This window comes from Mesoplodon mirus (genome assembly GCF_964341445.2).
Source record: "Mesoplodon mirus genome assembly, chromosome: 1".
Lineage (NCBI taxonomy): Eukaryota > Metazoa > Chordata > Mammalia > Artiodactyla > Ziphiidae > Mesoplodon > Mesoplodon mirus.
Genome location: NC_138976.1, coordinates 56375680 through 56519858, shown reverse-complemented (window position 1 = coordinate 56519858; position 144179 = coordinate 56375680). Strand labels below are relative to the sequence as shown.

Genomic DNA, 144179 nt, shown 5'->3' with positions numbered 1-144179 from the left:
AGTGGAATAATATATTCAAAGTGTTCAAAGAAACTATTAACTAAGAATGCTGTATTCAGCAAATCTATCTTTAAAAAATAAAAGCAAATTAAAGATACTCCCAGATAAATAAAAACAGAGAACCTGTTACTAGCAACAGACCCTCCTTACAAGAAATTTTAAAGGAAATTAATCAGACTGAAAGTAAGTGACCCCAAATGATCATAATTCAATTCTTATGAAAAAGCAAAGAGCACCAGTAAAGGTAATTATGAAATTATAAAAACAGCATAAATGCACATTTTACTCCTTTCTTCTCCTACCCAATTTAAAAAGCAATTGTATAAAACATTATGTATATAATATATTCTTGGGCCTATAACATATAAAATTGTAATATATTTGCTGATAACAGCACAAAGGAAGTACATGGTAGCAAAGCTGTATTGGGCTAAATAAGGAAATAACTCCAGATGGTAACTTGAATCTGCAAGAATAAATGAAAAGAACCAGAAATGATAAATAAAAAGGTTAATATAACAAAAATTATAAATATATACTTGCTCTTTCTCCATCTCTCAGCTAAGCTAGTCTAAAACACACAAAACTATATAAAGTAATCATTATAATGATGTATTATTGGGTTTGTAACATTTATAGATGTAACATGTATAGCAATATTAACAGAAAACATAGGAAAGGGAATAGAGCTATGTAAGAGTAATTTTTCTAAATCTCACTGGAATTAAGTTAATATAAATGTGAAGTGGATTCTGATAAGTTAAGATGTATATTGTAAGCCCTAGAGCAACCATTAAGAAAGTTACTTTAGGGCTTCCCTGGTGGCGCAGTGGTTGAGAGTCCGCCTGCCGATGCAGGGGACACGGGTTCGTGTCCCGGTCCGGGAAGATCCCACATGCTGCGGAGAAGCTGGGCCCGTGAGCCATGGCCACAGAGCCTGCACATCCAGAGCCTGTGCTCCGCAACAGAAGAGGCCACAACAGTGAGAGGCCCGCGTACCACAAAAAAAAAAAGTTACTTTAAAAACATACAGTGTAAAAACAATGGGTTTTGAAATTAAAATGCTAGATTAGATAATATTAATTCAATGTAAAAGAAAGCAGTAAAGGAGGGACAGAGGAACAAAAAAGACACAAGACACATAGAAAACACAAAGTAAAATGGCAAATATAAATCCAAGTACAGGCATACCTAGAAGATATTGCAGGTTTGGTTCTAGACCACCATAATAAAACAAACATCACAACAAAGTAAGTCACAAGGATTTTTTGGTTTCCTATTGTATATAAAAGTTATATTTACACTATAATGTACTCTATTAAGTGTGCAATAGCATTATGTCTGAAAAAACAATGTACAACCTTAATTTTATTGTATTTTATTTTATTTATTTATTTATTTATTTTTGCGGTACGCGGGCCTCTCACTGTTGTGGCCTCTCCCGTTGCGGAGCACAGGCTCTGGACATGCAGGCTCAGCGGCCATGGCTCACGGGCCCAGCCGCTCCGTGGCATGTGGGATCCTCCTGGACCGGGGCATGAACCCGTGTCCCCTGCATTGGCAGGCGGACTCTCAACCACTGCGCCACCAGGGAAGCCCTAATTTTAAAATAATTTATTGCACACAACATTGTAAGTCAACTATACTCCAATACATTTTTAAAAACTATATAGGGACTTCCCTGGTGGCACAGTGGATAAGACTCCACGCTCCCAATGCAAGGGGCCCAGGTTCAATCCCTGATCAGGGAACTAGATCCCACATGCATGCTGCAACTAACAGTTCGCATGCCGCCAACTAAGGAGCTGCAGAGTTGCAACTAAGGAGCCTGCCTGCCACAACTAAGACCCCACACAACCAAATAAGTAAATACATAAATAAATAATAAAGTGAATATGTGTGTTTTCTTAATAAATAAATAAAAATAAAAACACTTTGTTGCTAAAAAATGCTAACCATAATCTGAGCCTTCAGCAAGTTGTAGTAACATCAAAGGTCACTCACCATAGCTCACCATAAGAAATATAATAATGAAAAAGTTTGAAATATTGCAAAAATAACCAAAATGTGACACAGAGACATGAAGTGAGCAAATGCTGTTGGAAAAATGGCGCCAAGAGATTTGCTGAATGCCACAAACCTTCCTTTGTAAAAAAAACACAATATCTGCAAAGTGCACTAAAGTGAAGCACAATAAAACCAATTATGCCTATATCAATAATCACATTAAATGTAACTACATTAAACAATTCAAAGGCAGACATTGTCAGACTGGATTAAAAACAACAAGATCCAACTATATGCTATCTACAGAAGAGACATTTTAGATTCAAAATACAAACAGATTCTAAGTTAAGAGATGGAAAAAGACATATTATGCAAACAGTAACCACAAGAAACCTGGAGTGGCTATACTAATGTCAGAAAAAATACACATTAAAAAAGTGTTGCTGGGGGCTTCCCTGGTGGTGCAGTGGTTGAGAATCTGCCTGCTAATGCAAGGAACACGGGTTTGAGCCCTGGTCTGGGAGGATCCCACACATGCCGCGGAGCAACTAGGCCTGTGAGCCACAACTACTGAGCCTGCTCACATCTGGAGCCTGTGCTCCGCAACAAGAGAGGCTGCGATAGTGAGAGGCCCACGCACCGCGATGAAGAGTGGCCCCCGCTTGCCACAACTAGAGAAAGCCCTCGCACAGAAACAAAGACCCAACACAGCAAAAATAAATTAATTATTTAAAAAAATGTTGCTAGGGCTTCCCTGGTGGCACAGTGGTTGAGAGTCTGCCTGCTGATGCAGGGGACATGGGTTCATGCCCCGGTCTGGGAAAATCCCACATGCTGCGGAGCAGCTGGGCCCGTGAGCCATGGCCACTGAGCCTGCGCATCCGGAGCCTGTGGTCCGCAACGGGAGAGACCACAGCAGTGAGAGGCCCGCGTACCACAAAAAAAAAAAAAAAAAAAAAGTTGCTAGACATAGAGTGACATTTTATAATGATTAAAGAGTCAACCCATGAGGAAGACATAACAATTACAAGCAAATGTGCACCTAATAGAACATAAAAACATATGAAGCAAAACTGAAAATGAAGGGAGAAATAGATAAGTCAATAATAATAGTTTGGGACTTCCCTGGTGGTCCAGGGGTTAAAAATCCACCTCCCAATTCAGGGGACATGGGTTTGATCCCTGGTGGGGGAAATAAGATCCCAAATGCTGTGGGGCAACTAAACCAGTGCGCCGCAACTACTGAGCACACAGGCCACAACTAGAGAGCCCGTGTGCTGCAACTACAGAGCCCACACGCTGCAACAAGGATCCTGCACACTACAGTGGAGGATCCCACATGCCACAACAAAGATCTGTGTACAACTAAGACCTGACACAGCCAAAATTTAAAAATAAATATTTTTTAAAAAGCAATAACAGTTTAAGATTTCAACACTACACTTTCAATAAAAGATAGAACAATGAGCTAGAAGATCAACAAGGAAATAGAAGATTTGGACAACACTGTAAACCCACCATTTATAGAACATTCATACAACACTCCACAAAACAGGAACAGAATATACATTCTTTCCAAGTGTACATGGGACATTCTCTAGGACAGACCATAGACCATAAAACAAACCTCAATGAATTTAAAGTGCAGAAGACAGAAATAATAAAAAGATTGTCTTAATGAAGAATACAGGATAGAAATAATTAAAAGATTAAAAGGATAGACATGATACTAAAATATGCTTTCCAACACTAGAAATCAATAGCAATAAAAACTGGAAAATTCAGAAACGTATGATATGGGAATTAAACAATATACTCCTAAATAATCAATGCATCAAAGAAGAAATCAAAAAGGAACTCTAAAAGTACTCCAAAATGAATAAAAATGAAGACACATACCAAAACTTAAGTGATGCAGCAAAAGCAGTGCTCACAAAGACATTTATAGCTGTAGATACTTATTTTGCAAAAAAAATAACATTTCAAATCAATAACCTAACCTTCTATTTTAAGATACTGGAAAAAGAAGAGCGAAATAAACCTAAAGCAAGAAGAAAAGAAATAGCAGCTTAGAGTGGGAATTAATGAAATAGAGGATAGAAAAATAATAAAGAAAATCACTTAAACAGAAAGCTGATTCTCTAAAAAAAAAAAAAAGAAAAAAAATTGACAAAACTTTAGCTTCATTAATCAAGACAAAAGAGATGAGTCTCAAATTACTAGAATTAGAAATGAAATGAAAGAAGGGACACTCCTAATGATCTTACAGAAATAATAAGGACTGTAAAAAAATACTAAAAACAACTGTATGCTAACAAATTTGATAACCTAGCTAAAACATAAAAAGTACTAGAAACATACAAACTACTAAAATGAACTCAAAAAGAAAAAGACAGTCTGAATAGACCTATAACAAATGAAGATATTAAATTACAAATCAAAACACTACCCAAAATGATCATTTCAACAGATGCAGAAGAAGCTTTGAAAATATTCAATAACATTTTATGATAAAATTCTCAACAAATTAGGAATAGACAGAAAATACCTTAACATAATAAAGACCATACACAAAAAGCCCACAATTAACATCATACTGAACAGTGAAAACCAGACAGCTTTCTCTGAAACTAAAAGATCAAGAACAAGGCAAGATACCCATTCTTCTTACTTCTATACAACATTGTACTATGATTCCTAGCCACAGCAGTTACACAAACAGAGAGAGACAGAGACAGAGACAGAGAGAAAGGGAGGGCATCCGAATTGGACAGCAACAGATAAAATTATTTCTGTTTGCAGATGAGACAGTCTGATATGTAGAAAACCTTAGACTAAAAAATACACACACACACACACACAAACAAAAAGAAAAAAATCTGCTAAAATAAATTAATTCAGAAAAGTTGGAGATTGGTTCAAGATGGTGAAGTAGAAGGATGAGCGCTCACTCCCTCTTGCGCGAGGACCAGAATCACAACTAACTGCTGAACAGCCATCGACAGGAAGACACTGGAACTCACCAAAAAAGACACCCCACATCCAAGGACAAAGGAGAAGCTGCAATGAAATGGTAGGAGGGGCAAAAACACAATAAAATCAAATCCCATAATTGCTGAGTTGGTGACTCACAACCTGGAGAACACTTATACCACAGAAGTCCACCCACTGGAGTGAAGGTTCTGAGCCCCAAGTCAGGCTTCCCAACCTGGGGATCTGGCAACGGGAGGAGGAATTCCCAGAGAATCAGACTTTGAAGGCAAGTGGGATTTGATTGCAGGACTTCAACAGGACTGGGGGAAACAGAGACTCCAATCTTGGAGGGCACACACAAAGTAGTATGCGCATCAGGACCCAAGGGAAGGAGCAGTGACCCCACAGGAGACTGAACCAGACCTACCTGCTAGAGTTGGAAGGTCTCCTGCAGGGATGAGGGATGGCTGTGGCTCAATGTGGCGACAAGGACACTGGCAGAAGAAGTTCTGGGAAGAACTCCTGGGCATGACCCCTCCCAGAGTCTGACATTAGCATCACCAAAGAGCAGGGTAGGCTCCAGTGCTGGGTCACCTCAGGCCAAACAACCAACAGGGAGAGAACCCAGCCCCACTCATCAGCAGACAAGTGGATTAAAGTTTTACTGAGCTCTGCTCACCACAGCAACAGCCAGCTCTACCCACCACCTGTCCCTCCCATCAGGAAGCTTACACAAACCTCTTGGACAGCCTCAACCACCAGAGGGCAGAGAGCAGAAGCAAGAAGAACTATAATCCTGCAGGCTGTGGAACGAAAACCACATTCAGAGAAACACAGAAAAAATGAAAAGGCAGAGGACTAGGTATCAGATGAAGGAACAAGATAAAACCCCAGAAAAACAACTAAATGAAGTGAAGATAGGCAACCTTCCAGGAAAAAAAGTAAGAATAATGATAGTGAAGATGATCCAGGACCTCGGAAAAAGCATGGAGGCAAAGATTGAGAAGATGCAAGAAATGTTTAATAAAGACCTAGAAGAATTAAAGAACAAACAAACAGATATGAACAATACAATAACTGAAATGAAAAATACACTAGAAGGAATCAATAGCAGAATAACTGAGGCAGAAGAACAGATAAGTGACCTGGAAGACAGAATGGTGGAATTCACTGCCACGGAACAAAATAAAGAAAAAAGAATGAAAAGAAATGAAAACAGCCTAAGAGACCTCTGGGACAACATTAAAAGCACCAATATTCGTATTATCGGGGACCCAGAAGGAGAAGATAGAGGAAAAGGACCCAAGAAAATATTTGAAGAGATTATAGTCAAAAACGTTCCTAACATGGGAAAGAAAATAGCCCCCCAAGTCCAGGAAGCGCAGAGAGTCCTGTACAGGATAAACCCAAGGAGAAACATGCCGAGACACATAGTAATCAAATTGACAAAAATTAAACACAAAGAAAAAAATTAAAAGCAACAAAGGAAAAATGACAAATAACATACAAAGGAACTCCCATAGGTTAACAGCTGATTTCTCAGCAGAAACTCTACAAGCCGGAAGGGAGTGGCACGAAATATTTAAAGTGATGAAAGGGAAGAAACTACAACCAAGATTATTCTACCCAGCAAGGATTGCATTCCGATTTGACAGAGAAATCAAAAGCTTTACAGGCAAGCAAAATCTAAGAGAATTCAGCACCACCAAACCAGCTCTACAATGAATGCTAAAGGAAATTCTCTAAGGGGGAAACACAAGAGAAGAAAAGGACCTACAAAAACAAACCCAAAATAATTAAGAAAATGGTAACAGGAACATACATATCTATAGTCATCTTAAATGTGAACGGATTAAAGGCTCCAACTGAAAGACACAGACTGGCTGAATGGATACAAAAACAAGAACCGTATATATGCTGTCTACAAGAGACGCACTTCAGACCTAGGGACACATACAGACTGAAAGTGAGGGGATGGAAAAAGAGATTCCATGCAAATGGAAATCAAAAGAAAGCTGGAGTATCAATACTCATATCAGGCAAAATAGATTTTAAAATAAAGAATGTTACAAGAGACAAGGAAGGACACTACATAATGATCAAGGGATCAATCCAAAAAGATATAACAATTATAAATATATATGCACCCAACATAGGAGCACCTCAATACATAAGGCAACTGCTAACAGCTATAAAAGAGGAAATTGACAGTAACACAATAAGAGTGGGGGACTTTAACACCTCACTTACACCAATGGACAGACCATCCAAACAGAAAATTAATAAGGAAAAACAAGCTTTAAATGACACAGTAGACTAGATAGATTTAATTGATATTTATAGGACATTCCATCTGAAAACAGAAGATTAGACTTTCTTCTCAAGTGCACACAGAATATTCTCTAGGACAGATCACATCCTGGGTCACAAATCACGCCTCACTAAATTTAAGAAAATTGAAATCATATCAAGTATCTTTTCTGACCACAATGCTATGAGATTAGAAATCAATTACAGGGAGGAAAACGTAAAAAATGAAACACATGGAGGCTAAAATATACATTACTAAATAACCAAGACATCACTGAAGAAATCAAAGTGGAAAACAAAAAATACCTGGAGACAAATGACAATGAAAACACAATGATCCTAAACCTATGGGATGCAGCAAAAGCAGTTCTAGAGGGAAGTTTATAGCAATAAAATCCTAGCACAAAAAACAAGAAAAATCTCAAATAAACAATCTAACCGTAAACCTAAAGGAGCTACAGAAATAAGAACAAACAAAACCCAAAGTTAGTAGAAGGAAAGAAATCATAAAGATCAGAGCAGAAGTAACTGAAATAGAAACAAAGAAAACAATAGCAAAGATCAATAAAACTAAAAGCTGGTTCTTTAAGAACATAAGCAAAATAGATAAAACTATAGCCAAACTCATCAAGAAAAACAGGGAGAGGACTCAAATCCATAAAATTAGAAATGAAAAAGGAGAAGTTACAACAGACACCGCAGAAATCTAAAGCATCATAAGAGGCTACTACAGGCAACTCTATGCCAATAAAATGGACAACCTGGAAGAAATGGACAAATTCTTAGAAAGGTATAACCTTCCAAGACTGAACCAGGCAGAAACTGAAAATATGTACAGGCCAATCACAAGTGCTGAAATTGAAACTGTGATGAAAAATCTTCCAACAAACAAAAGTCCAGGACCAGATGGCTTCATAGGTGAATTCTATCATTTAGAGAAGAGCTAACACCCATCCTTCTCAAACTCTCACAAAAAATTGCAGAGGAAGGAACACTCCCAAACTCATTTTATGAGGCCACCATCACCCTGATACCAAAACCAGACAAAGATACTACAAAAAAAGAAAATTACAGACCAATATCACTGAAGAATATAGATGCAAAAATTCTCAACAAAATACTAGCAAACAGACTCCAACAACACATTAAAAGGATCAAACACCATGATCAAGTTGGATTTATCCCAGGGATGCAAGGATTCTTCAACATACACAAATAAATCAATGTGATACAGCATATTAACAAATTGATGAATAAAAACCATATGATCATCTCAACAGATACAGAAAAAGCTTTTGACAGGGGATTTGAGAAGATGGCAGAGAGTAAGACACAGAGATCACCTTCCTCCCCACAGATACATCAGAAATACATCTACATGTGGAACTGCTACTATAGAACACCCACTGAACGCTGGCAGAAGACCTCAGACCTCCCAAAAGGCAAGAAACTCCCCACGTACCTGGGTAGGGCAAAAGAAAAATGAAAAAACAGAGACAAAAGAATAGGGACAGGACCCACACCAATGGGAGGGAGCTGTGAAGGAGGAAAGGTTTCCACACACTAGAAGCCCCTTCGCAGGTGGAGACTGCAGGTGGCGGAGGGGGGAAGCTTTAGAACCATGGAGGAGAGCGCAGCAACAGGGGTGTGGAGGGCAAAGCGGAGAGATTCCCGCACAGAGGATCGGTGCCGACCAACACTCACCAGCCCGAGAGGCTTGTCTGTTCACCCGCCGGGACGGGCGGGGGCTGGGAGCTGAGGATCGGGCTTTGGTTGGATGGAGGGAGAGGACTGGCGTTGGTGGCATGAACACAGCCTGAAGGGGTTAGTGTGCCACAGCTAGCAGGGAGGGAGTCCGGGAAAAGTCTGGAGCTGCCGAAGAGACAAGAGACTTTTTCTTGCCTCCTTGTTTCCTGGTGCGCGAGGAGAGGGGATTAAGAGCGCTGCTTAAAGGAGCTCCAGAGACGGGCACGAGCCACAGCTAACAGCGTGGACCCCAGAGATGGGCATGAGACGCTCAGGCTGCTGCTGCTGCCGCCACCAAGAAGCCTGTGTGCAAGCACAGGTCACTCTCCACACCTCCCCTCCCGGGAGCCTGTGCAGCCCGCCAGTGCCAGCGTCCCGTGATCCAGGACCAACTTCCCTGGGAGAACATGCTGCGCGCCCCAGGCTGGTGCAATATCACACCAGCCTCTCCTGCAGCAGGCTCGCCCCACATCCGTACCCCTCCCTACCGCCCCCCGGGCCTGAGTGAGCCAGAGTCCCCGAATCAGCGGCTCCTTTAACCCCGTCCTGTCTGAGCAAACAACAGTCACCCTCAGGCGACCTACACGCAGAGGCGGGTCCAAATCCAAAGCTGAACACTGGGAGCTGTGCGAACAAAGAAGAGAAAGGGAAATTTCTCCAAGCAGCCTCAGAAGAAGCAGATTAAAGCTTCACAATCAACTTGATGTACCCTGCATCTGTGGAATACCTGAATAGACAACGAATCTTCCAAAATTGAGGAGGTGGACTTTGGGAGCAAGATAGATTATTTTTTCCCCTTTTCCTCTTTTTGTGAGTGTGTATGTGTATGCTTCTGTGTGAGATTTTGTCTGTATAGCTTTGCTTTCACCATTTGTCCTAGGGTTCTGTCCATTCTTTTTTTAAAAAATTTTTTCCTTAACAAATTTTATTTTTATTTTAATAACTTAATTTTATTTCATCTTACTTTATTTTATTTTATCCTCTTTCTTTCTTTCTTTCTATTTTTTCTCCCTTTTATTCTGAGCCATGTGGAGGACAGGCTCTTGGTGCTCCAGCCAGGCATCACGGCTGTGCCACTGAGGTGGGAGAGCCAACGTCAGGACACTGGTCCACAAGAGACCTCCCAGCTCCACGTAATATCAAATGGTGAAAATCTCCCAGAGATCTCCATATCAACACCAAGACCGAGGTTCACTCAACGACCAGCAAGCTACAGTGCTGGACACCCTATGCCAAACAACTAGCAAAGCAGGAACACAACCCCACCGATTAGCAGAGAGGCTGCCTAAAATCATAATAAGTCCACAGACACCCCAAAACACACCACGAGACATGGACCTGCCACCAGAAACACAAGATCCAGCCTCATCCACCAGAATACAGGCACTAGTCCCCTCCACCAGGAAGCCTACACAACCCACTAAACCAACCTTAGCCACTGGGGACAGAAACCAAAAACAACAGGAACCACGAACCTGCAACCTGTGAAAAGGAGACCCCAAACACAGTAAGATAAGCAAAATGAAAAGACAGAAAAACACACAGCAGATGAAGGAGCAAGGTAAAAACCCACCAGAACTAACAAATGAAGAGGAAATAGGCAGTCTACCTGAAAAAGAATTCAGAATAATCATAGTAAAGATGATCCAAAATCTTGGAAAGAGAGAAAATGCAAGAAACATTTAACAAGGACTTAGAACAACTAAAAAGGAAACAAGCAATGATGAACAACACAATAAATGAAATTAAAATTACTCTAGAAGGGATCAATAGCAGAATAACTGAGGCAAAAGAATGGATAAGTGACCTGGAAGATAAAATAGTGGAAATAACTACTGCATATCAGAATTTTAAAAAAGAATGAAAAGAACTGAGGACAGTCTCAGAGACCTCTGGAACAACATTAAACGCACTAACATTCGAATTATAGGGGTCCCAGAAGAAGAAGAGATAAAGAAAGGGACTGAGAAAATATTTGAAGAGATTATAGTTGAAAACCTCCCTAATATGGGAAAGGAAATAGTTAATCAAGTCCAGGAAGCACAGAGAGTCCCATACAGGATAAATCCAAGGAGAAACACTCCAAGACACATATTAATCAAACTATCAAAAATTAAGTACAAAGAAAACATATTAAAAGCAGCAAGGGGAAAACAACAAATAACACACAAGGGAATTCTCATAAGTGTAACAGCTGATCTTTCAGCAGAAACTCTGCAAGCCAGAAGGCAGTGGCAGTACATATTTTAACTGATGAAGCAGAAATACCTACAACCAAGATTACTCTACCCAGCAAGGATCTCATTCAGATTGGATGGAGAAATTAAAATCTTTACATACAAGCAAAAGCTGAGAGAGTGCAGCACCACCAAACCAGCTTTACAACAAATGCTAAAGGAACTTCTCTAGGCAAGAAAAACAAGAGAAGGAAAAGACCTACAATAACAAACCCAAAACAATTAAGAAAATGGGAATAGGAACATACATATCGATAATTACCTTAAATGTAAATGGATTAAATGCTCCCACCAAAAGACACAGACTGGCTGAATGGATTCAAAAACAAGACCCATATATATGCTGTCTATAAGAGGCCCACTTTAGACCTAGGGACACATACAGACTGAAAGTGAGGGGATGGAAAAAGATATTCCATGCAAATGGAAATCAGAAGAAAGCTGGAGTAGCAATTCTCATATCAGACAAAATAGACTTTAAAATAAAGACCATTAGAAGAGACAAAGAAGGACACTACATAATGATCAAGGTATCAATCCAAGAAGAAGATAAAACAATTGTAAATATTTATGCACCCAACATAGGAGCACCTCAATACATAAGTCAAATACTAACAGCCATAAAAGGGGAAATCGACAGTAACACATTCATAGTAGGGGAATTTAACACCCCACTTTCACCAATGGACAGATCATCCAAAATGAAAATAAATAAGGAAACACAAGCTTTAAATGATACATTAAACAAGATGGACTTCACTGATATTTATAGGACATTCCATCCAACAACAACACAATACACATCTTTCTCAAGTGCTCATGGAACATTCTCCAGGATAGATCATATCTTGGGTCACAAATCTAGCCTTGGTAAATTTAAGAAAATTGAAATTGTATCAAGTATCTTTTCCAACCACGCTATAAGACTACAATCAATTACAAGAAAAGATCTGTAAAAAATACAAACACATGGAGGCTAAACAATACACTACTTAATAACGAAGTGATCACTGAAGAAACCAAAAAATACCCAGAAACAAATGACAATAGAGAAACGATGACCCAAAACCTATGGGATGCAACAAAAGCAGTTCTAATAGGGAAGTTTATAGCAAACAATCCTACCTTAAGAAACAGGAAACATTTCAAATAAACAACCTAACCTTGCACCTAAAGCAATTAGAGAAAAAAGAACAAAAAACGCCAAAGTTAGGAGAAGGAAAGAAATCATAAAGATCAGATCAGAAATAAATGAAAAATAAATGAAGGAAATGATAGCAAAGATCAATAAAACTAAAAAGCTGGTGCTTTGAGAAGATAAACAAAATTCATAAGCCATTAGCCAGACTCATCAAGAAAAAAAGGGAGAAGACTCAAATCAATAGAATTAGAAATGAAAAAGGAGAAGTAACAACTGACACTGCAGAAATACAAAACATTGTGAGAGATTACTACAATCAACTCTATGCTAATAAAATGGACAACCTGGAAGAAATGGACAAATTCTTAGAAATGCACAACCTGCTGAGACTGAACCAGGAAGAAATAGATAACATGAACAGACCAATCACAAGCACTGAAATTGAAACTGTGATTAAAAACCTTCCAAAAAAACAAAAGCCCAGGACCAGATGGCTTCACAGGCGAATTCTATCAAACATTTAGAGAAGAGCTAACATCTATCCTTCTCAAACTCTTCCAGAATATAGCAGAGGTAGGAACGCTCCCAAACTCATTCTACGAGGCCACCATCACCCTGATACCAAAACCAAAGATGTCACAAAGAAAGAAAACTACAGGCCAATATCACTGATGAACACAGATGCAAAAATCCTCAACAAAACACTTGCAAACAGAATCCAACAGCACATTTAAAGGATCATACACCATGATCAAGTGGGGTTTATCCCAGGAATGCAAGGATTCTTCAATATATGCAAATCAATCAACGTGATACACCATATTAACAAACTGAAGGAGAAAAACCATATGATCATCTCAATAGATGCAGAGAAAGCTTTTGACAAAATTCAACACCCATTTAGGATAAAAACCCTGCAGAAAGTAGGCACAGAGGGAACTTTCCTCAACATAATAAAGGCCATATATGACAAACCCACAGCCAACATCATCCTCAATGGTGAAAAACTGAAAGCATTTCCACTAAGATCAGGAACAAGACAAGGTTTCTCAATCTCACCACTCTCATTCAACATAGTTTTGGAAGTTTTCGCCACAGCAAACAGAGAATAAAAAGAAATAAAAGCAATCCAAATTGGAAAAGAAGAAGTAAAGCTGTCACTGCAGATGACATGATACTATAAATAGAAAATCCTCAAGATGCTACCAGAAAACTTCTAGAGCTAATCAATGATTTTGGCAAAGTAGCAGGATACAAAATTAATGCTCAGAATTCTCTGGCATTCTTAAACACTAACAATGAAAAATCTGAAAGTGAAATTAAGAAAACACTCCCACTTACCACTGCAACAAAAAGAATAAAATATCTAGGAACAAACATACCTAAGGAAACAAAAGACCTGTATGCAGAAAATTATAAGACACTGATGAAAGAAATAAAAGATGATACAAATAGATGGAGACACATACCATGTTCTTGGACTGGAGGAATCAACATTGTGAAAATGACTACTACCCAAAGCAATCTACAGATTCAATGCAATCCCTATCAAACTACCACTGGTATTTTTCACAGAGGTAGGACAAAAAATTTCACAATTTGTATGGAAACACAAAAGACCCCGAATAGCCAAAGCAATCTTGAGAACAAAAAATGGAGCTGGAGGAATCAGGCTACCTGACTTCAGACCATACTACAAAGCTACAGTAATCAAGAAAGTATGGTACTGGCACAAAAACAGAAATATAGATCAATGGAACAGGAGAGAAAGCCCAGAGATAAACCCATGCACATATGGTCACCTTATTTTCGATAAAGGAGGCAAGAATATACAGTGGAGAAAAGGCAGCCTCTTTAATAAGTGGTGCTGGGAAAACTGGACAGGTACATGTAAAAGTATGAAATTACAACTTCCTAACACCATACACAAAAATAAACTCAAAATGGGTTAAAGACTTAAATATAAGGCCAGAAACTATCAAACTCTTAGAGGAAAACATAGGCAGAACACTCTGTGACATAAATCACAGCAAGATCCTTTTTGACCCACCTCCTAGAGAAATGGAAATAAAAACAAAAATAAACACATGGGACCTAATGAAACTTCAAAGCTTTTGCATAGCAAAGGAAACCATAAACAAGACAAAAAGACAACCCTCAGATGGGAGGAAATATTTGCAAATGAAGCAACTGACAAAGGATTAATCTCCAAAATTTACAAGCAGCTCATGCAGCTCAATAACAAAATAACAAACAACCCAATCCAAAAATGGGCAGAAGACCTAAATAGACATTTCTCCAAAGAAGATATACAGATTGCCAACAAACACATGAAAGAATGCTCAACATCATTAATCATTAGAGAAATGCAAATCAAAACTACAGTGAGATATCATCTCACACCGGTCAGAATGGCCATCATCAAAAAATCTACAAACAATAAATACTGGAGAGGGTGTGGAGAAAAGGGAACACTCTTGCACTGTTGGTGGGAATGTAAACTGATACAGCCACTATGGAGAACAGTATGGAGGTTCCTTAAAAAACTACAAATAGAACTACCATACGACCTAGCAACCCCACTACTGGGCATATACCCTGCGAAAACCATAATTCAAAAAGAGTCATGGGGCTTCCCTCGTGGCACAGTGGTTGAGGGTCCGCCTGCCGATGCAGGGGACACGGGTTCGTGCCCTGGTCTGGGAGGATCCCGCATGCCGCGGAGCAGCTGGGCCCATGAGCCATGGCCGCTGAGCCTGCACGTCCAGAGCCTGTGCTCCGCAACGGGAGCAGCCACGACAGTGAGAGGCCCGCGTACCGCCAAAAAAAAAAAAAAGAGTCATGTACCAAAGTGTTCATTGCAGCCCTATTTACAATAGCCAGGACATGGAGGCAACCTAAGTGTCCATCAACAGATGAATGGATAAAGAAGATGTGGCAGATATATACAATGGAATATTACTCAGCCATAAAAAGAAATGAAATTGAGTTATTTGTAGTGAGGTGGATGGACCTAGAGTCTGTCATACAGAGTGAAGTATGTCAGAAAGAGGAAAACAAATACCGTATGCTAACACATATATATGGAATCTAAGAAAAAAAAAAGTCATGAAGAACCTAGGGGTAAGACAGGAATAAAGACACAGACTTACTAGAGCATGGACTTGAGGATATGCGGAGGGGGTAATGTAAGCTGTGACAAAGTGAGAGAGTGGCATGGATATATATACAATACCTAATGTAAAATAGATAGCTAGTGGGAAGCAGCCACATAGCACCAGGAGATCAGCTCGGTACTTTGTGACCACCAAGCGGGGTGGGATAGGGAGCATGGGAGGGAGGGAGACGCAAGAGGGAAGAGATATGGGAACATATATATATGTATAACTGATTCACTTTGTTATAAAGCAGAAACTAACACACCATTGTAAAGCAATTATACTCCAATAAAGATGTTAAAAAAAAAAAGCTTTTGACAAAATTCAACACCCATTTAGGATAAAAACTCTCCAGAGAGTGGGCATAGAGGGAACCTACCTCAACATAATAAAGGCCATATACGACAAACCCACAGCAAACATCATTCTCAATGGTGAAAAACTGAAAGCATTTCCTCTAAGATCAGGAACAAGACAAAGATGTCCACTCTTGCCACTATTATTCAGCATAGTTTTGGAAGTCCTAGCCATGGCAATCAGAGAAGGAAAAGAAATAAAAGGAATACAAATTGGAGAAGAAGTAAAGCTGTCACTGTTTGCAGATGACATGATACTATATGTAGATAATTCTAAAGATGCCACCAGAAAACTACTAGAGCTAATCAATGAATTTGGTAAAGTTACAAAATACAAAATTAATGCACAGAAATCTCTTGCATTCCTATACACTAACAATAAAAGATCAGAAAGAGAAATTAAGGAAACAATCCCACTCACCACTGCAACAAAAAGAATAAAATACCTAGGAATAAACCAACCTAAGGAGGTAAAAGACCTGTACTCAGAAAACTATAAGACACTGATGAAAGAAATCAAACATGACACAAACAGATGGAGAGATAGACCATGTTCTTGGATTGGAAAAATCAGTATTGTGAAAATGACTATACTACCCAAAGCAATCTACAGATTCAATGCAATCCCTATCAAATTACCAGTGGCATTTTTTACAGAACTAGAACAAAAAATCTTAAAATTTGTATGGAGACACAGAAGACCCCAAATAGGCAGATCATTCTTGAGGGGGAAAAACGGAGCTGGAGGAATCAGACTCCATGACTTCAGACTATACTACAAAGCTACAGTAATCAAGACAGAATGGTACTGATACAAAAACAGAAATATAGATCAACAGAACAGGACAGAAAGCCCAGAGATAAACTCATGCACCTATGGTGAACTAATCTATGACAAAGGAGGCAAGGATATTCACTGGAGAAAAGAGAGTCTCTTCAATAAGTGGTGCTGGGAAAACTGGACAGCTACATGTAAAAAAATGAAATTAGAACATTCCCTAACACCATACACAAAAATAAACTCAAAATGGATTAAAGACCTAAATGTAAGACCAGACACTACAAAACTCTTAGAGGAAAACATAGGAAGAACACTCTTTGACATAAATCACAGCAAGATCTTTTTTGACCCACCTCCTAGAGTAATGGAAATAAAAACAAAAATAGACAAATGGGACCTAATGAAACTTAAAAACTTTTGCACAGCAAAGGAAACTATAAATAAGACAAAAAGTCAACCCTCAGAATGGGAGAAAATATTTTCAAACGAATCAATGGACAAAGGATTAATGTCCAAAATATATAAACAGCTCATGAAGCTCAATATTAAAAAAACAAAGAACCCAATCAAAAAATGGGCTGAAGATCTAAATAGACACCTCTCCAAAGAAGACATACAGATGGCCAAGAGGCACATGAAAAGCTGCTCAACATCACAAATTATTAGAGAAATGCAAATCAAAACTACAATGAGGTATCACCTCACACCGGTTAGGATGAGCATCATCAGAAAATCTACAAACAACAAATGCTGGAGAGGGTGTGGAGAAAAGGGAACCCTCCTGCACTGTTGGTGGGAATGTATATTGAAACAGCCACTATTGAGAACAGTATGGAGGTTCCTTAAAAAACTAAAAATAGAATTACCATATGACCCAGCAATCCCACTATTGGGCATAAACCCAGAGAAAATCATAATTCAAAAAGACACATGCAGGCTTCCCTGGTGGCACAATGGTTAAGAATCCGCCTGCCAATCCAGGGGACATGGCTTCGAGCCCTGGTCTGGGAAGATCCCACATGCCGCAGAGCAACTAATCCCCTGAGCCACAGCTGCTGAGCCTGCACTGTAGAGTTCGTGAGCCACAACTACTGAGCCCGTGTGCCACAACTACTGAAGCCCGCATGCCTAGAGCTCGTGCTCTGCAACAAGAGAAGCCACTGCAATGAGAAGCCCGCACACCACAACGAAGAGTAGCCCCCACTCCCCGCACCTAGAGAAAGCCCACAAGCAGCAACAAAGCCCCAGCACAGCCAAAAATAAATAAATAAATTTATATTAAAAAAAAAGACACATGTACCCCAATGTTCACTGCATCACTATTTACCATAACCAGGTCATGGAAGCAACCTAAGTGCCCATTGACAGACGAATGGATAAAGAAGTGTGGTATATATATACAATGGAATATTACTCAGCCATAGAAAGGAACAAATTTGGGTCATTTGTAGAGATGTGGATGGACCTAGAGACTGTCATACAGAGTGAAGTAAGTCAGAAAGGGAAAAACAAATATCGTATATTAATGCATATATGTAGAATCTAGAAAAATGGTACAGATGAACCAGTTTGCAAGGCAGAAATAGAGACACAGATGTAGAGAACAAACGTATGGACACCAAGGGGGGAAAGTGAGGAGGGGTGGTGATGGTGGGATGAATTGGGAGATTGGGATGGACATATATACACTAATATGTATAAAACAGATAACTAATAAGTACCTGCTGTATAAAAAATAAATAAATAAAGATGTTCAAAAAATGCATATTATATAAAATAATGACAAATGGAATGGTTCTGTTCAATAAACAAGGAATATGAGGAGATTAAAAAAAAGAAAAGTTGTAGGATACAAAATAAATATTAAAAAGTCAGTTGTATTTCTATGCACTAACGGTGAACAACCCTAAAAATAAAATCCTGTTTGCAATAGCATTAAAAAGAATAAAGTGCTTAGGAGTAAACTCAACTAATGAGGTGAAAGACTTGTATACTGGAAACTTCAAAACATTTATGAATGAAATTAAAGAAGACACGAATTAATGGAAGGACATCCATTCATGGATTCATCCATTCATAGTGTTCATAGATTGGAAGAATTAATACGGTTAAGATGTCCCTACTACTCAATGTGATCTACCAATTCTGAACAATCCTTATCAAAATCCCAATGGCATTTTTTCAGACTTAGAAAAAATACCCTAAAATTCATATGGAACTACAAAGGACACAGAATAGCCAAAACAATCTTGAGGAAGAAGAACAAAGCTGGAGCTATCACACTTCCTGAATTTAAATATATTACAAAGCTACAGTAATTAAAACAGTGTGGTGCTGGCATAAACACAAACCAACCGAACAAAACAGAAAGCCCAGAAATAAACCCACACACATACAGTCAACTCATCTTCAATAAAGTTGTCAAGAATATACAATGGGAAAAAGACAGTCTCTTAAATAAGTGGTGATGGGAAAACTGGATATCCACATGCAAAAGAATAAAGTTTGACCCTTATCTTTCACAATATATGAAAATTATCTCTAAATGGATTAAAGACCTAAACATAGACCTAAAACTATAATACTTAAAGAAAATATAGGGGAAAAGCTTCATGACATGGAATTTGGCAATTATTCCTTGAATATGACATCAAAAGCACAGGCAACAAAAGTAAAAATAGACAAATGAGACCACATCAAACTTTTAAACTTATGTAACCTATGAGTGGGAGAAAGTATTTCCAAACCACATTTGTAATAAGGGGTTAATATCCAGCATATATAAAGAACCCCTACAATTCAACAACAAATAGCCCAATTAAAATATGATCAAAGACTTGAACAGACATTTCTTCAAAGACGATATATAAAATGGCCAGCAAACATACTAAAAAGTGCTCAATATCACTAATCATTAGGAATGCAAAACAAAACCACAACTAAGAAATCATTTCACACCCATTAGCTGGCTCCTATTAAAAAAGAAAGAAAGAAAATAACCAATGTTGCCCTATTGTACAGCAAACCACTTCTGGATATATAACCAAAAGAACTGAAAGCCAGATCTTGGAAGAGATATTCACATACCCATGGTCATAGCATCTTTATTCACAACAGCCAAAAGGTGGATACAACCCAAATGTCTATCAAAGGATGTACAGATAAAATATGGAATGATTTTATCTGTTAATCAAGGCATGAACAGGTAAATTTGTATATATATACAATGAAATATTATTCAGACTTAAAAAGGAAGGAAATCTTGTCACAGGCTACAACATGGAAGAAACTTGAGGACATTATGCTAAGTGAAATAAGCTAGTCACAGCAAGACAAATAGTATATGATTCCACTTATATGAACTACCTAAAGTAATCAAATTTATAGAAACAGAAAGTAGAATACTGGTTGCCAGGGGCTGGGGAAAGGGGAATGGAAGAGCTGTTGTTTAATGGGTACAAGCTTTAGCTTTGCAAGATGAAAAAATTATAGAGATCTATGGCATAATAATTTGAACATGCTTAACTCTACTAAAAGTGTACGCTTAACAATGGTTGAGATGGTAAATTTTATGTAATGTGTTTTTACCACAATTAAAAAAAAAAACACTTATACTCTCAAAACTACAAAATACTGTTGAAAAGAACTAAAGATATAAATAAATGGAAAAACATACCATGCTTATAGATCAAAAGACTTAATATTATAAGGTGGCAATACTCCCCAAACTGATCTACAGACTCAACACAGAATTATATGGAGAAATTTACAAATCCACCAGCATAAGAGATTTTTATTTTTCTCTCCCAGTAATTGATGCATCAAGCAGATTTTTTTTAAAAGCTTTAATTTAAATATAGAAGTTTTGAACAACATATTTATCAAACTTGGTTAAGTATATTCTATATGACAGTTAGAAAATATGCATTGTTTTCAAAAGCACATCACATTGATGACATTTTAGTACACAGATCATATCTCAACAGATTTTGAAGTACCTGTATCAGAGGCGTAACCCTCTGATTACAATACAAAAGTAAAGTTTAATAAAAATAAAAAATCTTAAGTAAATATTATCGTTTGTAAGTTTAAGAACACATTTCTAAATAATTAATATGTGAAAGAATAAAGTGTACTTGGAAAACTCAATTACCTGTCAAATTGTGAGTTACCTATCAAACTGTGAGGTGTAGCTAAATCTTATGTTTAGAGGAAATTTATAACCTTTAAATGATTATACTCAGAAAGAAAAAAATTGTAAGTGCAGTCAATCAATCAATGGTGTAAAGATGGAAAATAGAGGGCTTCCCTGGTGGCACAGTGGTTGAGAGTCCGCCTGCCGATGCAGGGGACACGGGTTCGTGCTCCGGTCCGGGAAGATCCCACATGCCGCAGAGCGGCTGGGCCCGTGAGCCATGGCCGCTGGGCCTGCGCGGCTGGAGCCTGTGCTCCGCGACGGGAGAGGCCACAACAGTGAGTGGCCCGCGTAACGCAAAAAAAAAAAAAAAAAAAAAAAAAGATGGAAAAAAGAATCAAAACTATTATTAACAGAAGTAATGACTATGTAAGTAGAAAATCTAAGATTTAAGGACAAATTATTAGAACTATTATGTGAGTTCAGCAACTTTACTGGATATAAGATTAATGTTTAATGAAATAAGTGCATACCTATCAATAATTACTTTAAATGTCAATGGACTAAATGCTCCAATCAAAAGACACAGGCTGGCTGACTGGATAAAAGAACAAGACCCTTCAACATGCTGCCTATAAGAGACTCACTTCAGTGCAAAAGGCACACACATACTGAAAATGAGGGGACAGAAAAAGATGTGTCATGCAAGCAGAAATGACAAGAAATCAGGGGTAGCAATTCTCATATCAGGAAAAGCAGACTTTAAAACAAAACCTTTAACGAAAGACAAAGAAGGGCATTATATAATGATAAAGGGATCAATACAAAAAGAGGGCATTATACTTGTTAACAAATACACCCAAAACAGGAGCACCTAAACAGATAAAGCAAACACTAACAGACATAAAGGGAGAAACTGACAATAATACAATAATAGTAGAGGACTTTAACACTGCACTGACATCAATGAACAGATCATCCAGACAGAAAACCAGTAAGGCAATAGAAGTCTCTAATGACACAATAAACCAGCTGGACTTAATTAATATCTATAGGACATTACATCTTAAAAAAACAGAATACACCTTTTCAAGTGCATATAAAATGTTCTCCAGGATAGATCACATACTAGGTCATAAAACAAGCCTCAACAAAGTTAAGAGGATAGATATTATATCAAGCATTTTTTCTCAACTATAAAGTATAAAACTAGAAGTCAACTACAGAAAGAAAAAGGGGAAAAGAACAAACACATGGAGTCTCAAAAACATGACCAGATGCTATTAAAAAAACAATGGGTCAATGATAAAATCAAGGAGGAAATCAGAAAATACCTCAAGACAAATGAAAATGAAAATGAAAACACAACTTTATAAAATCCATAGGATGCAGCAAAAGCAGCTCTAAGAGGAAAGTTCATAAAGATACAGGCCCTCCTCAAGAAACAAGAAAAATGGCAAATAAACAACCTAACCTACAACTCAAAAGAATTAGGAAAAGAACAAAGTCCAAAGTCAGCAGAAGGAAGGAAATAATAAGGATCAAAGAGGAAGTAAATAAAATAGAGATAAAAAAATAGAAAAGATCAATGAAACCAAGAGGTGGTTTTCTGAAAACATAAAGAAAGTTGACAAATCTTTAGCTAGGCTCACCAAGAAGAAACGAAAGAGGAACCAAATAAATAAAACAAGAAATGAAAGAGGAGAAATAAAAATTGATAGGACAGAGATACAAAAAACCATAAGAGAATACTATGAACAGTTATATGCCAACAAATTGGACAACCTAGAAGAAATGAACAAATTTCCAGAAACATATAGCCTACCAAGACTTAGTCAAGAAGAAACAGAAAACTTGAATAGACCAATTGCTGAATATGATATAGAATCTGTAATTTAAAAAAAATTCCTGCAAACAAAAGTCCAGAACCAGACAAACTCACTGGGGAATGCCAAACATATGAAGAACTTACACCTGTTCTTTTCAAATTATTCCAAAAACCTAAAGAGGAAGGAACACTCCAAATTCATTCTATGAGGCCACCATTACCCTGATACCAAAAGCAGACCAAGATACTAACAAAAAAAGAGAAAACTGCAGGCCAACCTTTTTTTTTTAACATCTTTATTGGAGTATAACTGCTTTACAATGGTGTGTTAGTTTCTGCTTTATAACCAAATGAATCAGTTATACATATACATATATCCCCACATCTCTTCCCTCTTGCATCTCCCTCCCTCCCACCCTCCTTATCCCACCCCTCTAGGTGGTCACAAAGCACCAAGTTGATCTCCCTGTGCTATGTGGCTGCTTCCCACTAGCAATCTATTTTACATTTGGCCAACATTTTTAATGAATATATTTATATGAATATAAATCCTCAACAAAATATTAGCAAGCTGAATCCAACAATACATAAAAAGGATCATACACTATGATTAAGTTGGATTTATCCCATGGTCACAGGATGGTTCAACACACACAAATGAATCAATGTGATACAACACATTAACAGAAGGAAAAACAAAAACCACATGATCATCTCAATAGACACTGAAAAAGCATTTGACAAAATTCAACATCCATTCATGATAAAAAAAAACCTCTCATCAAAGTGGCTATAGAGGGAACATACCTCAACATAATAAAGGCCATTTATGACAAACTCACAGCCAACATAATACTCAATGGTGAAAATCTGAAAGCCTTCTTGGTAAATTTAGGAACAAGACAAGGATACCGACCCTTGCTGCTTTTATTTAATATAGTATTGGAAGTCCTAGCCACAGTAATCAGACAAGAAAGAGAAATAAAAGGTATCCAAATTGGAAGGGAAGAGGTAAAAAAGTCACTATTTGCAGATGATGTGATACTCTATATAGAGAACCTTAAAAGTCTCCACCAAAAAACTATTAGAACTGATAAAAGAATTCAGCAAAGCTGCAGGATATAAGATTAATATACAGAAATCTGTTGTGTTTCTACACACTAATAATGAAATATCAGAAAGTTTAAAAACAATCCCATTTAAAATTGCATCCAAAAAAAATACCTAAGAATAAACTTAACCAAGGAGGTGAAAGACCTATACTCTGAAAACTATAAAGCACTGAAGAAGGAAATTGACAATGATACAAAGAAATGTAAAGATACTCCATGCTCTTGGATTGGAAGAATTAATATTATTAAAATGGAGATACTACCCAAAGCAATCTACAGATTTAATGCAATCCCTATCAAAACACCCATGCCGGTCTTCCCTGGTGGCGCAGTGGTTGAGAATCTGCCTGCCAATGCAGGGGACACGGGTTCGTGCCCCAGTCTGGGAAGATCCCACATGCCGCGGAGCAACTAGGCCCATGAGCCACAATTACTGAGCCTGCGCGTCTGGAAGCTGTGCTCCGCAACAAGAGAGGCTGCAATAGTGAGAGGCCTGCACACCGCGATGAGGAGTGGCCCCCACTTGACTCAACTAGAGAAAGCCCTCGCACAGAAATGAAGAGCCAACACAGCCATAAATAAATAAAGAAAAAATTAAAAAAAAACAAAAACAAAACACCCATGCCATTTTTCACAGAATTAGAATAAATAATCCTAAAATTTATATGATACCACAAAAGACCCAGAATTGCCAAAGCAATCCTGAGAACAAAGAACAAAGCTGGAGGTATAACCCTCCCAGACTTCAGACAATACTACAAAGTTAGAGTAATCAAAACAGTGTGGGGGGGCTTCCCTGGTGGTGCCGTGGTTAAGAGTCCACCTGCCGATGCAGGGGACACGGGTTCGTGCCCCGGTCCGGGAGGAACCCACATGCCGCGGAGCAGCTGGGCCTGTGAGCCGTGGCCACTGGGCCTGTGCATCCGGAGCCTGTGCTCTGCAACGGGAGAGGCCGCAGCAGTGAGAGGCCCGCGTACCGCAAAAAAAAAACAAAACAGTGTGGTACTGGCACAAAAACAGACACATAGTTCAATGGAACAGAAGAGAGAACCCAGAAATAAAACCATACACCTACAGTTAATTAATATTCGACAAAGGAGGCAAGAATATACAATGGAGAAAAGACAGTCTCTTCAACAAGTGATGTTGGGGAAACTGGACAGCCAATTGCAAAATAATGAGATTAGAATGTTCCCTCATAACATACACAAAAATAAATTCAAAGTGATTTAAAGACCTAAATATAAGACATGACACCATAAAACTCCTAGAAAAAAACATATGCAAAACACCCTTTGACATAAATCATAGTAATATTTGGCAGATCAGTCTCCTGAGGCAAAAGAAATAAACACAAAAATAAACAAATGAGACCTAATTAAACTTAAAACCTTTTGCACAAGGAAACCATCAACAAAGAGGAAAGCAACCTACAGAATGGGAGAAAATATTTGCAAATAAAGTGACTGACAAGGGGTTACTATTTGAAATATACAACCACTCATACAATGCAATATCAAAAAAACCCAACCCAATCAAAGAGCTGACAGAAAACCTGAAAAAAATTTTTTCCAAAGAAGACATACAGATGATTAACATGAAAAGATGCTCAACATCACTAATTATTAGAAAAATGCAAATCAAAACCACAATGAGGTATCACCTCACACCTGTCAGAATGGCTATTATCAAAAAATCTATAAATAACAAATGTTGGAAAGGGTGTGGAGAAAAGGGAACCCTCGTACACTGCTGGTGGGAATGTAAATTGGTGCAGCCACTATGGAAAACAATATGGAGGTTCCTTAAAAAACTAAAAATAGAACTACCATATGACCCAGCAATTCCACTCCTGGGTATTTATCTGAAAAAAAAACAAAAACACCAAGTCAAAAAGATACCTGCACCCCAATGTTCATAGCACCACTATTTACAATAGCCAAGACATGGAAGCAACTCAAACGTCCATTACCAGAGACTGGATTAAGAAGATATGCGAAATACATATGTGTGTGTGTGTGTGTGTGTGTGTGTATTCACACACACAATGGAACTACTCAGCCATAAAAAAGAATGAAGTATTGCATTTTGCAGCAAAATGAATGGATCTAGAGAATATTTCGGTTAGTGAAATAAATCAGAAAGAGAAAGACAAATACTGTATGATATCACTTATATGTGGAATCTAAAAAATAATACAAATGAATGTATATGCAAAACAGAAACAGACTCATGGATATCGAAAACAAACTTGTGGCCACCAAAGGGGAGAGGGAAAGCGGGAGCGAACAGTTAGGAGTATGGGATTAACAGATACAAACTACTAGATATTAAAAAAGGAAAAAGGATATACTGTATAGCACAGAGAATTATACCCAGTATCTTGTAATACCGTATAGTGGCATATAATCTGCAAAAATACTGAATACCTGAAACTAACACAATATTATAAACCAACTTTACTTCAATAAAAAAGATTAATATTTAAAAATCTACTGTATCTCTATATACAATCCATAACATTTAGAAATATACTTTTTAAAGATCATATTTATAATAGCAACAAAAATAAGGTCGCTCAGGAAAAATCTAAGAAAGCATGTATAATAGATTTATGGAGAAAATATAAAAGTTTATTGAAATACACTAAAGAAAACCTAAATAAATAGAGACGTCCTCATGGATGGAATGACTCACTGTTAGAAAGACAGTTTTCCTCAAGGTAAACTACCCAATGCAATTCCAATTTTAAAAATAATGGACAGAGTTGAGCTTTAAAAAACTTTTGCACGATTTCATAACAAAACAATTTTAAGTTTAATAGAGTAGGAGGGCGTTTAGTGAAGCTTGAAAATTAAAAGGGAGGCAGAGTCCTAATAGCACTTTTACTAACCATCTCAGAAAGAATCATACATCACACAAAATTGCCAGATTTTAGAATCTTGGATGTTCATATTTTGCTATAATTTTTTCTATCATTATTAACTATGAACTCCTTAAATGAGCTTTTATTAGGAGCCAGGGAGAAGAGAGTGAGGGGCTGGAGAGACTACACCATCCTCCTTTGCCAGCTGTGTGAAGGGGGAAAAGAAGGGTTATTACAGTTACAAGGGGAAGGAAAGAAGACCAGGACATAGAGCCCTGCCACCAGGAAGAAATGAGCATTTGGGGAACCCACGTGGGCCTGAAAAGACCTGTGGAGTTTTCTGGTAGGCTGCTTACAACCAATGACACCACAATACAAACTGAATTAATTTGAAAAACTGCGGAGGGTGGGTTGGAAGCAAAGGAAAATGAGTCAATTGTACTAACTGTAAGAGTTGAGTTACTCTCTGTACTATAGTCAAGTTCCAAATTTGATTCTGAGATTTCTAGCTGCCAGGAATAATAAAAACAAAAGTATGACAAGTGTTACAGTGCTCATTACTAGAAATGAGGCAACATGTTAAGTTCACAATATCCTTAAGTAAAGTGTATAAGAAATCACTGTCAGTCTGGATTCTTACATGCAAGAAACAGATGCCATCTCCAGCTAAGTCACTAAACAGACAGTGGGATAGCTCACAGAATCTACTATAAGGGACTTATATACAGGCTCAAAACCAAACCACAAAACAAAAAATACATGGAAGCATGTTTCAGAATTGATGTGGAGATAAAATCGCTCCCTTCAGTGTCACTGGATACTGCCACTTCCAGCTACTAGTGCAGCTGTGCAGTGCATCTGGCAGCATCTGATTGGTAGAGCCGAGGTCACATATCTGTGCCCCAGCTGCAAAAGAGGAAGGGAAAGTAATTATCTGACACTTTTAGCTCCTATAGTATACCCTACCATATGAACCAAATAATTTTGGGGTTAGGAATTCCACAAACATAAAAAGTGGTTCTGCTGCTGGGCAGCCAAAGCAGATGATAAATTTCCTGACAATAACCATAACTGTCTTCTGAGTTTGCTCTATAGTAAATGAAGTCCATCCTGGGAGGGGCTTAACTAAGATAGCAACTTGTTCCTTGTTCCATATTGACTTACTGACCTAACACTTCTCAATCAAATGATGTATTATAATCCTGCATTTATTTACTGTTTTCAGTAGAGGCTCTTAATACATCCATGTATGTAGTTTTACTGGATCAATTTAACTTGATCCAAGAGTAGAACCCGGAATGCCTGAAGGAGTGGCTAGATTAGCAAATCCTTCTTATTATCTCAAAGGGCTCTTAATAAAACTGAATCTGTCCGTTATAAAAGCAAATGATTAGGTTAAGAGCAGAAATATCAACATGTAATAAACATTTGTTTACTTTAAAATGAAATTAGCCACTATCTGAATAGAAACTGAAATTCCCACCAAAAGATAAATTTCAAAAGTGACAGAGGTGCATATGAAGAATTGAAAACTGAAATAATAAAAAAGCTACTGGGGAGAAGATTAATTCAACTACATGCACAACCATCTCAAAAGACAAAGTGAGCTCTGTTGTCTTCTTCCTGAGTGGTGACTGCAAATGACAAGGAAGATTCCATAATTGCCTGCTTCTCTCTGTGGCACTGAGTGGAGCCTGCTTTGCTAGATGACTTCAATTGCAGGCTATTTCAAAAGGTGGATACAGGGACAGTATATTATTTAGAGTATGGCTGCCAGTGAGGATGGGTGAGGCATGCTTAGGCTTGCTGCAGGATGATGATCCTTGGATTATATGGACAAATTAGCATGAAGCATGTAACCTAAGACTACCCCTCAGAAATCTCCAGGTCCAGTGCTTAACCAGTATCTAAAATGTCCTCTACTGATAACATAATATGTAGAGTTAGAAGGAAATGCTCCTGGAAAGGGAAGAGATGGAAAATATGAATCCGAGTCGCTGGGAGAAGAAAGCCCTTTTCAGCTGCTCACAGAGATGCTGCCTGTCCTAGGGGCAGTCTGGGCTTCTCTCCATACCTTCATCAAAACTGCTTCTCTACTACTCTTGCTTAACAAACCCAAGCGCTGTATGTGAGTCACTTTTACCAGCAATACAGACAGACCTCGGTAACTGTTGAACATCATGAACAAACAATCGTGACTCACTAAAAAGAAAAAAATATACATTAAACATCATAGCAAGATTGAAGCAGAGAAAAAAATTCAGGTCAGAAAGAGAGTTATCTGATAATGCATGAGATTGTTTTGGTTGATATTGCTGATTAATAAGGATTTATTTTTAATACCAGATTTTCAACATATAATTTTCTCAACCCATTTAGAAAAACACTGGGGTTAACTATTCAGAGGTTGTCATTTTACTGTGAAAAATGGAAAACTGCTTAGAGCTAACATTACGAGATTTTGATCTACTTATTATTTCTTAGTTAATAGGAGCCAATAAATTAAAGTCAACATACCTTCAAAAAAGGTATTGGTTTAGGCTGGTGATATTTTTTCCCCTAATTTTCTGTTAGTATTCCTAATCACAACACACACACACACACACTCTCTCTCTCTCTCTCTCTCTCTCTCTCTCTCTCTCTTCCAAGAATATGGAAGACTAAAAGATGTGAAAATCTTTTACCACAGAAAGTTAGAAATGCTGACAAATATAGCACTCTGTTAAGTGTATAGGTGAGATGTCAATAAAGTGAATTTCCAAGGGCCCCAAAACAAGAGGGAACAGAAAACAAAAAGCAGTAATAGGATGGGAAGGGGAGCTTCTGATATCAGGAATCAAGATTTGGGTTGTAATAGCCACTCACTGACAGAGATAAGAACTTTGAGACCAAGAAAGCAAGACAACGGAATCAAAATTCCCACACAGAATTGGATCTCTTAAAGAGCTACAAACCAATGGTCAGGAGGTCCTAGAAAATATTGCAGGGGGACATGAGAATGCATAAGATTGTGCCATTTGCTACCATAAGTGGCTTTGGGTCAGGAGAAACATCTTGTGAGAAAGTCTGCCTTCAGGTTGGTTTGGTATTTATTTTAGTTGCATGGTCTGGGCACTCCAAGTCAAGAAATTAACAGACTGGTAATATTTTTGTGAGGCCTGATAGAAACAGACAGAAGTTGGGAATTCCCTGGCAGCCCAGTGGTTGGGGCTCCCACACTTCCACTGCAGGGGGCATGGGTTTGATTCCTGGTTGGGGAACTAGGATCCCACAAGCCACGCAGCATGGCCAAAAAAATTTTTTTTAATAAAATAAATAAATAAAAAGAAACAGAAGCAAAATGCTTTGGAAGGACTCACCTAAAGCCCAGGCTACATAGGATTTTTATGGATAAAGCCCCACTTAAAATGAACTCATTTTCCAAAATACAAAACTCAAAAGGGAACAATCTTCCATAAAGAAATGTCAGCAAAGATAGAGAGCCAGATTATATTCCTAAGAACGTGAGATAATGGAGAACTTAATTACATAAATCCTATTACACAAGTAATTTTGAGCTTAATGGAAAATATGCTAACATATATATAGAGAGAAATTTTTTCTGGAGCTATATTGTAAAGAAATTAATTATGTAGGTCTAATAGCATAAGGGACTTTGAATACCAAAAAGAGTTATATAACCAACAGTGATTGGGCAGAAAATAAAAAGACTGTGGTGATGGAAAACAGATCAGTGGGTTGCCATGGGTTAGAGGTAAGGCGAGGGTGTAACTATAAAGGGAGTTTTTGGAGTGATGGAACTGTTCTGTATCCTGATTGTGGTTGTGGATATATGAATCTGTATAGGTGTTTGAATTCATGGCACTGTGCACCCACAAAAAAATCAATTTTGCTGTATGATAATTTAAAAATAAAAATAAAGAAGTGTTTTTAAATATACTTTCGAAAACAAAGTAGAATTATAGAAATGAAAGATATAAAAATATAGTCATTAAAAATAAAATTCATTGGAAGGGTTAAACAGCAGGTGAACACAACTGAAGAGAGAGAGTTGGTCAACTGTATAACAGACATGAAGAAATTACCCAAAATGAGAGAGAGAGACAGAGAGCGAAAGAGTAAGAGAGAGCAAGAGAATGCATATGCAAGAGATGTTAAGAGACATAGAGTAAGAGAAGACTAACATAAAATCTAACAGAAGTGCCAGGTGGAAAGAACAGAGAAAATGAGAGACTAGAGGACTGACAAGCAATGTTTGAGAAAAATACAAAGACTGAAATGTTTACCAAAATTACAGAGAAATATAAATATTTAGATTCAGGAAACAAAATAAGTTCCAAGATGGAGAAATTAAATTCATACCTAGACAAATACTGTTGAAAATGCAGAAAATTCTTAAAAACAACTAAAGATAAAAGATTACCTACAAAAGAACACTCATCAGTATACTAGCAGATTTGTAATCATCAGCAATAGAAGTCATAAATCAGTGGAAAGAATTACCAGAATATACACTGAACTATGCCCTATGATTTAAAAAGTGAATTCTTTTTGAGAAGAAAAAAAGAAGTTGAGTCATCTCTTTTCCTGTCAAAGATTGCTTGGCAGTAATTCTGTAAATCAGAAGAATAGCCTGGCAACTGAAAACTGAACCCAGCAATTGAAACAAATGTTAAATCACAGGTATTTTCCACTAATTAAGGCTATGTGATTCTATGAAGGAATGTGCCTGGGTTAATGGTCAAGTGGAAAAAGCTTATTGAAGAAACAGCATGTGATATCTAAGTACAATGCCAGATGTTGGGGTCAACTAACCTAGATTTTGGCTATTTAGACAAGAGAGACATAATGGTGGTCAGCAGTGTTTAATTTACATAAAGTTCTAATGCACTGACCTGTAAAGGCTGTCACGTAATATTCTTAATGCTTAATAGTTTGTATGTAATAAAATAAAGCTATCAATGTATTTCAAATGGTTTGATTAGATTTTAGGGCTATTCTTTCTCATAAATGATACTTTTTTTTTTACTACAAAAGTAATTCCTGTGTGTTGCAGAAAATTTTTTAATTTTAATTTTAATTTAATTTAATTTAATTTTAGTCACAAGAAAAAATATTTGTATTTCCTTTAATCTCATCACCCAAAGAAAACATTTATCAGCTTTTTAGAATATTCCAAGTATACCCTATTTTATTATTTTTTAATTAAAATTTTTATTTTGAGAGACTTACAGATTCACATGCAATTCTAGGAAATAATACAGACAGATACTGGGACGCCTCCATCCAGTTTCCCCCAAAAGTAACATCTTGTAAAACTATAGTACAATATCATAGCCAGGATATTAACATTAATACAGTCAAAACACAACATTTCCTTCACCACAAGAATTTTTCACATTGTCCTTTTAAAACAAACCTGAGAAGTCCCAAGTTTTATACTTAATAGCAAACCATAATAGAGTACTCCATTATAACATAAAGTTAATTCTACTGTGGATTATTTTCATTCTCTTGCACTCTCTCTGAACTTTGGACATCCCCATTATTCCTCAACATCAGCAATATAAATGGCTTCTTCTATATTTGTGAGTAACTGATCAGTCACCTTCCCCCTTACAAGGGGGAGAAGGATCTATGACAAGCATAAAAATACTATGTGATAAGCATAACGATAGCTAACATTCATTCTACACTTTCCATGTGCCAGACAGTATGTTATTCATTTAACAAGTATTAAATATTTTGATTCTCACAACACATCCGTGAGGCAGATACTATTAAATTCCCCATTATGTAGATGAGGAAACTAAGGCTCAAGAATGTTAGGTAACTTGCCCAAGTCACACACAGTTAACAGTGGCATAACCAGGATTATTAAATCCATAAGGTTTTTGGGAAAGTGGAGCTATTAGGGAAAAAGAAAAACTAGTGTAGGTAAGAAGGATCAGTAGAGGAGTGTGCAGGTTATAAGCAACATTGAATAGAACAGTCACCATAAGAAAATGACACGTGATGATGAGAGAATTAGTTTTGGGGGAAGAGGAATCCAGGTAGAAATGACAGTTCTAAGACCCAAAGTTGCGGAGGGCCTGGCATGTTTGAAGAATGGCCAGGAGGCTGGTGTGGCTAAAGCAAAATGATCCAGTGGAAGAGTGGCAGTAGATGAGGTAAAGAGACATATATAGGCATGAAAGTCACTGAAAAGTTTTGGGATTTTTTTTGAGGGACAGTGCTGTCTTTGTGGGTTATTTCTTTGTTTTTGTTTTTTTTGTTTTTTTTTTTTTGCAGTACGAGGGCCTCTCACTGTTGTGGCCTCTCCCGTTGGCGGAGCACAGGCTTCAGATGCACAGGCTCAGCGGCCATGGCTCACGGGCCCAGCCGCTCCGCGGCATGTGGGATCTTCCCAGACTGGGGCACGAACCCGTGTCCCCTGCATCGGCAGGCGGACTCTCAACCACTGCGCCACCAGGGAAGCCCCCTATTTCTTTGTTTTTAATAACAGCTTTATTGTATTACAATTCACATACCATAAAGTTCACACTAATAAAGTGTACAATTTGGTAGTTTATAGTATATTCAGAGCTGTGATACAATTATCACAATCCAACTCCAGAGTATTTTCATCACCCACAAAATAATCCCCATACTTAGCAGCTGTTCCTCATTTCACCCTTCCCCTAGCCCCTGGAAACCACTAATTTACTTCCTGTCTCTATGGAATTGCCTATTCTGAACATTTCATATAAAAAGAATCACACAATATGTGGCCTTCTGTGTCTGATTTCTTCTGCTTGGCATAACAGTTTCAAGGTTCAGCCACATTGTAGCATGTATCAGTACTTTGTTACTTTTTAGGGCTGAATGATACCACATTTTGTATATCAATTTGGCACTGGGCTACACAACTGACAAATATGTTTGCTGGTATATTATAAAGGATACAACTCAGGAATAGACAAATGGAAGAGATGCATAGGGAAAGGTACTGGCAGGTGGTGGTGGTGAATGAGGAGTATTTGTTGAGGTGCTGCATAAAGCTTCCATGCCCTCTCCAGGCACACCACCTCCCAGGACCTCAACATGTTCACCAACTGAGTTCTCTAAACCTCACTGATTAGGAGTTTGTACGCACATTTCATTGCACAGACATGAATGATTAAATTATTGGCCATTGGTGACTGAACTCAATCTACAGCTCCCCTCTCCTCCTCTGAGGTGGGGATGGGGAACTGAAAGATCAAACCCTCTTATTCTGGCTTGATCTTTTCTAGCCCCAAATCTGAAGCTATGTAGGAGACCCAGTCAGGAGTCATCTCATTAGCATATAAAAAACACCCTTACCTCTCAGGAGATTCCTAGGGTTTTAGCAGCTCCTGCCAAGAAGGAGGTGGGGCCAGCAAAGACCAAATATATTTCTTATTATGACACAATACCATGTAGTAATATTTGATTTTTGAACCCCAAAAGTAGAATAGGTACTAAAATTTTAGAATGTACCAGTTATGCAGCTGAATTCTGATATTTTCCCCTCTGATTTTGTCTAGTATTTTGTCTAGTATTTTAATCCACCATCATTTCTGAAACACCTGAACAACATCTGCCATCCAGCTCCAATTGGGAAGAGACACCTATTTTTAAAAATCCAAGAAACACCTCATGGGTTGTCATTCTCTTGTATTCACACTTATCACCAAGTCATTGTCTGCCCCAAGTTGTATACTGGTGCATCCTTGGCTAATTTCAAGACAGCACTAGCTATTTGTTACTACCATTTGAAAAAGAGCAAGTTTCCTACATCTGGGGCTAAAAATAACGGTAGGCCATCTACCTCTTTAATGTTCTAAAATCTTGACAAGAAGACACACATGGCCAAATTTAGAAGTACAGCCAAGATGCCATGTAATGGCTACAACAAATTAAAATGTCACAATAGCTGCCAAGAAATCCCCCAAAAGTATCTGAGTATCTGATGCTAAAAGATGATAAAGAAGATTCTGGAGACCATGGGATTGTCAATAAAAAATTCAAAGAAGCCAGAAAAAAAAAGTCAGTGAAATAGTTGTCAAAGTAGACAAGAGCAAGAAAGAGGACTCAAAAAGAAGCCAAGTGTCATTTAGGAAGCAATTATCTGATAACACAAAACTCAGAGCCCTCTTGGACTTAACCTTCATGTACATATTAAATATCAGTTAACTGATAAGGCTTGGTGGATTATATTTGCCAAAGGTTATTTGTATTTCAAAAAGAAATTAACTTCTGAAACAATGGAATGCTTTAATTCATTCAACAAATATTTGCTAAGCACCTACTGGGGATATGATGGTGAGCACAACGGAAACTTTTGCTGGGGTCATGGAGTTTAGGAGCTAGAGGTAAAGCCAAATATCAATCAAACAACACTAACATCTGTGCAATTGCAAACTGAGGTAAATAAGTGTGCCAAAAAGAAGAAAAATTATTTTGTGAGAGTTTATACCAAAGAATCTAAATCAAGGAAGTATCCTGGAAGAAATAACCATTAAACTGAGATCTGAAGGATGAGTTGGGTTGAACGGTCTGAGCCTTAAAGTGAAACAGGATTTTTACCGAAGAGCTGGTGTATTACTTTGCTAGGGCTGCCATAACAAAGTATCACAAACTAGGTGGCTTAAACAACAGAAATTTATTGTCTCACAGTTCTAAAAGGTAGAAGTCAAGGTGTCAGTAAAATTGGTTCCTTCTGAGAGTGGTGAGGGAGAATCTGTTCCATTCCTCTCTCCCAGATTCTGGCAGTTTGCTGGCAATCTTTGGTGCTCCTTGGCTTGTAGATTTTCTGCTTCATCTCCATATGGCATTCGCGCTGTGTGCATATCTGTGCCTAAATTTCCCCTTTTTATAAGGACACCAGTCATATTAAATTAGGGATTCACCTTAATCCTCATCTTAATTGATTATATCTGCAGTGACCCTATTTCCAAACAAGGTCACATTTTGAGGCTAGGACTTCAACATATGTATTTTGCAGGTATAAAATTCGATCCGTTAACAGCTGGGGAAGTTACAGTGGGAAGCAAAAAGGGTCTCAAATTCACCTCCTGACTTCAGATGGGTTGCTAATGAGAATAAAAATTTTCATTTCAGAGACCTTCAGGAAATTCCGTGTCCTCAAGGGAGAGTTGGACTGCATTTATACTAAGAAGGAGGCAGAAACTAAGAAGAAATTGAGGCTACAGGGCATTAGTGGATTATGGAGTAGGAATACGAGGGAACACAGTGGAAAGTTTGGGAGGTGGGAGAGGTTTGGATTAAGGACAAGGGGCTATAGACAATTATGAGCATGAAGGGCAAGTAGAGGAAATTGGTCAGGAGTACTTACTTATACTGAGGTCTCTGACTGATGAAAACAGGAATAAGAAGCAAGACAGCTTTAATCTCAAATGCCTTTTTGAGAAAGGCCAAAAGACCTCCCAGTCTAGAGCAATATCAGGCTCAAGAGTCATAGTCCATGGTCTCCTGGACAGAACTGGGATCAAATACTGGCTCTACCATTCACTAGACGTATGGGGTTGGGCCAGGTACAGCACCTCTCTAAGCCTCAGCTTCCTCGTTTACAAGATGGGTATCGTAATAACTCTTAGTTGAGGAAGCTTGTGCAGTAAATCTCAATATCACTATTGAAGGCCTGGAGGATTCTCATGCCCTCAGCAAATTGTATGATCTCTCAGATTCTCTATTTCCTGATTTTAAAGTTGGAATAGCAATGCCTTATAAGGGGTTGCAACAATTTGTGAAAATCTTGTTTATTAAAGTGATTTGAAAACAGAAAAATGTGAATTTTCCTAGTTATACTGAGTCAAGATTGTGTCCTGTGACTGCGTCTGAATGCACCACAGGAGGGTGCATAAAGAAGGCAGTCTCCACTCTGCATAAGGAAAGCAGCTCCACTCCATTCTACTTTTCTCCTCTTCCCCAGTGTAAGTTAAACCTGTGTGCCAATTTATCTTCCTTAATCTACCTGGTCCTATTAAGAGATCATTCCTAGTATTTTCACTCTAGTTTATGGAGGAGGGGAAATCCTTCTCCTCTTTGGGCTTACTCTAAAAATGCATATCCAGTCAGAGCCCCAGTTTTATTCCCCAGAGATCCTGGATGTCTTAAACTGATCTTGTAAGAGTGTTCATCTTTGGGTTTAGTCTCTGAAAAAATCTCTTTCTGGTCCTGTATGCCTCTTTTATTCTCTAGAGTCTAGAAGAATTAGACAGTATAGTAAGTTGAATAGCTCTTCCCCAAAGGTATGTCCAAGCCCTACCCTCTATTTATTTGGAAATAGGGTGTTGCAGATGTAACTAAATTAAGGATCTCAGCATGAGATTATGCTGGATTTAGGGAGGCACCAAATCCAATAACCAACGTCCTTATAAGAGAAAGGAGAGGAAGATATGACAACACAGAGAGACCCAGAGGAAAAGGCCATGTGAATATTCAGTCAGAGACTGGAGTGATTCAGCTACAAGCCAAGGAATACCAAGGATTTCTGACAACCACTAGAACCAGGAGACAGGCCATGGAAGAGATTCTCCCTCAGAGACGCCAGGAGGAACCAATCCTGCCAAAACCTTGATTTTGGACTTCTGGCCTCCAGAACTGTGGGAGAATATATTTCTATTGTTTCAAGCCACTCAGTTTGTAGTAATTTTTATGGAAGACTCAGGAAACTAATACAGGGATGTTTCAAACTCAAGAAGAATTTTCTAAACACTTGTTTTGTGCCATACATGGTGCTAGCCCTTTCATGCAATTTATTCTTAGCACCTGAGTCTGTTCTGCACCTAACTCTTTGATTTCCTAGTTGTGTGCAAATGTACAAGACCCTTATCAGTCTTGCTGTGGAGCTGGGGGTGGGGTATCAATTTTATTAATTTTTTCAGGGTTTAACTTTTTACGTTGATTTTTTTCTCTTTTGGCTATTTGATTTCTGTTTTACTGATTTCTCCTCTTCATTTTTTCCTTCCTTCTACTTTCTTTACAATTACTTTACTGCTCTTTTTCTAGCCATTTGAGATAATGTTTAGATCAGCGATTTTCAGTCTGCCTTTTCTTTTTTTTATATATACATTTATTTATTTATTTTTGGCTGCGTTGGGTCCTCGTTGCTGCGCGCAGGCTTTCTCTAGTTGCAGCAAGCGGGGGCTAGTCTTCAGTTGTGGTGTACGGGCCTCTCACCATGGTGGCTTCTCTTGTTGTGGAGCACGGGCTCTAGGTGTGTGGGCCTCAGTAGTTGTGACACGTGGGCTCGGCAGTTGCGGCATGCAGGCCCAGTTGCTCTGCAGCATGTGGGATCTTCCCGGACCAGGGCTCGAACCTGTGTCCCCTGCATTGGCAGGAGGATTCCCAACCACTGCAACACCAGGGAAGCTCTTCTTTTCTAATATTTACATTTAAAGCTAAAAAAAATTATCCTCTAAGAGCTTTTTCTTTTTCTTCTAAGTTTTTTCTTTTTCTCTTTTTTTCTTGTATTTAATGAGATGCTGATGATAACTAAACTTACTGTGGTAATCATTTCATGATATATGTAAGTCAAATCAGTATCCTGTATACCTTTAACTTATATAGTGCTGTATGTCGACTGTATCTCAATAAAACTGGGGAAAAATTATCCTTGAAGCACTGCTTTAATTGCAAACCACAGGTTTTGATATGTTATATGTACATTATCATTCAAACAAAAATATTTTAAAATTTCTGTTGTCAGACTTCCCTGGTGGTCCAGTGGTTAAGACTTTGCCTTCCAATGCAGGGGGTGTGGGTTTGATCCCTGGTTGGGGAGCATGTAGTTTTTTGGCTATGTGCCTCATGGCCAAAAACCAAAAAAACATAAAACAGAAGCAATACTGTAACAAATTCAATAAAGACTTTAAAAACGGTCCACATCAAAAAAATCTTAAAAAATAAAATTTCTGTTGTGATTTCTCTTTTGACCCAAAGATTGTTTCAAAATAGACAACTTAAATACCAAATGATGATTTTTCTAGTTATCTTACTGTAAATGTTCTTAGCTTAATTCCACTGTGATCAGGAAACATACTCCATATGATTTAAATTATTTGAAATTTGTTGAGACTTACATGATTTAATATAAGATCTATTTTGGTAAATGTTCCATATGGACTTGAAAGAATGTATATCACAGAATACCTTGTGCCTATAAAGTTTGTTATTCATGATATTCAAATCTTTTATGTTCTCACTAATTTTTGTCTGCTTTTTCTATTAGTTACTAAGAGAGCTATGTTAAAATCTCCAAATATGATTATAAATTATCTATATACTTTATAAGTTCTGACATTTTTTATTTTATATATTTTGAGTCTATATTTTAATATTTTAAAATGGCATTTTTATCATTATAGAATATTCCTTAAGATTTTTAGAAATACTTCTTTGCCTAAAATCCTTCTTTATTGCCATTTCAAATCACTTCTCCCTGAAAGAAACACTGTTAAAAGTTTGATGTATAGCCTTTTAGATCCTTCTCTATAAGTTTACAAACACATACACAGTGTATAATTTTGTTGTGTGTATGTTTAAAGATGAATGGAATATTATGTACTATTATGCAATTTCCTTTTTCCTCTCTTAATAAGTCTTGAGAATCTTTCTATATTCCTATATTTATAGACCCAAAATCCATCCTCACCAGAATGGATACCTGTGCCTATTTTTAAAATATTAGCTCCAGAGGCAATTCAATGGAAAAAGGACAGTCTCTTCAACACATGTCGCTGGGACAGTTGGACATCCACATGCAAAAAAATAAACCTAGACAAAGACTTAACACCTTCCACAAAAATTAATTCAAAGTTTACCATAGACCCAAATGTAAAATGCAAAACTATAAAACTTCTAAAAGATAATATAGGAGAAAACCTAGTTGACCTTGGGTTTTGTGAGTTTTTACATAGAACCTCAAAAGCTTGATCCATGAAAAGAAAAATAAGGTAAGTTGGACTTCACTGAAATTAAAAGCTTCTGCTCTGCAAAAGACACTGGTAAGAGAATAAAAACACAAGCTACAGACCAGGTGAAAATATATGCAAAACACAAAACAATGAAAGACTGGTATCCAAAATACACAAAGGACTCTTAAAACTTAGCAATAAGAAAACAGCCCAATAAAAAATGTGCAAAAGTTCTGAAGAGACACCTCTCTAAAGGATATATACATATGGCAAATAAACATATGAAAAGATTCTCAACATAATTTATCACTAAGACTTGAAAATTAAAACAACAGTGAGATGTTACTACATATCAGAATGGCTAATATACCAAAACACAAAACAAAACAAAACCCAAAAAACCTGAGAATACCAACTGCTAGCAAGGATGTGGAGAAAAGGACTTATTCATGCTGGTGGGACTGCAAAATGGTACAACCACTTTGGAAGACAGCTGGGCAATTCTTCTTATAAAGCTAAACATAGTATTACCATACAATCCAGTAATCATTCTCCTAAGTATTTACTCAACTGATCTGAAAACATACAAATATTTATAGCAGATTTATTCATATTCAGCAAAACTGGAAGCAACCAAGATGTCCTACAATAGGTGAATAAAGGGCTTCCCTGGTGGCGCAGTGGTTGGGAGTCCGCTTGCCGGTGCGGGGGACGCGGGTTCGTGCCCTGGTCCGGGAGGATCCCGCATGCCGCGGAGCGGCTGGGCCCGTGGGCCGTGGCCGCTGAGCCTGTGCGTCCGGAGCCTGTGCTCCGCAGCGGGAGAGGCCGCAGCAGGGAGGGGCCTGCGTACCGCAAAAAAAAAAAAAAAAAAAAGGTGAATAAAGAAACTGTGGGGCTTCCCTGGTGGCGCAGTGGTTGAGAGTCTGCCTGCCGATGCAGGGGACACGGGTTCGTGCCCCGGTCCAGGAAGATCCCACATGCCGCGGAGCGGCTAGGCCCGTGAGCCAATGCCATTGAGACTGAGCGTCCGGAGCCTGTGCTCCGCAATGGGAGAGGCCACAACAGTGAGAGGCTGGTGTACCACAAAAAAAAAAAAAAAAAACTGTGGTACATCCAGACAATAGAATATCACTCTGTGATTAAAAAAAAAAAGAAGTGAGCTATCAAGCCTCAAAAAGACATGCATGAATCTTAAATGTAAGTTGCTAAGTGAAGTAAGTTACTTTGAAAAGCCTACATAGTGTGTGATTCCAAGCATATGACATCCTGGAAAAAGAAAAATTATAGTGATGGTAAAAAGATCAGTGTCTGCCAGGGATTCAGGAAAAGGAGAGAAGGGTGGAATAGGTGAAGCACAGAGGATTTTTTTTGAGCAATAAAATTATTCTGTATGATACTGTAATTGTGTATGCATGTCACTGCATTTTTTAAAACAGCAGAATTTTACGATACAAAGAGTGAACCTTAATGTATGCAGTTTAAAAAAAATCATTTAGGAGATCAGGAAATTCCAGGAAAAAGTGCAGAATGTGACAAAATAACTGATTTACAAATATATGAAATTACCTTACCATAGGGAATGGGGGAACTGTTGACCTAATTAACTTCCAGAAATGAGTGGAGTCTATAAGACAAAAGGTAAAAGAAACTGTCCATAAGGGCCAGACTCTTGTTTTCCACAGAGATTAAGGCTAACAACTCTAATACTCTATACAGATTACTGCATTTGGACAATTAAGTAAATTACAGTAAATTAGGGATGGTGCAAGGCAGATTTCTCACTGTTGGAGTGGGAGTTTACAGATAAGTAAGGGAAGGAAGCTAGAATGCTCTTTGTGATAACGGGTTACACTGGAGACATTAATATAAAATTGCATTAAGCTTAATGTAGATACAAATGATTACATACAAAAAGACTTATAGATATGTACATATACATGGATTAGTATACACATATATTTCCTTGCACTGTCAGCTGAGAAGGTCTAGAAGCAACAATACCCCAGGAACAATGAGCACATCTGCATCCAATTCTTGGTTTATAATACCATTCTCCAATAAAAGGAACCATTGCTCTTTGGGAAAAAACGCTAGTTCTGGAACTAGAGCAGGAAATATGCAAGATGAGCCTGGAGTATCTTGTAGTGTCAGAATGTAAAGATATGCTGACAACAACAAACCCAAAAGATGGAGTTATGTCAAAGAGACCTAAACTGAAAGAGCCAACTGAAAAAGCTCCCAATGGTCAAATATGGAACCATTTGAGCAATAAAATAAACATTGGATTAAAATCCAGGCTCTAAAATAAATACCCATGAGTTTATACTAATCTGAATAAACGACTGAATAAATAAATAAATGGGGGAGAAGAGATAATTTTCCATGCAGAAGAATTCCAAATAATGTATGCAGCTTTTCCACCCTAAAGGGGATGAAGCATGACTCCCCACTCTTTAAGTGTGGGCCGTGCATGGTGACTCTTTTCCGAAAAGCACAGTGTGGAAGGGGGAAATAAAAGAGTGGTGGAAAAATACCTGACAAGCATTACCTCAGCAAGGTGTTCAGGGTCATCATCAACAGTGTAAGTCATGCTGATAGTACGTACTCTTTTTATGATATGGTGAACATGGCACTTTACCTCTGTAGTTTTCCTCCCCAGCCCTATATGTTTCTACTACACAATGAAAAACTGTAAAGTAACTGGTAACAGACCATATTGATCTCTAGAATTGTCCAAGAACAACTAGACGTTTTTTTTTTTTTTTTTTTTTTTTTTTTTTTTTAGGAGTTAAAATACTGTCTCAGATTTTTAATCAATTAAAGTATTCTATAAGTATATTTAAAAGGCTAGAAGAAAATATGGCAAAATAGTAGTGGTTCTGGATTTCCAAAAGTTTTCTAGTGATCATAAAGCACTTATATAAACAAAAGAAGATAAAATAATTAAGAACCAGGGGAAAAATTAAAAATCAAGCTGAGGAACTTCCCTGGTGGTCCAGTAGGTAAGACTCCGAGCTCCCAATGTAGGCGGCCCAGGTTTGATCCCTGGTCAGGGAACTAGATCCTGCATGCATAACACAACTAAGAAGCCTGCATGCCTCAACTAAAGATCCCACGTGCCACAAGAAAGACCAGGTGCAGCCAAAATAAATATATAAAATAATAAATGAATAAATATTTTTAAAAATCAAGCTGAGAATGTACCTACTGAGTTTTAGTTCCATGAGAGAGACTAAAAATTTATACTACCTTTATAGATGTTACCATCTCCAGATTTCAGAAATGTTTTCCAATGGTCTCAAGGGGACTGGGCGAGAGAGGACAGATGGCTGAGCAGAGCCTACTCCCAGGGCTGGAAAAGAAACTTGAAGTACATGTCCTACTGATGCCACATCTGTGATACCAGCTTTGAGCAGAGAAAGATGGCATATAATATTTTCCCCTGCTGTAGCTCTTAAAGCCTGTTGGCCCCTACTTCCTTTTAAGAAGGATGAGTATATGATCCAGAGCATCTGAGAAGTTATATCAGCTTGCTAGGGCTGCCATAACGAAGCACTGACCACAGGTTGAGGGGCTTAAACAGCAGACATTTATTTTCTCACAATTCTGGAGGCTGGAAGTCTGATCAAGGCATCCGCAGGGTTTGTTTCGTCAATGGTCTCTCTCATTGGCTTGTGGGGGACCGCTTTCTTGATGTGTCTTCTCATTCCTCTCCAACTAGACGTTTTTAAATTTTAAGAGAACTGAGAGAAAGCAAAGATGTCTGTATGCAAACTAAAGAATGAGAAATTGCCTCACCAGGCACTGTCTTCATACAGAAATAGTCCAAATTTTCTGTTATTAAAGTGAAGGATGATCATAGATATGCTAGAGAGCCAGAAAACACTAATATTTAACTGATTAAAAACCAAGAAAAAGATGGTTAAAGACACAGACATTTGTGTAGCAAGGTTTTGGTCTCTGGCTCAGTCTAAAGTCTGGCTTTTTAGAAAAGGATGAGGAGAATTAAGATGCAATGGCAACTCTGAGAGAAAGAAATACAGAACATGCTGTTAGAGGTCAAGACAATGCTTTTCCAGCTAGAAGGATTTGGGGTATGTCTGCAGACCAATATGGGCAGAATAAGACCAGAATCTAATAAAAGACAAGAACATTGGCTAATAAAGTTGTGTACTACATGCCAAGATTGCAGAAAGCCAAATCCAGTTTTACCCTATTCTCTGTAGCAGATTCTAGAATTACCTTATAATGACTTAGCCTGGAACTTTTGTTTCCAGAGAGTGTGAGCTGGGTAACTTGAAGTAATGCTCCTACAACAAAGCAGCTAAGGAGTCTGAATTAAAAGATTTAAAACCATTTAAAACACATTGGAGAGCTAAAAAGCTAGTAGGGAATTACCAGACAAAGACTAACAGGAAAGTAGGAACCCAGAGAGATAAGCAACTACAAAAGCTTCTTTTGTCCTGAGGACACTTGCTGATCAGAGAAAACTCACGGTTGTCTTAATGCCCCTGCAAAATTAGGGGACTAGAAATAAAAGCCAAGACCTCCTCAAGTTTCAGTGTCTAACAGGAGACTTTCTCCATGTTTCTCCAGTTTAGAGTACTCAAGAGGTTACACTTTCAAGGTACAGAGGAACTAGAAATGAACTGGCCTATCCAGAGATTTGCAACCTAGGGTCACATTGCCTGAACTGGCCATGGAACTCAAGCCAGAAATTTGGTTTAAGTTAGTTCTGTACTAAACTGTCCAATGTTGCCTGGAAAAATGAATATAAGCCTTCCTTGGAGGCAAGCACCTTAATACCAGAACTCAAATTATTTTTACAAATGATTTTCAAGGAGTATAATCAGTTTACAAAGATAAGTAAGTACAGAGATAAAGAAAGATTCTATGTAAGAGTCAGAAACTAGAGACACAGAAAGAGAATCACAAAGACTTGAGATATTATAAGCTTGGGTACTCGTGTTCCAGGATATATTTATAAGAATGTCTTCTAGCAACAATAGGTGTAAAGTCCAAAACTGAAGAAAAACTCAAATGCACATCAACAAAAGGATAAATTTTTGTTTAAATATTTATTTTTAACATCTTTATTGGAATATAATTGCTTTACAATGTTGTGTTACTTTCTGCTGTATAACAAAGTGAATCAGCTTTATGCATATGTATATCCCCATATCCCCTCCCTATTGCATCTCCCTCCCACCCTCCTTATCCCAGCCCTCTAGGTGGTCACAAAGCACCAAGCTGATCTCCCTGTGCTATGCAGCTGCTTCCCACTAGCTATCTATTTTACATTTGGTACTGTATATATGTCAATGTTACTCTGTCCCAGCTTACACTTCCCCCTCCCCGTGTCCTCAAGTCCATTTTCTATGTCTGCGTCTTTATTCCTGTCCTGCTCCTAGGTTCATCAGAACTTTTTTTTTTTAGATTCCATATATATGTGTTACCATATGCTATTTGTTTTTCTCTTTCTGACTTACTTCACTCTGTATGACAGACTCTAGGTCCATCCAACTCACTACAAATAACTCCATTTCATTTCTTTTTATGGCTGAGTAATATTCCATTGTATATATGTGCCACATCTTCTTTATCTATTCATCTGTCGAAGGACACTTAGGTTGCTTCCATGTCCTGGCTATTGTAAAGAGTGCTGCAATGAACATTGTGGTACATGACCCTTTTTGAATTGTGGTTTTCTCAGGGCATACGCCCAGTAGTGGGATTGCTGGGTCATATGGTAGTTCTGTTTTTAGTTTTTTAAGGAACCTCCATACTGTTCTCCATAGTAGCCGTATCAATTTACATTCCCACCAACAGTGCAAGAGGGTTCCCTTTTCTCCACACCCTCTCCAGCATTTATTGTTTGTAGATTTTTTGATGATGGCCATTCTGACCAGTGTGAGGTGACACCTCACTGTAGTTTTCATTTTCATTCATCTTTTCATGTGTTTGTTGGCAATCTGTATATCTTCTTTGGAGAAATGTCTATTTAGGTCTTTAGCCCATTTTTGCATTGTGTTGTTTGATTTTTTGATATTGAGTTGCATGAGCTGCTTGTATATTTTGGAGATTAATCCTTTGTCAGTTGCTTTGTTTGCAAATATCTTCTCTCATTCTGAAGGTTCTCTTTTCGTTTTGTTTATGGTTTCATTTGCAGTGCAAAAGTTTTTAAGTTTCATTAGGTCCCATTTGTTTATTTTTGTTTTTATTTCCATTTCTCTATGAAGTGGGTCAAAAAAGAATGTGCTGTAATTTATGTCATAGAGTGTTCTATGTTCTCCTCTCAGAGTTTTATAGTGCTGGCCTTACATTTAGGTCTTTAATCCATTTTGACTTTATTTTTGTGTACAGTGATAGGGAGTGTTCTAATTTCATTCTTTTACATGTAGCTGTCCAGTTTTCCCAGCTCCATTTATTGAAGAGAGTCTCTTTTCTCCACTGTATATCCTTGCCTCCTTTGTCATAGATTAGTTGACCATAGGTACTTGGGTTTACCTCTGGGCTTTCTATCCTGTTCCATTGACCTATATTTCTGTTTTTGTGCCAGTACCACACTGTCTTGTAGCTTTTGTAGTATAGTCTGAAGTCCAGGAGGCTGATTCCTCCAGCTCAGTTCTTCTTTCTGAAGATTGCTTTGGCAATTCAGGGTCTTTTGTGTCTCCATAAAACTTGTGCAATTTTTTGTTCTAGTTGTGTGAAAAATGCCATTGGTAGTTTGATAGGGATTGCACTGAATCTGTAGATTGCCTTGGGTAGTATCATCATTTTCACAATGTTGATTCTTCCAATTCAAGAACAGGGTATATCTCTCTATCTGTTTGTGTCATCTTTAATTTCTTTCATCAGTGTTTTATAGTTTTCTGCAAACAGGTCTTCTGTCTCCTTAGGTAGGTTTATTCCTAGGTATTTTATTCATTTTGTGGCAATGGTAAATGGGAGTGTTTCCTTAATTTCTCTTTCAGACATTTCACCATTAGTGTATAGGAATGCAAGAGATTTCTGTGTATTAATTTTGTATTCTGCTACTTTACCGAATTCATTGATTAGCTCTAGTAGTTTTCTGGTAGCATCTTTAGGTTTCTCTATGTATAGTATCAGGTCATCTGCAAACAGTGACAGTTTTACTTCTTCTTTTCCGATTTGGATTCCTTTTCTTTCTTTTTATTCTCTGATTGCTGTGGCTAAAACATCCAAAACTATGTTGAATAATAGTGGTGAGAGTGGGAAACCTTGTCTTGTTCGTGATCTTAGTGGAAATGGTTTCTGTTTTTCACTACTGAGAACAATGTTGGCTGTGGGTGTGTCATATATGGCCTTTATTATGTTGAGGTAGGTTCCCTCTATGCCTACCTTCTGGAGAGTTTTTATCATAAATGGGTATTGAATTTTGTCGAAAGCTTTTTCTGCATCTATTGAGATTATCATATGGTTTTTCTCCTTCAATTTGTTAATATGGCTTATCACATTGATTGATTTGCATACATTGAAGAATCCTTGCATTCCTGGGATAAACCCCACTTGGTCAGGGTGTATGATCCTTTTAATGTGCTGTTGGATTCTGTTTGCTAGTATTTTGTTGAGGATTTTTGCATCTATGTTCATCAGTGATATTGGCCTGTAGTTTTCTTTCTCTGTGACATCTTTGTCTGGTTTTGGTATCAGGGTGATGGTGGCCTCATAGAATGAGTTTGGGAGTGTTCCTCCCTCTGCTATATTTTGGAAGAGTTTCAGAAGGATAGGTGTTAGCTCTTCTCTAAATGTTTGATAGAATTTGCCTGTGAAGCCATCTGGTCCTGGGCTTTTGTTTGTTGGAAGGTTTTTAATCACAGTTTCAATTTCAGTGCTTGTGATCAGTCTGTTTATATTTTCTATTTCTTCCTGGTTCAGTCTTGGAAGGTTGTGCTTTTCTAAGAATTTGTCCATTTCTTCCAGGTTGTCCATTTTATTGGCATATGGTTGTAGTTATCACTCATGATCCTTTGTATTTCTGCAGTGTCAGTTGTTACTTCTCCTTTTTTATTTCTAATTCTGTTGATTTGAGTCTTCTCCTTTTTTTCTTGATGAGTCTGGCTAATGTTTTATCAATTTTGTTTATCTTCTCAAAGAACCAGCTTTTAGTTTTATTGATCTTTGCTATTGTTTTCTTCATTTATTTTTCATTTATTTCTGATCTGATCTTTATGATTTCTTTCCTTTATTAACTTTGGCATTTTTTAATTCTTCTTTCTCTAACTGCTTTAGGTGTAAGGTTAGGTTGTTTATTTGAGATTTTTCTTGTTTCTTGAGGTAGGATTGTATTGCTATAAACTTCCCTATTAGAACTGCTTTTGCTGCATCCCATAGGATTTGGGTCATTGTGTTTTCATTGCCATTTGTTTCTAGGTATTTTTTGATTTCCTCTTTGGTTTCTTCAGTGATCTCTTCGTTATTTAGTAGTGTATTGTTTAGCCTCCATGTGTTTGTATTTTTTACAGTTTTTTTTCCTGTAACTGATATCTAGTCTCATAGCGCTGTGGTCGGAAAACATACTTGATATGATTTCAATTTTCTTAGATTTACCAAGGCTTGATTTGTGACCCAAGATATGGTCTATCCTGGAGAATGTTCCACGAGCACTTGAGAAGAAAGTGTATTCTGGTGTTTTTGGATGGAATGTCCTATAAATATCAATTAAGTCCATCTTGTTTAATGTATCATTTAAAGCTTGTGTTTCCTTATTTACTTTCATTTCAGATGATCTGTCCATTGGTGAAAGTGAGGTGTTAAAGTCCCCTACTATGATTGTGTTACTGTCGATTTCCCCTTTTATGGCTGTTAGCATTTGCCTTATGTATCGAGGTGCTCCTATGTTGGGTGCATAAATATTTATAACTGTTATATCTTCTTCTTGGATTGATCCCTTGATCATTATGTAGTGTCCTTCTTTGTCTCTTGTAATAGTCTTTATTTTAAAGTCTATTTTGTCTGATATGAGAATTGCTACTCCAGCTTTCTTTTGATTTTCATTTGTATGGGGTATCTTTTTCCATCCCCTCACTTTCAGTCTGTATGTGTCCCTAGGTCTGAAGTGGGTCTCTTGTAGACAGCATATATACGGGTCTTGTTTTTGTATCCATTCAGCCAGTCTGTGTCTTTCAGTGGGAGCATTTAATCCATTTACATTTAAGGTAATTATTGATATGTATGTCCCTATTACCATTTTCTTAATTGTTTCGGATTTTTGTAGGTCTTTTCCTTGTCTTGTGTTTCCTGCCTAGAGAAGTTCCTTTAGCATTTGTTGAAAAGCTGGTTTGGTGGTGCTGAATTCTCTTAACTTTTGCTTATCTGTAAAGGTTTTATTTTCTCCATCGAATCTGAATGAGATCCTTGCTTGGTAATCTTGGTTGTAAGTTTTTCCCTTTCATCACTTTATATATGTCCTGTCACTCCCTTCTGGCTTGCAGAGTTTCTGCTGAAAGATCAGCTGTTAACCTTATGGGGATTCCCTTGCATGTTATTTGTTGCTTTTCCCGTGCTTTTAATATTTTTGTTTGTATTTAATTTTTATTAATTTGATTAATATGTGTCTTAGCGTGTTTCTCTTTGGGTTTACCCTGTATGGTACTCTCTGTGCTTCCTGGACTTGACTATTTCCTTTCCTATATTAGGGAAGCTTTCGACTATAATCTCTTCAAATATTTTCTCAGACCCTTTCTTTTTCTCTCCTTCTGGAACCCCTATAATTCGAATGTTGGTGCATTAAATGTTGTCCCAGATGTGTCTGAGACCGTCCTCAATTCTTTTCATTCTTTTTTCTTTATTCTGCTCTGTGGTAGTTATTTCCACTAATTTATCTTCCAGGTCACTTACCTGTTCTGCCTCAGTTATTCTGCTATTGATTCCTTCTGGAGTATTTTTAACTTCAGTAACTGTGTTGGTCATCACTGTTTATTTGCTCTTTAGTTCTTCTAGATCCTTGTTAAATGTTTCTTGTATTTTCTCCATTCGGTTTCTGAGATTTTGTATCATCTTTACTATCATTACTCTGAATTCTTTTTCAGGTAGGTTGCCTATTTTGCCTTCATTTATTTGGTCTTGTAGGTTTTTACTTGTAACATATTTTTTTGTCATTTCTTTTTTTTTTTTTTTTTTTTTTGACTGGTGGTGCTGTATTCCTGTCTTACTGGTTGTTTGGCCTGAGACGTCCAGCACTGGAGTTTGCAGGCAGTTGGATAGAGTCGGGTCTTGGTATTGAGATGAGAACCTCTGGGATGCCTCACTCTTATTAATATTCCCTGGTGTCTGAGGTTCTCTGTTAGTCCAGCAGTTTGGACTCAGAGTTCCCACCACAGGAGCTTGGGCCCAACCTCCAGCCTGCAAACCAAGATCCCGCAAGCTGGTAACTGGGGGTTCCTCCTGTCCCCTTAGGTGTCCATGGTCCCCCACTGGTGCCTGGCAGGTGCCCTAGTTTTGCAGAGATGCGAATTCCGCATCCTCCTATTACGCTATCTTGACTCTGCAAGGATAAATTTTAGTATATCCATACAATGGAACACTATTGAAGAGTGAAAACAGCATGATGAATCTCAAAAAAAACCATAATGTTGGGCAAAAGAAAAAACAAAAAATACATATAGCATGATTCTATATATATATAAAGATAAAAATAGGAGAAATAAAACAACATTTTTAGGGATGAATATATAGGTGGAAAACTATAAAGAAAAACAAGGAAGTAACTATTACAAAGGTCAACACAGAGGTTACATTTAGGGAAAAGGGAGAGCTTGTGATCAAGAAAAGACATTCTGGAGACTTGTGGAACTTAAAATAGCCTATTTCTTGACCTAGTTGGTTGGAATACAGGTGTTTACTCTGTAATTATTTGTGAAACTGAATGTTTATATTTTATGCATTTTGCTGTATGTATGTTAGGCTTCACAATTTAAAAAAAAAGAACAAGAACTTAGTGAACATGTAAAATACCTAAGTTACTTGTAGACAGATTGATGTTGGTTTCAGTTTCTCACTAAGAATTAATTAAAACAATAATCGACAAATGCAGTGGATGTTTATGTGTAGTTTGCTGTGTAGAATCATTTACTCATAAATTTAGTTTTAGTGATTACAGCTCTCCCTCATATTCAGTACTGTCACCATGACTCAAAACTGAGTGCTATTTCCTTCCTCGAAGTATGTAGCACTGTCATCTATGTCAGTTACTCAGCATGTAGTACACAGCTGTCAGTTGGTTATAGATGGTGACTTGTTGCCTGCATAGACTTCTCAAGAATTCATGCCTTGTCTCCCCTACCAGATTGTAGTTGCCTTAAAGACAGGGCAGTCTTCCTCATTTTTACTATAGATCAACTTCAGCGGGAGCAGATCCCACAGCTATTTAAGTGATGGTGGAGTTTTATTACAATGACTGAGTATATAAAGCTCATGCCTCCATTTTACAGATGCTGGGGATGACTAAGCTGGCTTTCTTGTCCCTTTGGGAAGATTCTCAGAAAAAGACATTTTCAGGGGCAGGGTGATGCTTTAGAGATTAGGCAAAAAGTGAAGTTAATTAAAAGGATACAAATACTAGGAAAAAGAAAGCCATCAGAACAAAAGCAGCCATTCTCTCAGGCTCTCTCTCTTTCTCTGAGCCACATGGCCATTTGCCTTTGATTACTAAACATAAATGATGTAGTCTCTCTCTCCGGAAACTGGCATTTCTTAGTTTCCTGTGTACATAACTAAAGGTGGTGTCCCAGAGCTCCCTATTTACACATTCCTAAATTCCAAACACACGTAACAGACTCTTTCAAAAAAACAATATATATTCTTTTCTTGCTGATTCTTTGCTGATTAAAAAAGTAGTAGATGCTCATAATTTAAAATATTTTTAAATTATAGACTATTTTTTAGAACCGTTTTAAGATCATGGAAAAAAAAGTAAAAATTACCAAGTTCCCATATACTTCCTCCTATTTCCTGCCACACACACACAGTTCTCCCTATTATTAACAACTTGCATTGCTCTAATACATTTTCTATAATTGATGGACTGATATATTTTAAATTTATTTTATTGAGGTAACGTTGATATATAACATTATGTAAGTTTCATGTGTACAACATTATATTTCTAATTCTGTATACACTACAGCATGCTTACTACCAAAAATTTAGTTTCCCTCCATCACCATTCAGTTAATCCCCTTTACCTATTTCACCCTCCCCAGCTTTTCTGATGGGGCTCCTCAAAGGACTGGCTTCTCTCTTGCTCATGTTGGAGCTCTGGCAGGTCCAACACAATCTAGCCACCTGGAGGAGAGTCGAGATGGTGCCTTTGGCTGGTAATATGAAATTTGTTGTTTAAAGGTAAACATATAGACAAATACTGAATACTGTAATATTTTAATCATGATGAGTAAGTCACTTTTAACTCTAGTATAAAAGTTAAAGGAAAAAAGCATTTAAAAAACTATAATTTTAAAATATGTTAAAAGATACAAATATGAACAGATGTAAAATGTGACAACAATAATATAGTGTGTGGGGGACTTAAAATGTAGAGGTTTTGTAGGTGATTGAACTTAAGTTGTTATCAGTCTGAAAATAGACTGTTACAGCTCTAAGATATTGTATGTAAGCCTCAACGTAACCATGTAAAAAAATACCTACAGCCTTATACCCATTAGGATTGCTACTGTCAAAAAACAGAAAACAAGTGTCAGTGAGGATGTGGAGAAACTGGAACCCTTATGCACTACCAATAAGAATGTAAATTGGGGTTTCCCTGGTGGCGCAGTGGTTGAGAGTCCGCCTGCCAATGCCGGGGACACGGGTTTGCACCCTGGTCCGGGAAGATCCCACATGCCGCGGAGCGGCTGGGCCCGTGAGCCATGGCCGCTGAGCCTGCGCGTCTGGAGCCTGTTCTCCGCAACGGGAGAGGCCACACAGTGAGAGGCCCGCGTACCTCAAAAAACAAACAAACAAACAAACAAAAAGAACGTAAACTGGCACAGTGGCTGTGGAAAATTGCATGGCAGTTCCTAAAAAAATTAAAAATAGAAATACCATATGATCCAACAATTTCACTTCTGAGTATATACCCAAAAGAATGGAAAGTAGGGTCTCAAAGAGGTATCTGTACACCCATGTTCATAGCACCATTATTCAAAATAGCTAAAATGTGAAAGCAACCCATGCGTCCATGGATAGATGAATAAGCAAAATGTGGTATATACATACAATGGAACATTATTCAGTCTTGAAGGAAATTCTCCAATATACTATAATATGGATAAACCTTGAGGACATTATGCTAAGTGAAATAAGCCAGTCACAAAAAGATAAATACTGTATGATTCCATTTATATGAGGTACTTAGAGCAGTCAATATTATACAGACAGAAAGTAGAAAGGTGGTTGCCAGGGGCTGAGGGGAGGGGAGAATGTAGAGTCATTATTTAATGGGTATAGAGTTTCAGTTTTACAAGATGAAAAAGTTATGTGAATGTGTTTAACACCACTGAACTGTACTTAAAAATGGTTAGGATGGTAAATATCATATTATATATATTTTACCACAATAAAAAAGAAAAAAACAGACTTCCCTGGTGGCACAGTGGTTAAGAATCCTCATGTCAATACAGGGGACATGGGTTCAAGCCCTGGTCTGAGAAAATCCCACATGCCACAGAGCAACTAAGCCCCTGCACCTCAACTACTGAGCCTGTGCTCTAGAGCCTGTGAGCCACAACTACTGAAGCCCACACGCCTAGACCCCATGTCCTGCAACAGGAGAAGCCACCTCATGAGAAGCCCACGCACCACAATGAAGAGTAGCCACTGCTCGCCACAACTAGAGAAAGCCCACACACAGCAAAGAAGACCCAATGATGGATGGATGGATGGAAGGAAGGAAGGACCTACAGAAACTACACAGAAGAAAGAGAGGAATCAAAGCACAACTATACAAAAAAACAACAAAACACAAAGGAAGACATCAAGAGAGGAAAAGGCAGACAAAATAATTAAAAGACTAACAAATAGGGGGGAGTGTTTAAAAACTGTGCAACATTGACAAAAGGACCAAGATAGTCAAGGCCCAGGAAGGGATAGCCCCAAGGACCTGGGGTGTCTCCTCTCCCGAGGCCAGGAGCAGCAGCAGGGTGGAAAATGGGGGTACCCCTACCCCCTGCATGGCCCAGTGCATGGGCCTCTCTAGGTGGGGTGTACCCCAAGGAAGAGGCCTCAGTAGTGTGTGCTCATCATGCAGCCTAGATGCCCCTACCACTCACTCCATCGCAGAAGGAGATAGACTGAGTGACAGCAACACAGGAGCATCCTCCCCCATTGCTGAGGCTGTAACCCACTTGCTAAGAATGGCCAATTGCCACAGTGCCCTTGGTCTCGCTCCAGCATGCTCTGGATCTCCTTCAGGACCCTCTCATCACTGAGCAGAGCATGCTCCATCTCGGGCCGACCTCCTCTCCTCTCTATCACCTTGGCTGAGTTCCTGGCTCCACCCAAGGCCTTCTCAGAGCCCGATCCATTGCGGGGGCAGCTATAGTTCTCTGCTTCTGCTCAATCCACCAGACACTGGGGCTCAACCAGCCACTTGGTGGAGAGAGAGAAGTGCTCAAATTCGGAGGGTGAGATCAGGTAGAAACCTTGGCCATATTTGCATCTGAAGATGCAGAAAGCAATGCTGCTGACATCCACCTAGCAGAAGTAGCTATAATGAACCTGGGGCTTGAGCAGGGGCAGTGAGACCACCTGGACATCACCCACGTTGGTGAGGTTCCCTATAGTCCTCAGCTCGACAGCTGCAGAAGCAGGCCACAGTGACTCACTGCACCTGCAAGTCCTCTAGGGTGGTTAGCTTCAGCTTCAGCCTGGCACTGACCTTGGGCAGCATGAAACACCTTGAACTGTTCTTCTTACCCAACGAGCAGCTGGTGGCTTCCCTGAATGTCCAGGCTCTTTGACAGGTCATGGGCCACTTCCAGGTACTTGAGAAGGGGCACACTGTGTCCGTCCAGCACCAGGATGCCCACCAGGCATCAGCTGGATCTCCTTGGCCTGCTCTGCGCGCACCGGCTCATCCATTCTGTGCTCCTCGGGTGTCATGCACAAGGCAAAGGCAAAGACGGTACTACCATTGGTGCCAGCCCACAGCAAGAGGCAGAGGCGAGAGTTTTCCCTCAGGTAGATGTCAGTGAAGTAGAGGGTCCAGACTAAGCCCGTGAAGGTGTCTGCTGCCGAGTGGGCCTCCATCTTGCATTGCATGGGCGCCAGCTCCATGTTCTGCATGTGGGTCTGCTCTGCCCTGGTGCTCCCCTCCTGCACATCTCCTGGAGGGCCAGCGGGCCTGCTACCTTTTGGACACCCGGCTGCAAAGTGTCCAGCGGAAGGACTGGCACAGAGATGTCTTTAGGGACTTCACATGGGACAGTGAGCCCTCCAAGGCTAGCTGATCACTGAGGTGTGTGCACTTGACAAAGACCTGCTGCTACCGCCGGTGGTCAAAGAGGCTGAAGCCGTGGCTGGTGCCGAAGGCCACGAAGTGCCACTGGGAGTGCAGGGTCAAGAAGGTGACCACAACCAGGGGCTGGCACTGCACCAATACGAAGGGCTGAAAGCCAGGCTCAAAGCACACAGGCCCCGGGCAGGCACACAGGCGTTCCTGCCCCTTCCAGCGGTAGCCTTCCTGGTCCTGTAGTAGGTCAGCCTCCACCTGCTCCACGGAGTGCTCCACCTCCTCATTTAGCTCTAGCACCCTCACCTGCCCTGCCGTTGTGGCCACAACCAGGTAGCCACTGTATTTGCAGAGGAAAATCTTCTGGATGCCCAGCTGAGGATTGTCACTGTGGGGGTCGAAGGAGCCCACCTTGCAGAGCGGGGACCACTCATCCTCGCCCTGGGCAGTGAGGCTCTCACTGGGGTCTGTGTTGGTGAGGAACACCTGTACAGTGCTGAGTTTGTAGAGCAGCAGCAAGCACATGCCACAGGCATCCCAGAACCTCACCATGCTGTCCTCATGCCCCATGAGTTATGGGCCACTCCACGGTGGAGAAGTGTGTGTTCTACCAGCTGCCAGCAGTGATGATGTGCTCCCACAGCTTCAGGAGGATGTTGGAGACTTGGTGGGAGCAGGTGATGGCAGAGCAGTTCAGGGAGGCCAGGTAGGGAGGCTAAATCGCAGCCAACTGGCCGTCTGCAGGTCAGTCACCACCAGCTCCTCCTCAGCCAGCACCACCTGAGCATAGGGGTCATCAAAGGCAGCCGCACGGTCCATCTCAATGAGAAGAGTAAAGTCGATGACTCGGGAGATGAAGTCAGAAGCTGTCTGCTGGCTGTTGTGGACCACCGAGATGCAGTGGCAGTCCCCATAGCCAGCCCACAGCATGCCACGCTTGAAGATGGTGAAGGGCAACCCCTGCTTGATGGTCAGCCAGAAGATGTTGGTAATAGCTTTGCAAGGAAAAGGACCAAAAGGCACACAGCTGTGCAGGGGCTCTGGTTGCTGGGTATCACCGGACATGGGCCACCAGCAGTAGCTGCTTTCAGAATGGCAGCTATCAGATGACCATCCTGCTGCCAGCAGATATTCTCCTGTTGCTGGCTGCTGAGGAAATGACAGAGCACGTGGCTGCTCTGCAGGTCCCAGATGATGAAGAGCTCCCAGCTGGAGCCAATGAGGATCTGGCTGGGGTCCCAAGGATGTTCCTGCAGAGCCTCCAGCACCTCAAACACCCACCGGTGAGGGCTTTTTCTGGAAACTATGCTCATAGCAGCACTATTTACAATAGCCAAGACATGGAAACAACCTAAATGTCCATCAACAGATGAATGGATAAAGAAGATGTGATATGTGTGTATATATGTATACATACACAAAATGGAATATTACTCAACCATTAAAAAGAATGAAATAATGCTATCTGCAGCAACATGGGTGGACCTAGAGATTATCATACTAAGTGAAGTAAGTCAGAAAGAGAAAGACAAATACCGTATTATATCACTTATATGTGGAATCTAAAACAGGACACAAATGAACATATCTATGGAACAGAAAGAGACTCACAGACATAGAGAACAGACTTGTGGTTGCCAAGAGGGAGGGGGGATGTGGGAGGGAAGTATTGGGAGTTTGGGATTAGCAGATGCAAACTATTATATACAGGATGGATAAACAACAAGGTCCTACTGTATAGCACAGGGAACTATATTCAATATCCTGTGATTAAACCATAATGGAAAAAATATGAAAAAGAATATATATATGTATAACTGAGTCACAATGCTGTATAGCAGAAATTAACACAACATTGTAAATCAACTATACTTCAATAAAAAGTTTTTAGAAAGAAAAAAATAGAATAGAAAATATCAAAGTATATCTCCCATAATACCAATAAGTGTTGTTTCATGACACTTGTTTCAGTTATGAGTATAGGTGCACACAAATGACATGGTGGGTTACAATGTTAGCCATATTGATACTTGTTACTGTGAGTCACAGTATAAAATGGTTTTTTTTTCATGGTATAAGATGTTTGAAAGCTACTGCTCTCTGGTACCTAACCTAGAGGGATGCCTAATGCTCTATGAATGCTTACTGAATTGAACAAACTGAGTTGTATGATACAATACATTTATTACAACTTCAAAGCTTCCACTTTAAAAGAATATAAAGTATAATGGCTATTGGAACAAAAGTAAATGGATTCTGGGCTATGTGAAGCTATAGGGGGCAGGGCGGAGGAGTAGTAGAGAGGGATGCGAATACTTCCTGTTATATTTCAACAGACTTTCTCCCCAGTAACTAAAATGGGTCTATATTTAAGGAAGATTAAATACAATTTTGGCTAAGTTCACTTTGGAAAGCTTTTCTTGTTCACTGAAATCACCTCATAATTATAAAGTTCTGCATCTTTAAAATATCTGGTATAGGTAATTCCACCATGAGTCACAAAAGGATCTTTCAGAGCAAAAAGCAAACAAACAAAAAAAAGAAAAAAACAAAAACCCTAAGACAATGAACTCAAGGGTAACAGTAAATCTTTTTCTGTCAGTAATTAACATTAAATGAAAAAATGCTCTTTAGTCAAAAGACAAAGAGTGGCTGAACGAATTAAAAAAACAAGACTCAACTATATGCTGTCTAAAAACGAAACACACGGGCTTCCCTGGTGGTGCAATGGTTGAGAATCTGCCTGCCAATGCAGGGGACACGGGTTCGAGCCCTGGTCTGGGAAGATTCCACATGCTGCGGAGCAACTAGGCCCGTGAGCCACAACTACTGAGCCTGCGCGTCTGGAGCCTGTGCTCTGCAACAAGAGAGGCCACGATAGTGAGAGGCCCACGCACCGCGATGAAGAGTGGCCCCCGCTTGCCACAACTGGAGAAAGCCCTCGCACAGAAATGAAGACCCAACACAGCCAAAAATAAATAAATAAATAAATAAATAAATAAAAATTTAAAAAATAAAATAAAATAAAAAATAAAAAGGACACACAGGTTGAAAGTGAAGGGATGGAAAAAGATATTCCACGGAAATAGTAGCCAAAACAGAGCAGGGTTGGCTATACTTATATCACACAAAATAGATTATAAGTCAAAAATTGTCATAAGAGACAGAAGGACGTTATACTGATAAAAGTGCCAATCTACCAACAAGATATAAGAATTACATATATTACACACATCAGAGCACCTAAATATATAAAGTAAACATTGACAGTTTGAAGGGAGAAATAAACAATATAAGACAAGACAATAATAGTAAGAGACTCCACTCTCAGTAATGGATAAAACATCCAGACAGAAGATCAAAAAGGAAACAGAGGACTTGAACAAAACTATAGACTAAATGGACCTAACAGACATACAGAATAAGTCCCCTACATACAAACCTTCAAGTTGCAAACTTTCAAAGATGGGAACGTGTGTTCGCATATCCAATCACGTAAGTTAGTTCACTTGTCTGGTGTACATTATCACGTGCATGCATCCTCTACAAGTAGTTGTGCTTCTGTGTACTTTACTATACAGTACTGTACAGAGTACAGTAGTATAGTATCTTTATTTCAGCTAGATCTGCAAGAGGACAACTTCATTGAACTCCTTGCTGTGCAACATGAGGAGATTACTAGTGAAGGCCTGATGGAACTGGAGGCCCAGAGAAAGGACGAAGAGAGACAAGAGAAAGAAGAAGTAACTGAAGAACCTAAGAGGTTCACGATGTAGGAAATGGCAAGGGGATTTTCTTTATTTGAGGAGGCACTGTTAGTTTTTGAGGCATAGGACCAGAATATAGAACAGTACATGAAGGTTGCAGCAGCCGTTCAGAATGCAATCCAGTGCTACCATGTCATCTATGATGAGAAAAAAAGAGGTACTACCCAGACATCACTGGTTCATTTTTTCAAGAGGGTCGACAGAATTAATTCCAGCAAGGAACCAGAACCTGTGCCATCGTCAGGTGTGAGTGAAAACTGCAGCTTGCCCTCTGTCTCCTATTGTTGTTGATCCTTCAGCTCTGCCATCTCCCACCTCCTCTCCCTCCTCCAGTCACTAACTCTTCTTGCTTGTTCACTCAACGCCAGCCCCTATATGCCAGCTGTTGTACTGTACACTGTATTTTTCAAGGTACTGTACTGTAAGATTAAAAATGTTTTCATTACTTTTTGTTTATATATTATATGTGTGAAAAGTATTATAAACCTATTACAGTACAGTACTATATAGCCGATTGTATTAGTTGGGTGCCTAGGCTAACTTAGTTGGACTTATGAACAAATTGGACTTACAAATGTGCTCTCAGAACAGAACTCGTTTGTATGTAGGGGACTTACTGTATAGAACATTCCACCCAACAGCAGCAGAACACATTCTTCTCAAGTGCACATGGAACATTCTTCAGGATAGCTCACATTCAGGTCACAAAACAAGTCTTAACAAATTTAAGAAGATTGGAATTATACCAAATATCTTTTCTGACCACAATGGAATGAAACTAGCAGTCAATAGTAGACAAAAAACTGGAAAAATTAACAAATGTGGAAACTAAACAACAATAATCTTGAACAACAATTGGATTTAAAAGGAAATTTGAAAATACCTTGAGAAAAACAAAAACACAACGTATCAAAACATATGAGATTCAACAAAAGCAGTACTAAGAGGGAAGTTTATTGTCATAAATGCTTAATTAAAAAAGAAAAAAAATCTCAAACAACCTAACTTTACACTCCAAGAAGCTAGAAAAAGAATAAATTAAGCCTACAGTTATCAAAAATATGGGAATAAGAAAGATCAGAACATAAGTGAAATAGAAAATAGAAAAACAAGTGAAAAAAACCAACGAAACTAAGAGCTGATATTTTGAAAAGATAAATAAAATTGACAAACTCTTAGAAAGACTACGAAAAAAAGAGGTGACAAAATAAAATGAAAGAGAAGACATTAAAAACGATGCCACAGAAATTAAAAAGATCATAAGTGACCAGTATGAACAATTATACACCAACGAACTGGATAATCTAGAAATAATGGATAAATTCCTAGAAACATACAACCTACCAAGACCTAATCATAAAGAAAAACAAAGTCTAGGGAGTTCCCTGGTGGCCTAGCGGTTAGGATTCCGGGCTTTCACTGCTGTGGCCTGGGATCAGTCCCTGGTCAGGGAACTGAGATCCCACAAGCTGCATGGCACAGCCAAAAAAAAAAAAGTCTCAACAGACCTATAACTTGTATGAAGGTTGAATCAATAATCAAAAATCTCCCAAGGAAGAAAAGCCCAGGACCAGATGGCTTCACTAATGAATTCTACCAAACATTTTAAAAGAATTAATGCCAATCTGTCTCAAGCTCTTCCAAAAACTTGAAGAGAAGTATACACTTCCAAACTCATTTATGAAGTCAGCATTATCCTGATACCAAAGCCAGAAAAAGACACTACAAGAAAAGAAAACTACAGGCCAATATCCCAGATGAATACAAATGCAAAAAAAAAAAAATACTAGCAAAGCAAATTCAACAGCTTTTTAAAAGGACTGTAGATCATGACCAAGTGAGATTTATCCCTGGGATGCAAAGATGTTGGTTCAACATATACAAATCAATAAATGTGATACACCACAATACCAGAATATACAATAAAAATTACACAATCATCTCAATAGATAAAAAAGCATTTGACAAAATTCAAATACCCTTTTATGATAAAAACTCTCAAAAAACTAGGAATATAAGGAAATTACCTCAACATAATAAAGGCCATATATGACAAGCCCACAGCTAACCTCACACTAAATGGTAAAAAATTGAAAGCTTTTCCTTTAATATTAGTAACAGACAAGGATAATTGCTCTTTCTACTTCTATTTAACATAGTACTAGAAATTATAGCTAGAACACTTAGGCAAGAGAAAGAAATAAAAGGCATCCAAATTGGAAAGAAAGAAGTAAAACTGTCCATGTTTGCAAATGACAATATCTTATATATAGAAAATCTTAAAGGCTACACCAAGAAACTGTTAGAACTAATAAATTCAGTAAAATTGTAGGATACAAAATCAACATACAAAAATCAGTTGTATTTCTATATACTAACACTGAACTATCTGAAAAGAAAATTAAAGAAACAATCTCATTCATAATAGCATAAAAAACAACAGCATATTTAGGAATAAATTTAAACAAGGATGGGAAAGACCCATGCACTGAAAACTATAAGACGTTGATAAAGACACAAACAAATGGAAAGATATCCCATATTCATGGATTGAGAATTAATATTGTTAAAATGTCCATACTACCCAAAGTGATCTACAGATTCTATGTAACCCCTATCAAAATTCCAACAGCATTTTTCACAGAAGTAGAAAAAGCAATCCTAAAACTCATATGGAAACACCAAAGAACCTGAATAGATAAAGCAATCTTGCAAAACTGGAGGCACTCCACTTCCTGATTTCAAAATATATTACAGAGCTACAATAGTCAAAACAGTACTGTACTGGCATAAAGACAGAGATTTGGACCAATGGAACAGACTAGAGAGCCCAGAAATAAACATATGCATACATGGTCAACTGATCTTTGACAAAAGTGCCAAGAATACACAATGGGGAAAGGATAATCTCTTCAACAAATGGTGTTGGGAAAACTGAATATCTATATGCTAAAGGATGAAATAGTACCCTTATCTTATACCATACACAGAAATCAACTCAAAATGGATTAACATTTAAAGAAGAAATCTGAAAGTGTAAAACTCCTAGAAGAAAATGTTGGGGAAAAGCTTCATTGGTCTTGAATATGATTTTTTTTGTATATGACAACAACAGCCCAGGCAACAAAAGCAAAACAGTCAACTGGGACTACATCAAACTAAAAAGCTCCTTTATAGCAACAGAAACAACAGAGTGAAAAGGCAATTTATGGACTCAGAGAAAACAGTTGAAAACTATATATCTTATAAGGGGTTAATATCCAAAATATGTAAGGAACTCCTACAACTCAACAGCCAAAAACCAAAACCTGATTTTAAAGTGAGCTAAGGACTTGAATAGGCATCTCTCCAAAGCAGACATATAAATGGCTATCAGGTATATGAAAAAATGCTCCATGGTCTATAACCATCAAGGAAATACAAATCAAATCAAAGCCACAATGAAATATCACCTCACTCCTGTAGGGATGGTTATTATTTAAAAAAAAAAAAAAAAAAGACCACAAGTGTTGGTTAGGATGTGGAGAAATTGGAACCCTTGTGCACTGTTGGTGGGAAAGCAAAATAGTGTAGCCACTATGGTTAACAGTATAGAGGTTCCTTAAAAAATTAAAAACAGAACTACTGGGACTTCCCTGGTGGTCTGGTGGTTAAGAATCTGCACTTCCAATGCAGGGGGCATGGGTTTGATCCCTGGTCGAGGAACTAAGATCCCGCATGCTGTGTGGTGTGGCCAAAAAATAAAAATAAAAATAGAACTACCATATGACCAAGCAATCCCAGTTCTAGGTATTTATCCAAAAGAAATGAAACTAGGATCTCAAAGAAATCTCCCATGTTCATTACACTCCATTACAGCACCAGTCACGATAGCCAAGACGTGAAAAAGCATGAATGTCTATCAACAGATGAATAAAGTCATAGTGGTATACACATATAATGGATTATTATTTAGCCTTTAAAAAGAAGGAAACTCTGCAATATGTGACAACATGGATGAACCTTGAAGATATTATCCTAAGTGAAATAAACCAGTCACAGAAAGGCAAATATTGCATGATTTCACTTATACAAGGTATCTAAAATAGTCCAATTCATAGAATCAAAATGTGTAATGGTGGTTGCCAGGAGCCAGAGAGAGGGGATGTGTGAATTATTAATCAATAGGCATAAAGTTTCAGTTAAGCAAGATGAATAAGTTCTAGAGATCTGTGCTACAACATTGTATCTACCCTATAGTCAACAATAACTGTATTGTATACTTAAAAAACTACTAAGAGGATAAATCTCATGCTAAGTGTTCTTACTAAAATTAAACTCTGAAATGGGTCTCACTGGGTTAAAATCAATGTGTTGACAGGACTGTGTTCCTTTCTGAGGCTCTGTAGGATAATTTGTTTCTTGCCTTTTCCACTCTCTAGAGGCCTTCCACATTCTTTGGCTTATTGCCCTCTTTTTTCATCTTCAGAGCCATCACCATCAGACTAAGTCTTTCTCACAGTGTCAGCTCTCTGGTTCTTTGTTATGTCTCTCTCTTCCATTTATATAAATTATAATTACATTGGGACCATCTGGATAATCTAGGATAATCTCTCTACACATGGCAGAGTGAATAATGTCCTCCAAAGATATCCAAGCCTGAGTTCCTGGAACCTATGATTGCTACCATATATGGAAAAGGGGACTTTTGCATATGTAATTAAATTAAGGATTTTGAAGTGGGGAGATTATCCTAGATTATCTGGGTGAATCTAAATATAATTGCAAGTGTTCTTATGATAGGAAGATTGAGGGAGATTTCATGAAACAGAGATGAAGGAGATATGACAGAAGCAGAGATTAGAGAGATGTGCTTCAAAGATAGAGGAAGGGACCCCAAACCAAGGAATACAAGTGGCCACTAGAAGATGAAAAAAAACAAGAAAAGGGACTTTCCATTCAGAGACTCCAGAAAAAAATCAGCCCTGAAAACATTTTGACTTTAGCCCAGTGAAAACTGATGTTGGCTTTCCGACATCCAGAACTGTAAGAGAATAAATGTGTGTTGTTTTAAGCGACAGAACTTGTAGCAACAATAGGAAACTAATATACCATCATCTCAAGGTCTGCTGATTACCAACCTTAATTCCATCTGAAACCTTCATTCCATTTTTCCATTCCATTTTGAATTTAATATAGTCACAGTTTCCAGGAATTAGGACATGGACATCTTGGGGTTAAGGGCATTATACTGCCTACCACAACTTCACACACAGTGAAAGTCCAGGTGAACAAAATATGTCAATGTCAAACATTAACAGAAAATGTAGGAGAATGTGTTCATAATCTTGGGTATGTAAAAGGCCTTAAGACAACAAAGTTGTTAAGACATCTTTTTTAAAAATTGATACACTTGCTTCCATCAAAGTTTTAAAATTCTATAGGCTAAATAATACCATATATAAAGTAATAATACAAGCAACAAGCTGGCAGAAAACATTTGTAACATATATAACCAAGCATTAATAGCCCATTTTATACTAGTAAAAAATAGAAAATGACTTAAGTGTTCATCATTAGGGGAATGATTAACTAAATCGTACATTTACCCATACAGTAGGTTACCTACAGCAGTTTAAAAGAATGAGGGAGAATCTTTCTGATTCTTTGCAAAAATCTCCAAGACATATTGATATTTTAGACAGTTATAGAACAGCATGTACTGTGTGATGCTATTCTAAGGGGGGAAACAACATGCACCAAACAAAGTCATGAAGTATTTCCCCCAACTTTATGAGGATATCAGCAATTACCTCTGGGGAAAAGAGTAGCAGCAGAGGGAAACATTAATTCTGTTCTATATCATTTGAATGCAGACACATTCATGTATACATTGCATAATTTTTTTTTTTTTTGCGGTACATGGGCCTCTCACTGTTGTGACCTCTCCCGTTGCGGAGCACAGGCTCCGGACGCGCAGGCCCAGTGGCCATGGCTCACGGGCCCAGCCGCTCCATGGCATGTGGGATCCTCCCAGACCGGGGCACGATCCCGTGTCCCCTGCATCGGCAGGCGGACTCTCAACCACTGCGCCACCAGGGAAACCCTGCATAATATTTTTTAAAGCACAGTTTTGTCTTGCTCATCACTGTATCCAAGCAGCCAGTACAGTACTTGATAGGTAATGTTTGTTTAGTGAATGAAATCCAAAGGGATGGGACTTATTGCTAATGCTAAATCCCGTGCTGGTGAGAAAATGCCCTGGTTATACCTAAATTCTTCCTGCTTCAAGCCCCGCTTGGTCTTCCTTTGGGAACTGCTTTGGGGAAACTGGAAGCCTGAGCCAGAAGTGTGTGTGCGCAGACGCACACATGCATGCGTGCACGTGCTAGCATGCATAATAATTTATATTCTTTATGTTTAATCCGGACAACAAGCCTGCAAAGTAGTCACCCTCATACCCATTTTACAAATGAGGAAATTAAGGCTTAGATAAGGGACTAACTGAATGACTTACACTGGAGTTTTCTTTTTTCTCTTCCTGTAAATGCAATTTTGACAGTTGCAGAATTCTTACAAAACAGAATGTGGTCAGTTCAAGAAACAACTTCCTTCTACCAGTACTTGACTTGCTTTATTAGTTATTTGTTTTACTTGTATTAGATAGTTCATACACTTGCTTTTAAAACTGGCAGTAAATTGTATTCAGTACTTCTACTTCCCTCCCTTGAGACAATAGTCAACAACTTTTTGTGTGTCTTTCCAGAAATATTCTATGTACACACAAGCACACATACAAATATTTCTAAAGTTTAATTCGAAGCATTTTACATACATTGTCTGGTACCTCTCTTATTTCACTCAACAATGTATCTTGGAAATCACTACATATTTGCTAGATCTGCTACATTCTGGACCATAGCTGTACATGATTAATTTTAGAGAAACCTCACAATTTCATTAATCCCTCCTCATTTATGGCCACTGAAATTGTCTCATATCTTGTTATTACAAAGCTACAGTGGCTACTGTTATACATGGGCCATTTTGCACATGTGCAAATGTATCTGCAGAATAATTTCTAGAGGATCAATTGCTGAATAAAATAGATGTCCCTTAAAATTTTTCATGGATATTGATAATATTCCTCTGTAGATGTTATATAATTTCACTCTCCCCAAGTAATGTTTATTCGTACCCCACCTCCAACACTTGGTAAAATTTTCTTATACAAGAGGGAAAAGACAGAAAAAAGAAAAGAAAAAATCTATTTCACTTGCATTTGACACCCAAAGGTAGTTTCTTCAACCTTGCCCAGGGGCAAGTTGCAGTTCCATCAACCCCCCATTTCCTGCAACTGTACTACTTTTCAACGGAAACTGTGAAAACTATTCCCCTCTCTTTTACTTTATACGTGATTGATCTACTTCATGTAGGACTGGGCATGGAAATTATTAATTCTGCTCTTCTATTTAAAAGATATCACTCCTTTCAAGCTGATCGACCCCTCACAATCCTAGGTCACTTTCTGAGGGCACTTTCCAGAAATTTCCACCTTTGGTTCTGTGGTGTAGCTACTGCCTCCTCCTGAGAACTATTTACTTGAGGTACTTTTCCTGGCAAAAAAGAAACACACTGTCCCCATTTCTTTCTTCCCCCCCTTTCCTCAATCTCATCTCAAGTGTTTTCCTTAGGAAAACACTTTATTTCATTACTATTTAGCTTTGGGCAAACTAGTTTCCCCAGTTCCCCAGCTACAAAGATAGACTCCTTGATTTCTAAGGCCAAATCTATTTTTTCTTACTCTTCCTATACAAAGCTTGAAAATATGGCAACTGATAATAAAAACTTTTTACATGTTAAAATAGCTTTAAAATTATATAGCAACTAATACTGACTTAGAGGTTAGCAGGTAGAAGGATCCTGAGATGTACTTCCTGGATTGCTAACTTCAAATTTCATCTGTGACAAGTTTTCTCACCTGAGTTATTAACAACAACAACAACAAAAATCATTTCATTATATGATTTATAGTGGGGAGCACTATTTATATGATTTATAGTGGGGAGCACTATTTCTCCCTCTCTCCTCACCTCCAATAAAGAGAAAATACTATCACTAGCTTTTTCTGGGTAGAGTTAACATGTTGATTTGTTCTCTTATTCATTACAAAAATCTTTTTGGCAATCTTTACCAAATCAAAGCTATTTGGCTTGGTTGGAAACCAGATGTGATTTCAGTCCATTAAGAAATTTGTCTTTGTATGAGGGGAAAGATTTTCTCAGAAGGTAACTAGAACAGAACATTGGTAGATTCATGAAGAGTACCAGTACTTTCTGTTTTGTTTTTATCTTTCCTTAGAGATGGTGAGTCCTGTAGTCCTACTGCCTGGCACAGTGCCTGGCATAGAAGAGGTGCTCAATAATTATCTCGAGTCCATTAATGAATAAGATTACTTACGGAGAAAGAACTCCTCACATTCTTCCCCCTCAGCTCTCACATATCTTTTTCTAGTAAACTGGAGTGCAAACAGGGTCGGGGGGAGCTCCATTATCCACCTGAATGGAGACAGAGATTAGAGAATGATTATTCTGTTTCCTCATAAATACCTCAAAGATATTAATAAACAGAGGAGATAACTTAAATAATTTCAGGTAGCAGTCCACAGGCAGAAAACGTAAATGCAGACTTGCTCCTTGGCTGCGATCCCTCAAGAGAAACAATTCTCTAACAGCAAGCCGTCTACAGACAAAACTGGGGCAACACCCCATGATTTAGTCAGCTATTTAAAGAAAAAGACAATTGAGATTTCAGAAAACAGACTAAATTATTGTAAGACAGTTCACTCAAAGAAAAGTTCAAATAGAAAAAAATGGAATAACAATATTCACTTTAAAATATGTATGTTTGCTTATTGCGCGAACGTTATTGCTTAAATCCGGTACGTGAGTTCTGGGAGGAGGTGCTTCCTTTCCCGCCGGCCGCCCGGCCTACGCGGGCACCTGGGAGACGCGGCCGAATCCAGGGCTACTCTCTGGGGCCTCGGGCTCCCAGGTCGCTGCACCCGGCGCGCTCCCCACTGAAGCTAGAAAAATGCCTCAGCCCGGCAGTACCTTTTTTTCTTTCCTCCACGGCTGATTGGCTCCGAAGTTTCGTCCGTTATTACGGGAAAGCCCCGGCCTCCAGCCTCCGAGCCGAGCTGTGGTCCCGCAGCCTCCCCTGCGGCCTCAGGGCCCCAGCCGTCTAGCTTAGAACCCCTCCCTCTTTCCTCTTCCTCGCTCCCTTTCTCTCACCCTCCTCGCTCTCTCTTTTCTGGAGTTTCTCGGCCCGCTCTCCGGGGGCCCCGGCCCAGCCCCGCGCGTTTCACTTCCACGTCGCTCCGGCGGCGCAAGCGGCCGGCCGGGCCGGCGCTTTGCGTGCTCGGGAGACGCGCACATGCACGCTCTGCTCTTCGAGCGCAGGTTCGAGCGGAGCTCTGGTTGGCCGGAGGCCCTTGGGGCTGACAAGCGAACGTCCGTGCTGCCCCTGCGGCGCTCCAGCCTGCTGGCAAGCGGCAGGGGAATGACTGCGTGTGAGGAATCTCCAAAGGAGAAGAGCAGGATGTGCGTGCGTGCGTGCGTGAGTGCGCGCGCGTAAGAAAGTTGAGGAAAGAAGAGCCCGCTCTTAACAGTGCAAAAAAGAGAAAGGGGGGAGGTGGAGAAAATTTGGAGGAGAGTAGCTGACTGTTAGAGGGGGCTTCAGAGAAGTGGTGGGGGACAGGTAACCCAGAGAGTGGGAAGGCGGGGCATGGAAGACTTGCGTCCCAATCACAGAGGATGTATGGAGGAAGGAACTTGGCACATCAGAGGCGTTTTGCCATTCTGCTCGAAAGCAAAACAAAACAAAAATTAGAAGGGACGTCAGTGGAAATGGCAGAATAGGAAGCTGCACGGGCCCATCCCTACACAGAAACCCCAAAAAGATAAGTGTCAGAATTGACTTTGTGGGAACTCTGGGAAATAGATGAACGTTTGTAGCATCCAAGTGAATCCTCAATCAAGAAAAAGATGACTTAAACACAGCATAATGGGGACATTACTAGCGAATTTAAGGGAGTAAAAAGGATTGTGAGAGAAAACTCTGAACAGTGTACACTAACAAGTAGGTAACCTAGATAAAATGGGCAAATTCCTAGAAACACACAGACCACCAAAACTGATGCAAGGAAAAAAAATAGGAAATCTGAACAGCCTTATAACAAGAGATTGAATCAGTAGTTTAAAAAACAAAACAAACAAACAAACAAAAAACACTTCTGACAAAGAAAAGTCCAGGACCAGATAAGATGGCTTCACTAGCGAATTGCATCAAACTTTTAAGGAACAACTAACACTAATCCTTTTCAAACTCTTCTAAGAATAGAAAAGCAGTGAACACTTCTTAACTCATTTGATGGGGCCAGCATTACCTGATGCCAAAACCAGAGACATCACAAGAAAAGAAAATTTCAGCCCAATATCCCCTATGAATATAGATGCAAAAAATCCTTGCAAACCAAATCCAGCAAAATGTTAAAAGAACTACACACCATGACTAAATGATATTTATCTCAGGAGAGATTCAACATACGAAAATCAATCAATGTAATATACAGTATTAATAGAATGAAGGAAAAACGTGATCATCTCAACCGATGCAGAAGAATAATTTGACGAAATCCAACACTTTTTCAGGGTAAAAACATTCAACAAACTAGGAATAAAGAGAACTTTCTCAATCTGATTAAGGGTATTTATGAAAAAAAAAAACCTACAACTAACATCAATAGTGAAAGACTGAAAGATTTCCCCCTAAGATCAGGAACAACAACAACAAAAAGAATGCCTGCTTTTGCTTCTTCTATTCAAAATTGTATAAGCAGCATTGTCCTGAAAGTTCTAACTTGAGCAATAAGGCAAGAAAAAAGAAATAAGAGGCACCCTGGTGGTCCACTGGGTAAGACTCTGCACTCCCAATGCAGGGGACCTGGGTTTGACCCCTGGTCAGGGAACTAGATCCCACATGCCACAACTAAGGAGCCCACGTGCCACAACTGGGACCTGGTGCAGCCTAAACAAATAAATATTAAGAAAAAAAAAAAGAAACAAGAGGCATCCAAATTAGAAAGAGACAAGTAAAACTACCCCTCTTTGCAGATGACATGATCTTATATAGAAAATCATAAAGAATCCACAAAAAAATATTAGGGCTAATAAATTCAGTGAAACTTCAGGATAAAAGATCAACACATGAAAATTAGTTGTATTTCTAAACACTAGCAATGAACAATCCAGATAGGAATCTGAGAAAATTCAATTTTCAGTAGCATCAAAAAGAATAAAATACTTAGAAATAAATTTAACCAAATAGGTGCAATACATGTACACTGAAAACTACAAAACATTGTTGAATTCAAGAAGACCGAAATGAATGGAAAGACATCCTGTGTTCATGAATTAGAAGACTTAATAGTGTCAAGATGGCAAAAGTACCTAAAGTAATCTATATATCCAGTGCAATCCTTATGAAAATCCCAATGGCCTTTATTTTGGTACAAATGAAAAAGCTGATCCTGAAACTTACATGGAATTACAGGGAACTCAGATACAAACTTGAAACAGGTCAACATTATTTTGAAAAGAAGAACAGAAATGGAATACTCACGCCCCCCAATTTCAAAACATACTGCAAAGCTACAGTAATCAAAGCAGTGTGGAACAGACATTAAAAATACACATATATCTCAGTGGAATATGATTGAGAATCCAGAAATAAACCAATACATCTATACTCAATTGATTTTTGACAAGAATCCCAAACCATTCAATTGACAAAGAACAGTCTCATTAACAAATGGTGATAGGACAACTGGAGGTCCACTTGCAAGGGAAGGTAGAACCCTACCTTACACCATATGCAAAAAAAAAATACATCAAAATGCATCAAAGATTTAAGTGTGAGCTATAAAACTCTAAAAGTCATGGAAGAAAACATAGAGGTAAATCTTCAACAAGGACCTACTGTATAGCAAAGGGAACTCTGCTCAATATTATGTAACAACCTAAACAGGAAAAGAATTTGAAAAAGAATAGATACATGTATATGTATAACTGAATCACTTTGCTGTACACCTGAAACTAACACAACATTGTTAATCAACTCTACTCCAATATAAAATACAAAGTTAAAAAAAGAAAACATAGAGGTAAATATTTATGACCTTGGATTTGGTAATGGAGTCTTGGATATGACACCAAAAGCATAAGCAACAAATAAAAAAACCAAAATTAATTAGGCTTCATAAAAACTAAAATCTTTTGTGCATAAAAGGACACTCTCGGGACTTCCCTGGCTATGCAGTGGATAAGACTCCACGCTCCCAATGCCGGGGGCCCGGTTTCGATCACTGGCCAGAGAACTAGATCCCACATGCATGCCTCAACTAAGAGTTTGCATGACACAACTAAGGAGCCCATGTGCCGCAAGTAAGGAGCCCGCCTGCTGCAACTAAGGGGACTTCTACAACCAAGGACCCCCCTGCAGCAATTAAGACCTGGCACGACCAAATAAATAAATAAATAAATATATTTTTTTAAAAGGACACTATCAGTAAAGTGAAATTACAGCAGATACAATGAAAGAAAATATTTATAAATCATATATTTGATAAGGATCTAGTATCTATAATATACAAAGATTTCATACAAAAGAAAAGCAAAAAGAAAAGCAATCTAGTTTTAAAATGGGCAAAGGACTTTGAGAGACATTTCTCCTAAGAAAATATACAAATGACCAATAAACACATGAAAAGATACTCAACATCTGTAGTCATTAAGGAAATGTAAATCAAACCCACAGTGAGTTACCACTTTATACCCACTAGGATGGCTTCTAAAAAAAAAAAAAAACAACAACCAGAAAATAACAAGTGCTATTGAGGATGTGGAGATATTGCAATTCTTGTACATTGCTGGTAGGAATGTTTAATAGTGCAGCTTCTGTGGAAAACAGTTTGGCAGTTCCACAAAAAGTTAAGCATATTATTATATGACCTAGCAATTCCACTCCTAGGTATATACCCCCGAAATTGAAAACAAGTATTCAAAAAATACTGGTATACAAACATTCACAGCACTATTCACAAAAGCCAAAAGGTAGAAACAACCCAAACATTCATTACCAGATGACAGGATAAACAATGGAATATTATTCGGCCATAAGAAGGAGTGCTACATGCTACAACATGGATAAACCTCAAAAAAAAGTATGCTAAGTGAAAGAAGACAGACACAAAAGGCAACATATTGTATGATTCCACTTACCATCAAGTGTCCAGAATAGGTAAATCCATAGAGACAATAGATTAGTGGTTGCCAGGGTCTGGGGACAGGGAGTATCTAATGAATATGCTTAATGGGTATTGGGTCGCCTTTGGGGATGATGAAAATGTTTTGGAACTAGATAAATGGCGATGGTTGCACAACATTGTGAGTGTACTAATGCGACTGAATTATACCCTTTAAAATTGTTAATCTTATGTGAATTTCACCTCAATAAGCAACGGAGACTGAGGCAGCCCCAGCTGAAGTTGGAGCTACGTTCCTGCAACATCCCTGCTCTGGCAAAGAAGCGCGGAGCTGCTTTTGGCTTGGGTGGCAGTCAGAGCCACAACCTCACAGCCCGCCGCTGTCGAATTCCGGGGCGCTGGGCCGGCCTGGAGGGCCAGCTCACGCAGGCCCCAGCGGGATGCAGAACTCTGCGTGTGGTTGTGGGTCACGTTCTGCAGGCTTCGACACCTATTATTGGCTGTGACGCTTTGTGCAAAATACCCAAAACCTTACTTACGGGGCTCGGATTCTGGAGCCAGGTAAGTAAGGGAAGTCTCAATCTGAGGTCTCCCTGGAGTTTCCATTTATCACTTTTTACCCCTTTTCATCGATCTAAAGTCCCAGCTTTTGACATTTCATTATTTGAAATCCGAATGTGTCTTATCAATCTATGGTATGCACACTTACCCGCAGCGTTTTTCTTTCTAAGAGGTATGTGAAACAATGGTGGGTCTCAGAAACAACTCTGTATCGGCGATTCAATGAAATAGGCCTTAAAATTTCTAGTTATGTGTTGTGTGCTTATTAGTTGATGTCCCTGTCCCAGGGACATCTGGGACAGGGACATCTGTCCCCCCCCGCTCCCCCACACACAACTATACCCCTGGTAAGGTGCCATAATAGGTGCTCAATAAATGTTGACTGAGTGAACGGAAAGAACCCTATTTGTTTAAAATTTTTTTGCGCCTTGGCTCCGCCCCTTGCGGGCAGTTTGACACAAGAAGCGTCACGTAATCCATTTAAGCTTCGTTTTCCTAGTTCACAAAATGGCTGTAATAACCTCAGCGCCTGGCGGGTGCGAGGCTCGAAAGAGGAAGTGCCCGCTTAGATGTGTTTCCAGAGCCTGAGTACTGGCTCCCGAAAACTCCAACCCGATGAAAAGACAAGAACAGTGTCGGTTTTTTTTTTTAATTTTATAGCAAAGTTTAGGGAAGGAAGGGGGAGGCAGTTCCAATTTTTTAAAAGCGTTATTTGATGAATTGGAACTAAGCAGGGAAGATTTAGATATGGTGGGGGTAGTTCTTGTATTCAAACTTCGACGACTGAAGACCAAAATATGTAGTCGAAGTGTCTCTAGATTTCAAGGATTCTTTAGGGCGGGACTGTCTGTAGAAGGGAGAAAGAAAAAAGACATTAGAAACCAGAAGTCAAAGACATGCGACACCTCCCTCCTCTCTCGCAGCCCCCCACTGGCTATGCAGACACATCTTCTTAACATCCACCAACCCTCAGCACAGGGTCTGTCTAGGGAGTCTGGACCCTCCCAGCCGCCGCGGCACTCCCGAGTCTTCCCGATCTCGCAGCGCGTCCGCTTGACCCGCTGGGCTGCTCCGGGCTCGCCAGGCCGCTCCCGCGCTCGGGACCCGCCCGACGAGGGCAGGGAGAGAGCAGCCGCGCAACCTGCGGGGTTGCGAGAACCAAGCAGGTCTATAACGAGTGCCAAGTTGTTTGCCACACATAATGCCAGGCGACTGGGGGTGAAGGGGTCGCCTTGACCTTCGAACGTCCCCAGGTATCTCTTGCACCTGACGCACAGCGATTCGGCGAACCTGCATAACCAGAGAGCACCTCAGTCTCCGGGGCGCTCCGCAGTGTGAGAACCTTTCGTTCCAGTCTTATCTTCTTTACCAGACCCTATCTCTCAAACCTGCTAATGGCTTCCTAACGTTTCTAGAACAAAATCCATGTTTTGATCTAACATCCTTTTTTTTTTTTTTTTTTTTTTTTTGACTTACAGGGCCACTACGTTATCTGGCCTCTGCCCTCCTCTTTGATCTCGTGTACTTGCTCCAGCTGGCCTTTGGGTCCTCTTAAACTGCCACGTTCTTTTTCATGTAAGTTTTTGCACTCGAGTTTCTCTGCCTCCCGTGGCTAATCTCTTCTCATGACTCAGGTTCTCTGACCACTCTTAAGATAGTCTCCCCGCCTATTCACACATCACTCTTATCCACCACATCGGTTTTACAAACTCACTCTTCGAAATACAGTTATATTGCTTAAAAATCTACTTCCCAGAATGTAAGCTCTATGAAGGCAGGATTCCCGTTTTGTCCTATTCACTTTTGTGTCTGATCTAGAACGGGGCTGATCACGCAAGTAGGAACTTAAAAAAAAAATAGGAAGGAAGGAAGGGAGGGAGGGAGGGAAGGAGGGAGGGATCGTGTGTACCTGGGTTAAATATCTTAGGTTTGATTATTCATTTGCCTGTGGCCCAACTCGATCATCTAAATCCTTCTCCTCTTCAGCTCCTCCCAGTTCTTGCTCCGCCCAACTGCCCTGTGATTGGCCCCTAGTTCTATGCCGCATTCCATACGGAAGCTTCAGTTGGAGGAGAGGGTGGCAGGCTAAAGGAGATATGGGTGCCTCTCACACCCAAGGCCTAGCACTCAAGATATCTCCCAAAGGTCCAGAGCAAGCCTTTCCACTCCGTCCTCCTAGGCTCCCCTAAGGCACAGGGAGCCTAGTGCCCCAGTTCTGAGCCAAAATACGATAGATTTCAGTCTCTTCGAAGTCATGGTTTACCTTAAATTTTCACGTTATTTCGTATATTGCTATAGATAGATAGATAGGTAGGTAGGTAGGTAGATAGATAGGTAAATAAAATGATTCCCCCTTCAGAAAAAAGTCAGAGTAAAGTTGGTACTTTAAGCAGGTAGGAGTGAGGTGGGGGAAATGGGCCAAGGAAAGAGAAGTACTCGTGGTCGTAGGAAAAGGCAAGGAGGTCCACATATCCATCATAACAGAATGCTTAAGAGAGGGAAAAGCTTAAGAGAGTGTCTCTGTTTCTCAGAGAGTGCAGCGAATCCCAGTGTGCAGACTGCGAGAGTTGGCGAGGTCTCCATCCCAGTCGCCCTCAGAACCCACTGGGGGAGCTCTGAAAAACTCCACCGCATAGAGCGGAAAGTCGGATTTAGTAGAATTTTGCAATAGAGCCGGGAATGATAGATCTCTGCCAGATGATGCCACGCGCAGTTGGCTTTGGAAATTCCAGTGTCGGTTCAGCGACCTTGTTAAACTAGTGGGGAAACTGGGGGCCGTTGAAAGGATGCAGCTAGCCAGCTAATTTGCAGGAAGAGGGGCCACTAGACCTCTAGCCTCCGGAGTGCTCAATTTTCCACCGTCTGGTTCTCAAGTGTTTAGGGGGTGGGAGGCACGGTTTATGGGATGGGCTTTAACGTGCGACAGTCCATCGTGGGCTATTTCCCGTCTGCAGTCCTAACGAGGCAGCGCGATGGGGAGACTGGAGTTGTCCCATGGGTTGGCAGGGTGAGCTGAGGTAGGACCAAATACCCTAGTCTCCTGGGCCCAACTTTCTCTTCCGAAAAGTGAGTGCGCTGGGCTGCGGAAGCTGAGTTCAAACTCGTGGATCAGCCACCTCACCTGCGGGACCTTCCGCGGAGTCTGCGCGGGCGTGGCTCCCGCCTTCGGTGCCCCCTGCAGCCGCGCGCAGGTAGCGGGCGACGTCGCGGTGGCCCCGCTCCTCAGCCAGGTCCACGGGCAGGCGGCCCCAGGCGTCGCGCACGTCCAGCCGCGCCCCGGCTCGGTGCAGCGCCACCAGCGTGTCCAGGAAGCCCTCCCGGGCGGCGTCGTGCACGGGTCGGGTGAGGGTGGCGGGGTCCGCGCAGTTGGGGTCCGCACCGTGGAGCAGCAGCAGCTCGGCCACGTGGGCGCTGCCCATCATCATGACCTGCCGGAGAGAGCAGAGCGGTCAGGACCGGGGTGGGGGCAAGGGCAGGATTAAAGAAACTATTTGCGGAGCCCCCAGCCCGTGCAGACGCCCTTACAAGCCACAGGTGCCTAGTTACTACTTTCTTTCAGTTACCAGCGCGCTTAGCCAGTTCTCCTACCTATTCCATTTTTCTGTACACATTCTGTTATATTCTCCAACGTTCTGCAGAGTTCCAGCCACGCACAGAAAACTGCCAGAGTCACAGACAACAGCAAAAGGGTGAGGAACAAACTGGCTTTTACTACAGCCTAACCTCCTGTATTTTCTTCCTCATTTTGATATGAAATTATGTAAGGCTCGGAGGTTTAGTATGGTTCACTGCTGTATAACCAAGCCCAGAACGTGGTAATTGTTTAAAAACGTAGTAATTGTTTAAAAGCAAAAATGAAAAAGAAAAAAAAACCAACAAAAACTTAATTCTTGCAAAACTTTAAGCTACCCTTGGTTTCCCTGAACGTTAAACTTCAATTTCTTTAAGAATAAAATGAGAAAGTTTGTCTAACCAGCCCTAAAATTCCTTCTTCTGGTAAACTAAATAATGCCCCCCAAAGATGTCCACTTCCTAACACTCAAAAGCTGTGAATATATTTACCTTATATGGCAAAGGGGACTTTGCAGATGTGGTTAAATTAAGGATTTTGAGGGAGATTAACTTGTATTGTCAGGGTGGGCTCAACTTAATTACAAGTTTCCTTATAAAAAGGACACAGTCAGAGAGAAGATAGGAAGCAGAGGTCAGAGAGAAGATGCAGGGGCCATGAGCCAAGGAAAGTTGACTGTCACTAGACGTTGGAAGAGACAAGGAAATGGATTCTTAGAACTCCCAACAGGAGTGCAACCCTGTGGATCCATTTTAGACTTCTGACTTCCAGAAACATAAAATAATAAATTTATGTTGATACTAAATTTGTGGTAATTTGTTATAGCAGAAATAGGAAACTCAGACACCTTCCAAGATTACACTCTGAGAGTTCACTAAGTAGGGGGTGCTCACCTCATTTGGCTCCTAAATAATCTTTGATACAAAGCCATTACCAAAGAGGAATTTTGAAATGGTGTTCACAATCACAGCAACCTTACAATTTGAGTGTTACATGGTGGGTGGTGGTGGTAGACTATTCTTTTTTTAGGGTAACGATTATTTGGTTATATTAGCTAGACCATAGTGACTGTATAAAGAGGAATTATTTATTTTTAGTTACATTCTGTATTAAACACAAATTAATCTGTCCAAACCAATCATAACAGAATCATACTAAGTTACAGTACGTTTGTTGATTCCTGTCCTGGAGAAAGTGAAACTGATTTAATTTTCAAAAAGACAGAGAAAAAATATAAGTGAACCAACTTACAGCTACAAAAAGAAAGAAAAACTAATGCAGTGCATTAGAAGAAAGAATTGTTTTAAAAGAAAAACTGCTGAAACTGTCACAATATTATTAACTACTTATTTACACTATTAGACTTCTAATAGATTATGGGTTAATTTCCAAAACAAAGGGGCCACACCTAAGGATGCTGTCATAATGTTTTGGAAGCTCTACTGCAAGTGCCAGAGCTAGTACATGTCTGTACACTTCCATGCCTGTATATAATGCAGGTGAAAATATATTAGTTGGGTTGGATAAATAAAGTCCTTCATCTTAGTCATAAAACTGGTTTAAAATGTTTTATTATATGCCACAGTATTAAAGGTTGAAAAGTAACATAACATTTAAATATTTAAATAATAGCAATCCAAAGCAAAAAGAAACTTAATCAAACAAACTAATATTTATAGGGTGCCTAAGTTAACTTGATGACCTAAATTTAATTTAGTAATTAAAAATTTTCTATAAACTAAGTATTTTTCTATTAAACACAAATTTGGTTAGGGTTCAAAATTAAAATCATACCCCCTTTTGTTTATGCTTTTATCCTATTTAAAAATGATTTAAAATTAATTATCCTACTTTGTTTTTGTATTTAAACAATAAGGTCTCATCTAACACCTTCTAGAACTCGAAGGCTGAATGCCCAGTCTGCAAGGTGCTGACAAAATTTTAGAGATATCTAATTATGACTCAGGCATGCATTTTTTAAAAAGGACTCAATGCTTCTCTTCTGCAACCATTCAACCTTTCTCTCCCCAAATCTCTCCACATTTCAAATCCCAAATAATCTCAAATTTGAAGGCATTTCATTTTATTTTTATATCTGTAACTAAAAGTGTGTAAAATTTATCCTGTGTAGCATAGTTTCAGGAAAGGAAGATTCACTTGTGAAACCTGTTAAGTTCCAAGTGGAGTTACTTTTCCTTTGTCTTGTTAGGCTGGAGTTTTTGCAATGTGCATTTGCTTCATATAAATTTTGTTTTTCAGAATCAGAAATCATTGTCAAAACTGGGCGTAAAACAAGGGTAGTGACTGCCAGGAAGAATGTGTCTTTAGCCTCAGATTTAGGAAGTTAGTGAAGGCAAAAAACAACAGAAAAAGGACCTCAACACACCCTCACACATACAAAACTGGAGTGGGGAGGGGAGAAATGACATTTTTAAACTCTGAGGAATTGAAAACTCTCAAATAAATTAACCTATATCAAGTAAGTTTAAAATACCCAAAATGATAGGAGATATTCCCCAAGTGGTTAACTAAATTGACAGCATTATTTCAGGCAAGGTTACATTAACGTTTTTCTTCAGATATGCCTATTTCCTAACAAGCATATACTTTCCTTACTCGGTTAAAAAAAAAATAAACACGATGTGTAGTTACTTCTGAAAAGTTTCAATCGACCTTTATTCCAACATACACAGCAGGAGATTTCCACTGAAATCCCTCCCCCCACTCCCAACAAAGAAGAGGATCAGCTCCATTCCCCATTCAGTGAGTTCGGGGTTAAGTGGTCCAGCAAATCTTCCATTTCTTTAAACTCTTACCCCAAATGTTCGTCAATTTCGCATCTGATGAAGAACATACCTCGGTTTATATGAACACAAATAGGCTCTCCCCTCTAGATCTTCATACCAGTCTAGAGATCTGAACCCCATGTGCCTTTCAGTCCTCCAGTGGCTTCCTGAGCTCCCTGGGCGTCGCCGAGAGGTCTCCGACTCCGACCTCGGTCTGAAAACTCCCCTGGAAGTCTCCCCTTTACCAAGAAACGCTTACCTGGTTCCGATCCACTGGCCAACCTCGTCCTTCTAAGTCGCCCGCCATCCCCCCCCCCGCTCCCCCGCCACCTTCCCGCGGCAAGCCTGCCGACCTACCTGAATCGGGCTCCGACCGTAACGGTTCGGCGCGTGGGCCGGCGCCCCCGCCTCGAGCAGCGCTCGCACCTCGTCAGCCCGGCCCCGGGCGGCGGCGGTGGCCAGCCAGTCAGCCAAGGTGTCCATGCTGCTCCCCAACGCTCGCCCCTCGCTCCCGCGCTCTCCCCCTCCCGCCTCCTTGGAATGCACGCGGCCCGCCCCGGCCGCCCGGGAGCAGCCCGCCCCTCTTTTTTCCGCCTCCAGGGCCCGCGGAAGCGGCCCCCAGACTCCGCTCCTCGACTCCTCCTGCGGACTCTTTCCACCCCGGAGAGCGCCCTCCACGCGTTCTTCCAGGAGGCGCCTTTTGCTCCCAACGCGCTGCAAATGAGACACCGCTGAACGGGCCCCACTTCATGCCTCCGCAGTCACGAGTCCTCCGCCCTCCCGCCCGGGGGCACCGGCCGGAAGCGGTCCGCCCCTGGAGCGCGGCGGAGCCCCGGCTGGAGGGCACCCAGGGCCCTCCCACCTACCCCCCTCCCCGCGTCCCCTGCGCCCTCCTCCCAGAGCTGCGCCCCCACCCCCAGCAGAGGCGCACGCGCAGCTCTGAGCGAGTTCGTTCCACCAAAGCGAAATTCCTCGCGTGTACACCCTGCCTGGCATTAGAGAGCTGCACGGGATTCCTAACTGCCAAGTTCGAACCAGTGTGTTTGGTGTCCTAGGCAAAGTATTGCTTCCTCTTTTAATCAGAAGAAACGGCCAGCCTGTCCTCGCGGTAAGAGCCGAGGATCGGTATCACCCATGCCACCATGAGGCTTCCCTTCTTTCAGACGACACACTCCCCCTCCAACACTCAGCACTTGGATATCGCGCGCTGGCTCTGCTATGCCAGAAATCCTAGCTCAAACGTTCATTTTGGAGAGTGGGCTCACCCGCCAGCCTGTGCCTCCCTCCCTGCACACACATGAAAACGGATGTCGGGAGAGAGCGTCTCCGAGGCTTACACAATGCCTGGTACTAGTGCCTAGTATACGGGCTGGCTGCGGGAAGATGAGGTCTATTTAACAGGGATGGTGGAGATTTCTGCCTATAAGCAGATAGGAAAGTGGCAAGGGAGTCACTGGGCTGATAGGCTCCGTTCTTAATAAATAATTCCTCCTAGACCAGGAAAAGTGCTCAGCGCTCTAGGGGCAGAGTTGCATTCAGAGTTGATTCAGAGACCAGGCTCACACACTGTCCTGGCGCCGTTTCTGTCCCGCCCCCTACACCTCTCCTTCCTACTGGAAAAACCTTAAAATTTTCTTAGTTATAAAATGGGGGGGGGATAAGAGTCGTCCCTACTTCATAGGACTGTTCTGAGTTTTAAATGAACTGATATACACATAAGTATTTAGAACAGTATCACACATCCTAAGCTAATGCCTGTTAGCTCTTAAATTATCCATTTTGAGGATTCTTTTGCAATCCTGTTATGAGACACAAAGAAGAAAATGCTTTGGGTAGAGTTATCAATATTATATAAAAGGGAAGGCAGGGGTTTCCCTGGTGGCGCAGTGGTTAAGAATTCGCCTGCCAATGCAGGGGGCACGGGTTCAAGCCCTGGTTTGGGAAGACCCCACACGCTGCGGAGCAGATAAGCCCCTGTGCCACAACTATTGAGCCTGCGCTCTAGAGCCCGTGAGCCACAACTACTGAGCCCATGTGTCACAACTACTGCGCGCCTAGAGCCTATGCTCCAGAACAAGAGAAGCCACCGCAACTAGAAGCCCGCGCACCGCACGAAGAGTAGCCCCCGCTCGCCGCAACTAGAGAAAGCCCGTGCGCAGCAATGAAGACCCAATGCAGCCAAAAATAAATAAATAAAATAAAAGGGAAGGCAGGAAGACCTTAATCACCGACAATGATAGATAGCCTCCAAAAACCGACATATTTAATGAAAAGTTTAACAGAATGAAGAGGATAATAAGCAAAAGAAAACCCAACAAGGTTCTAATTTATCCTGTGGTTATTACATATATATATACACACACCACACACACACACACACATATATATATACTTTTTTAAAAGACTGGGTTGCTCTTTGCAGGTGCCTTAATCACATGCTTCATCTGTCTACTACATAACCCAGCTCTATTTTAAAAGTTATGTTTCAGTATCCGCTTGACTCCTCTTTTTTAACATCTTTATTGGAGTATAATTGCTTTACAATGGTGTGTTAGTTTCTGCTTTATAACAAAGTGAATCAGCTATACATATACATATATCCCCATATCTCCTCCCTCTTGCTTCTCCCTCCCACCCTCCCTATCCCGCCCCTCTAGGTGGTCACAAAGCACCGAGCTGATCTCCCTGTGCTATGTGGCTGCTTCCCACTAGCTAGCTATTTTACATTTGGTAGTGTATATATGTCCATGCCACTCTCTCACTTCGTCCCAGATTAACCTTCCCCCTCCCCGTGTCCTCAAGCCCATTCTCTACGTCTGCGTCTTTATTCCTTTCCTGCCCCTAGGTTCTTCAGAACCTTTTTCTTTTTTTTAGATTCTATATATATGCGTTAGCATACGGTATTTGTTTTTCTTTCTGACTTACTTCACTCCGTATGACAGACTTGACTCCTCCTGAAGACCCAGAATACCTGACTGTACTTTCAGTTGCTGTTAGATTAGGCAACACATGAAGTTTTAAGTGATGCCAATTAAAACACTTATGGGGTATCAAATCCATTATAAAAATCCATCACTGTGCCATTTATATTTTCCTCCAGGCACCTCTCAATCATTAGGGCAACAATGTTGTGGAAAATTCAAACTGTGGTAGAGAACATAAAATTATTTTAATGTAGCTTAAGGTATTGTATCATGGGGGAGGGGGAAATAGCCGTTGTGGTGATGGGATGGAGGGAACAGATTTCCCTTGTAATATGTCCGGTTTTTCGGACTAATATCAAAATTAGTTCTCATCACTAAAAAGATGGTTCCTAATCTTAGGGCAGGGAGATTAGGCCCTTTGGAGAACCTGTTGAAAGCTATATATCCTCTCCTCAAAAAATAAAGTATGCAATTTTATTTAAAAAGTGTGTTCACTGGCACATATAACTTTTAGGGAATTCAGAAATTCCTCTAAAACTCAAGTATAGATTCCTACATCAGGAACTCTTTAAACTCTCATGAAATATATTGGACGGTTACTGGAGGAAATGGGTGATAGAACCATATAAAAACATCCCTTGGATGCGTTATATACAGACATGGAGATTGACTTTCTTCAAGAGCAGGTTTTAGACATGTATGCATTAGCTCCAGCACTTACAGTCAAGTTCCCTAAAGATTATGGAATCCTTGAGTATGGCCCCTTTGTTCTGGAAGTTGATCCCATACTCCACTGGAAATCTTGTGTAAATAAGTAGTTAATAATAGTATGAAAGCTTTCCTAGTTTTTCTTTTAAAGAACTACCAAACTCCCAATTTACTCAAGGAGTAAAGACCTGAGGGGAAAACCCTCAGAAGAAATAAAATATAACGCCCAGGATCCTTGTGCTGGTTATGCCAGTCTCAGATTCCCTATGTGTAAAATGGAGTCATAATATATTTCATGAATTGATAAAATAAGACCATGTATGTCAAAAAGCTTCAAAAATTCTAAAGTTTGTTGGTTATTTCTATTACCCTCCTCAAATTTTCTTTCTTCTCTTCTTCCCTGAGGATGTCATGGCCTTATTTAGGTTTGTGCTGTGTTGGCAGTTTTGAAAATCTATACTATGAAATAAAAATCTGTCTCAATTCTGATCAGTTTTTTAAGATTATTCATTTTTAAAATATGAATGTTCATTCAACAAGCTCACAGGTTAAGGGTAGAGTATTAAGTGCAGGGGATGGGTAGAAGATATTAAACATATGGGCTTGAGTTGGAATGCCTGGGTTCAGATCTAGACTTTTCACTTAATTGCTCTATAACAAAGGAACTTAATGTACCTGGACCTCAGTTTTTTCATTTGTATAACTGGGATAATAGTACTCGCCTCAAACAGTTGTTGCAGGGATTAAATGATGCATTATATGTAATGTGTGTAGAAGAGCAAAGGGAAGCAGAGGATGACACAAGAAGATGCAAATGGAACCAAACTCATTCTGGTGGCTTAGGCAAAGTCTTCACGGATGCTGGAAGCTCACCTTAGTCTTGAAAAGTGTAGGTGTATAGAGATGGAAAAGAAGAAGAAAGATGTTCCAGGCAGAAATGAGAGCAAAGAAGTTTGGGTAAACTGAAAGTAATTTACTGGGATGCAGGGTGAGAAACTGGAAAAATAAACTTCTGGAAGAAAAGCCTGCAAAGCCGTTTGCTAAGCGCTGCTCAGATTGTCAGGAGGAAAACCAGGAGTGAATGGGATGCCGAGGAAGTGGGGACGCTCTGTGCAGGCTACTCTTTCACAGGTTAGCCTGACAGCTCAAGGCGGTGACTGGTGAGGGGAGGCAGAGGGAAGGTGCAAGAGGCCTGAGCACACACGTACCCTAAAGGGAAAATGCCAGGTGACAGGAAGAACAGTTAGGAGAGAAAAAAAAAAAGAGAAACTGAGGACATAGGCAAGATAGGGTATTTCTGAAGACCTGAGCCACCTAAAAAGTAAGGAAGCAAAGGAATATAAGGCAGAGGGAGTCATCACAAATTTGGATGCAGGAGATTCAGCTAGATTTGAGAAGGGAGAAAAGGTCAGGGCAGGGAGGAAGTTGAAACACTTCCTTCCATGAACAAAGAGGCTGGCTTATTTTCAGTGATGATAAGATGGTGGTCTAGGAAGTGAGAGTGGTGAAGGTTTAGGATATCTGTTTTGAGGAAAGAGGGATGGGCTAAGTCGGGCTTAGAAGGCTTTTCATCAGCCTGGAGAACCCAGCTGAGGGTAGGTGACACTAGAGGAGCACCTGACTCTTTAAATTAAAGGAAGCCTTGCAATGATGGTGCTCCTGTGACCCTACAAATCCAAGAATAGTAATTCTAGACGTGAACATTAATTCAACACATCACCAGAAAGAGAAAGAAAGATATTTGAGAAGGTAGTATTCTGAAATTAGGTTCTGGTTCTTACAAGGCACTGCAGGATTGGCAAGGTATGATATGCATGATATGCAAATACATCATATGTAAACTAACATCATTTTATCAGGAAAATAAAGGGTATTGGATAAACAGCTCTGAATTGGGACCAAGTGACAGTCCTGATTTGACTGTCTATCAACATCCTTTTTGATTGTGAAATCCTTTGAGGCTATTCTTAGCTTCAATGTCCATATCCTTAAAATGGACTCTATCTTGCTCTACCTTTATATCTCATGAGATTAATATATCAAGCGAGGCAATACACACAAAAGCATACATCTGTTTACCATATTTAATATTAGTATTGTTATAAAAGAATTGTTCAAAATATAGCTTGAGGTTAAAAATAAAATATATATAGAATACCTCTGGACAGATATAGAAAAGTCTGTTAACTGTAGGGAGAAGAAATGGGGAACTGGGATGGGCATGTGATTTTCTTGTCACACTCTATAACTTGTATTGTTTGGATTTTGTACTATATGCATATATTAGCCATATAATTAATTAAGTAAACATAATACATTTTATTAGACAAGCATTGAGCATTGCTTTTCTGAAAACCATCATTCATAACCTTATTTGACAAAGAGTAACTGAGTTCATACTATATGTCAGGCACTTGGCTTTAAGTTGTGTATACAAAAAAAGAAGGGTCCTTAGTCAAGAGGGTAAATTGGTAAAAACCATCGACATGTTTGATTCTCTGGAGGAGGAAGTTGGTCCGGAATTGGAATGCACGCTTTAGGGAAGCCTACATTAACAGTATAGGAGAAGGAGGATGCACTCTGAAGTGTCTGAACACACTTCAGACCTGTGTTACCAGGAAAAAGATGTTGCATTTCAGGGTCTGGAGAGGATCCAATAATTTAAAAGACCTCCTTAGGAAATAGCTTATCAGAGCAGGTATGCTCTGTTAATGGAGTTTCTGGACATAGCTGGGTTAAGCCTGAATAGATGTGCTCTAGGGTGGAATGCTGGGTGCGGTAGAGGATTATTTGAAGACTAAAGCAATGGAAGAATAATTTCATGTACCCCTTTTAATATAGAAAGAGTTACCACAGGCCTAGCTCCACCACCGACTTTATTACGTTGAGAAAGTAATACTTTATTCTGGCTTTGATATCTGCATCTACAAAGTGGGCATAATAACAACTGTGCCTCAAGAGATTGTTGTTCAGCTAAGAAAAGTGCCCCTCAAAGTGACCCTGGGTAAGAATTCTGAGGGCTCAGTGTCCGATCTGGGTATTTTAAATGGGAAAGAAGGACTTTCTTGGGTGAAAAATGGCAATGAATGCAAGGTTTTCCTTTAATTATTTATTTTTCCGCAAGGATAAAAGGTAACTTTAACAAAAAGGGAGACCTCTGAGAAAAAGAGCAGACCTCTGTCACAGGTTAGTTAAGACACAGGAATGTGCCCCCAGGGATTAGATCTTTGGAAAATTCAAGATGGAGGATATTTTCTTTTCCTTTTTACTATTCTCTAACTAAATTCAATACAGCACAACTATTGAGTATCTGCTACGAATAAGGCACTCTTTTAGGGACTCTATGATAGCTCTTTTCACTTTCACTCAGAGTTATTGTAAAATTTATCTTCCTGCTCAAACAGGACTTGGGCAAAGAGCACAAAACTCAAAATCCCTTTAACTTATTATAAACCTGATACATAATTATAGGTAAGTCCTAATTTTTCAGTCTTATTTTCCAAAGTATTAACTGGGTATAGAATCTGTAGTATCTATCATCATCTTCCCAAGATCATTTTGAGGATAACTTGTTATATAGCAGATGTCTTTTCTAAATTGTGTGCAAAACAAATGTAATTTTAAATCTATGTAAGGAGTTTACTCTTAAAAATATATCTAGAGTGGAGTCTTGTGAAATGAGGAATCTTTGAAGCTCATGAAAACAATCACTCCCTAACTCAATTGTTTTGCAAATGTCTGTTTTTGTTTGTTAAGAAGTTTCTTTTGTTGAATTACTTATGCCTATTTATGGCTACTTGGCCAGTTGAAAAAAACTAAAAGACGCACTGTGTGTGTGTGTGTGTGTGTGTGTGTCTTTATGTATATATGGTATGTGTATATATATATATATATATATATATATATATATATCTCAATAGATACAGTATGTATTTGTGTGCATACGTGCATAATTTGTTTACATGCACAGACATGGAGAATTAGAATTAGCCTCATCCTGAGGGAAAAAATAAGAAAAGCATATAATTAGAGGAGAGAGAGACAGACAGAAACAATAGAAAATTCATTCAAAGTTGCCAGCAAAATCATAATGGCTACCATTTATTGAACCCCAACTATGTGATAAACATTAAGCAGCTTTACATATGTCATTTGTAATCCCACGACTGTCCTGTGGAATAGAGAGTAGTATCCTTTCTTCATTAATTAGAAAAAAAGAAGCCCAGAGTGCTTAAGTCATAAGGTACAAGGAGATGGAGTTCAAGCTCAAGGTTCCCAGTTCTGTCTGAGAGGTGCACACTCTCCCCACTATGTTTCCCTGCTGATTGATTTGTACAGGACATGGTGGACAACTCAGCAATGCTTCCTTTTCTTTGAGAACTGTGCCATCAGGCAGGTTGTAAATTCTGGACCCAAGGTGACAGGATTTCCACCTTTGGGAATTACTGTGCTTCTGTGCGATTATTCTTGGATAATAATACACATAGTGATAGAAATTTGAATCTTGAAGTCCCTCAAAGTGACTTAATCCAGTCGCCTCTATTTTGAATGATTTTTTCCTGATTATAGTTCACATATTTATGTAAAAAATGTAAGAAATGAGCTTCATAAAGAAAATGAAAAATTATACTACATGGAAACAATAACAACATTTTGAAATATTTCCTTCCTGTATTTTATCCTTGCTCAGTTCTTGTGGATATAATACAATTTTGAAATGAGTTTTTCCTTTCACTCATCATTAGAGCATTTTCCCAAATTCTCCAAAATTGCTTTATAAACACTACTTTTAATAGCTACAACATACTCCACTGGGGAAAAAAGCTCCAGTTTACCTACTGATGCTCCTGTTGTCATATATTTAAGGTGTTTCTAATTGCTACAACAAATAGTACTGCAGGTTTTCAAAGAGTCTAAGTCTTGTGACACAAATTGAAAAATTGCTTTTCATAAAGCTACCCCTATGATTTATAGATAAGGAAATGGAGCGGTAATGCATTGCCATGGTTACCCAGCAAATAAGTGTTTCCTGCAGGTCTTAAACCCAGTCCTCTCTTCATATTCTTTCTATGGCCACAGCTACTTAAACTGACTGTGACAAATGTGGTTGGTGAGGATGTCAACCACAGCCTTAAATAATAATCTTGGAGAAGACACAAATGCAGCATAGGTAATGGGACAATCTCAGTCTTCATACTCAGGTAGCCCTCATCCCTCATTTACCAGTTCTGCGGACTTGAATAAATTACATAAACTTTCTGAGCTTCCTTTTCCTCACCTCTCAAAGTGGGGAATAAAACAGTTCATAGGGTTATTATAAGGAATAAAGAATGTCAGATGTAGAAAAATCTAGGCACACAGTGGGCTCTCAATAAATGGAACTTTTTTTTTAAGGATATGACATTTACTATCTTCTTATTCATTTAGGCCATCAAAGTCAATTTCCTCTTGGGTATTTTTTTCTCATTACCATACATTCTGGCAGGTATCTGTGGTTTGAACAAGCAAACTCCCTTCCAGAAGGTGTGATTAACTGTCTTCTTTGAATTCTAACCCCATGAAAACAGCTTCTTTGTAATAAAGTTGGCTGTGTTATAATAAAAGTACTTCCACAAAAACTTTCATGAAATCATGGGAAGTGACAATGAAGTATGCCACTGTGTTCAATGTTTTCTCTGCATTCAGTGCTACCCACAACCATTCCTTGGAGTGCAGTTCAAGTAGAAAGTACAATGGGGAAACTATAGGCAAAATTGAGAAATTATAAAGTTTACCTTCTCTAAACCTCTATTCCCAACCTCCCTTGTTTTCCTCCTTGATTGCACAGATTTTCTCCTTTCAAACACGTGTTGCTCTCTTAATTGCTAACCTTGAACACATACAGTATTCCATTTCTGCCTATCCTGCTGATGCTTGTATGTGCTATTATTGCCTTGAGAAAGTGAAACTCACAGAGCAGTAATATTGTGTTCAGTTTTCACTCTTGGTGGAAGTTGAGTGTTCATGGTTGATTGATTGGGTTTAACAATGATTTAGGATACTCTAATTTGGGGGAAACATCTAAATTGAAGCTTTCCTCTTCAAAGGAAGACCTAGTTAACACCCTCCCCACAACTATCCCTTAAGAGTAGCCTGTCTTCTTGGAGCTCTAGAGTCTAACTGTTCTTTTCTTTTCTTTTCTTTTCTTTTTTTTGCGTTTCCTGGACTTCTGAAAATTCTGAAGCCAAACTGTCCTCTGATATTGTAAAAGATCATAAGAAAATTTTCTGTGTTGGATCACTCTTCCTGGAGTCACATTCTTCACCCAATATGGGATTAAACTCCTCTGGAAGGAATCAACTTCATGATGATATACATCAATCCTGAATAAATCAGAAAATGCTTCCTATTCATGTTTTAACACCTTTCACTTACAGATTTAACATTCCCACTCATGTTTTCCTTTGAGTCTCTAGGTTGAGGGTACAGTTTTTTATTTCTCTTTCTTATGGCTAAGGTGATAACTCCCAGACTTCATTTTTTAAAGGCAATGATAACAGAGCATACTTTATGTTTCTCTGCACTAATTTTATATACCTAAGTCAATTTTGCCTAAGGAAGTATATTTAATATATTTTGTCTCTTTGATATCCTACTAAATGTGAATAAGAATAGTTGCAGGCCACCTTCCAAAGCAGACATTTTGGAGGTTTTGAGGATGACTTTAATGCTTCTTCCCCTCTTTCCTTCCACCACACACACACACACACACACACACACACACACACATGCATGCACGCATGCACACTCTTCACACTAAAGAATTTTTAGAGAATTCTGTGCCGAAACTATTGATTCAGATATTCAGACTGCAGCAACTGTTCTGAAGGAATCGAGAGCCCATTATCTCAGTGTTCCCTCCAGAAATTATTATTTGGAGTTATTGAATTTTTTGATAAATTGAAGGCAAGTTAATAACTTTTTTCAGTTTTCTAAAACTAATTTAATTTCTTATCTTAGAAAACAAGTTCATGACTATCGTTTAATAGCTATTTAGTAATTACGAATACTAGAAAAGTTTAGAGTCACACTGTAAAGGCCATCATATAGGGCTTCTGTACAAGTTTACACTGATTTTTTGTACAAATTTACCTGACACCTTGGAATATGCCAGGGATTTGAATAAATATATTTTTATTATGATATGCATATTCTTTAAAATGGAGTTGAGGAATTTCTAGCTACTCTAATTAAATTATAGTTAAGAAGGTATTTACTGTAAAAGTAAACTAATGTGCTTTTAAAGATTAGTTTAATTAGGCACTTTAACAATAATTGACAAATGTATGTGATGAATTGAAAGTTTACAACATCTCTTTGCATATACTATTTTATCTAGTTCTTAATGGATGAGTACTATAGGGTACCACCTTAGGTTTACAGATAAGAAAGTGGAAGCATTGAGAGCTTTAAGTACTTAGTCCTAATACCACACAGCTAGTAAGTAAAGGAAATGGAATCTAATCACAGATCATATATTCCAAGAAAGTGACATTTCTACTTCGTGCTTCAAGTGATTCCTATGCTTGTGCATAGGTTTCCTATTTATTGCTCTTAAATTGAAGTGTAAGTGAGTAATTTATACTTAATTTATAAGGGAGTTTTGAATTAGTTTTATTCTGGGCAAGAAATGAATTTCTGAAAGAAGTTAATTTTCTTGTTTTATTATGAGATTCAATGGCTTTTAGGACTTCAGTTATTAAACTGCCTTATTTTTCAGAACTTTTCATTCACCTAATCAAATATATATTTGCTAGAACATATGTGGCTGATGCTGAGTAAAACAGAGATCCAAGGGAGTTAAGCAATTTACAAAACAACTAACTATAAGAGATGGAACTGAAACCATATATATATATACACACATATAGGTATATATATGTGTATGTATATATATATATATATATATATAAAACATGTATTCAATCAAAAGGCAGTTATAAAGGGCTAAGTTAGGGCATTTGGGGCAAGAAATACACCTAGTTCAATTTGGCACGAGTTAGTAGTCAATGACTTTTGACAGACCATGCAACCTATCAGAGCCTCAGTCTCCAGTCCATGACATGAGAGAATAAAATCCCTAAAACATAAGGATAATGTGACAATTAAATAAGATAATAAGATAATGTAAGTTGATGTGCTCTATTACTGTTAAGCTCCTCATAATTATTTTGAGGGAAAAGAGAAAGCAAACTTGACCATGTGCTTTTAGAAGAAAGTTTCAATAAGCTTCTTTTAAAAATTGTGTTACATAAAATATATTCAGTTTCAATTATTCAGCATGTAAATTGAATGGAGTAAAATTCAAAGTGTCCCATGTTGTATGTACATTTAACAATTATTTCAGAATTAAAATATACTGCTAGTTCTACAGGTTGGGAAAGATTTGCAACTGGGGGGATTCATTGTGCTTGGATAGTTGCTGTTTCTTTAAATTGGGTGAAAGAGTTGTACAATTGCTGAGTCAGATGGTCTGGCAGCCTGAGAGATTCAGAGCAAGAAAATGGTGGCACTCAAAAAAAGAAAGTAAAACGTAAGCTTTTCCCCCTAATATATCAGCAAAGTAATAGGTGTAACATTAGAAAAATGTAGTTTAAAAGCAGAAAAGTTATGATTATAAGTTGGAAGGCATAATATTTTAGTTTAACTTATAACAGCAAATTATTCTTTAGCTTACATTATTCTATATATTTCCCCCTCATCAATGTGCTTTTATAGACACAAAGACCCCTCGTTTTATCTATAAGTGCTTTATTCTGTTATGGCTACGTTCTACTGCAATTTTGCCTTGATCATAAATAAATATAATTTAAATCTGTGGAATACTTTTATGTTTTCTTTTTCTTCTCTTACATAATTTTACATTGTTATGTTTACTGCCTGGTTTCTGATTTGGAAGATAAAGTAAAATAAAAGAAATCCCTTATTACTTATTACTCTATCTGTCTATCGAGGACCATCCATCCTATGTAAACAACAGTAAGTGTATGTAGTGTTTCAAAAAGGTGATGTCTTTTGTGGAAATTTTCTGCCTGGTGCTACAAGCTTTAATGCACAAGTGTATCCTGTTACATTCTTCGCCCCAAAATGTGTTCTGATTGTAGAGATCTGGCATATAAGAGATAATCTTTTCCAGTTCAGATGAAGGATCACATAATAATAATAAAGGGTATCCTTCATTTGGTAAAATAGCTCCTCCAATGATTTATTCAGATTCTCAGTGTCCTTCCTGGCACCCAGAGTGTGATTCTAAAATTTTAAATCTTATCTAAAAGGCTGAACCCCGATTCAAAAACAAATGAGCAAAAATAAGGCTTAAAAAAGCAATGTTGGCCTTATTTGTCCCAAGGAGCCACCTCCTAACAGAATCCCCCTTAAATGCTTTGAAATGCAGATTTTGGGACCCACAGCAAATCTGCTGAATCAGATATTCTGAGGGTGAGCTCCAGAAATATGTATTTTAAACAGCAGCCCAGGTAAGGATGCTGCTGATAACCTTTGCCGTACTTCTTTGACATCATATTATTCTCATGCTTAAATTAAGAAAGTAAGGGCATATGTATTAACACCACTCTGATTGCACAATTTTATTAGTTGCAATTTGTTTAAGAGATTACATGTCTTTGTTCATATAGTTCTGAACCTCTACAATCTACAAAACTTTTTTTCCCTGAGAAAAAACTCCTACTGGCTTCGCAACCATTTAAATAAATTCTGAGATTTTCTTTTTGAAGGTAAAGGGGAAAATTCAGAGCTAGTTGAAGAAAAATTAAAAAGTCATTTGTGATAAAAAATAAAAATCAACTTATTCTTTTTCAAAGGACCTCTGAGCCACTGTAATTTTAAATCTTGTAGTTGACATTTTAATTTTTTTTCCTTTATTACTTCTGATTATGTAGTTCCACCCAACTGCAACAATCATTCCAGGGTTTATGAAATAGAAAACTGCACTGACAGGCAGAGATTTTCTTCAATCCTCCTTTCTTTAAAAAACAAATGTTATTGACATTTAGTAAATTCAACAATTGTCAATACACATGGGATTGCTGAACACACAGTGAAATACCATGAGTTAGGATATGGTGACTCTGCGGAGACCCCAGATTTGTGGGCATTTTCTAAGATGGAGCAGTCTTTAAAAGGACCTTCCTTCTCCTATGAACAAAGCCTTTATTTATTCCTAAGGTTTTCTCCATCTGTTGGCTTACTGACATAGAAGTTGACCTTATTTTAATACTGACTGATGTTTTTTCATTCTAATAAATGATTTTATTTGAATGTTTTGACTAAAGGAGAAAGTTTTCAAACATGAGGAAAGTTTCAGTATAAGAAGAAAACTATTGAGAGACATCATCACTAGAAAAATATGACGGGCCATTCTTTATACCACCTTGCACCCCAGACAGAGAAACAAAGAAAACGAGGCCTTTCAATACTCTGGTCACCACCTAGCCTGGAAGGTAATGGAAGAGCCGCCTAGTCTTGGAAGTGCACCTCACCATCTCTCATTCCGAGCCTCGGAGTGAACCTGTCCCATCCCGCTCCCTCCCTTCCAGAAAAAATGGCCTAGTCAGTTTCACGCTGGGGGAGGTGACCCAGAGATGTCCCCTCTCATACCGTGCACCCCTCTGGAAGCCACAAAGCCCACTCAGACTCCACCTGTCCCCACCCCTTCTTCACCCAAGGCAGCCCCCATCCTGCTCTGCGTTTAACCCCTGCTCTGCTCTGTTACTCTAATGAAATATTACCTGCGGAAATAGTTGGGGTGAGGGGCAAGGCTCAGAGGAGGCTAAAAATAGAAGGGGTGGGTGCGTTCGCGGAGTTCGGTGATAAGTGGGCCTGTGTCCTACCCCAGCGGTCAATAAAATCTCCGGCATCCGAAGCATCTCTAAGAACTGAGAGGGTGAGGGATGAGTCAAGGAGGGTGGTTGGAGTTGAGAGGTGAAGGAGGTGAGGTCCGAGCAACTTCGAGTCTCACTTCCTACTCTGGGGTCCTGGGGACACCCGCTGCAACGCCAGCCCAGCTCTGGGAAGTGGTGAGCCCCACCCTGAAGTCTTCCAGAGAGGACTTGGGAGAAGGGGATCCCGAGGAGGGGCAAGTGCTGGGACCAGAGAGGCCTAACACCCAGGTGCCTTGGAAACAGGTATAGCCACGCATTTATCATTTATTTAAAAACGAACTACGTTGTGAACAGGCACAGCGTGCCCTACAGTCTGAAGTCAGAACCCTCTCAGGCTTTCTCCAGACCTTAAAGCCACCTTCTTATATTGGATACGTGTACAACTTATTTTCCTCACCCTTTCTCACTCCTTCCCCAACTAATGCTAAGTAAGCTCTTAGTTCATCTGTACTGTATGAAAATAACTTCTTTTCTTTTTTTTTTTAACTGGTGATGGTCATAGCACTTTGGAAGACACAAAAGTGTAATGAAGAAATAAAGATCACCAACCATCCTGAGGAAGCCACTATAGATACTTTGATACATTGCTGTGTGTGTGTGTATGTGTGTGTGTTTGTGTGTGTGTATGTATGTGTGTGTAGAGAAAGAACAAGAGAGAGAGAGACGGAAAGGAAAAGCAAGAATAAGAATTTATTGCTTTAAATCTTGCTTTTTTTTTAAAAAAAAGGAAATCACCTAACTTTATAATGTAATAATTTTACATTCTATTAAATATTCTTCAAAAACATAATGATTGTCTGTTATATTCCAGATCTGAAATATTTCAGACCATAATTCCAGAGTATAGGTATAATTGAACATAATTTAACAATGTGATTGCTAGAATTTTAGGCAATTTTCAATTTCCTGCTACTATTTATCTGTTTGTATTGCTCTTTGTCAGAATCCTTCTTTCCTTAAAATAATGCCTACTTATAGAAAAACTGAATAAAAGTATATGGATGTTTTACAAGTTCTTGATACATAATGTAAAAATGTTCTTGCCAGTGAGGTGTTTAGGAAAGTGCATTAATCTTCAGTCAATAAACAGACACAATATTAGTCATCAGGTATGTGAAAATCAGAATTTAGAAAACTGTAGTTTTTTTAAAAGCTATTCAATATTATAATTTTATGTTTAGAAAATGAAACTATACCCATTGTTTACATTATTTAAACTGTAGAAATAAAGCACCATAAAAACTCTTTATGAGGTTGGATTTTGTAGCAGAGAGAAGGATTCTCTGGCCTAGGGTGTTTTAGGATGGACTGGGGCAAGTGAGATTGTCATGCTTCTCAAAAAGGACTAAAGGTTTTAAAAGAGCAAAAACACCGGGCCAAATGTTCAGCCTTCCTTTAAGAAGGTATTTTTGAGATGACGTAGATCACTTCACTATCAGGTGTCATTCACATGTTGGGAAAATGGTTTAGCTTAACCCTACCGTGTTAGTTACTTGTGATGAACTAACATGTAATTAGCAGACCTGTAAAATACTGTTGGACATAGACAGCAATAGGCTGTGTTGTTGTTACCTTAGGATGGGAATGGACTTTTTAAAATTCAAGAGTCCCCAAAGAAGTAAGTGAATATTAAGTCTTGATGTCTGAAAGAATTATTGTTCATTTAGAACATAATGCAAGCTAGGGATCATGTACACATTGGGAATAATGGTTTATGTTAACCGTACAGTGCTCACCTTGAGAGGACACTATGCTGTTAAAGGAGGGGAAAAACCCTAAGAGTTCCCACATAACAGTAAACAAATAAATACTTAATTTCAGAAAAATATGTCGTTTGTAAACACACCAAGGTAGAAGTAACGAGTCAATTAGTGTAATTCATCAGGCACGTGTGCATAAGAAACTAGTAACGTGGAATTTTATTATATACATTTTTCCAGTTATATAAAAAAAGTCATAATGAACATGTTTGCAAAACTCTAAAAATATGTTAAAATAATAACACCTTACAGGTCTGCGTTAGTATTGAATAATTCACACAAGTTAGTTTTTAAAACTGTTGCTCTCAAGGAATTGTATGAGTTCCAACATAATTACCACCCATATATATTCTGAAATCAGTATAACCATAGACATAATATATATTAATGTGAAATATATAATTACATGTCACTTATAATTAATACTTCCAGATGTTTGTATATGTGTAAAATTTCATATATGAATTTGGAGAATTGCACATATTTTCAAAACATATTCTATTCTATCTATGTCATGTGTTCTGTCTTCAGATATTTGCTGAAAATTGGGCTTTTCATATAGTCAATGCATTTAAAAATAACTTTCATTCCTGAAAATTGATTTATACCTAAATAACAAGAAATAAATGGCTATTTTCAATGAATCTATCATTTTTATATTTTTAACACTTATACAATAAATATATTATAAAATGAATATTTCTCTAACTTAAAATAATCACAATATTATATTATGTATTCCTAAAATAGAAAACACATAATTATAGTATTTACATAGATTAAATTTTTCTACTTTGTTACTATAGAGTTTTGGATGCAACTTAATAATTTAAATAAAATAACTATATAGAGAATAATATTAAAAACTAAGATATTCAAAAACACATCATAGTGGTTAAATGCTTGCTGGTACGGATAAAGCACCGTTTTAAAAAATAGGATCCTGTTAATGTTTTAAAATGAACTGAAATCAAGACCAGCAACATGCCTTGAAATTCTTTACAAGCTCCTTCTACTAATTCCAAAAAAACCCCTGAACTTTAATAATAATATGAAAAAGAAAAAGTGTATTTTCCCTATAAATTGTTTGTAGATTTTTGCCAATAGAAATTGAGACACCTGATTAAACACTGATAGTGTTAACAGTTTTACATTTACATGTCAAAAAGTCTATTAACGTTACAATAAAAAATAATTCCCCCTCTGCTGACCTTTGCTTTTTCAAAACACATATTCATGGGGAAATAATGCCACAAGGAAGGTCACAAAAATGAAGCCTCATTAAATTGTTTTTGGATTCATTACCCAAGTTCTAAGTAGGACTCTATATATTGTAGCTATATATATATTTCAACTATCCTCGTCATAGGAAATTACATCGACTATGTAAAGATTTATCTTATGTGAGGACAAAACTACCTAGAATTCTGTCTTTCAAGAAGTAGGCCTCATTTGGGGCCTGTTAATTGGGGCCTGAGATGACTAAAATATGATCGGTGTGATCCTTAGACTCCCCACTGTAGTTCTGCCTTCTGCTAAACATACGGGCATTGTCCCAAGTACTTAGATATACCAGGCCACTAAAGAAGAAACCTCCATCTCACTGCGAAAGTCTGACTCTCCACTGACTGCAAAAGCAAGTGATTGCTCCTCTTAGCAGTTACTGATCCTTCGATCAAGATCAATGTTACTATTTCGGGAAGTCAAACTGTGCGAGCCCGCACTCTCAAATGTCCTCCACTACTGGAAGGAGGGAGGGTTGACCAGGCAGGAAGACTGGGGAGGAAAAAGGCGGCCTCCAGAAAACTAAGACCGTTAGTGATACTTTCCTCCAGGGCGCAATAAAGTGCCTTAGAAATACACCTTGTGTGTGTGTGTGTGTGTTTACTGATTTCCACTCAGGAAATTTAGGAGTGACTGACTTCTAAAGTGGGTTTAGAATCTCCCGGTTTCCCCCCAGAGTTTCACGGGATTAAAGAGGTGTGTGAAGGCGGCTCCGGGCTCCACATACTGGGAGAACAGCACCTCTAAGTAACTGTAACCCGTATGGAGAGAAAGTGGAAGGAGCCTCCACCCACCCCGAAACAACCTCCTCCAACCTCGTCTGGAGATGATTTATCTGTGTATTAGCTTACATCAAACAAAATCACCCAAGGGCCGATTGCGCCCGGGATTTTCGAGGCCTTTCCTACCTGGTCTAGGATGCGGTTGCTGCGCTCTGCGCTGGCTCCTCACTAGCATCAGCACGAGGTCCGCAGCGGCCCGCACGACCGGCGCTGCCCACTCACGCGTTGGCCGCGCGATCTGCACGACGAAAGCCCTGACTCGCGGCGGGCCGTACGCGCGCCGAATCCGCACTGTGATCAAGAGTCGGCGCACCATGTTCTTGCAACCGCCGAGCTCGGCGGCCGCTGCGCCGCCTTTTGACTTCAGAGGTAAGGCAGCTCGGCGCCCGCCCCCCGATAGCAAACTGAGACCCACGCGCCGCCCCCAGCCCATCCCCGCCCCGCACGCGCGCACCCGCCTTCCCTGCGCGCGCCCGCTCGCCCCCCACCTCCTCAGAGCCCAGAACCGTTCTGCGCCCAGCGCGCGCGGGAAAGGCGGGCTGAGGCGCCTGGAGGCGCGCGCGCGGGCAGCTAGAGTCCTAGGTTCCTCTCCCTCCCGCCCACCTCCTCTTTCCCGCCCTGTCCGCGCCCCCTCACCCGCCCGCGCCGCCACCTTCCCACCCTCCGCGCGGGCGCCCCACGCGGTGACAGCTCAAGGTCCTGACGCCACAACGCATCTCCAGGCAGCCCGCCCCCTCGCAACATCCGTCACCTGACCCTGCCATATCAGGAACCGCCGCGGTCCAGCTCGCGTCCCTGCTTCCCTGTCCCCCTTCCTTTATTCCTCGCTCCTCACGCTGGGGGTTCTTCCTTTTTCCAAACCGGATTATTTAAAAGAGAAAAAGAAAGAAAAAAAAAGCAAATTTATCTCATGGGTCTATCCGCCATTCAGGAGGCTGGATGTCAGTTTTTAAAGAAATGGCGCTATGCTCCACTTCTCGATTTGGGAAACGAGCGAAATTAAAGGAAACTGCTGCGACATCTGGACACTGCGTGGCGCTGGCGCCGCTGGAGCGGCGGGCCCCGCGCCGGACCAGGTAGGCGGAGCCGAACCCCAACCCCTGCTGGATCGGGGCGCCCCTTCCCCTGCCTGCTCCCCGCGTTGCGGAGGGCTCTGGGCTAGGCCAGCAGTCCATTCACCAGGCAATTTTTATTTTCGGTTTTAACATCCCGCTCAGAGAAGCATCTGAACGCTTCTTCCTCTTTCCTCCTGCCGCGGTGCTCCCCTCCCCCACGGCTGCTCCCCGCTCTCCCGTTGTCCCCGCGTCCACTGGTCGTTCCTCCCGCAGCCTCCTCCTCCTCCTTCCGCCCGGCGCTCCGACACCCTTCCCTCTTGCTGCCCGACTCTTCGGCGTGGTCCCTCTCCTCTCTCCTCCCCTCCTCCCTCTTCCCCCTCTTTTCTTCCACATCACTGACCCTTTCTTTCTGGACACCCCCCGCCCCCCCCCGCGCTGCTGGGGTCCACTCGGCACAGGAAAAGCGGGGAAGGAAAGGAAAGAGCTGCATAAAGGAGGGGTGAGTCGAGGACACCGAGGCGGCCTGAGGACACGCAGGAGCCGGGTTCCGGAGCGCAGACTGACGGGTCCCGGCTGTCGGGCTGGATGGAGCTTTGGCGCGGGTTCGCCGGCTCCCCCGAAGGCGAGTGGTCGAGCCCAGGAGGCCTCTTTCAGGCGGGCGGTGCTGACCCGATGCCCCAATTTCCCAGGCCTGAAGTCAGTCTCGATGGGCCGAGAGCCTCGCGGGCTGGAGGCGCGGCCTGGCCGGCCCGGCGTGTAAGAGAGGATGTGGGACTAGGCCCAGCCTTCGGAGCCTGAAAGGTGGCCCGCCTCGAAGTGGCTTCCTTTACTTGTGGCCGAGCCTACTGGCCGAGCTGCAGGAGTGGATCCATAGCGAGACAGACGACAGGTCCTATGAATCAGACGCCAAGCCTCTCACTATCTAGAGGAGGCAAGTGAGGCTTGGATGGTGCAAGCCACCGTACTGTAACTGAGAGACCGGGTCCAGCGGCACGCAGGCTGCTTCCACTCCCCGTCCCTCACCTCCGCACAGGATGTAACCTCCTGACCCGCCGGCTGAAGTGAGACTTAGGGACCAGGCTTAAATAGCCACTCTAAATAACTTTTACAAATGCACCTCTCCCCTCTCCTGTAGGACTCCCTCAGAATTTACGGAACACCCAGGCTCCATGCTGAGGCTGCTTGCCGCTCCTCTGTGACAGAATGAATGCGCTTTCTGGCTCTTCACAAGGCTAGCTCCTACTCCTTCAGGGCGCTTCTCAGGTATCCGCCCCCCCCGCCCCCCTCAGAGACTCTTCCTCCAGGCACCGTATTTTTTTTTCCCCTAAAGCACTTACCATACAGAAGTTATCATAAGTAATTGTTTACTTGTTTGTCTGTCAGTAGTTAGTATGTAAACTCCGTGGAAGGCCGGTCTTGCTCTGTCTTGCACCACACCTATGATTCCCCTCCTCCACCCCCCCCCCAAATAAACCTCATAGGAGAGAGATGGACTAGTAAAAACATACAATTATAGTGAGGGGATTTCATTTTATGGCAAACAGAAGAGGGGTACTTTAGGAGGTGGGGAATCAGAGAAAGCATCCTGGAGGGGAAATGCTGCCCAGTTTCAGCACAGTATCATTTAAGGACCCTGGAGAAGTGGAAGAGAGAAGGGTTTCCTGGACCCAGGCAGAGTTACTAGCTGCGGCAGTAAACCATGGTGCGGGAGGGTGAGAAAACCTGTATTACACATTTCTTGAAATTATTAGTCAGGGTTCTCTAGAGACAAAACCAATTGTGTGTGTGTGTGTGTGCGCTTGTATGATTTATTTTAAGGAATTGGCTTACCCAGTTGTGGGGCTGGCAAGTCTGAAGTCTGCAAGACAAGTAGGCAGGCTGGAGACCCAGGGAGGAGTTGATGTTGCAGTTTTGAGTCAGAAGGCAGCCTGGAGACAGAATTCTTTCTTCCTTGGGCAACCTCTTTTCACTTAAGGCCTTCAACTAATTGGATGAGGCCCACACAGATTATGGAGGATAATCTGCTTTATTTAAAGTCTATGGATTTAAATGTTAATTATATCTAAAAAGTACCTTTACTGCAATATCTTGATTGGTGTTTGACCAAACAATTGGGTACCACAGCCTAGCCAAGTTGACACATAAAATTAAACCTCACATTATCCTATTATGCCTGAAAGGTCTGCTGAGCCTCAGTTTCCCAACCAAGTTTAAATTCTGGAATCTGTCTGTATTGATTGGGCCTGTATAGCTTAACCTATAACCATTTCCTCTCCCCCCAAACTTGTTCTGGGGATAAGGGGAGTTACCCACTTCAGGGGAATGCCATTTGAGTAAGAGCACTGAGTAAGATTACTACTATACAGTAAGCTCTGTGTTCAATGAATATAAAACTTAAAACTTAAATTCCATCTTGGTTTTCCCCTGCTACCCAACACCTGTGTTTTGTTAGTTGTGGTATGCAGGGGAATTCTACCTAATTTTAATATTAGACTAAGCAAAATACAATTATGAAGATGAATCTTTAGCAACACAACTAATTTGTGGCATTCCAAACACGTTTGGAATTCCAGATGACTTTGGCTTTGTGTTCTTCAAGAACAGTATGATCAAGAGCTGATCAGTGTTATTTGTGCACACTTTCGCTTGTATTACTTATCCTCACAGCGGCTCTTTGAATTTGGATTACTACCCTACTTTACAGGTGAGAAGACTGAGGCCTAGAGGCACTCAAATCTTAGATACTTTATAGCCAGCAAGTGCCAGGGCTGGAATCATTAAGAAGATCTTTGGACTAAAAGCCTTGTGCCCTTTCTGTTGTGCTAAACAGAGTCAATAGGAAGTGAACTATTGATGGGTCATTTTTGCAGAAAGAGGATCATTGAATGTCGGAGCTTTTCTTTGCTCTCTTCCTTTGGCCTAAAAACTGACTTGGCAGATCTGAGTTTTTGAATGGAGGAAAATTATTTTCTATTTTTCAAAAATGATTTTCTATTTTGGATCAGCAAATTCATCCCACAGGCAGAGATAGGAGAGGGCATTTTACTAATACCTTGTCTGTGCCACGCCACCCAACTACCCTCTAGCCGTGATGTCCTGGGACACTAGCTTTTTCCCTCAGGTATCTCTTGATTATCAAAATTCTGTGAGAAACTTCCCTAATATTGCACATGCTCAAACTAAAAACCCCAAAGGTATAAGACACAAAACACTAGAAGATTTAAAAACTATTATTTGAACACATATAAAATATTAACTTCTAGAATATATAAATACATAAGTGAGTAAAAAAATAACCCAGTAGAAAAGTTAGCAAATAATATAACGGGCAGTTTAGAGTAGAGGATATTCAAATAGTCAAATGGTCAAAAAATTCTGAAAATATATTCAATTTTACTGGTTAGTAAAGAAATGTAACAAAAACACTGACATATACCTACAGGTGTGGCAAAAATAAAAAGAGTGATAACATTGGCAAAGTTTCAGAAAACAGTCTTCTTACATACTATCGTAACTTGGTACATTCATTTTGGGAGGCAACTTTACAGTATTTATTAAAACTGTATGTGCATATACATACCCTTTGACTCAGCAATTCCACTGAGTTTATGTATGCAAATATACACATACATAAATAGATGTATGGAAATATGTATACTGTTTATGTAGTGTGTATATACGTATGGAAAGAAATACATATTACATATGCATGAATATACGTATTACCCTTTGACTCAGCAGTTCCACTCCTATAACTCATCTAAGTATGAAAAGTATATATGCACATATACGTGTATATATATTATTGAAGATACACACATACACATATATACACACATAAGTATGGAAATATTTTACACACACATATGTGCAGACATACACGGTATGTGTGTGTTTGTGTGAGAGAAAAAGAGAGAGCCTTTAGCCTCAGCAATATCACTTCTATAAATTGATACAGATTGCTCATACAAGGATGAAAAAAAGGTTCTTTATAGCAGCATATGTAGTAGCAAAAAAAAAGGAAATAATTTATATGTTTGTTAATAAGAGACTGGTTTTAAAAAATTTGGGTTTATCCATAAAATACAAAACTATGCAGCTATACAAAAAATGAAGTGCATCTTTATTTCCTAATGCAAGTTGTCAAAGATCTACTATCAAAAAAAACAAGTTGCAGAATGGTTTCCTAAATGTGTGCGTTGGGGCAGGGCTGTTTACAATTATGTGTACCTATATTTCTGGGAAGTTGATTAAAAGTTTTTAAAAATAGTGGTTACTCCTGGATAGTGAGAATGGTGGATAGGGAGGTTTCAGGAGATATTAATTCTGTTTACTTTCTGTACTGTTTGTAAGTTTACCATGAACAAGAATTTCAGAGTAACAACTATGGAAATTTTTGGCTCCAAAACTAGAGATTCTAATTTTGTAGTCCTGAAGTTGGTCAGTGAATTCAAAATTTAGAACATGAATGATTGAGAGCCAGGGTTGAGAACAACTTCCCTATATGTTGGTCTCAAATGACTGATGGGGACAGCACCATCATTGTACAGACATAACAAATACCTGAGGGTGAATGTAAAATGAAATGTCATGTATTTTTTCCCTAGAAAGGGGATGACATTAAATTTTTCTGTTCAAGGTGGGATTTAAACAGATCAAAAGGCTCCTGCAGCTCTGAAATGGATCCATATATGATATCTTTAACTGTCCAAGGCAGTCTAGACATTAGAGAGTAGTAGAGGATGACAAAATATTTTAGGCAAGTTTTATAGCTTTTAACTCTAAGGTGGCATATTGGGAGCAGATATAGGAGACTGTACAGGGTACTGTTGTGCCCTAGGAAAGGTGATAGAGCTTAGTACTCATAACCCACAGACAGAATGAGAAGCCATTGGATATAAATATTTCCAACATTCACCCTTCAGAAGAAAACTCTGTGTGTTGTCATAATCTGTTGACCTATCTGTGGCTTTGTGAACAGAAAAAATGTTTACTGTTTTATGTTTATATGTTATCTCTTATAAACATATTATAAAATACATAATGACACACACTGAAATTATTTACAACTTAATTTGATAAGGAAAACAAAATGCAATTATTTATACTATGAGATGAGTGAAAACTGAAAAACAATGAATAATCTTTACCTCTCTGGTTTAGGACTATACTGAAAGCCACCCAAACAGCAGACACTCATGACTGGTTCTGACTCCCAGTCTTATCCACAGCTCAGTACCTATTATCTGGTCAGAAGAAAGGGGAATTCTCAGGGAGACCCAGTTTTCAGCTAAGGCAAGGGGATGAAGAAATTTGTAAAGTGAGAAGAAGGTAGAGTGGCATTTCGTTAAAATGAAATGGAGACCCTGAGGTCACACAAGCAAGCGTTCAAAGGAAGTAGCACCAATCCTTTCATAATATAGAGTATTCCAAAGAGAAGATAGACAAATAGATTATGCATTTTGGGAGAAGGCCAAATTTGAAAGGGAAATGAGCCATGGTTTAATTACTGTAATTGGTCTTAAAGTTTCCACTTTAACTCTGTTGTAAAACATTTTATGTGCCAGCACTGACTCTATAGATATACTGGAGGTCTAATGTCAGGGGCTTCTGAATGAGAAGGGCATTAACAGGGGTTCCTTTGTAAATTTCCAATAAAATGTAGATGTCTGTGAGACAGTCTGTATATCATCTTCAAAGTTTTTTTTCCCCAGAAAAACCTTTGGCTTATATTGATTGCAAACTTCAAATTATAATACAAGTCAGCCATTTCAGGAGGGCAGAGAATGAGATGAAAAGAAAGTAACAAAAGGAATAGAAGGAGGAGAGGCATGGTGGTGTTTTGTGGAAGATGGATGAGTAGTTTAACAGAATTAATCAAATAAAACCAAAACAAACTGCTTATGGTCTACATGCTTGTGGGGTTTGTGAAATATTCCCAGGCCTGAAATAATGGGAATCTGCTCATTCCCTACTGTCTTGATTTTCTATAAAACTTTTCTCAGGATCAGCTTTTACAAGTGGTAGGAGTCCTTTTTGGCCTCTTGAATTCCTCACTCAGACTTTAATAGCATTCCTTGCATAAAGGAAACAAATACTTTATAGAAATGGTAACTTGTATATATCATCCCTTTGTTAATTATGTAATACAGGAAATTTTGCTTGGAAGCCAGTGCTACTAATGAAATAATATGTAACTGGCATGGATTACATATTAATCACAGTAATATAAATCAACATGTATTGATATTGAGGTGATACAGAGCTCTTCCCTGACCAGCTGGTTCCTACTATCACCCAGGCAACATTTAGGGACCTAAAACGTCATGGAATCCAATGGAAACAAACCAGAAAGAACAGACCTTTAGAAATGGGTCTGTAAACTCCACAGCAGCTATTTACAGAGAGTTATTCATCTTCTAATGACTTTTCTGCATATTTTAGCATTCTCGTGCCTTTGCACTTTCTATTCCTTCCAATACCCCCAACATTTTTTCTTGGTTCCAACTCCTATACCAACCCCATTTAGGTCAGTATCACTTGTTATGTGTTTACTTAAAAAACACTGTTTCTTTCAGAGCATTTACATTAGTTTGTAAACACCTAATTCAGCATTATTTTAATAAATTTATTGGGTCTACCTGCTTATCTCACTTAAAGAAGTTAATTCTTTTGGTGGCTATGAGTCACATGAGAGAAATACAAAATGCAACAGAAAAAAAATCAGAGGAAAAATAAGTAAGAAAGAGCTTAAAATTAAACTACATATTTATTTTGCAAAGCATCTTTTCTGTGCTAGTTTCCACAAACTTGTTGGTAACTTCTCAACTAACTGGTGGAGGTGGTGCTTATGAAGATCCCCCACCCCCCAGGGCTCCAGAATTTAAAAATGCATCTCTTCTCTCTATTCCTTTATATAGCTTTTCTTGGCTCAGACAAGCAAAATGGCAAAATCATTACTAATAAAATATAAGACCCCATTACAGTCATGTATGCAACAAACTTATAAAGCGATAAAACTTTAGTGATGGTAGGGAGCTTAAAAGTAATCTAGTCCAACTCCCATCTTTTATAGATGAGGAAATTGGGGCTAATCATGTCACATGATTTAGTAGGTCATATATTAAATTAGTTGAAGAACTAATACCAGAACCCAGGTTTTCTACCTTCTAATCAAGTGCTAATTTCTCTCTGCTTCATTCACTCTTTCTTCCCTGGGATTATAAATAGAACAGGAGAAGATATTGAAAGTATTGTGATTCAACTCTTGTTGCTCCTTCAAGTAATTTTTAAAATTAAAATGTTCTTATTTTCTTATGTATTTCTCTCCCTTTCCATCTTTTTAAGCTTGGTAATTGAACACTGTGAAATTATGCCAACCTAAAATTTATTCTTCAAGTTTTCACAAGATAATGAAATAGTTTGTTGATAGTGAAAACTTAGTAGTCATGTCAGATTTTGGTTATGATTAGCTGCTGACATAAATACCAAAGCAGACTTCTTAGTCTGCTAAGAAGATGACTGTAGATGACACCAGCTTTTGCATTTGTTTCAGAAGGCAGTCCACAAGAGTGCTTCCAAGATTATTTCTATCATTTTTGAAGATGACTAATTCTACTTGCTCTTTTTTCTTTTCTTTTCTTTTCGTAGAGTGGCAACGTCTTGAACATTGGAAAAATTACACCCTATCATAAAATTAATCAGCCTCTGATAAAGCATAAAAGGAAAATAAGCATTTCTTTTGTTTTTTAAAAATAATTGATACTTGCAGAGGTGGTTAAAAAAATCCCTATTCACTATTACATATTAACACACAAGTAGTTTGTTTTTAACATTTCCCATAAAGGAAGGACAATATAGAATCTCAATATGGTTGGTCTAAGTTAAATTAGTTTTATTTATTTGCTGAAGGTCCATTACCTAGCTTCATAAAATAAACTAATTTGGTCCTGGACTCCATATTCATATTGCTTTTGTCATAATATAGAAATAAAATATAATAAAGCATTCCTATGAACACACTTTCCCAAAGCCATTTGGAGCTGTATGGATCTTGAGCTCTCTGTTTGAATCTATTTCATTCCTTATATCTGAAATTACTAATTTTAGCCATTAGAACACAAGAAATTTTAAATAGATTTTGCTTTCATAGTAAATCATCCTTGTTTTCTCATCCATTCACTCGGCTGAAAAAGGAAATATAAAAATGAGGCCAAATGAATACATTATTGAATTCTGAATTTATTTCACTTCCATATCTTGCAATGAAGGTCAGGTAGTAAGATGTGTACAAACCTTGGTAATATTTTAGATTTAGATACAGAAATTAACATGTATATTTTTCTGTAATTGCAAAATAGAGCCAGAAGCAGGCCTCATGTATATAGAGCTATATTTGCTTGCATGTATCCTTCAAAGTGAAATCTTAAACAGATTTAACAGTATATACTTCTTGTGCTGCTGATAAAACACATTGACCAAATCTGCCTACCAGGTGGATTTGAAATCTGAATTTACTTTTACATGTATTCATAAATTACTATTTCAGTGCAACCAGGTGGTACTTGATTTTCCAATAATGTATGCTGTTTTGGTTTTGCCAAATATATATATATATATATTTGCCGAATATATATATATATTTGCCAAATATATATATATTATATATATAATATATATATATATATATATATATGGCTGTGGATCTCACAGAACCCTATAGTACCCAACCACATTTTCTTGATTTAGTTTCCCTTAATATCAGGTTGTCATCAGATTCCACAACTTCTTTAAATTAGGAATGGAATCATGTTTTAAGCCAAAATCTTGGAGTCCAATCTCAAATTTTTTACATTAAAACAGTGAAATATCAGTTATTCCAATGCTGTAATGTATCAAGCAACACTGGAAATTAAATCCCCAAACAGTACACCTTCAGTTTGTTCAGCAGATATTAAGACATTCCACGAGCCATCATCATATATTTTCAACAGTTTTATATTCAATCTACTCTTTTAGCAACCCTTTGGGAAATATCCCGAGATAATTTACTGGGTAAGTGCATGGGTCTTCTAAAATACATTTGTAATATTTCATTGTTTGACCCCCTGAGACTGTAGTAAAGGAAACAGAAAATTTAACAAAGAAATAAATAGGTTAAGGATCAAAGTAATCTGGGCGTTGCCACTGTGCTATAGCTTCGTGTAAAAGCCGTAGTTCTTCCTCACCTCTTTCCCAAGGGCCACGAGTTACTTTGTTATTTAAAGTCTCCGCAAGTGAGACTGCTACTGAAGAACCACCCGGAAGTACAAAATATCACGAAATCTTTTCAAGTGGCAATTTACAGGGGGCTCTCTGTCTCCTACCGCTCATAGATTAAACAAATCGTTACAGTTAACGGCCTACCTACAGTTGCTCTCGCTACAATCTCCGACTTCAGCCAGTCTGCGCGCGGACTGCTGGAACGCCGCAGGAATCTCGCCTTGATTTAACAACAGCAAACGAGCGCCCCTCTTGGAGAGCTGTTCAGAACCACCTTGCCCTGGGGACTTTAGAATAAGCGGGCAAGTTCGAGGTGGCTTCCGGGTCCTCTCTTCCCCGTCCCTATCCGGTGGAGCTGGGCGCGAGTCCCCAAGGCTTCCATTATGGAGCGTTTTGCACGTGACCTGCTCTGCTCCGTGCAGCTTGTAAAGAAAGAGCTCACGACGACCGTCATCGTTGATTGGTCCTCCGTCTTCAGCTTTGCCCTCATATCCCCAGAGCCTAACGCCTGAAGTGGGGGCTTACGGGGCGGGGTCCTTCAAGGTCAGTGGGGCGAATGTTATCACCTGCCTCCCACCCAAATGCCAGTCACCGCCGCCTCCCACTCCGCCCCAGCATCTTTTGTGTGAAGATTCGCAGCGCTTGGGTTCCTTCGCGGATTTCTTCACGTGCCACTTTTCGCCAGAAAACCCTGAAAAATAAACCTGGGAATTCCACATTAGGCTCCTAAATCTCGCTGGAAATCCATTTGCCCCACCTCTCTGCGTTTCACTTCACGGTGAGTGTCGAGGGCTGCATCCAGAGAAAAAAAATTTCTTCCCGGTCTTGCCCTCCTTCCCTGCGGGGAATCAGGTCGCCCAGGAAGACTTCCGCCGCTCCACGTATGCAGACCTCATTGAACTAAGTTGGGGTGGGGAACTGGAGAGAAAGGTCGTTTGGGGCGGCTGTGTGCACGCGCCATCAGTCTCCCTCGGCCGCGCGCAGGTAGCGGGCGACGTCGCGGTGGCCCCGCTCCTCAGCCAGGTCCACGGGCAGGCGGCCCCAGGCGTCGCGCACGTCCAGCCGCGCCCCGGCTCGGTGCAGCGCCACCAGCGTGTCCAGGAAGCCCTCCCGGGCGGCGTCGTGCACGGGTCGGGTGAGGGTGGCGGGGTCCGCGCAGTTGGGGTCCGCACCGTGGAGCAGCAGCAGCTCGGCCACGCGGGCGCTGCCCATCATCATGACCTGCCAGAGAGAGCAAAGCGGTCAGGACCGGGGTGGGGGCAGGTAGAGTCTTCTCAAAGAAATACCTATTCATGATCCAGAGGCTCTTACAAGCATCAGGAGTCTAGTTAAGCTTCATTTGCTGACGCAATACCATCCCCCACCCCCACCCCGGCCCCAGCCCCAATTATACTCTACTCAGCCCTAATTAGTTCCATTTTATTCGCCAAACCTGGGAAGACAAGAAAGAGCTGATGATAAACTGCTTATCGCCGTTGTGGGAGATTTCTTTAAAATTTCCATTGAAACGGGAGTCTATTTTGTTAAATGATTTATGAGTGGAGTTAAAAGACTTTTAAAGTCTTAAATTATTTTCCTTTTTCTTCCCTCTACCCCAGCCATAATCCCAGTCTAAAAAATTTACTAGGCAGTCAGCTGATACATTTATTTTAGAAGTTAGAGCAGTGCTTTAGAAGAGAAAATAAGAAACAACTAAGTCTAAAACAAGGTTTACTTTGTTTAGTTCTTGCAGTAAACCCCCTGTGGAAGGCGTTTGCTTTTCACTGTTATATATGTCTCTGCTCATAAAGGGAATACAGTCCTACAATTGGAGCCAAAATTGGAGATAGAAGGGAAAAAGTAAAGTCATGCATAGTTTTATAAGATGATGAAAACAAATTATTTGTTTTTAATGAATGGTTCACCACTTTTAATATTTAACATTATAGATAAAGGCTAACGTTTAGAGGATAATATATTTGAGGTAATGTAAAATAAACACTATATTTACATTGTACAGGATTTTATAATGTTGAATAGTAAACATTTTGCTATCTAAAAAAGAGCTTGGATCTTAGCAGTCACATCAGAGCAATGCATAATTTAGAAAAAGGATGTTTTGGAGCAGTAATCCTATAGTATCCATTTGTGTACATGTACATTATGCAAGTATTTACTTTCTTATTTTAACAATAAAATAATTTTTTAATGTTTATCCATTCAAGTTTCCGATTTCCTTTATTTTACTTTATTTTTTTAAACATCTTTATTGGAGTATAATTGCTTTACAATGGTGTATTAGTTTCTGCTTTATAACAAAGTGAATCAGCTATACATATACATATATCCCCATATCTCCTCCCTCTTGCGTCTCCCTCCCACCCTCCCTATCCCACCCCTCTAGGTGGTCACAAAGCACCAAAGCAACGAGCTGATCTCCCTGTGCTAAGTGGCTGCTTCCCACTAGCTATCTATTTTACATTTGGTAGTGTATATATGTCCATGCCACTCTCTCACTTCGTCCCAGCTTCCGCTTCCCCCTCCCCGTGTCCTCAAGTCCATTCTCTACATCTGCGTCTTTATTCCTGTCCTGCCCCTAGGTTCTTCAGAACCATTTTTTTAGATTCCATATATAATAATTTTTGATAATTAAATATACAAAATGTTATATGTTCTTGTGAGTTTATGTTTTAAAATGTACCACGGAATCAAAAGATAGTACGCAAAATTTTTTGTTTGTTTCATGGATATTAAAAACATCTATTTCCTCCCTTAGAAACCATGATATGATTTCTATTAGTGATGTAAAGGGCATTTCATGCATAGAGAAGAGGGGGAAAAATGGTTCTTAATATCTCAGAATATGGTGAATTAAAAATGACAAACCTCTTGCAACAATTAATATAATTTGAAGTCTTTAAGAGCTACTTTACATATTGTTGCTGCTTTAAACAATCCGTCATTTCTTCCAATATTTTCTATGAATTCAAAAGGAATGAATACATATTTTCTTTAAAATCTACACAATTAACAAGATTCCTTAATAACAGCTTGGTTCTGGAAGGTGATTGTGAGGTGAATACTAAATATGACCATAATAGTCAACAGTAAAACACAAAACATTACCTTAGATTTTAAAGAAATTAAAAATATATTTAGCACTAATTAAAGTGGGATTAATAGCTAAACATATTGAATTTTAACAATGAAGAGGCTATTTATGAAGACCCTTTGCCATTTAACAAAGCTGCAGCAATGCCTATGTAATCCAAGCATTCAGTATAACTAAATAAAAATATATAGAAGCACATTTTTTTTTCTTATGTAACACTCAAGAGACACTGCTAACATAAAAGGAATTAAGTATTGTGGTTGAGGAATCCTGTCTTCTTTGTATTCAATTCGTCTGTATGAGGAAAGAATACAAAATTTCACATCACAGCTTAAAGATTCAGGGTGATTTTTTTCATGTGCTGTGATTTTGTATGATTCCTTAAATTCAATCCAAATTGTGTACCTTGTAATTTAATTATCTCTATCGTTGAAAGTTGATCGCTGTTTGTTTAAAGACAAACAGATAAGACAAAACAGTTCTCCTCCCCAAATAACCTCTCCTTTTCCCCTTTCCTCTCCAGTTGAACCTATCCCTTGCATCTCTTATGAAATGGGAGAGGGGATATTGGTTTTTTTCCCCCCATTAAAAAGAAAACCAAACAAGTAGTGGGGTTTCCAATACCTTTCTTTAGAGTTTTTTTGTGGGTGAAAACCTGCTTTACACCTGAGCTCAATACTCCAGCAAGAGAGACAGAGGTCTAAGTCGGTGGAGATCTCAGTCCCCAGCCGCTTCCCACGGAGGCCGCGGCGCCGTGTTTGTGCGCCCCCTGTCGGCGAGGCCCGGGGCCCCCAGCTACCTGGATCGGGCGTCTCCCGAAGCGGTTGAGTCTGTTGGGATCCGCACCGGCTTCCAGGAGCTGCCGCACGGCCTCCACTTGCCCCCGCGCCGCGGCGTTGGAAAGGCCCGCATCACTGCCGCCACCACTGAGCATGCCCTTGTCCTCCTCGCTCACTTCGCAGCCCCCAGGCGCAAAGTATCCCGGATAATCCACCGCTGGCCGTGAGCTTCGCAACACGCCCCACCCCTCCTTCCCACCTCGCCCTAGCGGGCTCTCCCCACTCGGAAAGAGCTCAGTTCAGCTTCAGTCCCCTTTCGCCGTCCTTCTGCGGCTTGGGGGCCCGTCCAATGGCCGAAAGGCCTACGTAGTTAAGCCGGGCTTTTCCCGGATGGCTCCCAGGAAAAGGCCCCTCGCGCAGCCGCAACGTCGCGCGAATCCACTCTGGCCGCAGAGTGCGGGCGCGTTGCAGCGTCCTCACCGCCGAGCTACACTCTGGCGGAGTGGAGAGCCGGCAGGGACTGAGTTCGTTTCCAGCTGGGCAGTCGGGCTGGGTGCTTCCCACCTCCTTAGGCTCCGCCCCCTGTCCGTTCGGGCATGTCCCACTGTGCTGCCTGGGAGGCCTGGCAGGCAGCTGACGTTACAGCTGCGAGGGTAGGGGCCACGAAGAGCAGCCCAGAAGGTGCCCGCCCGCACGCGCCAGACACCGCAAAGCGGAGCCCGCTGCGCAACTCGCTGCGGGGTGTCCAGCAATCCTAGGCTACGTTTTTTGGAAAGGTCGAATCAGTGCACTCAGCTCTTAATCACCTCCCTCCAGCAGGCGGAGCAGAGGATTTCTATTCCTTCCATCCCGGGCCAGCTGGTTTCACTAGAAGTTAGTCGCTCCCTGTGTAATCAAAAGGCTGAGAGAAAGGCATTTAAAATAACCTCGTCTCTCTTAAGATGTCTTAAAGTGACAGCTCTGCACCTGTCATGCTGGTTAAATTCATCCCCAGGCGGTACTTGAACTTCACTAGCTTCACGTCTTGCATCAACCTTAGCAATTTGGCGGCGGGGGGGGGGCGGTTTATCTTCCTACTTGAACGAGCCAAAAATCAGTCTAAGTGAAAAATCCTGAGAATGCTGCTTTGAATGTGCTTTTTATTCTTTTCATCTTTGAATTATGGATACAGTCCTAAAACAAAACAAAACAAGAAAAACGAAAAAACATCTCACACACAGCTAGTTTGAGATTGAGAGTTATAGCTTGGTACCTCACTTAAAAATATTAATATATATTTTAAGAATCTGAGATCCCAGTTTCATGATATTTGAACAATCTATTTTTGTTTGCACTCTTACCTATTTAAACCCACATCAGCAAGTATTTGATTTCCATTTATCATGGGTAATAAAGGAAATTATGCAGTAATAATGAAACATAATAAAACAGGGATGTGGTTCTGGACCTGTCATTAAACAGGCTGAACCTGTCATTAAACCCACTTCTGAAGATTTAAAGGCCAAGTGCTTTGCTTTTCTTCCTAATCTTCTTAAGTGAGTTTGTATTAACATATGCATTGCTTTTAAGGTTAAAAAAAATTACAGGTGATGCTCTACTGAAATAAGAAGAGAACCACAAGTTATGTATCTGTTGCCTGAAAACTTTGGTGAGGATCTACATGAGAATGCTAACATTTAACAGCTCTTATCTATAACATCATTTTTGGTTTAGAGTGCTGAGAAACACAATCTTAAGGGGAGGGCAATTGCTTGCTTACTCACAAATGAGAGACTCCACATGTTTCTGCTAGCATATCTTAGCTTGGATTCCCCTCCTCCCAATCCACTGTAGAATAAAGAAGAGCTCTTCACAGACAGGGTAGGGGGTGGCATGGAAGTGGTGTTTATGGCTAAAGATTTGCTGACTGAGCCTCAACAGAGTTTAAATTAACCTGGATGGGGAAGGGAAGGGGGCAGCATTAATAACAATTTTTCTCTCTATCACCACACCACATTTCTTAGTTTTCAGGTTCTTAATTCCTCTTTCACTCTTTTTTTTTAACATCTTTATTGGAGTATAATTGCTTTACAATGGTGTGTTAGTTTCTGCTTTATAACAAAGTGAATCAGTTATACATATACATATGTCCCCATATCTCTTCCTTCTACCTTTCACTCTTATTTGAACCTCCACTCTTATCTAGGAAAGAACTGTCTTTTTATTTGTTGATGATGGTTCTATTATGATCTGGCCAGAAGAATAGAAGTCTACTGCTGGGTGAAAAGCATGGATGAGCTGTTTTTGTCTAGTCTTAGAGGCCAGTTCCCATGCCCAGTGTATTGGGGATTACAGGTGTGCCAGTTGAACGGGAGAAGGAAGAGAAAAGATGGACGGTAGGAAGCCAGGGTCTTTGAAATGAATGGCATTTCTTCTTTGCCAGTTACCTGGAGGGGCTGAGTCACTAGACTGATATTGGTGGGTGTGGTGGCAAATGGGCTCAATCAAGAATATCTTCATCAGAACAGCCTGATTACTCTGAAATTTAGTGTACAGCCAAATGCAACATGGCAGGTTGCCTTTTTTTTTTTTTTTTTTTTTTTTTTTGCGGTACGCAGGCCTCTCACTGCTGTGGCCCCTCCCGCCGCGGAGCACAGGCTCCGGATGCGCAGGCCCAGCGACCATGGCTCACCGGCCCAGCCGCTCCGCGGCACGCGGGATCCTCCCGGACCGGGGCACGAGCCCGCGTCCCCTGCATCGGCAGGCGGACTCCCAACCACTGCGCCACCAGGGAAGCCCCAACAGGTTGCCTTTTAAAGAAGTATTGTTGGATCTTCCCTCTAATGGATTCAGTAATTAAATTTAGTTCAACAAAACTTAGTTCAGCATATCCTATAACACAGTTCACAGTTGGATAAGATATGGGTCCTAGATTTTAAGAAACTCTCCCTAGTGGCATTTAAACCAACAAGTAGAGTTTCAGAGTTAATGCAATCCCTATCAAAATTCCAATGGCATTTTTCAAAGAAATAGAACAAATAGTACTAAAATTTCTGTGGAACCACAAAAATCCCCAAATAGCCAAAGCAATCTTGAGAAAGAAAAACAAAGCTGGAGGCATCATACTTTCTGATTTCAAACTACATTACAAAACTACAGTTATTAAAACAGTATGGTATTGGCATAAAGACAGATACATAGATCAATGGAACAGAACTGGGAGCCCAGAAATAAACCCACACTATGTGGTCAATTAATTTATGACCAAGGAGCCAAGAATATACAATGGGGAAAGGAGAGCCTCTTCAATAAATGGTATTGGGAAAACTGGACAGCCACATGCATAATAATGAAACTTGACAGCTATCTTACACCATACACAAAAATTAACTCAAAATGAATTAAATACATGAATGTAAGACCTTAAACCATAAAACTCCTAGAAGAAAACATAGGCAGTAAGCTCCTCAACATAGGACTTGGCAATGACTTTTTGACTCTGACAACAAAAGCAAAAACAAGTAAGTGGGACTACATCATAGTAAAAAGCTTCTTCACAGAAAAGGAAACCATCAACAAAATGAAAGGCAACCTAAGAATGGGAGAAAATATTTCCAAACCATATATCTGATAAGGGACTAATATCCAAAACATAGAAAGAACTCATACAACTCAGTAGCAAAAAAAAAACAAGCAATCCTATTAGAAAATGGGCAGAAGGTCTGAATAGACATTTTTACAAAGAACATACAGATGGCCAACAGGTACATGAAAAGATGCTTAACATCACTAATCACCAGGGACATGCAAATCAAAACCACAGTAAGATATCTCACACCTGTTAAAATATCTATTAACAAAAAGACAAGAAATAACAAGTGTTGGTGAGGATGTGGAGAAAAGGCAACCCCTGTGTACTGTTCGTGGGATGTAAATTGATGCAGCCACTGTGGAAAACAGTTGGAGTTTCCTCAAAAAATTAAAAATAGAACTACTGTATGATCCAGTAATTCCACTTCTGTGTATTTATCTGAAGAAAATGAAAATACTAACTCAGAAAGACATATAAATTATTTACAATAGCCAAGATAAGGAAACAACCTGTGTGTCCACTGATGGATAGATGGATAAAGAACTTGATATATATATATATCTGCCGCAAAAGACTGAAAGCTTCCCATTCATGACAATGTGAATGACCTTGAGGGCATTATGCTAAGTGAAATAAGTCAGACAGAGAAAGACAAATACCATATGATCTCTTTTATATGTGGAATCTAAACAAAAACAATCCCTCACCCCCCAAGAAACAAAAGAAAAATAATCAAGCTCATTAATACAGAAAACAGATTGGTGGTACCAGAGGCGGGGGGGGGGTATGTGAAAAATGTTTGAACTTTCTTTTTTTAGTTTAAATAAATGTAAAAAACGTATTTCCCACTTTTATTGTAATAACAGTCTCCTCTTTCTCAGCTCTATAATTTCTCCTTTGGCATATTCTAATTTGAAGTCTAGTTCACCCCTACAGCAAGTCAGAATACTTGTGAAGGTTAGGGAGACAACTACAGCCCATGCTACTGCAGCTGGCTACAAAGCCACTACTAATAATCCTTGTCTCCCTCTTCAACTCCCTTTCTAGATTCCCTCACTCTTAGCACATCTAATTATCTAGGTGGCTAACTTAGTAAGTTAAGTAGACCCCCATTCCTGAGAGTTGTGAGCTAGTAACCATGCCCTTTTCAGACCATGGCTGGTATACTTGTCCATTTACTATCACAATTGGACAGATAAATATCGAGATATTCCAGTGGATTACCTGGATATCAAATGCTTTTTTCCTGAATGCTTCTAGATTCAGAAGCCCTATCTTTTCCTGATAAACATGATCAATTATCCTCTTTAGGAGAGATGACTCCTTTACTTCCTAACTGGTCTCTTCGCACGAAAAGCCTGAAGTGATTGGGCAGCATCTAGAGCTTAAATGGGACTCTTCCAACATCTCATGGTAAAATTGTTCTCTCTATATGAACCAAGACTTCCAGGCCACAGATATTAGAATTGTAAGGATGGAAAATATAAATTCCTCGTGTGGGTTACAAAATATGATAAATAGAGGCACTCCTGGCAATGGTCAGAGAGGTAGCGATGTCTGGCTTCCAGAGGAGGGCCATCCAGGATGAAATAGAATCCTAGTTCATCAACAGAACAACAGAGGAAACCTAGGTAAAGTTTCAGGTTTCCCAACCAAAATGAGTTCAGGATAGAATTTACTCTTATGAGAGTTCTGTCCTATGACAAGACAGCATTAGGATTGAGGAACTGAAGGAAAGGCTACTAGCGATGGATAATCAAGGTACTCAAGAACTCAGATGTAAAACAACAGATTACATGCAGATTTGCTTTTTGAAAAGGTAGACGTAGGGATAGATGAAAATAGTGCTTTAATATACTACTACTACTATGACTATTACTATATAAGTATATAACTCTAAAATGAATACTTGTATAACTGCATAAAAGTATGGCTGCATGAATTACAAATCCAGTTGAACATGAAAGCTAAGATCATAAATTTTCCTTAAACTGAAATGAATTTTCCTGGCCTAGTCTTCTGAAACTGCATGCTTCATCAGCATAGGTAGATATGACATGGTGGAGAAGAGAGGAAGAGTGGAGTGGGTACAAGCTGGCCAGTGCTTAAAAATAAAAAAGACTCCTAGATTTTAAGAAACTCTTTCTAGTGACACTAAAAACTAACAAAACTAACAACAAGAGTTTCAATTTAATGCGTTAACTTTACTGAAAGATACATCTACAGGGTACCTTGGAAGTAAGAAAGAGGGGAACTTAAAAAGTGCAGGGAATTTCCTTAGAGGTGTTGCAGCTGAAGAGAGTCTTTAAAGAATGCATTGAAAATTAACTGTTTCCTATGTTCTTGCTTTGAGCCTTGGATTTCCTTAAAATTTAAGAAAAAGGTTAGTAAAATATAGCCTGAGCCAATATTTGAGCCATCTTCTTAAGTGGTGGGTATGGGCAAAGTGTCTAAGAAATAAAAACTATTTGAAGTTGATAAGATGGAAGAGAATGGTTGTTGTTGTTGAAGGAGACATAGATAAAGAATGTTAAGATAGGAAAAAACCCAAAGAGCAGAAATATTGATAATCTTCCCAGAGGCAGATATGTGAGCTGCACTAGACAAATTGACTGGAAAAGAACTTTGGGCAGGGAAAAACTTTGCCAGGGTATGCGTGGTTACTAGCACCATGGACAGCGCTTCTCTATTAAGCAAAATCTGGGTGGTCCTAACCCACTCCAAACTGAGAATTCCTGAGGAAGCTTCAGACTTGATTTTCCAAGACCTTTTTCTCCCCTGAAATTTAAAGGAAACCACATGGAAGCTCAGTGGACTTCTTTACAAAACCAACCTGCTCAATCTGGTTTCCAAATATTGGATTTTCTAATATTCTCTATGTAAAGAATATTAAATATCCTCTATGCTTAAAAGATGAGAGGAGAAATTACACTTGTTGTCTACTCTGTTCCAAATGTTTTAAAGTATTATGTTATTTAATCCTCATAAAACTCTTATGCAACATGCACTCGTATCTCATTTTTACAGGCAAGACAAAAGAGAAGTTAAGTCACTTGCATACTAGCTAATCATTGCTGGAGGTGTAGTCTAACCTGTGTGGCTTCAGAGCCTCTACCATTTACACTACATAGGGTTTTTAGCAGCTGTCATTGTAGGCTTAACTGGAAAGAAAACACAATAAACTAGTTTATAATTATTTTTCAGTCTACATTGTGTTTTCCAGATGGCTCACCTCACAACATATCCTTAATAGACTTCAAAGGTGACTTTTCACACATAATACAATAGCACATTTGTCTTGGACAATAGAGTGAGATAATGAAACGTTTTACCTCTTCCTGAAACCCAGATGTCTCTAGGGTGAAACACAACCTGTTGTTAATGCTTTAAACACATTTAAGAGATGAAATGGATGGGAACATAGTGGGCAATTGAAATTTGGAATAGTCACAGTTCTGCCTTTTAATAGGGTGGATTATTTACAAGTGAGAAGGGAGAGAAAGTAAACAGTAAGTTGGCATAGAATTTAGGAGGTTAATAGAAAGGATAGAATCAATTTCAACATTATAAATAATTCAGATCCCTAGTGAAAATGTTTATATTCTAGTTGGTGAAACTATATATGAAGTCACTATAAAAGTGTGAATAAAATCAGCTGAGTGACCAAGAGAAGTAGTTCCATAATCATGTCCTCACTTGTGTGTGTGCGTGTGTGTGTGTGTGTGTGTGTGTGTTTTGGTTGGATCTAAGACAGTGATTATAAGTTGGGAGAGAAAGAAATTCAGAATCATTTTCGTGGCTTTTTCAAGCTATGTATGACCCCCATCTCACCAGGAGGCTTGATTCTCTCCATTTCATCAGTTGAGATTTATTGCTCCAGGATCCACAGTATAGCTCCTTCTATATCCCCATAAATGGTTCTAAGTCTAATTGAATCATGGACATACACATCATTTTAGCATCTGTATTAGTCTTCTAGGGCTAACATAACAAAATTCTACAGACTGGGTGGCTTTAACAATAGAATTTTATTTTTTCAGTTTTGGTTTTCTCTCCTTGGCTTGCAGATGGTCTCTCTCCTGCTGCCGCTTTACATAGTTGCCCTGTGAACATGCAAGCTGCTGGTGTCTCTTTTGTTCGTCCAAATTTCCTCTCCTTATAAAGACACTAGTCAGATTGGATTAGCCCCCACCCCAGCCTCATTTTAACGTAATCACCTTAATGCTCTATCTTCAAATACAGTCATTCTGAGGTACTGGGGGTTAGAGATTTAACATATGAATCTTGGGGGACACAATTCAGTCCACATGGAGTCTCTTCCAGTTTTTACACATATCACTTTTCATTGCTTTTTAAAAACTGTTGTTAATAATTTATTTATATGAATAAGGATGAAAATAAAATCAACACATTGAAATTGATTGAAATTTTTACCAGTCTCTTGTGTCTCTTCTAATCTATCAGTTCCCCTCTTTCTTTCTTTCTTTTTCTTTCTTCTTCTTCTTCTCCCTTTCAATTGATTTGTTGCAGGAATTGAGTTGTTAATTCTGTAGTTTTCTGAAGTCTGGACTTTACAGAATGCTTCTTCATGATGACATTTAACATTTTTCTCTGTCACTTGTATTTCTTATCATTTGTTATTTAGATCTAGAGTTTGGATGTGACTCAGGTTTGATATTTTGGCAAAAATACTTCATAAGTAGAATTGTAAACTTCCACCAAGAGGCACATAATCGATTGTCTCTTTTTCTATGACTTCAGCAGCCACCGATAATTATTTCTTAGATCTAATATTTCCTTAGGGGTTTCAAAATGGTGATATTTTAATCCTATCAACACTTCTTCATCCACTAGCTGGAATACTTCTATAAAGAGAAAATTTTCTTTATTATCTACTTGGTTGCCCTCAGGTATATATAAGAGACAGAATGAATACTTTATTTTCAAGTTTTCAAAATGGTGAGTTGAGTCCCTAGCCTCTTCCAAAGGTGATTACTGATTTTTAAATTATTGTAAACATATGCATTTAAACATAATTGGTGTGTTTCAATTTACTATAATTATCATTCCTATTGATGCTCAAGCCCTATCTTTGGCCACTGGGAGCTCCTGCAAGTTGGCTCTTGAGTCTTTTTAACATGACTTCAGTAGTCTTTGACAGAATCCTTGATTTCTGGTATGACAATATATTCCACTCTTATCTGGTACATTTCCTGCACTACGCATGGTATCAACCATTTCTCAATGGAGCACTGATTATTTTTTAGTGGGAAATGGTATTTAAAAAGCACAACCTGAGTGCTGGGGACCTTACTGTTACCCAGTTGGTCATAGTATTTCTAAGCCTTTGTGTTTATAAATAAAACATAATTAGTTTCTTAGGTCAGAATATTTACATACATTTTCACCTACATGAATGTCCAGAGGACTTACTGCTCAACTTAGACATGTTGAATAATACAGCAATATAGGAGTCAGTAACTACTTGTGACATGAAGTTCTCTGTCTTTCTCTTATATTGGATGTCTAGTTTTAATGTTAGGATCTGGTGAATTTCACAACTCTTACTATTGTAGATGGAATATCAGGAGGGGGAAATGAGAGGTTGAGTTACCTGAAAAACATTTTCTCAAAGTAGAGATAGTTACTTAATTTCTTGAAATATGCTAAAAAAAGATCAGTGAATTGAGAATTTTACTTTTAGTTTTCTTTTGAAGATTGTTATTTGGCATAAATTACATATTTAATTTGTGTTTTTTTTCCTCAGAGATATGTTATTTCTGAGCTATGTTTAGTACTAATCTTTCAGTAGGTATAATGCATACATTTCTTTTTCATTTTTATAAATTTATTTATTTATTTTTGGCTGCGTTGGGTCTTCATTGCTGCACACGGGCGAGCAGGGGCTACTCTTCATTGCTGTGTGTGGGCTTCTCATTTCGGTGGCTTCTCTTTTTCTGGAGCACGGGCTCCAGGCAGGCAGGCTTCAGTAGTTGTGGCTCACGGGCTCTAGAGTGCAGGCTCAGTAGTTGTGGCGCACGGGCTTAGCTGCTCCACGGCATGTGGGATCTTCACGGACCAGGGCTCGAACCCGTGTCCCTGCATTGGCAGGCAGATTCTTAACCCCTGCGCCACCAGGGAAATCCATGATTCATACATTTCTGTTAAAGTGTATTTACCCCCCAGGGCTCTTGGCATAAAACCTTCTCTATAAAATGTAGTAATTTTTTAGAAAGTTTTTAAAATTTTTACGAGTCTTCTTTGTTTTAAAAAATGCATGTGCCTGTACAAGCACATATACAAATATCTCAGCAGGATGAATTGGCTTGAATATTTGATTTATATGATATGCTGTGGAGCCAGCCCTACATTCAAGCCTCCATCTTCATGAGTTACTGTGAAATGAAAAGTGGATGTTTTTTCTCATCTGAAATTGTTGCTCTTGTAGATCTAATCACACAGCACAGACACAATTAAATAATTACCTTATGAATTGCTAGAGAAGCTACATATTCAGAATTTAAGCTCCTTGGAAGAGGAATGTTATCTCTATTTCCATTCACTCCTCCATCTTTTGTAATCTGGCTTTCATTCAGAATCTGGGTAACCACTTGGCAAGTGGTTACCAATGATTTTCTTGTTGCTAGATACAATAATCTCAGTCTTCATCTGACTGTAGTTTCTTTCTACAGCTTTGTATCCCGATGGACTCTTTTTTTTATTGCTGCTTTTAACTTTCTTGCCTCTCATGAAGCCGTCCTCTCATATATTACCAATATGTCATGTGTGTGATGTAAATAATACCAACATGTTCATATCTTCCTAAAAATACATTCTTAATCCACATTTAATTCAACCATATTTTCAGTAACAATGCTAAAATAAAATCTTGAACTATTAGCTATCTGTAAAATATTTTACTTATCCATTAAGAAATTTGATATTGAGTCCATACAAAATATCAGATACTATGTGCTAGGTGTAAGTGATGAGCAAATCAGAGAGTATTAACTACAAAACATGGTAACTGCCATTAGGTAAATGTCCTGGATGCTCTGTGAATGCATAATGAGGGAACTGAGTTAGTCTGGTGGTCAAGGAAATTAAGGGATATTTGAGGTGAGATCTACAAAATTATGTTGGTATTAACTAATCAAAGGAATGGGGCAGTAGTTGCATTCCAGGCTGAAAGAACTGCATCTGGCAAGCTGTGAGGTGGGAGAAAGCATGGACATATTGAAGGAGTTATGGTTAAGCATGGGGATGGAGGAGGAGAGTATGGCTACTGTGGTTGGAAAAAGAAGCACAGCAAGATCTTGTAGGGCAGTATAGGCCATGGTAAGAATTTTTATCTTTATCTTAAGAAAAGGAGAAGCCATTGAAGTGATGTGACCAGATTTTCAGTTACATAAAAAAAGAAAAAAATCACTTTACATGCACATTGGAGAATGGTTTGGAGAAGAAGCGAGAGCAGATACTAGCAGGCTGGGAGTTCAGAGGAGAGATTTTGGTAGTTTGAACTAAAGTGTCTGTATGCAAGATGGAGAGAAGTAGAATGCTTTAAGATATATTTAATAATGAAGGAATAACTTCAACAGTGTTTAGCAATAAACTTGAGATAGAAGATAAAGGAGAGGAAGATGTTATGCAGGTTTGTACAGCTGAAGAGCTGTACTGCTGATCATGGTTACCAAAACAGGGAACACTGGATGAGGATGCAGTTTGAGGTAAAGATCACAAGTTTGAGTTCAGAGAGTTTGAACTTGAGACATGGTGATATATCCAGGGTGGAGATGCTCAATATTAGTCTAGAGCTCAGAGAAGAGTGCAAATTTTAAACGTAGACTAATTTATACTGACAAATGTAGAAATGAAATTTTATGTCACAATTTTAGCATGGAAGATTCATTTATTTTTCAGAAAAAAATAGTAGATGTTATAGTAATTCTGAAACTTGTCCAGCAAAATAATTTGATAAAATATGTTGATACCACCTCTTCCATCCCTAAATTTGCTTAATCACTCTGAAGATTTTTTACACTTCTTTACACTGTTAATTCTTTTTTATTTAAAAAATTGTAGTCTTAACATTTTCTTTGATTATTTGTATATAAGGACATGTTCCCAAGATATAAATATACAGGCAGACTTTGGAGATATTGTAGGTTCAGTTCCAGACCACTGCAATAAAGCAAATATCGCAATAAAGCAAGTTGAACAAATTTTTTGGTTTCCTAGTGCATATAAAAATTATGTTTACACTACACTGCAGTCTATTAAGTGCTAAATTGCATTATGTCTAAAAAACCAAAGTGCATACCTTAATTAAAAATACTTTATTACTGAAGGGACTTCCCTGGTGGCACAGTGGTTAAGAATCTGCCTGCCAATGCAGGGGACACGGGTTCGAGCCCTGGTCCGGGAAAATCCCACATGCCATGGAGCAGCTAAGCCCATGCGCCACAACTACTGAGCCTGCACTCTAGAGCCCGCAAGCCACAAATGCTGAGCCCGTGAGCCACAACTACTGAAGCCCACGCGCCTAGAGCCCATGCTCTGCAACAAGAGAAACCACCGTAATGAGAAGCCCGTGCACCACAACGAAGAGTAGCTTACGCTCACCACAACTGGAGAAAGCCCATGTGCAGGAACAAAGACCCAATGCAGCCAAAAATAAATAAATAAGTTTATTTAAAAAATACTTCATTACTAAAAAATGCTAACCATCATCTGAGTCTTCAGCAAGTCATGATCTTTTTGCTGGTGGAGGGTCTTACCTCCATGTTGATAGCTGCTCACTGATCAGGGTGGTGGTTCCTGAAGATTGGAGTGGATATCACAATTCCTTAAAATAAGACGACAATGAAGTTTGCTGTGTCCATTGACTCTTCCTTTCATGAAAGATTTCTCTGTAGATGCAATGGAGTTTGCTAGCATTTTACCCACAGTGGAATTCCTTTCAAGACTGGAGTCAGTCTTCTCAAACCCTGATGCTGCTTTATCAACTAAGTTTATGTAATATTCTAAATTCTTTGCTGTCACTTAAACACTCTTCACAGCATCTTCACCAGGAATAGATTCCACCTCAAGAAACCACTTTTGGCTTCCCTGGTGGTGCAGTGGTTGGGAGTCCGCCTGCCAGTGCAGGGGACATGGGTTCGAGCCCTGGGCCGGGAAGATCCCACATGCCGCGGAGCTGCTAAGCCCGTGCGCCAGAACTGCTGAGCCTGCACTCTAGAGCCCGCTAACCACAACGGCTGAAGCCTGTGTGCCTGGAGCCTGTGCTCCACAAGAGGAGAAGCCCCCGCTCACCACAGGTAGAGGAGTCCCACGCGCAGCAACAAAGACCCAACGCAGCCAAAAATGAATAAATAAATTTTTAAAAACCCTTTCTTTGCTCATCCATAAAAAGCAACTCCTCATCTGTTAAAGTTATATCATGAGATTGCTGCAATTCAGTTACATCTTCAGGCTCCACTTCTAATTCTAGTTCTCTTGCTATTTCCCCCAAATCTGCAGTTACTTCCTCCACTGAAGTCTTGAACCCCTCAAAGTCATCTATGAAGGTTGGAATCAATTTCTTCCAAACTCTTGTTAATGTTGATATTTGGACCTCTTCTCATAAACCATGAATGTTCTTAATGGCGTCTAGAATGGTGAATCCTTTCCAGAAGGTTTTCAATTTACTTTACCCAGATCCATCAGAAGAATGACTGTCTATGGTAGCTGTAGCCTCATGAAATGTATTTCTTAAGTAATAAGACTTTAAAGTCAAAATTACTCCTTGATGCATGGGCTACAGAATAAATGCTGTGTTAGAAGGCATGAAAACAAACTTAATCTCATTGTATGTCTCTATCAGAGCTCTTGGGTGACCAGGTGCATTGTCAATGAGCAGTAATATTTTGAAAAGAATCTTCTGAGCAGTAGGTCTCGGTAGCAGGCTTAAAATATTTATTTAGTAAACCACGTGTAAACAGATGTGCTGTCATACAGATTTTGTTGTTCCATTTATAGAGCATAGGCAGAGTAGACTTAGCATAGTTCTTAATGGTCTTAGGATTTTTAGAATGGTAGATGAGCACTGGCTTCAACTTCAAGTCATCAGCTGAATTAGCCCCTAACAAGAGAGTCAGCCCATCCTTTGAATGTTTGAAGCCAGCCATTGACTTCTCTTCTCTAGCTATGAAAGTCCAAGATGGAATCTTCTTCTAATACAAGTTTGTTTTGTCTAAATTGCAAATCTGTTGTTTAATACAGCCACCTTTGTTAACTATCTTAGCTAGATCTCTGGGTATTTTGCTGCCGCTTCCACATCAGTACTTGATGCTTCACCTTGCACATTTATGTTATGGAGACATAAACCTCATGAACCAACCTCTGCTAGCTTCAAACTTTTCTTCTGCAGCTTCCTCACCTCTCTCAGCCTTCATAGAATTGAAGAGAGTTAGGGCTTTGCTCTAGGTTAGGCTTCTTAAGGGAATGTTGTGGCTAGTTTGATCTTACGTTCAGACCACTAAAATTTTCTCCATATCAGCAATAAGGCTCTTTTACATCACTCATGTGTTCAATGGAGTAGCACTTTTAATTTCCTTCAAGAACTTTTCCTTTTCATTCACAAATTGATTAACTGTTTGGTGCAGAGGCCTAGCTTTTGGCCTGTCTTGGCTTTTGACCTGCCTTCCTCACTAAGCTTAATCATTTCTAGCTTTTGATTTAAAGTGAGAGAACTGCAACTCTTCCTTCCACTTGAATACTATTGTAGGGTGATTGATTGGCCTAATTTTAATATTGTCATGTCTCAGTGAATAGGGAGGCCTGAAGAGAGGGAGAGAGACAGGGAAGTGCAGGTTAGTGGAACAGTCAGAACACACACATTTATCCATTAAGTTTGCCTTCTTTCTGTGGGTATAGTTCATGGTGGCCTCAAACAATTACAACAATAATATCAGAGAAACTGATCACAGATCACCATAACAAATATAATAATAATAAAAAGCTTGAAATATTGTGAGAATTACCACAATATGACAAACAGACACAAAGTGAACATATGCTGTTGGAAAACTGGTGCCAATAGATTTGCTTGATGCAGGGTTGCCAAAAATCTTCAATCTATAAAAAACACAATATCTGTGAAGCACAATAAAGTGAAGTGCAATAAAATGAGGTATGCCTGTAATTCATATTAGAATAATCTATTGAATTCAAACTTGGAATAATCTATTGAGAAAATTCAGAGAACTACATAAAAAACACTCAGAAACAATGTCAGGAGAAGACATTTACCACATAATATCCCTGATAAGAGTTTCTTCTAAAGTTTCTCTTCATATATGTACTCTTACTAAGTGAAAAAAATAGCGAGCAAGGCAATATTATTAGAAAATTATCTAAAAATAATGCCCTTTCTGAATGAGGAATGCTTTTCTTCATGGTTGCTCATTTCTGTGTGCAAGTCTGTTTTGATTGTTCAATTCATCTAATACTCACTCAACAAATATTTATTGAGTGTTATGTGCCAGGCACTCTTCTAGGCTCTTAAGATACATCACTGACAAAATAGTAAAAGATCCCCATCTTCATGGCTCTTATATTCTAGCAGGAGTAGCAATTTTTGTTGTAAAGTTAATCAAATTATAGAAATAACACTTAAAAGAGGTTATTTTAAAATTGAATATACTTCATATTTTATACTCCACCCTCAAACATACAAGGTCTGGCTTATGAGAAATCAATACCCACATCATATAAAGACTTTAAAAAGAATTTTTGTTATATGAGTGAATCAATAATAAAACCATTTCCACAAAAATCATAAACTGAAGGAAAAATTATTATTCATCTTAGAGAAACCTTGGTAGAGTTAAAATAAAATCTTCAAGAAACAGACCTACGTACCAGAATAAGGCATGTTGTGTTTGGGTTTCTAATTTTGCTATTCCCATATTAAATGAGTACTCATAATTCAGTGTTGAAGAACTAGATACAGTTGTAAACCAAGGCATAGTTGAAATGAAAGTTTTTAAAAAATTCTCATAAGCCAAAATTCAGTATCATTATGATGGCAGTTTTTGGATTTTAATTTTGACACTCTAGTCTCAAATTTTGTTTGATGTGGTTATAATCAAGGCAGTGTTGAAATGAAAGTTTCAAAACAAATTCAAGTAAAGAGATAACAGAAACATAAGCAATATAAAGGCAATTTTAGGATTTTAAATTTGGCACCCTAATCTCAAATTAGCACTTGAAATTTAACAGTGAAGTATTAGATAATGTTTATAAAACAATGTTACTGATTTTGATGTATACTTTGTTAGTACAGTTTGAGGTTCATCTACGTGTTTTTTTTTGTTTTTTTTTTTTTCCGGTACGCAGGCCTCTCACTGTTGTGGCCTCTCCCGTTGCGGAGCACAGGCTCCGGACGCGCAGGCTCAGCGGCCATGGCTCACGGGACCAGCCGCTCTGCGGCATGTGGGATCTTCCCAGACCGGGGCACGAACCCGTGTCCCCTGCATCGGCAGGTGGACTCCCAACCACTGCACCACCAGGGAAGCCCTACGTGGTGTTTTTGATGGAACGTTTGATGTGAATCTAATCACAGAGGAGACAGTCTAACCAATCCAGATTGTTGGATGTTCTGCAGGAATACTGGCCAGGACTCTTTAAAGGATTCAGAGAAGAGAGAATGTTGGTGGCCATGCTATGATGGTAGCTCCCATCTGGTGTATACCCCAACCTACAAGACTGTGGTAGTCAGTATGGTATGTGCCACTGAGGCATACACGTACTGCTAGTGGTGGTCATCTTCCAGGGCTATGAGGGCAGAGAAGAGCAATGGGAAGACATCTCTTCTAAATTTAATCTGTATATTATTAGAGAATATTTCAATGGCATGTTTTCAAATATTTACTTATAATTTTCCATTTTCATGTATTTACTTCTGACTTTGTCTTTTTACAAGTACATTTTACCTTGTATGTGATCACTAAGGTCTGAATATTGTGGTATTAATACCCCATGACTCAAATAAGCAAAAACTTGCTTCCTATTACAAAATGGATAGTGGATAATCTAAGTATAGAAAGTAATATTTCCCATCTAGGACCTTCCACTCTATGCTATCTCCTGAATTCTAATTCCCACTGGTTCATGAGCTGTAACTTTAGTAATCAGTTTTCTCAAAGTAGATTTTCAAGTCTATTTTTCTTGATCTAAAGACATAAAGCTCAAAGCTCTTCTTGAAAAGAGAATTAAACACATTTTAATTACCCTTATCACTTGGAAAATCTGGTTTTAGTCAGAACTTACAAGTCATACTGAAAAAGCAAAAGGCAGATGCTGTCTTTTCTTGAGGAAAGACTTCTTTGCAGTTAAATAGCTCACTAGGTGTTTGGAGCCCATGGGTAATGTGCTTCTTCTTTGCTTGTAGACTTGTCCTTGGTTGAAAGGACATACAGAGTAAGTGGTGAGTACCAACATCCCTGCCTGGAAGGAGCCCTAGGAAGTGCCTGAACTTTATCTTTCTGTTTGCTCCTCTACCCTTTGGAGTGAGTTGGGTGAAAGAGTTTGGGCCAGGAAGCAACTGCTTCTTTTATTCTGTTTAATGTGTATGTACTGTCTGGGTATTTGGCAAAAAACAAACAAACAAAAAAACCCACAAACCCCCCCCCCAAAAAAAAACTCGTTCTCTGACCTTGTTTTGAATGCCCTGGTGTTGATATATTTTCCCACATTCCAGAGGAAAAAAAATTGGAATGCTGAAATGTAAAAGTGTAAGAAGTCAAAAAAAGATGAGGTGTGGGCATAGTGAGTAGAAGTTCAGTCCTTTAAGACATTACTGGCAGAGTAGAATTAAAACAGGCTTTGGAGCTAGGTAGACCTAAGTTTAAATTCTAGCTTTGCTATTTTCTTCCTGAGTTATTTTGGCCAAGTTGTTTAATCTCTTTAAGCTTCAGTTTCCTCATTCAAAAGACATGATAATACAATCTTCCTCATAGGATACGTATTAATTGAAATTTTATACACACGTTTTAGCATACAGTAAGCTCCTAATAAATGGAAGTTATTATTAATACATTGCTAGGAAAAGAAAATGCACAGGGAACAAATGTTTTGTTAATAAAAAAGGTGATGGGTTATTTGTATTCAAAAAATTTAGAATTGGATTTTCAAGCAGTCGTCTCTTTTACCAGGTGTAGTTAGGTTTGCTCCATTAGTAACAAAGAATATATCTAGTTACCTTCTTAAACCAGAATCATGGGGCATAAGTTAATGAATAAGATTTGATGCATTTATTGAGCATGTTCAAATTTATGCAATCATTTGTATACCACTTTCACAATGTTTGCCCTATTCTTAGACTATTACATTATTTTCTTAATATTTTTCTTCAAGTTGACTCGCCTTTTCCCCAACTTCATTTAAGTCTTATTTAAGCAACATGAGCTGTAAAATCATGGGTTTGCTGTGCAAGTTATGTTTTTTCTAATGTACTCTAAAAACAAATACTTGAAAAAATTTCCTCCTATAGTCCAGGTACCACCTATAATCATCTCAAGCACCTCCAGTGCTATGTTACTGTACTGTGGAAAACATTGACACATGTGATCTTCCTTGGTCCTCATAACAGTTATATGAGGCAAACAGAGAAGGTATAATTATTCCCATTTCAAAGATGAGAAAATCAGGTTCATGGACAAAAGTTTATAGCCAGAACTGGGCCTGGGCCTGTTCTCATGCTTTCTCTATTTCAACCCAATGCTTCTAATGTACTACTACCTTTTCTAAGGAACATAAACTTAGAACCAAAGGTAAAGTTTTGTTTATTTAGCCATGACTATTTTGGAATTTTTGTGGTAATTTGAATAGCAATCAGACAGAAAAAAAACTTAGCAAACAAAAATACTGAGAGTAGATTGCCAAGTTGTGGTCGGCATTTTCTCAGATAGCTCTCGATTAGCTCAACCTCCTAGGATTCATGCCTGTGTAATCCCCTCCACTTGAGTAACTTAGTACTTCTAGCCAATAGAATATGGCAATTTAGAGGAGGTATCACTTCCCTGATTAGTTTACAAAAGATTATCACTTCTATCTTGCTAGAAGACTCTCTCTCTTGCTGATTCTGATGAAGCAAAGCTGCCATAGGAGAGAGGAGCTGGGGGCAGTCTCCAGCCAAAGCTGGCAGGGAACTGAAGCCCTTAGTTCAACATCCCTCAAGGAAATGAATCCTGCCAAAATCATGTGTGTTAACTTGGAAGCAGCTCCTTCCCTAGGTGAGCCTTCAGATGAGACCCCAACCCTGATGGACGCTTTCACTGCAGCCTGGTGAGAAACTGTGAAGCAGAGGACCCGGTTACACCATCCTCAGAATCCTGACCCACAGGCATTGTAAGCCATTCATTTTTAGGAGGTGATTTAATTTGTTATTCAGCAACATATAACATAAGTCCACAGTGGTCATTTTAAGAAGTGATTCAGTGAGGTGGGATCAAGTGAACATGGCTGTGCATGGGCCCCAAGTGCTTGCAGTTCTAATGGACTGTGATATCTAACACTGGACACTTTTTCTTTCTCATTCTCCTATTCTTTCCTCTTTCCCTCTCTCTTTCCCTCTTTCTCTTCATTTCTTCTACTCTTTCCTATGCTTTTAGTTAATAGAACAGTTAGAAATTTAAAGACAATAGCAACACAAAAGAGAACTCCTCCATCTGCAAAACATTATCATGTATACTTTTCCACAATGTCCTGCCCTGGGCTTCATATATAAGCTTCATGTACATATGTAGGAGGTACTTAACAAAGGTTTGGCTTTTGGTATTATTTAGTCATCATGGAGTTGCTTCATTGCTGTCCATTCCATTTTGTTTTCATTTTTCTATTTGTGAGGGTATCTTTATTCCTTGTGGGCTTTGTATAATCATGTTTTCTCTTTTCCTCTGTAGGCAGTTTATAGCACTGATCTATCAGTACCACTTGCTGACTTCGATGGGAAGATGGTTTTTTCTGCAGGTACTCTTTCTACAAAATTCACAACACTAAGCATGAAGAAATAACATGCATGCTTTACATCATCTTACTGAAAAGATTTTCAATTTTAAGCAGTGTTTGCTACTATCTCTCATGTACAAGTAGCTAAAGAGAATTAGGCAAGGACCATTCCAAGTGAGCCTATCTGTATACGACCTTGAAAATAATCTGAAACTAGCCCTTGATAAATGGGGGATGGGTGCAGTATGTGAAGGGATAGAGTGGGTTGTAGGGGAGGTGTATATATGGATGAATTTGAATCACAGATTCCTCACTATATGTCAGCAAAATTTAATAATAGCACTCCTAAACACACACACATACACACACGTAAATGAATAATGTAAAAACTTCCAACAAGTGCTGGCAAGTCAGATGGCAGACTCACCCCAAAACCTGTCTCTCCAATAAAAACCTTGTAATTAAAAACAAGGTTGTCTATAAATTATACATACAATAACAATTATATGCAACTGGTACAAGTCTTGATTAGAAATGTAAAAGTTAGCTTTCTCAGGTGAATTCTTTACCTCTACCAGCTAGCAGGTTATCATCTATACTTGAACAGTGAGATGCTACCTGGTCCAAATGCTAATACCTACTGACCTTGGTCCAAAAGGAGACTGAGGTGATGCAGTTTTACTCATCTTGTAAGAACGATACTAGTGTTTTCCATATATTGAGAAAGTTCCTACTATGTGCCAGATACATTGTTAGGCATTGAATGTGCTATCTCAGTTTATCTTCTCTAAAGTTAGGGAACAATAAACTATGTTTTACTTATATAAAACTAAGGCTTAAAGTGGTTTACTGATTTTCCTAAATTTACACAAGTAGTAAGGGACCAAGTCAGGGCTTGGACCCAAGTCTGCCTGATTCCCCAAAGGTGCTCTTTCCATCGAAGTTGTGGCCTTGATAAAGGACATGAAATTAGTGAATATATGGACACTAGTGAATAGGATTCGATAGATCCTATCGAATGTTTGGCAGAATGGATAAGAGAGGCCTTTTCTCTGTTGATATGTTTTTAATCTTGGACAAGTTACCCAGCTTTGCTGGGTTTTTGTTTTTCAAGTTGATAAACTCTATCATCTCAGTTGGTTATTAGCTAATGTGCCTTCCATATTAAAATTCTATTATCCTAGTCTATAAATTAATCCACCCAGGTGCACCAATCTGACAAGCCTAAGCTAAGTGAACCCTGCAATTTGGCATGCTGTTCCTTTGGAGTCCCCCTGTGGCAGGCAGTCAGGGTCTGAGAATGGAATAGAAGTTCCCTGAAACTATAGCACTATTTTTTCATTGTGTTACTTCCTCTCTTTCTCTCTTAGGTGCCTAGTTTGATGAGATGTCCTGTGAGAACTTAAAGTGAGAAGGAGCTGGAAGCAGGACTGGGATTACCTGAAAAAATTCAGATTCTAACTTTTGAAATAAATATTCTTTCCCCAGCAGAGTTTTTAAGGAGTGGAAGAAAGATCTATGCACAGGCAGAATGCCCTAACAACGAAATTGATTGCAGTGTACTCCCCTTTCTTAGAATTTCATAATTCTCTGAAAGTATTTATTGTACTCAACCTTTTAAAAAATCTTAATGGCATACTGCATTGCAGAAGGTGGCAAACTTTTTCTCTAAAGGGCCAGATAGTAAACTCTTTACCCTTTGTGGGCCATATGGTTTGTATCACTTAATTCTGCTGTTATAGCACCAAAGCAACCATAGATAATACATAAATGAATGAGAATGTCTGCATTCCAGTACAACTTTATTTACAAAAACAGGCAGCAGGACAGATTGGACACAAGGGTCATAGTTTGCTGACCCCTGGTATAAGTGGAAACAGTTCAGGTGGAGTTTGAGTATGGCTCTTTAACTCTAGCTAGTATTCTTGGGAAAGATATTTAATTTACATTTGATGTAGCTTCCTTATCTGTAAAATGGGAACAATAAAACCTACTTCACAGACTGTTATGAAGATTAAGCTATGTAGCTAAATATAGCAAACTGGTGCCTAATAAGTGCTTAATAAATAGTAACTACAATTATTATTATCATCATCACAGTATTATTATTTTAATTTCTTTTAGTTTTTTTCAGTTGTTTCAGCAGTCTAACTAATGTATTTACAGCAAACCAATAAGTGCTACTGAGGGCAGCTGGAACTGTGTTTTGCTGGCTCATCATTGAAAATTCTTCTACTGGAATTGGAAAGTTGCTTTAGAGAGGGTTGGTGCTTATTTCATACTTACTGAACTAATACCATTCTCTCTTAGTTCTAATTTCTCTACCTCAAGTCCTTTGAAAGGAATTTAATAGAAACAGGTACAGGTGTTGCTTTTCTTCATTTTCCTTGTTGGGTAATCATGCATATGTTGATTGGCATCAAACACAGCTCTCACCTCTCCCCATGCTATAAGCTTCTATTTACTGAATTCAGACCAGCCCTGGTGGCCCTGTGAGTGGGAGAGTCTGGGTGTGTCTGGCTTGGGCTCTGGCACCAGGAGAGGGTGGATGTACCTGTTCCACTTGTGTAACATGGGCATCAATGTAGTGGCTGCTTCTCTGTGTATTTGCCTTTTTCTTTTTTGTGAAACCTCACTGGCTGATTTGAGCTGCTGGGCTGAGTCCCACATACTGTGCATGCCGTACTGGCTTTCTCTCTGTGGCATGTAGCCTCATTTCTAGAGGTGAATTTGGTTCATGAAAGTGAGACTCTAGTTCTATATCTTTATGAATTTCCCTAGAAGGAAAGAAGGCTATGATCACATCTGAAGGTGTTGAGTCATTGTAGACATGAACTTACTCAAAGAGAATGTTTTGTTAGAGGAGAGAATTGTACAGTAAGGCAGAAGCCACAGAATGGGGCCTGGGATGTTGACTTATAAATGTAGGGGCTACATTTAACAGATGACTTTCAATTCCCACTATCGAAAAGATGGTCAGTTCCTTTCTCTTTTTTCTTGAGCTTTTTTCCCTCCTCTCCTTTTCTTTTGCCTTTCTTATAATGAAGACTAAAGACAAATGATAACAAATGTGCTTTGGGCTGGTATGAAGGCAAGATATCCATTTAATAACAGAAATTGGGTCAAAGTTCACTTTTATCTTTTTGACTTGAAATTATAGTGTGCACTGGCTAATTAGATTGAAGGCTTTAAACATTAATGAAGATAAAGCTTGCAAAAGTGGCTCCAGAGAAAGGGTCTAAAACAACCTAGTAATATTTAAGGATAATATTAAAAAGTCTTTACATATTGCACTTTAAGACAATACTTTAAGACAAAATTTTTTTTTGGTGGGTAAAATAACTAATCCAAACATTCAAAAGAACTTTTTATTAAAAATTCACTGTAAATCATTATAATTCTGGAGATAAAACATGATAGTGACAAGTAAAGAATGCATAATATTTCATACTTTATTTACATATTCGTGCCATTTTCTGCTTTTGTTTAACCTTTTGAAAAAGTGTTTAAGTTGCATCAAAAAACAAAGCAAGTTTTAGACTAGATTGTTTCCTCCTGATTGTTTTCTTTCAATTCTATACATATGGACATGTCTCTATGCTAAGCTACCTCATTCTTTTAAAATCACTGTATGGGATATTCTATAATTTATTTATACTCCCCTATTAATGAATATTTAGCTTGTTTCTTATTTTACTTAGAAAGGTTTTACACTTGTGTGCTCATGACAAAGTTAGGAATTGTACGTTAATTTAATGGGTGGTGTTTTCTTCCATAACTCCTGGCTTCTTCTCTTTTTTTTTTTTTGTGGCACGCGGGCCTCTCACTGTTGTGGCCTCTCCCGTTGCTGCGGAGCACAGGCTCCGGACGCCCAGGCTCAGTGGCCATGGCTCACGGGCCCAGCCGCTCCGCGGCATGTGGGATCTTCCCGGACTGGGGCACGAACCCGTGTCCCCTGCATCGGCAGGCGGACTCTCAACCACTGCGCCACCAGGGAAGCCCACTCCTGGCTTCTTGTATGCCTTTGAGAATGATCTCATGAAACAAGCCCAAAGTGCTTTTGGAAAGGTGTTTTATATGTATTTATATCTACTTCAGGTCTATTTCCATGACTTAGCTGCATCAGAGACCCAGCGGTATAGGTGTAATTGGAAATCTAGCAAAAATTAATACTATGGTTGGATTCTGGTCAGACCAGTTGCTGCTAACACACCTGTGGAATGGGATTCAAACGTGACTTTTCCACATTCTCATATCAACATACCAATTTGGCCTTAGCTCCTTCCTTTCTCTTTGATTGCTCTCATATAATTATTTGTGTACATGTCTGGCTTCTTCACTCCTCTAAGTGTAGGGACCATACCTTATTCATCTTTGTATTTTTGAAAGTTTTCAACCACCGCTAGAAATTCTCATTCATATTTCTGTATCTGAACAACTGGCTTTCAACTTTTTGGGTGGGATAAAGAAGAAACATGGGTTTTAGCTACCTACTTTACTATGTAGAATTTAAGAGCTGCCACACAAGTTCAGAGTCCTCTGTGGTTTTCCAATGTTAACCTCACTTCTATCACTAGCTGTGTCTCAGTGCTAGGTGATTCTTATGCTGGCATGTTTTAGCAGGAAAGAACTCTTTGCCTGGTTTGCCTAATCTACATTGGCTTCTAGTTTCAACAAGAACTGTTTACATGCATTTAATTTTAGCTTTTGGGCTATAACATGTCATTGTTCTTTTTACTCAACCCCTCCCCTCTTCAGTTCCTGCTGTTCCTGTTTGGTGTGCTCTCAGGTGGCTTTTAGCTTTGCCTTTTAGCTTTCATGGCACTCCAAGGTATCTTCCAGTTGTATTTTTTTTTTTTTTTTTCTTTTTTTGCGGTATGCGGGCCTCTCACTGTTGTGGCCTCCCCCGTTGCGGAGCACAGGCTCCGGATGCGCAGGCCCAGCGGCCATGGCTCACGGGCCCAGCTGCTCCGCGGCATATGGGATCCTCCCAGACCGGGGCACGAACCCGTATCCCCTGCATCGGCAGGCGGACTCTCAACCACTGCGCCACCAGGGAGGCCCCAGTTGTATTTTTTGTGTAAGAAAATATAGGGCTTCCCTGGTGGCGCAGTGGTTGAGAGTCCGCCTGCTGATGCAGGGGACACAGGTTCGTGCCCCGGTCCGGGAAGATCCCACATGCCGTGGAGCGGCTGGGCCTGTGAGCCATGGCCGCTGAGCCTGCGCATCCGGAGCCTGTGCTCCGCAGCGGGAGAGGCCACAACAGTGAGAGGCCCGCGTACCGCAAAAAAAAAAAAAAAAAAAAAAAAAAAAAGAAAGAAAATATAGATTATGTCATTATAAAGGGAAGTGGAAATTGGGGGACATTATTTAAATCATTCAGGGAACTCATATCCTGGCTCAAAGGAAAATTAAAGTGAGGTATTTGGGTTAATTTATCTCATTTAATTGTTCTTCTGTACTCAGTTTACAGGATAATGCATTCAGCTCTTAGTTTTATCTGTTCCCGTCACAATGAATCTAGAAGAAAAAAATATATTGGGGGCTTAGTTTTAAAAAATCATTTTTAGTAGAATTACTTTTTTTTTTTCTTATTTAGGGGAAAGTGAATTCCCTAGAAAAATAGTAATGAACTTTGGACAAAACAATGTTTTCCTAAGAGTAAGTACTACGTGAAAATTGAAAGTACCCAAAGTAATCTTGCACAAGTGCTTTGAAAAGTCTCTTGCACAATTCAATTTCTTTATAGTACTTACACAATCATATTTCTGATTGATTTTCTATAAACAAATTTTTGGACAAAAATCTTAAAGATGTACAAATAAAGAGATAACTTTGGAAGAAAATAGATTTATGACTGTACTTCTACACTAGGACAGACATAAAATTAGGGATTTTTAAAGTACAATTTTCAGGTCAGTTGTTGAGACAAGGAAATGCAATACACTATAGGAGGTATCATTTCGCCACCTAGAGGAGAGATGTGAAATGCAACATTTCTCCAAATTTACTTCAGTAGAATTCATTCATTCATTCATTCATTCATTTAATTATCAAAAAAATTAAGTACCACTAGGCTTAATTACTGTGCCAGTACAGATTTGATAATCTACTCGTTATGAGTGCAAAGAAACCACAAAGTGTATCTTACTCTAATTGCACAGCTGCTTCTCTTTAAAATCTTTTGTTTTTAAGACTATAACTCAAATATCTAGACAATTCCAAATACCCATATTTGTGATGTATGTTACTTTTAGCTCTTGGGCTATAATAAATCTTTATTGTTTTTTACTCATTCCACTGTAATATCTACAGTGTAGATATTAGTGGCTTCTCTGTACAAATTAGGAAATGTAGCCTCAGAGAAATTAAATAACAAGTTTAAGGTGTCACAGCTATTTCATTATAGTGCCAGTGTCTGAACTCAAGCCAATCTGACTCCAGAGCGACATCACCCTGCTCAATTCTAGTCCAATCCAGATGCTCACAAACAACCAGATTGCATCTGGGGGTGTGGGCAGTGCTTATGGGCTGAAAAGGAGATCATGGTCAGCATCAGACTGTCAATAAAGCAAGCTGGGAGAAGCTTTATGAAGTCAACCAACTAGATAGAGTATACTAAAGATGGTAGGATTGCTCATATATATGGATTACTTGTACCCTGAAGAATGAACTCCTAAATATCCCTGAGTTAGTCCAGTCTAGGTAAGAGTAAACAGCAGCAGGCTGGGACAGCTGGTGTGCATGACTGCCCCCTTTGCAGCTGGGTATCTAATATCATTAACAACCACATCTCATGTAATACAGAGATATACAATTTCTAAATGAATGCAACATAAAGCTCTTCTGCAGTCTGATTCAATTTCATTGTCATTTCTGTCAGGTAGACAGGGCCAGTGTGAGCATGCTTATTATGTGGGTGAGGGAACTGAAATACAAGAGGTTCCCTGAATTCAAAGTCCACCAGGTAATCCTTGGTGCCAGAACCAATCCCTAGGTTTTCTGAAGTCAATCCAGCATTCTTTCTATCATTTCTCACTGCCAGTAGAACTAGCTTTGCTTTCTTTGACTTTTCTTAGTCACTCCTGTGGTTTTACATCATCCTCTCCTTGTCATTAAGTAACTCTCAGGCAAGGCAGAAATTCCCATGAAAACAGAAAACAAATGTACCAGAGAGTTAACGGTGTAAGAGAGAAAAGAGGTAAGGAGAAGGCATGTTGCAAAGTGGTGTCCATTACTGCAAAAGAGAAAAGGGATATATTGGGAGGAAAGGAAAAGAGAGAAAATGAAAACTTCGGAGTCAGTTCTGAAGTAGTAAGGAGAACAAATGTTACATGTGCACCTGAACCTCTTCAATAGGTATCATCCGGAGGAGTTGCATATAAGGCGAACAAAAGTGTAACTGTGGAAAATGTCTAGCCTTTGGGGTCCTACTGGGAACGATTTTTCAAAGTGAAGAAAACTCTGATGAACCTCTAGTTCATTTCTGGAGAGGACTTTGCCCAGCTATACCCAAAAAGCTTGAGAATATCACACCAGCATAACCCTGAGACAAATTTTGTTTACTAGGAAAATTTGCTTAAAGAGAAACATTAAAATTTGTTTAATTCTACTGCAGGGACATGTGGCATCCTCATTATGACCTTCTATTGTAAGTTGGAAAGACTTAACCTTTCTGCATCTATTGCTGAAGGAGGAAGGAGAGCATTTTCTTAGGGTTTTGAACTAGTTTGGTTAAAATCTGACTGAAAAAGGCAGCACCAGAGACTGTATCTTACTTACTTTGTTTCTTTCTCTGCACCTAACAACGGTTCTTTTTTTTTTTTTTTTTTGATGATTAGTAAAAGGTGCTGTATTTTATTTAGATATTTATATTTAGATATATCTGGATATTATTCAATAACTTTAAATTATTTTAATAAAGACATTTGAAGACACTTTACATTAAAAAATTGGATCAATTTGACTTACAATATATTTCCTTCTAGTTGAAAACTCACAGGCTCCAAAGCAACTGTTTTCTGTTTGAAAAAAATTCAAAAATCACACAGAAGCAGTGGCCCTGATCCCCATGCTTTTATTTATGTGTGGTTAAAGTTCAAATTTCTCAGCATACCATAATCTCAGTGTAACTGGCCAAATTCCATGGTGGATAATTAGATCTAGCTTAGCAGGGCATATTTGGATGGAGAGAGCAGTCACACTGTACTTCTGGGAATCTATTAGCCAAGTTTACTGTGTTTGATGAGTGGTTGGACTCACCTCACTTGCTGACTGGACTAGCCCAGCAGGTTCTACGGGTGAGATCACTGCTTGGCTCTCTCATTGCTAGGCCTGGTGGGCGGAAGAGGAACTGAAATAAATGGCCTGACTTTGGATTTCAGAAATTCTCTTTCCTATTCCCTCTCCCAAATGCTTTCTTCTGCCAACTCTCTAGGGACTGAAGCATTCATTTCCAAACTCATGCATTCATTCATTCAACAAATATTTACTTAATACCTATAATGTATCAGGCACTGACCTAGGCTCTAGAAATATAATAGTGAACCAGACATTTCCTGTCCTCGAGGATCTGTGATGAATAATTATAGTACTCAGTGAAAAATATTACCATTCGCAGAGCTCAATAATCCAAGTCTCTTAAAAAACAGGAAGTGCACAAATGCTCTTTGGAAAGGTATGGCATGGAAGAGTATCTATAGATTTGAACATATAAAATTAATGGATGTGTGAAGACTTGTTCATATGTTTCACTGTGAGTTCAGAGTAAACCCCACCCTCCCTGCCATACCCCCCAACTTTGTCTTGGACAAGGCCACCACTGCAGCGCTGCTGGAAGCACCACTCTCAGGGGTCTCAATCCACATTGTCTTTTAGTGTCTTCAGCATATTGTTTCACAAGTACTCAGACCCAGTAGTAAGATTAAAATATTCTACCATAATATTCACCTTGGCCTTATCATGTTAAAGAAAGAAAAGCAAGTATGACTGAACTTCTCAAAAAGCCCTTATGCTTCAGCAAGAGTCTCTGAAGTCTCTTTCATTACGTAATTGTACAAGAGTGATTGATGCTAAATGATATTCTTAAACCCTCCTAATCAATTAAATTTATAATATTTATGATTAGGTAATGTGTTGCCTTGTTTATGAAATATATACATGCTTTGAAAATCTATTTACAATAGAGTTTTTATGACATTCCTATTAATAGGCTGTCATTGTAACACTATTATAACATTGTTTATATAGGAATTTTAATTCCATCTGTTTCTTTTAATTTTTAGCTCCCTCCCCAACCAATGGTAAAGGGCTATCAGGTCTGTACTTTATATGATTGTGAAGCTTTAGGTTATTTGTTGGTATAATATCCACATTAATCATTCATTTAACAAAACAGTATTGAATACTACTATGTGCTTAGACTCTTCCAATGTTGTGAAGAGTGAGTGGTTAAAAGTTTCTCCAAATATATTTGAAATCTAAAGGTTTTTTAATCCATGCATTTTAAACATTGGTAAAGATTGTCTCATACTCACAGGTTTTTCTCAATAGTAAGAAATCATTGGTGTTGAATAAGGTATGAATTACAGTTTAAGCCTTGTCCATATTTGCTGCCTTTGTAAGATATTTTTCTCCAGTAAGAGCTCTCTGAATAAGGGGAATGTTCTGATTAAACACACACACACACACATACACAAACACAGTTCTAATTACCTTCAAATTTAGGTAGCTTTCAGTTGTTGAGCACATGTTAACATATTGACCCAGATGAAGATTGAATTTTCCCTTAAGAGATTTGTAATGCAGTAGGGGAGAGATTTGCCTCTTTCAAAATGTGGCACTCCTTCCCTACTTGTTAGATTGTGAAAGCAGTTGTTTATGCTTTATTTGTTTCCTAAACTTCAGTTGTTGCTGTACCATCTTCATAATTTTTGCTATATTCACATACCACCTGTACTATTGTGCTTCTGTAAATATACTATTTTTAACTTAATTGCATTTATTTAATAATAATAATATTTGTTAAAACACTAGGTTAATGTGATAGCTATAAATTTTTCAAATATACTTTAATATAAATATATGACTTCTAAATTAAATATTTTGTGTGTGTCTGTGTGCATCCCCAAGTCTTCTCAAGTGCTCTTAGTACTACACATATCATACTTTGGGAAGCTCTATATGTAGGAGTTACCTTTGAAAGTGAGGAATGGCAGAAAAAAATAAAATGAATAAATAATGATAATAACCATAGCAATGGTAACAAGAGCTATTATTTATTAAAGGCTTTACATGTGTCATTTAATTTTATCTTATTTAATCTCTGAGACTCTCACAGGCATGCCTATCACAATGTGAAGCAAAAGGGCAGGAAAGAGGGAACAGTGGAAGTGCAACTTCATTTTGCCTAGAGCAGCTGTAACTAATGCATGCCATAATATTTTAGTATTTATTCTTCAGTTAGCTGAGATTTCATACCTGATTATTTTATAAAAATTGGAGTGTGATGGTGGCAGATTAAAACACTTTTTATCAAATATATTTGCTGTTAGTCAAACAGAATAATAATCTCAGAAAAAGGATGTTAGTGTCAATTAAACCCATTCTAAGAATGCAGGATTAAGTGGAAGAAATCAGATTAAAATACTTTTTTTTTTTTTTTTTGGCTAATTGTTTTTTGTTTCTCCAGTTGCTAATTAGTGAGAATATCTTTGTCCTACTGAACCAAGGCATTTGTTCAAAAGCCTCTGCATTCTCTGGTACAAGTGCCTAATTTATTAAAGGCAAAATTCTTCTAGCTCTCTGCTAAAAAGTAGTGAAATAAATATTTTTATAAACATATTGTCACAAAATATTAAAGCTGGAAGAGCCCTGAGGAGCCTAAGACAACTCCCTTTTACAATTGTCCCTAAGACAATTTCCTTTTACAGAGGAAAAAAAGTCCAAACCTGGCAATAATTAGAAAATATTTCCCTGTGTTTGCATAATTGGTATTTCCATCCTAAAGTTTATGACATGCACATGTTTTTTGCATACCTGAATTTTGCTTCTAATATATGGTAAACTCCCAGCACAAACCATGCCTTGTTTGTTTCTCACCTGCATTTTCAGCAGAATGCCTTGTACTTAGCTGGTGCTAAATAATTGTTTTTTGACTAAATGGGATAATATACCCCATAAACCTGTCTTTTAATTCTTCTTTGACATAAACTTTCTAGATACTTAAACCTCATTCCATTAGTTATCTTCCCCATAAAAGGGTTAAAGACAGTGTATTTGAGAGATACTTTGGTGTGAAATGTACTTTAAGAAGTGTTGTATTTCCAGAGCTCTGCTTTCACCTGTGAAGGTCAATGCATCTTCCTTTTTAATCCTCAAAAAAAATTTTTAATAGCTTCATGGAATATAACACGCTTCTCCGACCTCCTCCTTCTTCCCATGGCTTTTTCCCCATGAGTTTCTGTTTTTGTTTTTGTTTTCTATTCCTCTTGGCACTTGGACATATTTTTCTGCCAAATGAGTCAGTTAGAGTGGAAGTGTTTAACTCACATTTTCCATCTTGGCTGGGAAAAGAGGTTTGAAGGCAAAGATGTCTGAGTATTCTTCATTAGGGTCCTCACACAACCCTCCTGACCCTCTCCTGAGAACACCACTTTGTATTCAAGTTAGAAAGCACCAAATGATCTGCCACTGTGCAAAAAAATCACAAGATCTTGAAATCACAAGATCAATACTCAGTTTATAAAGTTTTTCTCTGAAGAAAGATTAAAATGTTATTGAGTTACTTGTGTGTATGCATTTTTCTTAATACCTAGTCTCCATCCACAAAGGATTTAAGGAGGTTTTACAAACACAAATAATACTGTAGGATAAAGAGTGGAAAGGAAAAATATGTAGATTTTTCAAAAAGGGAAAAGGTAAATAGGGGTAGAATTATAATTTGAAAATGAATTGTTTGCATTCTAGCATAGAGTAGCTACTACCTGTTGAGTGTTTATTGTATATGGAACACAACACTATCTAATCAAAATATCTAGTCTAATCTAGTGGATAACACTGTTTTGAATCTGTCTAGATTTTGTAGATGTAGAAATTGAGGCTTGGACAGGTTAATTTATTCAACTCCACACTGTTAATTAGTGTCGGAAATGGGCTTTGAACCCTCTGATCACCACTACAACGTCTATATCTTGCTTTTGGCACAGGTTTTTATGGTAATTCACAGTACTATCTCAGCAAACATACAAATAACTTAGCTTCATTAAATTAGTCAATTTTTTTCCAACCATCAATGCTTAAGAAGTAGAATACGTTGGAGGAGCAGTAATTGTTGGGTACTGGCAGTAGTTGTGGTTTTGATGGAGGAAGTAGTAAAATACACAGGCTGTCCCTGCTCTTTCCTACAATGCAGGTCAAAAGCAGATCATTTAAAGTCTAATGTTATGCTTGGAGGCTGTATTCTTCACCGAGATCTTGTAAAAATAAACCATATAGACCAAGCAATATGCTGTAAAGGTGAAGATATGACACTATAAAATTCTACTATGATGTAAATTGCTCAAAATTGTGGTTAAAGCTCTTTAGAATCCTCATCAATCACCATGCACATTCATTAAACAATATTATATGTATAATATAATACCATACTTCAATATCACAAACTGGACCTAAAATGAATTTATCGGCTATATTAAATACTAAATACTTAATAGGTTGCAATTTTGTTTGCACTAGACTTAGAACATAGGAAAAAAATTGGGACAACCTGAATAGCTCAGGTCTCTTGAGAAAGCTTTTGGAACAGCTTCTTCTCCTCCAGATAAACTTCACTGTAGCAAATGGAAGCCATCAGAATAATTCCCTAGACCTTAAAGCTAACTCAAAGTACTGTAATTTGTCTCCCCGACAGCTTATTCAGCTAGATCAGAGCAATAATTCAAGAAAAATGTGCTGACTCTCTATGTCTTAGGCACTGTGCTAGGAAC

General features: G+C 39.1%; 2 protein-coding genes, 1 long non-coding RNA gene and 1 pseudogene across 8 annotated transcripts; 1 reads left to right on the top strand and 3 right to left on the bottom strand.

Annotated features, from left to right (window-relative positions):
- Positions 1 to 53858: 53858 nt before the first annotated feature.
- On the bottom strand, positions 53859 to 56373 carry LOC309806847 (LLGL scribble cell polarity complex component 2-like; annotated as a pseudogene). Its single transcript has one exon. The product of its transcript is annotated as an LLGL scribble cell polarity complex component 2-like (transcript).
- Positions 56374 to 73330: 16957 nt separating this feature from the next.
- CDKN2A (cyclin dependent kinase inhibitor 2A) lies at positions 73331 to 97654 on the bottom strand. 2 transcript variants are annotated; one of them, XM_082631759.1, is made up of 3 exons: positions 97573 to 97654; positions 75813 to 76119; positions 73331 to 73538 (listed from the first exon to the last, which is right to left on the bottom strand). In XM_082631759.1, exons 2-3 carry the CDS (start codon positions 76114 to 76116, stop codon positions 73513 to 73515), a joined length of 330 nt encoding a protein of 109 aa, XP_082487885.1. In that variant the 5' UTR covers positions 76117 to 76119; positions 97573 to 97654; the 3' UTR covers positions 73331 to 73512. The 2 variants fall into 2 exon arrangements, with proteins under 2 accessions (XP_082487885.1, XP_082487886.1); XM_082631760.1 differs by lacking the exon at positions 97573 to 97654 and adding an exon at positions 79406 to 79795.
- A 560-nt stretch (positions 97655 to 98214) lies between these two features.
- Positions 98215 to 133362, top strand: LOC309810150. 4 transcript variants are annotated; one of them, XR_014294950.1, is made up of 5 exons: positions 98215 to 98522; positions 99637 to 99764; positions 130479 to 130593; positions 131148 to 131214; positions 132564 to 133362. It is a non-coding gene; the product is annotated as an uncharacterized lncRNA (long non-coding RNA). The 4 variants fall into 4 exon arrangements; XR_014294949.1 differs by lacking the exon at positions 130479 to 130593; XR_014294951.1 differs by lacking the exons at positions 130479 to 130593; positions 131148 to 131214; positions 132564 to 133362 and adding an exon at positions 107895 to 107961.
- CDKN2B (cyclin dependent kinase inhibitor 2B) lies at positions 106185 to 112249 on the bottom strand. The gene is made up of 2 exons (XM_082631632.1): positions 111653 to 112249; positions 106185 to 108983 (listed from the first exon to the last, which is right to left on the bottom strand). The coding sequence occupies exons 1-2, from the start codon at positions 111785 to 111787 to the stop codon at positions 108723 to 108725; spliced, it is 396 nt and encodes a 131-aa protein (XP_082487758.1). The 5' UTR covers positions 111788 to 112249; the 3' UTR covers positions 106185 to 108722.
- Positions 133363 to 144179: the final 10817 nt, after the last annotated feature.

Bases quoted from the DNA above. Each gene is read 5' to 3' on its own strand.
- CDKN2B (XM_082631632.1), bottom strand. From the start codon at position 111,787: ATGCTCAGTGGTGGCGGCAGTGATGCGGGCCTTTCCAACGCCGCGGCG. The intron at 108,984-111,652 runs GTAGCTGGGGGC...TCTCTCTGGCAG, and splicing joins TCGGGAGACGCCCGATCCAG to GTCATGATGATGGGCAGCGC.
- CDKN2A (XM_082631760.1), bottom strand. From the start codon at position 79,531: ATGGACACCTTGGCTGACTGGCTGGCCACCGCCGCCGCCCGGGGCCGG. The intron at 76,120-79,405 runs GTAGGTCGGCAG...TCTCTCCGGCAG, and splicing joins ACGGTCGGAGCCCGATTCAG to GTCATGATGATGGGCAGCGC. The intron at 73,539-75,812 runs GTGAGGTGGCTG...TCCCTTCTACAG, and splicing joins CTCCGCGGAAGGTCCCGCAG to ACAGTCCCGCCCTAAAGAAT.